General features: G+C 41.6%; 4 protein-coding genes across 9 annotated transcripts in view; 3 read left to right on the top strand and 1 right to left on the bottom strand.

Annotated features, from left to right (window-relative positions):
• mcm4 (minichromosome maintenance complex component 4) overlaps positions 1-6,090 on the top strand; it is a 7,282-nt gene extending 1,192 nt beyond the window's left edge. For both annotated transcript variants that reach the window (XM_082512358.1, XM_082512359.1), the window contains exons 3-17: positions 1-87; positions 172-335; positions 419-520; positions 613-708; positions 880-975; positions 1,475-1,613; positions 1,705-1,925; positions 2,044-2,164; positions 2,430-2,689; positions 2,926-3,291; positions 3,385-3,512; positions 3,605-3,812; positions 3,912-4,140; positions 4,395-4,528; positions 4,811-6,090. The exon at positions 1-87 is cut by the window's left edge and continues 72 nt beyond it. In XM_082512358.1, coding sequence (XP_082368484.1) covers positions 1-87; positions 172-335; positions 419-520; positions 613-708; positions 880-975; positions 1,475-1,613; positions 1,705-1,925; positions 2,044-2,164; positions 2,430-2,689; positions 2,926-3,291; positions 3,385-3,512; positions 3,605-3,812; positions 3,912-4,140; positions 4,395-4,528; positions 4,811-4,906 — 2,447 coding nt within the window. In that variant the 3' untranslated portion in view covers positions 4,907-6,090. The remainder of the gene's footprint in view (positions 88-171; positions 336-418; positions 521-612; positions 709-879; positions 976-1,474; positions 1,614-1,704; positions 1,926-2,043; positions 2,165-2,429; positions 2,690-2,925; positions 3,292-3,384; positions 3,513-3,604; positions 3,813-3,911; positions 4,141-4,394; positions 4,529-4,810) is intronic.
• A 2,773-nt stretch (positions 6,091-8,863) lies between these two features.
• Positions 8,864-14,935, top strand: ube2v2 (ubiquitin-conjugating enzyme E2 variant 2). Its single transcript, XM_082514134.1, has 4 exons — positions 8,864-8,970; positions 13,994-14,142; positions 14,232-14,357; positions 14,546-14,935. Exons 1-4 carry the CDS (start codon positions 8,955-8,957, stop codon positions 14,690-14,692), a joined length of 438 nt encoding a protein of 145 aa, XP_082370260.1. The 5' UTR covers positions 8,864-8,954; the 3' UTR covers positions 14,693-14,935.
• An 82,621-nt stretch (positions 14,936-97,556) lies between these two features.
• On the bottom strand, positions 97,557-99,830 carry snai2 (snail family zinc finger 2). The gene is made up of 3 exons (XM_082512967.1): positions 99,561-99,830; positions 98,801-99,322; positions 97,557-98,509 (listed from the first exon to the last, which is right to left on the bottom strand). Exons 1-3 carry the CDS (start codon positions 99,637-99,639, stop codon positions 98,328-98,330), a joined length of 783 nt encoding a protein of 260 aa, XP_082369093.1. The 5' UTR covers positions 99,640-99,830; the 3' UTR covers positions 97,557-98,327.
• Positions 99,831-103,305: 3,475 nt separating this feature from the next.
• sntg1 (syntrophin, gamma 1) lies at positions 103,306-143,915 on the top strand. 5 transcript variants are annotated; one of them, XM_082512544.1, is made up of 19 exons: positions 103,306-103,914; positions 114,621-114,940; positions 115,592-115,641; positions 118,219-118,353; positions 121,287-121,343; positions 121,531-121,588; positions 121,677-121,720; positions 122,059-122,100; positions 122,446-122,548; positions 123,124-123,206; positions 123,509-123,639; positions 126,188-126,317; positions 132,172-132,210; positions 135,804-135,920; positions 137,554-137,625; positions 138,066-138,218; positions 138,404-138,496; positions 141,834-141,944; positions 142,075-143,915. In XM_082512544.1, exons 3-19 carry the CDS (start codon positions 115,615-115,617, stop codon positions 142,255-142,257), a joined length of 1,578 nt encoding a protein of 525 aa, XP_082368670.1. In that variant the 5' UTR covers positions 103,306-103,914; positions 114,621-114,940; positions 115,592-115,614; the 3' UTR covers positions 142,258-143,915. The 5 variants fall into 5 exon arrangements, with proteins under 5 accessions (XP_082368670.1, XP_082368669.1, XP_082368672.1 ...); XM_082512543.1 differs by having other exon boundaries at positions 122,446-122,572; XM_082512546.1 differs by lacking the exon at positions 118,219-118,353 and having other exon boundaries at positions 122,446-122,572.
• Positions 143,916-144,179: the final 264 nt, after the last annotated feature.

The raw sequence follows: 144,179 nt of genomic DNA, 5'->3' as shown, positions 1-144,179 counted from the left end.
TGCCGATGCCCACCTCCCCAGCCACGGACATTCTCAGTCCTGCAGCACCCCAGGACACGTCTCTGCTCTCCAGCCCCCGACCTTCAGGTATGACATGTTTGAGTTGTTGTGGTCTTGTGGACTCAAGTTTGGATTCTTAAATTGTTTTATAAATCTGCCTCCTTTTAACAGTGCCTCCTAACGAGGTGGACATGAGCTCCCCCTTGATGTACGGGACTCCCAGCTCCAGGATTGAGGGAACCCCACGGAGCGGAGTGCGGGGCACACCAGCCAGGCAGCGTCCTGATCTGGGATCAGTCAGGAAGGCTCCCCAAGTTGATCTTCACTCTGAGCCGGTCAGTAACCTTGTGTTTGTCATGTATTGAGCTCACATGAAGCCTGAACCCTCAGAAGTTAACTATTCGCTATCTTCTCTCAGCCAAGCGCAGATGGCGCCGTGGCCAGCGAGTCGAACGCCGGGCAGAGGCTGGTGATCTGGGGGACTGATGTGAATGTCGGCACCTGCAAGGAAAAGTTTCAGGTATGAAGCCGAGTCAGCTAGATCCCATAATAAATGTCCTGTAGGGAGTCCATGAGTTAACATCGGCATGCTTTGCGTTTCGCTGCTTCCAGAGGTTTCTCCAGAGGTTTGTTGACCCGACCTCCACTGAAGATGAGAACGCTGGTCTGGACCTGAACGAGCCGTTATACATGCAGAAGCTGGAGGAGGTGCAATTTTTATTGTTTGCTGCTCCAAATGTTTTTAAGTCAGACTCGCACTGCACGGTGGTGTTTCTGAATGATGAACAACAGCCAAGAAATGAGACAATACAGGAGGAGGCGGTTGCGCGGGATTGCATTCAAAGACGTAATATCAATGTTTCTCCTCTCGTCCCACAGATCAGCGTCGTCGGCGATCCTGTGATGAACGTGAACTGCCGCCACGTGCAGTCCTTTGATGCAGAACTTTACAGACAGCTCACCTGCTACCCACAGGTAAAGCTCGCTTCATCTGCCATCATTTGTTTATTTTTTTTCATTGCTGTTGTTTTTATTACGTCATTAGGTGTATTCGTGAGTACGGATTAAACAGAGGATGAAACCTTGAGCCCCTGATGAGTGAAATGGCGGCCTTCTGATTTTTATAATGAAGTAATGCCATACGGTGATGTCTTGAATAAATAAAACTAAAATAAGTGGATGCAAATGCAAAGGGAGAAGTGGTGTGTAATGTGACGCAAACAAGGTTATATAGAAAACAAATGGATAGGTGAATGAATCCAAAGACAAATACAGAAGCAAATTTTACTTTTTGTTCTATGAGGGGTTTATTTACATTTTTATTGTTATATCCATCTATAATATTATTAGTCACTTTATCCACAGGACCACTGGCATCTGCACTCTGTTAAAGATTAAATCGTTCCCTGTTTCCGTGGAAGAAATTCTGTGGAATTTGGCTGCGTATTAATGGAGTTAACTATGTCGTTTTCAGGAAGTCATCCCAACTTTTGACATGGCGGTCAACGAGCTTTTCTTCGAGCGTTTCCCCGACTCTTTCCTTGAGTATCAGATCCAAGTACGCCCCTACAACGCCGTGAAAACCAAAAGCATGAGGAGCCTGAACCCAGAAGGTTTGAACTGACGTCACACGTGTTACGGGACCCATGTTGTCTTCTGTTTTTTGTAAACAGTGAGGTGTCAACTTCTGTGTTTCTTCCACAGACATCGATCAGCTGATCACCATCAGCGGCATGGTGATCCGCACCTCGCAGCTCATCCCTGAGATGCAGGAGGCGTTCTTCCAGTGCCAGGTGTGCGCCTACAGCACCCGCGTGGAGGTGGATCGCGGGCGCATCGCCGAGCCGGCTGTGTGTCGCCACTGCAACACCACCCACAGCCTGGCGTTGATTCACAATCGCTCTGTCTTCTCAGACAAACAGATGGTGAGAGTTTGCTCATAGTCAGCGACACCTTATCTCAGAATACACGGATGGTAATCGCCGATGTGTTGCTGCGGAGGTCATGGCGACTGTTTGTTTACCGTTCTTCCTTTCGCAACAGATAAAAATTCAGGAATCTCCCGAAGACATGCCGGCCGGTCAGACGCCTCACACGACTATCGTTTACGCTCACAACGATCTAGTTGACAAAGTGCAGCCAGGAGACAGGGTGAACATCACTGGTGAGATTTCTTTAATATCTTGATAATATTAATTTCATGATGACCTGTATGAAGAGTAAAAGATGGGGCTGAAAATGGAAGCAAGAGCTGAGCTGCAATATTTCTAATGACCAGCAGGGGGCAGCTCCTGGCTGCAGAAAGTCATCAGGTGGATTTAAAGTGTTTGGCATGAAATTAAAGCATTTAAAAAAAAAAAAAATTTGCAAGGTGGTCGTTGAAGGTCACGTTGTGGTCGGATCACTAACAGCCTTTGTCATCTGTGCAGGTATCTACAGAGCCGTCCCAATGCGCGTTAACCCACGCCAGAGCAACGTGAAGTCGGTTTACAAGACTCACATAGATGCCATCCACTTCCGCAAGACAGACGAAAAGCGCCTGCACGGTTTGGACGAAGAGGCCGAGCAGAAGCTCTTCACCGAAGACCGCGTGCAGACCCTGAAGGAGCTCGCAGCCAAGCCGGACGTCTACGAACGCCTCTCCTCTGCCCTTGCACCGAGCATCTACGAACATGAAGACATCAAAAAGGTAAGACCAAAGGCTACTTGTTAAGGTGGAAACACTTGGCTATCACATAGCCAAAAAGGCCCACAACAGCCACGCCCTCTTTCCTGCATATCGGTCACTCTGCTGCAGCTTTTAAAAAAAGAACATTTTAAGCAGAGGTGAAATGCAGAAATGCCCTAATAAAAGTTTTGGTTGAAGATGAATTTAGATTAAAGTTGTGATTCGATTGTGTCTCTTTCTCCGTCTCCTGGTACCAGGGCATCTTGCTCCAGCTGTTTGGGGGCACTCGAAAGGACTTCAGTCAGACCGGCCGCGGGAACTTCCGTGCCGAGGTGAACATCCTGCTTTGCGGAGACCCCGGCACCAGCAAGTCCCAGCTGCTGCAGTACGTCTACAACCTGGTGCCCCGCGGCCAGTACACGTCAGGAAAGGGCTCCAGCGCTGTGGGTCTGACCGCCTATGTGATGAAGGACCCAGAGACCAGGCAGCTGGTGCTGCAGACCGGCGCGCTGGTCCTGAGCGACAACGGCATCTGCTGCATCGACGAGTTCGACAAGATGAGCGACAACACGCGCTCCGTGCTGCACGAGGTCATGGAGCAGCAGACCCTCTCCATTGCAAAGGTATATGTCACCACATTTAATACGTAATCGTTTGGAAGTACGCAAACGGAAGGAGCTTTCGGTCTCACGGCGTTTGTGTTTTCGTGCCCTCAGGCTGGAATCATCTGCCAGCTGAACGCCCGCACCGCCGTGCTGGCTGCTGCCAACCCAGTGGAATCCCAGTGGAACCCCAAAAAGACCACAATCGAGAACATCCAGCTGCCTCACACTCTCCTGTCCAGGTGAACATCACTGCATTGAAACTCCCGATGCACCGATCCACATGTTGCTGTGTTGCAAACTAAACGTAACTTTGTGTTTGTTGCGCCGTCAGATTCGACCTCATTTTCCTGATGCTGGATCCCCAGGATGAGGCTTACGACCGCAGGCTGGCTCACCACCTGGTGTCTCTCTACTACCAGACCGAGGAGCAGATGGAGGAAGAGTTCCTGGACATGGCCGTGCTGAAGGACTACATCGCGTACGCGCGAACGTACATCAACCCAAGACTGAGCGAAGAAGCCAGCCAGGCCCTCATTGAGGTCTGTGGAAACTCTGTGGCTTAATTTAACCCTTTTAGCAAACATTTTAGTCGATTCTTAGAGTTCTATGTAGCTGACCTTGTTTACGTTCATCCGCAGGCCTATGTTGACATGAGAAAGATAGGCAGCGGCCGTGGGATGGTGTCCGCCTACCCCAGACAGCTGGAGTCCCTGATCCGCTTGGCAGAGGCCCACGCCAAGGTACGCTTCTCCGAGAAAGTGGAGACCATTGACGTGGAGGAGGCCAAGCGGCTGCACCGAGAGGCCTTGAAACAGTCGGCCACAGATCCTAGAACAGGATTTGTAGACATCTCTATTCTGACAACAGGTACGGAAGACAGTGAATGTATTTCTAAAGGTGCTGACATGAGAAATTAAAGATGCACTTTATGAGGGTCAGGCTCATTTTACAATGGCCTTGCTTTGAAATACTAGTTCCATTTTCTCCATTGTGAAGGTGCCACCTGGGCTTTTCCGGCCTCTTTATAGGACAACTTTTTAACCCCAGATTAATTATGCAAATAACCTCTAGGTTCAGTCCTGCAGTTGCATTTCAATGCATTGTTCTTTGCTTGATTACAGGCATGAGCGCCACAGCACGCAAGCGCAAGGAGGAGGTAGCCCAGGCCCTGAAGAAGCTGATCCAGGCCAAAGGGAAGACGCCAGCCATGAAATACCAGCAGCTGCTCGATGACCTCAGAGGACAGTCTGAAACTGTGAGTCTTTTAAATCTTTATTTTTATTAAGCCAGCATGAAGTCAAAGGTCAAATATCAGTTTGATTTCAGCTCTTCAGATGGCGATCGCTATGGCTGTAGCATGGCACTCGTTCCTCATTAGACTGAACAAAAGCTAAGCTCTAACATTTCTCCGTATCCTCTGAAATATCACAAAATTCAGCCAGAGTAGCCGTCGACACGTTTGCACTCTCTGAGTATTTGCTGCACTTTTGCATCACTTCCTCTCTAATGGCTTCCTCCTGTCTTGCCCCGTTTGCAGGCGATTACTAAGGAGCTGTTCGACGAGGCGTTGCGAGCTCTGGCTGACGAGGATTACTTGACAGTCACTGGAAAGACTGTTCGTCTCCTTGCTTGAGGCACACCCTGCAATTATGTACAGTCCTTAATTTTAAATCCTATCCCATGTCGACTTCTTTACTCGTGCTGTAAAAAAACGTATTTGTTTAACCGAACCAGCATGTGCTGAATATCTGGGTGTATTAGATGTTTATAGCACCCCAGATTGGTGATTCAGAAGGACCCAATGACTCATTAAACGCTGGTTTCCTGTTGCAGTTTTTATAGGAATGTGTAAAAACTGCATCCAGTGTTGACTTAAAGAGCTCATATTTGAAAGTACTTATTTTCTTTGTTAACTTGTTTTGTGCTGTGATTAAAAAGCTCTTTGGATAACTTGTACATTATAATCGCAGACTTTGTCTTCAAGAAACTGTTAAAGCAAGCTTGAACTTATTTTGTGTTTTTTCTTTTGGATTGAGTAGCTCATGTTGACTATTTGTTTATAGAGAATAAATAAAATGATGTTCACTAAAGGTTTCTTACTTCTGACCTGCATATTTCACCAGTTTCTCTATGTTAAGTTGTTTGCTAGCTGTATCATCTATGCGGAAGAGCCTACTGCTGACTTTACTGGGTAAATCTTGGTAGTAAATGGACTGAGATTTGTTCCAGTTTCCAGTATCCTGGCCAAATATGCTTCTGATGTGCAGGTGAGCCAGTGATTAATGATTGAAACAAGGCAGGGTGGATCCAAGCTTTCGTGTTTACACTGATACTGACCCCATCATCCAAGTCACATGTCAGAAACTGACTTATTACATGTTTTTCCAATTTAATTTCTTTCTTATTGTACCTGATGTGGTCTTCTGCTATAGCCCATGGGTCTGGAGATGCTCTTCTGCATACCTCAGTTGTAAGGAGTGATCATGTAAGTTATTGTTGCCTTCCTATTAGTTCAAAGCTGTCTCCTCTGGTATCAACAAGGTATTTTTACCCAGAGAACTGCATGTTTTCTCTTCTGGACCGTTCTCTGTACACTCTACAGATGGCTGTGTGGGAAAATCCTCGTAACCAGCAGTTTTTGAAACGGTATTAACAACCACACCACATTACAAGTCACTTGAGGCATCTCTTTTCCTTGTTCTGATGATCAGTGTGTGGCCACTCTACACAGTAATGCAGTTTTCCTCCATTATGTAACAAGTGATAAAAGTATACAGAGACTTATTGTGAACCATTAAATAATGACATGTAGACATGCTGATCTCGTCATGTGTCTACTTGTCTATGATGGTCTCCACTACCAAACCCGTTTTATCATTTAACAATGTAGGGCTCGAGCAGAGGAAATGCAAATGTTGAAAGCATTTCACTGGTGCATGAATAATTGAGTATGGTTTAAAACGACTTCAAAAATATACTCTCCAAGCATTTCTGAGTTTCCCAGACATTTCCCAGAAGGTCAAGGTCCAAGGTCAGAATTGAGGTCAAAGGGTCAAAATCATAATTTCATTTTAATTTGACTTTCATACTTTGATTATTCAGGAGAGTCCAATTTAATCAAAACTAGATGGCTAGTTCAGAAAGAGTGGCTATTTTAGGTCATTTTTTCCCCAAAGGTCAAAATGTATGATAGTCATTTCTGCTTTCAATTAAGAACTTTTGGTCTTGGTAGCATTGTGCCATATCATCAAAACTAGAACCAACCAACCATTTTTCATTTATCTTGACCCAAGCTAGAATAAATGTAGTCAGACTCTCTGTCCCAGTGTTCAGTGTACTGTTGCTTTTGTGCTCCCTGGCACTTTGGTGCAGTCCTTCACTCACACTGGCTTAGCTCAATATCTGTGAAGCAATCGGAGCCATGAATTTAAAAAAAGTTAGTTTGACCTACTCAGCAGGGGGGGGGGGGTTTGAAGTGGTAAAACATGAGCGCGAGAGCCTGCTGTCGTATAAAATCATGCTTAAACAGACGTGCCAAGCGGCTCTTTTTTGTGGCTTTATCTCAGATTATGGCGGAGACCCCGGAGTTTGTACACCTGCAGCTGGAGCCAGAATGATGTGTTGCTATAGCAACTACAGCTACATGGCAGCAATCCGAGTCAGCGATGAGAGTGGGTGACTTGACCAGCTACATCCACCATTTTGTCTTATCTGTGACCACACTTCATCTGCTTCCCAAATCTGCTGCACATCCTCTAGCAGTTAATCTCTGGCCTGATTATAAATGTATAAAGTATGTTTTTTGCTATTGTATTTTTATTGTAGTCCAATTTTATCAGGTCTGACATTAGCCAAATAAATGGATAAGATATTGGAGGGAGAAAAACCTTTAATCCAGATCTGTAAGCTTAAATTATCCAATAACCTGACCACTGAAAAGATGCAGTTAAGCCAGATGTGTCTCGAATCTCTCAGATCTCTGCTCTTGATAGCTTAACTGTTTCTTTCCTTCTAACAGTGCAACCTGCATAAATTCTGGACCTGGAATGGACACCTGTATTATCCACAAAAGTGTGTTTAAAGTTTCAAAAATAAAATAAATCTTTTGTTTTGTGAAATATCCGACCCTTCTCATCCTGTTTTAAATGTAACTGAACTCTACAAATCAGCAGACGAGGTTTTGTCTAAGAAGGTCAAAAGCCCGACAATTTGGGAGATGCTCGCTTAATTTTGAACGGTGATGTGTCACGTGTGCAAAATCCTAACCTGCCGAGCTGTCAGCTGAAACCAGGCTGAAATTTACCAGAAAAAGATGATAGTTTCTGTCGGTCATAATGTCCAAAGTATGGGGGTATGATAGAAAACTAATACAGCCTGCACATATTTATATTAAATCTGTTAGTGAAGTTGTTAAGGCTCTAATCCTAATCAAAAAGAAGCTGCACTGACTTAGTCTTAACTTTAATTTCAGCATGGTGACGCAGTGGTTAGCACTGCTGCCTCACAACAAAGGGGTCCTGGGTTTGAATGCATTGGCTGGCTGGGGCCGCTTTGTGTGGAGTTTCCATGATCCCCATCCCTGCATGGCTTCCTCTCACAGTCCAAACACATGGAGTTTGGACTGTGACCAGTTAGGTTAACTCATGACTCTAAATCAAGTCCTGCCACTGCTTTGGTTTGCAAACTCCAGCTGTGCCCCTCTTTTATATGCTGAATGTAAAAACACTTCCACTCGTTAATGCCCCTCAGCCCCAGTTGGCCAAGGATGGTACCAAGCAAGTTAAAGGCCTACTGTAAGAGCACAGAATCTGAACCACACGAAGCAAGTTAACAAATAAATGCAGCCGTCTTCTGACGATACAATCAAATAACTGACAGAACACAAAGGCTCGTCTCACATTTGCCAAAAAAACATGGTGACTATTCCCAAGACCTTTGAGGAAATGTTATGCGGACTGATGAGACAAAAGCTGAACTTCTGGGAAGCTTTTGTTACATTTTCTTTGTTACAAACTAACAAAGAAAATAACATCACACTAACAGTCAAACATGGTGGTGGTAGTGTGATGGTCTGGGGCTACTATGGTACTTCAGAAACAACGCTACTAAAAAAGCCTGGAGGAGACTGTTCAGTCATCTGTTTGTCTCCCGGAGCTCAAGTGTACTTGAATTATGCAGCAGGATGAAGATCTGAATGAAGGTTTTGGAGTGACCAAGTCCAGATTTGGCATGATGTTAAACAGGCTGTTTATACATGAAAAGGTTACAGTATGGCTAAATTAAAACAATTCTGCAAAGAATAGTGGGCCAAAATTCCTCCATAGCAATGTCAAAGACTCATTACCAGTATCTACAAATGCTTGGTTGCAGTTCTTACTGCCAAGGGTGCCACAACCAGTAATCAGGATTAAGTCCAGGCAGGTTTGAGTAACTTTGTAACCTTAATGAATGGAATCATCATTTAAAAACTACTTTTTATTTGCTGTGTTTACCTTTGTCTAACACTGAAATTAGTTTGACGATATGAAACATGAAAGAATGGAACGAGAGTGAGAGTGGACAGGTGCGAACAGCCTGTCAGCAGCGTGCAATGCCGCTCTCCGCCGGTGTGATGCTGCTCGCCCGATTTTTAACCGCCGTGATGTCACACATCTGTGTGCTTCTGGACTCGGCTGAAGAAGATGGCGGCCTCCTCAGGTTTGTGTGTCTTCAAACTAACATATACAGCGACGCAATGTGCAGCACAAGTCGAGGCCTCGATGTTATTTCAGTCACGACACTGAGACTTTTTACTTAGGAGAGAGGTTTATGAAATCGCTTTGATTTGTAATTTACTGCAGTCGATGAAGCAGTGAGCCTCACGGGAGCCATCTATGTCACGGAACTGGTGTGTTGGCTAACCCTAGCTATATAGCGAAGGAGTGACTAGCTGGCCCCGTGAGTTAGCTGAAATAGCTTAAGGTGGTCTTCGCTGTGGCCCATACGGACACCGTGCATGTGAAACAAACGTTAGCTATAAAAATCCAGTATAAATTTTTGATTTGGTTTGTAGGTTTCTGTTAATGTGTTTCGCAAACAACCATAGATGGCATTAGCTAGTGAAGCTAACTTAGCGACTAGAATATTCCAGCACCGCGCGGCACTCACTCCCATTTTGTCCAGCTAGCTTGATCGGAATATTCTTATCGCATATGAATGTCGTAAACGCGTATTTTGTGATTAAATAGCAACAAAAGCACAATAACCGAACAGTTAAACATGCTTTATGAGAAATTTTGTATAGCTTCTCCATGAAGCATCACACACGGCAGTACACATAATGGTATCGGAAATGTTTTAATGTGGGGAGCAGTTCCGCCTCTGCTTTCATTAGCACGCTGCTCGCTATTGTTGTGGCACGCTTAACGCCTTTGTTTAACCCGTTTTCCATTAGGTAAAAAATGTATTGTATTTACACGAGGTGGGTATTTGCAGGTGTAGGGCGGGGAAGATAGTCGAGCACCAGATCGATTAACTACAACCGCTGTAGTGGGCACGCTTTGTTTCAGCAAGTAGTCGGGGCCCGTGCTTGCATTCAGCGCTCCAACAGGAAGCGTGGCTTTTCAAACTTGCAAAATAAACGCCCTGAACGACAAAACAAATGAATAATAGCAAGTCGCAGCAAACGGCTTTTATTTTTGTGCAGATCTTAAGCAACCATAACGGAGACGAAACGGCAAAAGGGAGCGAAGTAGAGAAAGATTTAAGTTGCCCCATTAACGACACACATGTGGGGACGTGGGGAGCTGTTTAGATGTCTTCCAGTCGAGTTCTTAATTTGAATTGCAGCACTACCTTTAACCGTGACTGCAACTGATAATACTTGTCAGACAGGTGAGGGCAACAAAACTAGCATTCAGTTTGGACAGTGATGGATGTGGCGAACACACTCATTACTAAGCCGATCCTTTATTCTGTGGCCTTTGCACCAACCTGACATGATAGACCAACAGTCACCAACTCGGCTCGTGCTGTTGTGGAGACCAGCTGATGAATCAGTCTGCTGATATTAACCAGTCGCATTTGTGTCCGTATCTATGTGTTAATGAATAATCTTTAATTAGCAATACAGACAAAAATGCTGGTAACTGGTTTAGAGCCTCTTCTTTTGCTCCTCTTGACTGTTTTTAGCACAGCTGACATTTCAAGATCGCTCCTGTGCTCTATTACTTAATCTTTCTTTCATTTAAACTTTACCCTGGTGTGTGTATATGTAGATAATATTGACTGATAAATCAGTATTTTACATTTTTAATTGCTGAATTTTTGCAAACAAACAAAGTATGTTTTATGACCAAAACCTTGCACTTAGTGGCTCATCTTCCATTTGAAAAACAGACCATTACCAGAAAACGCAAACAACAAATTTCCCATTGGGAATTTAATTTCTTTCCCAGAGCTAAAACTTTGTAATTAGCTAAGTATTTACAGAAAGGTATAAATAATTTTTGTTTAATAAAACAAATTGCACAAAAAAAGCCATTCACAGTGAATATAAATGTAATGTAAAGTCTTGCTTTTTTCCTCGTCTTACATTAGAATTTCTGAGCATCTTTTGACGATCTTCAACTCCGTTATTAGTCAATTAACTTGTCATTTATTTTCTCAATCAGTTATAATGTTGCTATTACAGACTAGGGATGTTTGATATAACAATATATATCGGATGACGATATAAAAACGTCTATCGTTTCATTTTATGCTATCGTTTGTTTCGTGGTGTCGCAAAATAAACTGTTTACGGCAATATTTTTTCATCGTTTTGATGGTCACTGTAGTGGCTATATTAATTTCTTAAAGTTCTTTCTTTCTCTTATATTTAATATAACCACACTACAGATGGACAAGCGCCTGTTTTTATGCGTTGTCTTTAGCAACAACGACGGTAAAATCCCTGCGTGTGGCTTACTTATTTTCCACATAAACCTTTCACAATAAAGCTCAAGATCCTGTTGAGACTTTTCAAAATAAACTGAATCACGTGAAAGAGTATGCAGAGTATTTATGGATGAGAAGCGAAAAAGAGCCATCAGGTGCTAAAAAATAAACCTTAGACTCAGACGTTAGAACAGGCTTTTCCCCGCAGCACACCGTGTAATAAATACTCACAAAGAAAACGGCGGCCGTTACAACTTATGTCTAAAAATGTATAGTATCATGCATCGGTTAAAACATTCGACTCCAGGTACGCGACGCCCAGCTGGAAACACTTCACGCAAGTCGAGCTGCCTGAGATTCACAGAATTTACAGAAAATGTTAGATTTGTGTGATTTATATTGTTATCGGGATGATAGATGTCTTATATCAGGATATGAGATTTTGGTCATATCGCACAGCCCTATTACAGACAGTCCTGTTGACATCGGTGTCTCTGCAATGACTGAAATCTTTCAACAGTTTCTAGGGAGCAGAGACATTTTAAGAGTCAGCCATTGCAGTCTCAGATGAAGGGCTGATATTTTTTTTTTCTTTAAAACTTATCTCTGAAGTCTGACCATGAGGTGAAATGAAAGATTACATTTCTTCGCCTTCCGCTCCAGGCATGTGGTCTTTTTTTTCTTTTTTTTCTTTTTTGAAGAAAATAACTCCCTTCACTTCCCTTTCTGCTGGTTTGTCTTTAGGATCATACTTATGAATACCAGTAGTTTCACGTATGCGCAGCCACCGCTCCTCTAAGAAGTTCATCATTTACAGTCTGCTGAGTGCCTGTCAGGCTATGTGTTTTATGCCAACTTATCAGCCCCCCTACGAATACCCTCCTCTCCGAGCAGCCAAACATTGGGTTGAAGAGTTTTGAGCGATGTTCTCATCGGCCCAGATATTAAGACGCTGGTCATAAGATGGATTTTACTCTGAATCAGGTGTTAAAAATCAGCAGTATAGGCCCATGTGCTTCAGCTCTCGTGACCATTTCCAAACAGCTGTCAAAGCGCCGATATATTTCAAGCTTCAGTGTTAACGCGGCATCGCATGTCTTCAGCGAGTGACTTCTGATCAAGGTATCAAATTCGAGGCACAGAAGGTGAACGTAACATACTGTGAGCCGCGGTCTGCCGAGCTATTTTTTTGTATCAGCTTGTCCTGTTTTACGCACATTTAACTGCTTCACTCTTGTACATGGATTGCATGTTTTGATCCGAAGTGTGAAGTCAAATTTTCATGAAACACTAGCAACGGAAAAAAGCAGACCGCAGATTATCAGAGTGGTGGCTGCTGAATATTTTCCTGCCGGTCAGCTAATTGTTTCAGCTTCGTGCGCTGTACCAATTAATTTGCCATATATTCAGTCAGGCAATTGATCTTTTGACCTGTAGATTGTCATACAGTGAAAATCGTTTTCAGATCGGCATTTTAAAACTGTTTTGTCAACAAAAGTGATTTGCATCCAAGCAGCAAAAGGCAAATTCAGACTGGTAGGATTTTCAGTAGGTGACAAATGTTACATAACAAAATGCAGCTTTCCCATAAAACCAGGTGATCATTACAGCTCTAAACCAGCTGTTATGGACACATCTGTTTATACTTTATGAATATTTTAGTTTTTTCTTTAGTAACAAATCTCGTGAAAGCTAAACTTATAGAAAACAATGACTTCATTGAGCCTCACTACTGTTTGCTCTCCTGTTAGCGATTTCTAGTCCTAAGATCACTGCCTCCTGAGGATATGTGTGATAAACGATCCAGTTATGCATGCAGCAAGCCTTAATATTAGTCAGATAATGCGTTACTGCAAAAGGCACCAATGCTGTGGAGAGTTTTAGTTTAATGACTCTGAAGTAGTGGATGAGGCCTGGCGACGCTGATTGGCTCTGGACATGTGTCATTTAGAGCAGGCACGCCGCTATCGCTCAGGTTATTGTTCAGGATACCTCGGAACTCTGATGTTCGACTTGGGAATAATGTCACTCCTGAGTTAATGCATTCCTGAAAAAGCGAGGACAAACGGGGACATCCAACTCCAAATTTTGAGTCGCATATCTCAAAATTCTTGCCTTTTTGACTCAAAATCCGAGGACATTTTTTAGGCAATAACCTTAAATTTTGTCTTATGCGCGACTATTTATTTATTTATTTTTTTAAATAGTATCCAGCTGGATGAGTTATAAAAATGTGTCCCTTGACGTCTCACTGTAGTGGTTTTGTAGCTGTTGCTAGGGCTTGTTCTAGGCAGTAGTTGCCTGGGTAACCCTCCACGTTATTTGACACACTGTCATACGTCAGTGAGTAGTATCATTCGTCCTCGCTGGTAGACAGTGTTTATTAAAAAAAAAAAAAAGTTGCTGATGTAACTCGGGAATGTAAATTTCACTTTGCCAGCAGTTATTTTGCCTGTCATTGGCTGACGTTGCTGAATGTCATTGACTTCATGTGGCCTCTGGTTGCCACATAGTTGCTTCTTTTGACGCAACTTTATTGCGTTGGCTGATGTGTTTTTGCTGTTCACAGATGGCACGATGAAGAGCTGAAAGATTCAATGGGGATTTTGTGTTTGTCTAAGTAAAATAGCCCAAGAAAACGAATGCCATCGACCAATAGACAAATTATTTTAAGTCCTGTTATCAGCCGAGAGTTTCATAATCTCTTCAACCCATTAAAGAATGGCTAGTTTTTTGTCTTTTTTGGCCATGCAAACACCTTTAAATCGATCCTCATATTCTCTTCGTTCCTCTGTTATTTTAGGAGTTAAAGTCCCACGCAATTTTCGCTTGTTGGAAGAGCTTGAAGAGGGCCAGAAGGGCGAAGGCGACGGCACAGTCAGCTGGGGCCTGGAGGATGACGAAGACATGACTCTCACACGATGGACAGGCATGATCATCGGACCAGCGAGAGTAAGCACGGGAATCTCGTGAATGAACACACTGCCCGCTATTCATATTAGACACCGTAACCAAAGCCATTCTGTTCTTTTCTTCCTCAGACCAATTACGAGAACAGGATATACAGTCTGAAAGTGGAATGTGGACCTAGATACCCAGAGACAGCGCCGACCGTTAGATTTGTAACAAAAATTAGCATGAATGGGATAAATAATTCCAACGGGACGGTGAGTGTCATCACAGATCTGTCAAGGTTATGTATGGCTTTCGCTATCTTCTCTATCATTTCGGGAGTTGTGAAATTGTTTCGCAGCTTTGTGATGCGAGCCGTGCAATAACTCACTGTCAGCAGTCTTGTCACAATGACTGATTCTGTTTGTTTTTTTTTTTTTGTTTCTCCCCTTTTGTCTCGCAGGTGGATTCACGTAGCATACCAATATTAGCAAAATGGCAGAATTCTTATACCATTAAAATTGTTCTTCAAGAGTTAAGGCGTCTAATGATGTCCAAAGAAAATATGAAGCTTCCACAACCACCAGAAGGACAGACCTACAGCACTTAATCGTAATGGATTGTTTCGACCCTCTGTCTTAAACCTTACTCTCTTAGAAATATTGTGTAAAATCATCATGAGGCTCACTTCGCACATCAACAGTATCGTCTGCAAGAGCAAGATTGGACTTTCTTATTACATAGCTCATTCAAAAAAATGGAAAAAAAGTCCCTGCAGTTAAGCACTGAATAGATAGTAAAAAGACTACAAGACCACACTTATCTGCCTATAATAAAGTTTCTTTGACAATGACTTTTGTGTTTTGACCGGTTCCAGCTTGAGTAGGCTTGAAGAGGGAAGCATGATGCCACATTGAGGCTGTACCAGAGTCCCAGTACTTTTGTTTAAATGGCTTGAAGTAAAAGGCAAGATTGGGGGGAAGGGTATGAAGGCATGTTCTGTAACTAATACCTAGTCAAAGAGAAGCCACATTTTTGAGATGTTAGTAAAATTTAGCAGGTTCTTTGAAATATCATGCAGATCGCTGAATATTGAATACTGTGGCTGTAGTCTAAAAGTAGTGTCACAAGGTAAGAAAGATTTTTTTTTTATAAATATATATAAATATATATATATATCTGTATTTGACACGATACCAATATGTTTCTGTTCTGCGGCTCTTTGACATGTAACAGACGTTGAAGCCTGTTCGGTTCTGAAACCCTTGCATTTAACTTCTAGTGGAAATGGCAGGTGTATGAATTTGTGATTTTTCTCAAATTAAATCACTGTCTGCAAAAAAAGGCTCGTCGTGTATTTGACTCCCACACCTAGTGTTTTTTATTTTTTCCACCAGAGGGCCCTGCCAGACAAATAGGCTTCCTCTAAACAGCCGGATACATACACAGTTCGTGGATTATGCCGTGGGAAAGCCGGTTCAAACCACGCTGCAGTCACTTGTGCCAGTTAGAATAATAAAAAGCTTTTTATCTGTTCTGAGAAGCAGAAGCAAGGTTTCCTCTGTGCAGCTGTGGGATTAGCCGTAAAGTTTAATAAACCAAATGAGCATATCGGAGTGTTTAAAGAAGATGCTGTGATCATCTACGCGCACAGGCCTCTTTATTAGGCTGCTTGTTAATTCAAATATTTAATCAGCAGCTTGGTGCTATTAGAAGGAGATGAGGTCAAGAGGACCTGAAGTTTCAAACAGCATCACAATCGGGAGGAAAAGTAATTTCAGTTTAGATGTGACATGGTGATTGGTAGTTCAGAAACGGCTGAGCTACTGGCAGTTTCCTGCAAAATCATCTGTAGGGTTTACAGAGAATGGTCTGAAGAAGGAAATTTCCAGTGAGCTGCTGTTCTCTGGGTGAAAACGACTTGTTGATGTCAGATGAGAAGGGCCAGGCTGTTTTGAGCTGATGGGAAGGCAGCAATTACTCAGTAGAAACGAGGTATGCAGAAGAGGGTCTTTGAAAGCACAACATGTCAAACCTTGTAGCAGATGGACTCGTGAAGCAGACTCACAGACTCACCAAAACTGGACAGCTGGAAATGCCTGGTCTAATGAGTTTCAACTGCTGCTTCAATAATCAGATGATGGTGTCAGAAACAACATGAAAGCATGGATCCATCCTGCCCTGTAGCAATGACTCAGGCTGATAGTGGTGTAATGGTGTGAGGGATATTATCTTGGTGCACTTTTGGCTCCACAGTACCAACTGTGCATCTTTTAAACGCCACAGCCCACCTCGTTATTGCTGCTGACTGCGCCCATCTGTGTGACCACAGTGTACACATCTTCTGATGGTTGCTTCCAGCAGGACCATGTCAAGCTCAGATTATCTCACTGGTTTCTTGAACATGACGACGAATGACCTTCACCGTCACCAGATCTCAACCCAATAGAGCATCTTTGGGATGTAAATCTGCTGCAACTGTGCAACGTTTCATGCTAATATGAACCAAAATCTCTGAGGAAAGTTTCAGCACCTTGTTGAATCTATGCCACAAAGAATTAAGGCACCTATGAAGGTGAAAGTTGGCCTCACCTGGTACTAACAATGTAGGACTACTGAAGTGGCCAGTGAGTGTATATGTAGCAGATTAAGTTTATCTGTCAAACTGTGCAGTGAGGTGTCTGAATCTTAATATTGAAACTTTAATTACCAGGAAGATTGAATAAGACTGCAGCCTTTATTCCTCTGAGGGTGTTGGGTTGTGAAAGAAGGGTTAACACTGCAGTTTGCATTATTTCTGCTGAATTAAATTCCCACAATCAACAAGAAGCAGGCTGAACGTGTTTTGAAAGGATTAATATTGGCCCATTCACACAAAGTTACATCCCAGTGAAAATGACATTTAATGTCTTCATAACTCTTCCTTTATGTGGAGGTGAGACACTGGGCTGCAACGATGAATGCTGAATTTTAAAAAGTGCAAGGCCACTTTTCTAAATTACCATAGCTCTTTATTAATCAGGCCCCAAGTGAGCGTGTGACCTCTAAAAATGATGAGCAGTGGTCCTAGATCAACCTGTGTGACCTCCAAGCTGTATATCTCCTTCGCTGTGGCCTGTGGGCAGCTTGTCTCGTCTCGGGGCTGAGATGAATGCACACCTGTCTGCCATGTCTGCAGCTTGTTAAATAGCTGGTAAAACCCTGCCTTTTGACTTAAGTCACATGTTAAATAAATACGCTACTTAAAAAACAGGTGAACTGAATGTGAATAGAATTACAAAGGAATCTTTTAATTACATGGCAGGAAATTACACATTTGCATAATTGAGAAAGCGTCATTTATAGAAAAACAAGACATGATTGAGTAACTTGTTTCCTAATTTGTTTGCAAAGAATAAGCTTTTATGTGTGTCTGTGTGTGTCTGTGTGCTTGGCCACACTGTGTCCTCTCAAATCAGAGCTCTGTCCCCTAGAGGGCGCTCCAAACTCACGTATGTCCCTAGCAGTGCCCTGAGAAGGGACTTGTGTTTAGAGGACATGGCTTGTCTGAAAAGGCAGCGATGCTTCCAGGCTCCATTTGTGCATGCTGTCATTACTTTTTAGAAACATGATGTGTTTTACTTTGCTCAGGGAGCTGAAGCCCCGCTGCTGTGCAGAGGCTCCTAGCTGGTGTCCCCATGTGTCTTTATAAAAGTAGCTGAGGTTGTGCACATTTAACTAGCATTTCTACTATAAAGCCAATGGATATCTGAAAGCTGGCAAATGTTCCTGTTTCGACTTAGTGTGCGTGCATGTGGGTGTGAGATGAGTCAGTGTTTGCTGCGGAGGATGACCTCGCTCATCCTCAGTCTGTGCAAGACGGGATTTGACTTTCTGGATGTGACAGTTAGTGTATGGGCCTAGCCTCCATCAGCTATACTCTCCCTGCTTGTTGTTTGTTTGTTTTCCTCCCTCTTGTCCCCTTGGAAGTCATGAATATGAAATCAGAAGTGGCTTGTGTTGCAGCCAGTTCACTCAGCGGCTCAGCCATCCCATATATATAAAAGGCAGAGCCCCAGGTTACACAGGCTTAGTCCTTTATTCACCACATGAATTTTTAGAGTAGACTTCTCTGAACCACTTTTTTCTTTTTTGGGGGGGAATCTCATTTGAATGGAGGTAGGAAATCCTTGCTTGACTATTTAACCTCCAGTCCCAACAGACTAATCTGAATTTTAGACTCAGGCACCTGCACAAAAGCACCATCTGAAGCAGCACTGGAAGCCAACTGAGCTTATTACACTTGTACCAACTGTGCTATTTTAGTTTCTTTTTAAGGTGCCAACCCGGCAAAAATAAAGAGTTATATTGCTCTGGGTTGGAGGGGACTCGAGGCACAAAGCCGGAGAGAGCTGTTCAGTGATCTAAGATGGGAAGGAATGCGGTGAGGAGGACATACGTCTCGTCTGCCGGCAGACTGCTGGAACCAGGCCTCTGCTCCCAGAGCTCTCACCTTTTGCCCCGAGGGGCCAAAAGGGCGCGTCTTGTGTCTGTTGATACTGTAAAAAGCTTTGTCTTCTTTATGTCCACTAAAAAGAGACTGTCCTTCTTCCTGGGAAACCCTACTTGTTCCCCATGCACTTACATTTTGAGTCTTAAAGCGAAGAGCGCCTTTCTAATCTCCATTATTCAGGGTAACCTCATACTCCCAACAGTCCCCTGTAATTAAGTCATAAATATCTATAGTATCTGCAGCTAACAGATACTGGCTTTTTGCACATAGAATAGAATAGAATTCAACTTTATTGTCATTGCACATGTCACAGGTACAGGGCAACGAAATGCACTTTGCATCCATCCAGAAGTGCTTTAGTGATATAGATGTATTACAATATATATTAGCAATAATATAGATATGTAAGTATATTACAGAAATGGGTCTATTATGGTATGTTATAATGTACACGGTATGAAGTATGTTATGAATATGCTATAACTATAAGTATGTACAGGCTATGAACAGGATATAAATATGAAAAAAATGTACCCATGTGTAGAAATTATTCATGTGTTTCACTAATGCAGAATGTCAGATTTCTCTAAAATATTGATATTGGCGTCAGACACATTTTAGATTTTGCACTGAGGTTCTTTGAACATGTGTTGTACCATCCATCCATCGTCTCCCGCTTATCCAAAGTGGGGTCTTGGTGGCAGCAGCCTAAGCAGGGTATTCCAGACATCCTACTTCCCAGCCACACGTTCCAGTTCCTCCCTGGAACATTCCAAGGTGATCCCAGGCCAGACAAGATAGATCATTTGGCCCAGAAAACCTCCTACCCAGATGCCCGACCCACCTTAACTGGCTCCTTTGAACGTGCAGAATATCATAGATCCTGCATGATGAGAACCAGAGGATCACCTGTGAATATGAAGAACAGCACTTTGTAAAATTGTAGAAAACTGCATCCTTGACCCATTTAGCAACATGTTGACTTACTTATTCCAAGCTAACCTGCTTTAGTTAAGTTTTATTGTAATTTGTAGCACCCTGAATCTAGATCCTGTATGTGATTCTGATTTTTCTCTATTTTGGTCGCCACCTGGTGCTGAGGGAATCCTATATAGACTCTATAATTTCCAGTCTCATGTTAGCTTAAGTTATCTGGACAAAAGGGCGGAGTGCTAAGATATCAGCTAATGCTTACTGACTCCACAAACAGTAACAGACTAAGAAAAGACTAAAATCTTACTCACAAAAACTGAAGCACTGATTCCTTGGATGGACTGCACAAAACATAAAGTCCACTGAAAAAAGGCACCAACAGCACAGTTCAGTGAAGCAAATGTGAGGTCACCTCAGCCACCAGTTGCCTGTTCACAGGCACCCCTATCATTTAAAGCTCTTGCTCCTGTATCTAGATGAATGAGCTATAAAAGCTGTACCTCACCTAGAGTTGTTTTGATAGTGTAAACTATCCACAGAGTCCATGCTTTTTATCCTGCGTTCCATTTGAAGTGGGATGGTGGAAATTTTTATCTGGAAAGGGCCCACAAGGCAGCTTTCTCACTCAAGAAGTTGAAGAAGCCACGCCAACCCCAACTTTGCAATCCAAGATGGCACCAGTGAGCATGAGCAGTAAAACTGCAAAACTTGTAATCTGTACTACCACTGTATTGTGTTTGTGACTCAGTAAACAAGTCACACACAGAAAGAGCCAGGCTCTATCTGCAAACGTGCTGCTGCAGCACTTTTAGGTGTAAAAACACTGGCATTGCTTTGTGTTTGTTGTATTGCTGCTGATAGCTGAGTGACTCTGCCTTGCTTGGAGGAGAACAAAGGGCATTTTCCCAACTACTACTGTAGTTTATCTGTGCATTATATAAAAAGAAATAAACTCATTGTAAAAGTAAAATAAAATAGGACGAAGGTTAGAAGACAAAAGAGACGCACTACGACACCACCCTTCTAAATATCAACACAGGCAACAGTAAGAGTTTATTCAGTTCAATTCAATTTTGTTTATATAACACCACATGACAACAATCAGCTCAAGAGACTTTATATTGTAAGGTAAAGACCCTACAATAATAGAAAGCAACGAGACGACCCCCTGTGAGAAAGCGCTTGGCGATAATGGGAAGGAAAAACTCCCTTTTAACTTGAAGAAGCTTTTGGCAGAATCAGGATCAGGCAGGGACGCTGTCTGTAGCGACTGGTTGGGAGTGAGATGAGGGAGACGGGACAAAAGACACACTGTGGAAGAGAGCTTTTAAATTAAAAGAACCAACAAAATTACATTTAGATAAGAGATATGTTGACAAACATATAAAATATGATTTAAAAAGTGTTTCATTGTAAAGATTTTTGGATGTTTCTTAAACAGCGATAATGTAGCTACTGTTAATGATTTAGGTAAACTGTTCCAGAGAGATGGCCCTCTCTATATATGCATGGTGACTAAGGGAAGTGCTTAGAATATCTTCTGTAATACTAATCTCTGTGGAAAGCTTAAAGCAATTCTAGAAAATACCGGGCAGGTGTAAAAATTACAGGTGTATCTATACACAACACACACAATAGACATGAAATAGCGATAAAAGCTACTGGAACAAGGTTAACTGGAGAGATGTGACACCCAGCTGTGACTTCTGTATAGTGGATGTTTAAACATGGCACTTTATAGAGGTTGACTCACTTTTGAAGTCAGCCTCAAGTGGCCACTAGAGGAAATGCAGGTTCTTGCACTTTAAGCTCCTCAGGTTGCTTCTTGGAAATATGACACTGCAAAGCTGCCAGACCTTCCACTGGGATCAGCAGTACTGATCGGGTCCCATATCGACTTTTATCCAAGCTTTTTGCCCTGCTGTGGCTAAAGCAAACACATGTGCCATGAAAACAAAACAGCCAGCTTAATCAGGCTTTTTTCTTCTTCTCTTGCACCTTTTAATCACAAACAGGTGGATAGTCGCAGCAACCCTAAACGAGAAAATTCAACTTCCTTTATCAATTAAGTTATATTTTCTTAATTAATAAGAAAATATAACCGGGTCGTAACAGGCGGGAAGAAGGAGTCCGGTTGTTCACCTCCCCCTGGGCCACAGTTACCTCACCCCATCTAACAAACAGAGGATTTAATGTGGAACAGAGTTTTGCATCCAAACATTAAACAGATTCAAATAATACATTTAAATGGTGGCAAAGAATGGGGTAAAAAACACAGTGACATTGCTCGCATAAGCTAATCAAACACACACAGACAGTATTTGGGGGCTTGGAAACGTGTTTAAGTGTTTAAGTGCTGTACTTACAGTGAGATAAATGAACGCTCCCACTCTTGCTGTGAGAAAGGAGACAGATTGGAACCACATGTCGTGTTGCACTGCTCCCTGGGCTATTGACATGCACTTCACACAGCCGTCCACATTCGGATGCAACGCCGAGAGCTCGAGGTCATTTCTATGCTCGCTGATGTCGAGAGAGACTCGCAGAGTGACAGCCTGCAGTTTATAGGGAAGCTTTGATTTGAATCTGCCGTCAGCGTATGATGTATGGACGTACGCTATCGGGAACATGAATTTAAAAGTCAAGCCGAGCGTGTTGCTTGTAAGTGAACAACCTCATCGCGGGTCAAAGTGACACAGAACAGGGCTTCTTACAAAATGTTGCAAAAAGCAGGAAGGAGGGAGGGGTGGGGGGGGAGAAAATGACCAAATCGTCTGTCTGTGTACTCACTGCATTCCAGGTTATTTATACAGAGTGAAAAAAAGAAAAAAACTGTGTAGACTTCATGTCTCTGCTTGGTGAGAACTATTAAATTACTGGTGGATGTTTTTAATTACTTCACATAAATGTTGGAACACAACACTTCTCCAGTGTTTTGAGGAGGAGGGGGGCGTAATGTCTCACATGTTTAGGGAAGCACTGGTTTGCACTTAATCATGGTGGTCCCTGTGTGATTCTGACGCTGGAAATGTGGCTTTGTGAGAGAAAAGTGAGCATTCCTTCTGCTGGCGCAAGGGAGAGGAAATGGGTAATAAAACCAGGGGGAAAAAAAAAGGCCTCGGCGGCGTGCTGGAGCCAGTGATTCTGGGATCCACTTAATTGCTCTTAAATGAAAAAGATTTTTGGCTTCCCGTTCGCTGTGTTTAAAGAAAAGTCAAATCAAATCCCCACACGTATACCAGCCAGGCAGTGACTTCTCATCCAGCAGTATGAGCGCTAATCCCTCTTTTTTTTTTTTTTATTTCAGCGCTGCCATCGGTAATATTATTATTAATATTGAGAAAGCTGCTGTTCACAGGCAGCAGATGCCAAAAGGAGGCAGTAATTCAGCTCTGATGCTCATTTACGGAGGCCAGAGAAGTCACTGGGGAAAGAAGATATCAATACTAGTTTGCTGAAGGTTTTTATCTTGGCGCCTTTTCAGGCTTCTTCCTGACAGATATAACAACAAATAACTGTCTTTGCTTTAAGTTCGGTGAGGGCCAAGGTTTTGTTCTTTACTATTTAATGGCTTTGGAGAAGGTGAAGTGATTTTACTTAAAGCTGCTGCTAGGAAAGAGCTTTGTTGCAGGAAATAAAAGTGCAGATTGAGCAGCAAGTTGTACTTTAAGTATTAAAAGTCTAAATATTCATTAGGCAGCTGGCTGTAAGTGTTATAAAATTGGGTTATTATTGCCAGGGCATCACTATGCATGCAGTATTCTGTGTTTTAAGCAATCCGGTGCAGTTTATTAAGACATTTCTGGCTCTAAATCATAATGTCTACATACAATTATCCACAAGTGCACTTGTTTTTTACCAGTGAGCATGAGCTTTGTCACCGATTTCCTAATGCTGTGTCATTTTTTTTCTCCCTTACAAGAGCACGACCTCCTGTCGAGTTTAACATTTTATCGTGTTTTTTTTCCATCGCTGGCCATTTCTGTTTCGGAGCGCGATGGCCGCGTGTGAAGTTGCCACTCAGAGAGCCATTAGGGCCTGAAGTGCCACGCTAAGCTGTCATGTCGTGTCAGCTGCTCCTTTTGTACTCATTAATTGTTGAGAGAAGTGTGTCACATCCTGTCAGGCTGACTGCTGGTGTCCCTCTGGTCACCCCTCAATGCCCGGTGCCCGCTGATGCTATTGTGGCAGCGCTGGCCACAGAGGAGAGGAGATGTGGCCCTGCAGGATGTGAGACAATACTGGGAAGGAAGAGGAGGGAATCCCGGAGCTGTGTGCAGAAGCCCGGTCAGCCGGGTGTCTGTGAGAGCACTCCCCTGTGACACCCTCCAACCCCACTTCCCCGGAGGATAGACTTTGTCATCCTCTGCATTTTGCATGGCCAAGGAACGAGACTACAGATTGCTTCTTGTCCAGCTACTTTGCGGTATTATTCATTTTTAATTTAGGTGTTCCCATCACTTGGTTGGCTTCAGAAGCTTTATTTAAATGCCCGTATTTAGCATTTATACGCAACATTGAACCTCTTAACAAGTGGTTTATGACACTAATGTAGACCGAGGACAATGGACATATTGACTCACACTTCCTACACTTGTACAATTCATGGTTTTGTTATTAATAGAGGTAGGCCCATGCTGGCTTCATGATTTGGCCCAAAACTTTAAGTTTAATGTGTTTAAAATGAGATATTTGTAGCATCCAGGTTCATTTATGATAATAATTTTTGAAAAACTCCCTTTCAAGTTTACTTACATCAGCAGAGGGAGCAATGTAGAAATGGTACTTTATATGTTTTTAGACTTAAAACCAGCAGAAACCTCTGGTGCTAAAATACGAAGCCAACATAGAGGTGCAGTTTCTCAAATGACCACTTGAGGCTGACTCCAAAAGTAAGTCCATCCCCATAGACTCCCAGCAGAAATGAAAGCCACTTTTGTTAGCTAATTTCACAATTCCTGACATTTCATAGTTGTGGAATCGGAAAGATTTTATGGGACTCACAGGTTTGCAAAGGTGCATTTGAACAAACCACAATATTTCTGTAACAGTGTCCTTTGGATTAGGATTCAACTTTATTGTCATTACACATGCATGAATACAGGGTGACGAAATACATTTGGAAAGATGAGACCAAACCGGAAATGTTTGACTATAATGCAAAGTACCATGTTTGGAGAAACATTAACACTGCATATCAGCACAAACACCTCAGTGGTGGAGGGGCGATGATTCAGGCACCTTCAGGCATCTCACTGAAATGCTGTGGGGGGACCTTAAGACAGAATAAACAAATGACCAAGGATATCACTGAACTGAAGCAGTGTTGTAAAGAAGAGTGGGCCAAAGTTCCTCCAAAACCACCTGAGCGACTGGCTCTGTAAGCTCTTTAATCATGGCGTTGTAACAAACCTTTTGGGTTATAGCACCACTAGGGGGGGTTGCCCAACTATTGTAGTAGCTGTGGGGGTCTCCTAGTGGGTGTGTGAGTTGTTAGCGGCAGCCATTTCATGCTGCTCATGTTCCATGCTCCAAGAAAGCACCTTACTTACTGTTGTGACAAGCTGGCGCTGGTGGTACCAATCCCCGCGCATGTAGGTTCGGACGAGTACAGCCGAGGAGACCTGGCTTATAAAGTGTAATGTTGCTGACGGCGAATAAAGGTCTGTTATTGGATTTAACCGACTGGTTCCGTGTTATCCGGCTAACCTCCACACCACATGCCCGCTGGACCGGCTAGCCGCTCCTTCCTCGCCAGACTGCTGTTACAAAGTGGCGCCCGAACATTGTTCTCTGGATCTTCATCGTCATCCGGACCGACAGACGGTGGGCTCGGATGTTTTTCCCGTGTTTTTCAACGATCGACACTTCGGCTGAGGTGGCGTGTTTTTTTTTTCCTCTTCGTCTGGCTGTATTGGCCGGGCCGATAGGACCCCGTGAAGGAGCCGACCCCCCGGGATTTCAACGACATTTGCAGGCATGGAAGAGCGCCGACCCATCGCTTGACACGCTCGCCTGCGAGGGGGAGTACTCCGTGAGTAACTGTACGGTCCGTCGGACCGCTAACTCAGTGCTATTGGACCGTTACGACATCGGCGGTGCTGAAGCTAAGGCTAACGCTACAGTGACTTTGACTCAGTGTTCATCCAGAGGGACGTTTTGTTTTGTGTGAAGCATCAGAGTGTGCACGGACGCTCTCTGTCTGATGGATATTAACGCTTAGGTACTCTGTGGGAACGCTCTTTCACTTTGCCATAACTTTTGTGAGAGAGAGAGTGGTTTTGGCCATACTTTTGAAATGGCGTCCCACCCAGACACAGGCAGCGAGGGAGACGGCTGCGACTCAGATGCTGAAGCTCCCAGCCTGACTAAGTACATCATCCCTCGCTCTACCCCTCATGACCTCAATCTTAAGGTGGTAAGCTTGCAAGAAGAGGTGGAGAAACTGCGAGTCTGCTTGCACGATTCGCTGGAGCTACAAAAGAGCCTTCTGAAGCACTTGGATGGTGGCGCGAGAGGGGAACCGGGGGAGCAAACACCTCCTCAGAGAACCCCCAACCCAGTGGCTTTTTCCACGCCATTCACGCAGAAAGGGATTAACACAGAGCCCCCTCCGCTTCTCCAGCGTCAGTCGGCGGAACTCTGCAATACATCGAGGATGATCGCCGCAGCGCTGCACCAGGCCAAGCTGGAGCCCCCAGTGTTCGCTGGTGACGGCGGAGTGTCACCGGAGGAGTGGCTCCAATCAGTGGATAGCTACAGATCGTCGCTGCGCCTAACCGACTCGCAGGTTCTGAGTGAGCTCCCTCACTTCCTCAAGGGAGAGCCCAGTAAATGGTTTAGGGCCCTCAGCTCTCACATTACTACATGGGCACATTTTTACCAACTTTTTGAATCAGTGTTTGTGTCAGCTGATAACCAAGAGCACGTTTGGCGGGGCATCCTCGATCGCGTCCAATCACTAGAGGAGCCCCTCCCAACGTTTGTAGCTCACATGCTCGGTGAGTTTAATAAGCTAAGGTGCCCGCCGCCGGAGCATGAACAGATCGAGCTCATATGTAAACATTCATTGGAGAAATATCGGGTTGCGTTGTACGGTACGCCGGTCCCGTCGGTTATGGACCTACTGCTTCGCGCGCACGAGCTCCACACAGCCTTAGGTCCAGTTGGCCGCTCAACCCCTACTTCATCTCCTAGTGTTGCAAGCGCGAGAGAACCACATTGTTTTAAATGCTCCCGCCCAGGGTTTACCACACGCACGTGCCCAAGTTGCACCTGGGTTGCCCCAAAAGAACGAGGTGCTGCCAGACCCAGGGCAACCTCCCACCGACCTCTTCCAGGACCACCACCGGGCCTGGAACTGGCCGATGCTGAGGGGCTGGATTCACTGCCGGCAGCTCGTGCGGCCAGTCAGCAGTCGGGAAACCCCCGGGGGGGGAGGACATTTTAATGAGGCAGCCCTCCCCCCATTCGCAAAGTATGCCTCGCCCGCATGATGCCCACCAGATTGTGCAAGGCATTGTGGGGCACATGGAAGATGTAGAGTCTGGAGCACACTGGAACACCCCACTGAAAGCCAAAATTAACTTCAACTCAGTGGCAGTGAACGCTACGCTAGATACAGGGGCATCCCTGTCTGCTGTGCGGGCTGAACTCATTTTGGAGAACAACTTGTCTCCCAGCAGGACCCACCAGTGGATGGGTCCACCGGTGAGCCTAGTAGACGGTGCTCGCTGTCTCCCGGAGGGTGTTACATGGCTGCCCATAGGGTTCTTGAACAAAAGGTTTTATCACCGGTTTGCTGTCATCCGCAACTTGTCGTCCCCCTTTGTCTTAGGGATGGACTTTATGAGCAGGGCCTCTTTGACAATCCACATCCCCTCGAGAACCGTAGTTATGGACGACAGTCCATGCCCAGGCGCGGATGAAGAGGAGGGTTGCTCAGTTGATCTGTTGAGCGATGATAATGTCATTATGACGCTTGACATGGTAGAGCCCTCGCTGGAGACCAAAGCTCTGGAGGCAAACCTAACAGATAGTCAGAGAGAACTATTAGTTGTCCTCCTTGAACAATTTAGCTGCATGTTTGATGGTCATTTGGGCCGCACGTCTTTAACTGAACATGTGATCGACACGGGAGATGCGAGGCCTATTAACCTCCCCCCATACCGCACCTCCCCTGCAAAGAAACAACTCATTGAAGAGCAGGTCCAGAAAATGCTGGAAGATGGCATAATTGAACCGTCCATGAGCCCCTGGGCCGCACCTGTCGTGATCGTTAACAGGCTGGGCGCTGACCCACGGTTCTGTGTGTACTTTAGGGGGCTGAACCAGGTGACTCGGAAGGACTCATACCCCTTACCGCGGGTCGATGAGTCTCTCGACTTCCTAGCGAGAGGTCGATTCATTTCAACATTGGACCTGGCGAGGGGTTACTGGCAGGTGCCGGTCTCAGGGGACTCACATCCTAAAACAGCCTTTGTTTCCCATTGTGGGCTGTTTCAGTTTCGCGTGCTCCCTTTCGGCCTCTGCAACGCACCAGCCACCTTTCAGAGGCTGATGCACAACGTCCTCAGCGGCCTTGTTTACAAGACATGTGCTGTATATCTGGACGACATTGTGGTTGTGTCCCCTACCTTCGAACAGCATTTGTTGGACCTGCGGGAGGTCCTTGAGAGACTTAGGTCTGCGGGTCTCTCATTGAAGCTTAAGAAATGCCAGTTCTGCCTGAAGGAGCTCACCTTCCTGGGCTACCGGGTTACCCCGGATGGCATTAAACCGGACGATGACAAAATCAAGGCTGTGATGCAGTTCAGAACTCCGTCCTCAATGAAACAGGTGCGGCAGTTTCTCGGTCTGACGGGATACTACCGCAGATTCGTAAAGGAATATGCTCGCCATGCAGAACCTCTGCACGCCCTGACAAGGAAGGATGTTACCTTTCAGTGGGATGACAGGTGTCAGGAGTCCATGGACTTCCTGAAACAGAGCATTGCGACAGCGCCTGTCCTGTCACTCCCTGACTTTTCCCGGCCTTTCTTCATCCATACGGATGCATGTGACCTTGGCTTGGGGGCGGCCTTAATGCAGAAGGATGCAGAGGGTAGGGAAGTAGCGGTCGCTTACGCAAGTCGAGCTCTTCACAAGGCAGAGAAACCATACTCTACGCCAGAAAAGGAGTGTCTGGCTGTGATTTGGGCTTTAGAACACTTTCGTCCCTATGTGGAAGGGCTTCATGTGACGGTCTTGACTGACCACAACAGCCTTAAGTGGCTGATGTCACGCCCAAACCCTACTGGCCGGTTGGCGCGGTGGTCCCTGCGCTTGCAGGACTTTGACTTTACCATCGTACACAAGGCGGGGGTACACAACAGGGTGCCAGACGCTCTGTCTCGCAACCCACTGCCTGCACCAGAGGGTCCTCCTATTGAAATCTTGCCGGAGCATGCTGTCATGTGGGGCATGGATCTTCGTGCCCAGCCTCCCCTTTTGTTAGAGGACCGAACACAACTAAGGCAGCTGCAGTTAGATGACCCAGGTGCAGGTCCAAGGCTCCGAGACCTGGAGTGTTCCCCCAATCTGGGTTCGGACGCCAGTCCTTCACCGTCCTTGGTGGTCAATGACGGCCTACTCTATTACCGAGGCCCGAAACATAAGCGCAGTCTTCGGCCCCAGGAGGAGCTGAAGCTGTATGCTCCTACGGCTCTCCGGGGTACCCTGTGCGGTTATTATCATGACCACCCTACAGCAGGTCACCTGGGGATTGTTAAGACACTAGCGAGAATGCAGTCTAGGTTTTACTGGCCCAAGATGGCATCGGAAGTTAAACGCTACGTCTTGTCGTGCCCAGTATGTCAACTCACAAAACCCAGTCAAAGAAAGCCAGCGGGCTTCATGGTCCCCATTTCGCCCCAGCGACCCTGGGAATACGCAGGGGTCGATTTTGTCGGACCACTACCTCGCACCGCTTCGGGGAACTCGTACATACTGGTCTTCGTAGACTATTTCTCGAAGTGGATCGAAGTGTGTGCGGTTCGGGATGCGACGGCTCGAGTGGCAGCCAGTAAGTTCATTAACGAGGTATTTGCTAGGCATGGGGCCCCTAGGTACCTTATTTCGGAGAGGGGCTCACCTTTTGTCAGTGAGCTGTTTGATTCTGTTCTCTCCACTCTTGGGTCCACCCACCGCCTCACGACGGCGTATCATCCGCAAACTAATGCGACCGAAAGAGTGAACAGAACTCTCAAAACGGCCATCCGTGCATACGTGGGCGATAAGCACGCGTCGTGGGATAAGTTCATGTCCCAAATCTGTTTCGCGCTGCGCTCAGCCCCCCATGAGAGTACAGGACTCAGCCCTGCTATGATGTTGTATGGTAGGGAGCTGGAGACACCCCTTGACTTGCTTACTAAGCCGTCTGGAGAGAGCGAGGAGTCATCCATGCCCTATCCGGAGACCCTTAAAGCGTCGCTTCAGGAGGCCCACGATCGAGCCAGGGAGACACTGACTCGCAGCCATGCTAGGCAGAAACGCTACTACGACCTGAGACGCCGGCCGATGACCTATGCAGTCGGAGACTTGGTGAAAGTCAAAGCTCATCATCGATCGGACGCTCAATCTTGCTTCACGGCCAAGCTGGCACCCTTGTTTACAGGGCCCCTCCGGGTTACTCAGAAGCTTGGGGAGGTCAACTACAGATTAGCCAAGATTGACACTGGTGAAGACGCAGGAGTCTTCCACGTCGTGAACGTTCAGCCATTTTACTCCTGGGACTCCACATCTCCTTCAGGGCACCGGACTTCGTCCCAGGAGAGCCTGGATGAGACTGAAACGGGGGAACAGCCCTCATTCCCGAGTTCAGGGGATATCGGAGCAGGCGGGCACCCCGCTGAGGGCGCCTCTGAGTCGCCACCGGCCAAGGGGGAACAATATCATTTGAGACCCCGCCGGTGCCCCAGAATCACTGAGGGTTGGACTGCTACCAGGTGGACTAACCGTCATCATACGGACAGACTCAATGTTGACTGAGGGTTGGTTTCATACATGTACATGCTGTAATTGTTCTGTTCATAAGGGGTGATTACTTGTTCTGTTCCACTGAGCCCTGGTAATCGTGGCCCGTGAGAGCCTTTGTTTGGTTTTCTGTTATACTGATTTGAGTGACCGGTTGTGTTGTATGTCTGACTGTTTCCCTTGTCTATGACCATCTCTGGAAGATGGATTGGCAGTAATACTGCATGTTCTATATTGTTTGCTTCAAGCACTAATTTTGTTTATTGACTGTACCAATGCTATAAGGTAAGGGTGTCTAACAATTCCTCCACAACCTGCTTAGTACCTAATGTAACTATGTATAGTGAAGAAGGGTAGCGGGAGGAGGGTCACCTGGGTCCGGCTGAGGACAGCCTGCGAATTGCCGGGGGGGTGATGTAACAAACCTTTTGGGTTATAGCACCACTAGGGGGGGTTGCCCAACTATTGTAGTAGCTGTGGGGGTCTCCTAGTGGGTGTGTGAGTTGTTAGCGGCAGCCATTTCATGCTGCTCATGTTCCATGCTCCAAGAAAGCACCTTACTTACTGTTGTGACAAGCTGGCGCTGGTGGTACCAATCCCCGCGCATGTAGGTTCGGACGAGTACAGCCGAGGAGACCTGGCTTATAAAGTGTAATGTTGCTGACGGCGAATAAAGGTCTGTTATTGGATTTAACCGACTGGTTCCGTGTTATCCGGCTAACCTCCACACCACATGCCCGCTGGACCGGCTAGCCGCTCCTTCCTCGCCAGACTGCTGTTACAGCGTGTACTTAGTTTTTCACAGGCCTGAATAACTTTATTTTTGTCAAAGTGAAAGCTTGCTTTTTCACCTGACTGTATGTGAGGTGAATTTGTGAACAGCTCTGGGAGAAAAGTGCATAATCTGCCTTTACTCTGAGCAGTCAGCTGTTTCTAGAGTAAGTGCATTTTGTTTAAATCCTGTTTTTCACAACTCTAAACCAGGATTCCTTATGATGTAACAGACAATTATGAATGCATCTTGCTAACCAAGCTAGCCACAGCTAGAAATACTTGCTAATACAACACCGTATGCCCATGTAGTAAATATTTGCATAAAATAATCATAAAAATAAATATGTTGGTTGAATGAATGCTGATAGTTGAAGTCAAGACTTTTTTTGTTCCTCTCAATACGGGAAATTCGAATGACATTTGAATCCATACTGAAATGTAGCTTAATTTATGTCAGTGACCCTTTGTGAACATGTTAAAGCAGCAGCGATTACGTGTGAGTTTCTCGTGTTTCCACAACCTGTTTCGTCACATATAACACCGCTTCAGGATACAAGCAGCGACCGTGTTCGTCTGACTGAAAACAGGGCGTTACAGTGGCCGAGCTAAGCTATTACAGATCACTGGGCATGAATCAGCGCTCAAGCAGTGATAGACTACATGGCACGGATGGGGAATTAATGAAGAAGAATCTGGTGTCGTGATGTGGTTGCAAATTGCTCCTGCTGAGTGGCTGAAATGCAGTCGCACAATAAAAAAAAAAATAAATAAAAAAAATGCAAGCCCGACCTTTTAAGGTTCTGCCTCTGGCCACTTGAAAACGTGTCTCTCGACCACAAAAGATGATGCACTGGGTTGCACTACAGACAAGCGGGGGAGCAAAAAAGATGTCCAAATATTTCCATGGCTCCTGTGGCCTTCTGCTTGCATAGTCCTGGCATGAGCTCATCGGTGTGCGGCTAGTTTGTGCTCCCTCAGCACAGTTCTTTCCCAGTCTGTAAGTATCAATGTCAGTGCTAACTAGGCATTGACAAAGTCCTCTGTGCTCCCTTTCCCACTCCCCTCCAGACTGTGGCTCCACTTGGTATTGAGGCTAGAGGTCTTCATAAAGGCAGATTATATCGTTGCGTTACCTAATAGTGAAAAGTGCAGGTCAACTTCTCAGGTTTTACTTAATATCTGGTACACTTTGCTCAATAGTGGCTATTCTCAGCCAGTGTTCTGGAGGACAGCCACATTTATCATCAATCGGAATAAAGCGTGCATGCTTTGTGGTTTGCGATGTCTTTTTAAGTGAGCTTACTGTACAAAATTGTTTTTTCTTTCATTCCTCCCGAGTAGTTATTTTTGCAAGATCTGATCCAAGTGGAAAGAGCAGTCACAAAATGTTTAGAGGACCCTCTTTTGGGGGAATAATCATTCTTCTCGACTGCAGTTCAAATCTCCCAGAGAGCCACTCTCTTGTGGTATTTAACCAATGAATAAATTGACATGAAATGTATTCCTGATAATGCAAACATCGGGAACCGGGGAGCCAGAAATAACTCTTCCAGGCAAGATGTGGAAGAGATTAAGACTGAACCAAAGAAATAAGTGAGTGGAGGCAGGAGGTTGGAAAATGAGATGGAGGAGGAGGTGAGGAGATGGTGTCTGCACGGGTGAACGTACGTATGTGTGCGCAGGGTGAGAGGTGGGTGGGGGGAGACTGAGCCGAGAAGCGAGAACTTAGCCGAGGGGGGTGGGGGGGTGGCCCTGTGAAAAGGAACTCATAAAAGTCACATTTGTTGGTGATGCATGAGGAAGTGAAGCCAGCTTTGGCACATGTGTCTGTGGTGCTAAATTAACTGTTAACACAAATAATCAAAGTGCAGGGCCCATTGAGCACTGGCGCCAGTGAAATGAGGGGGAGAGGCTGGCTCAGTTCTCTCTGAGAAGTCGCAGCAGACTAGTGGCGAGCTAGCAGGTGGAGGTCTACCAGGGGGCTTTCACAGGATGGAAGTGCTTACAAAACAGGCCAGCCGGCTCACTGACAGAGGAAAGCACCGCCGCACTCCCGCTTTCCAGCTATTGTGTGGAAGCGTGCTTCTCTTTTTAGATCTTTCTTTGTGAAGTCTGACATCTCAGAGTACTGGAGGACATGGCACCAGCAATTACCTCCATGACTGACTGATGGTAATTAAATGCCACTGTTGTGACCTTGAGAATTTTATTATTATTTTTATATCGCAACCTTTCTGGGCAGCACACAGGAATACGGTGACTCACTGGTTAGCATTGTTGCCTTACAGTAAGAGTGTCCCAAGCTCCGGTGAGCTGTTGCAAGTTTTCTCCGTACTTGCACAAGTTTCCTCCCACCGCCAAAAACCTGCCAGGATAACCTGATAGCTTTAATAGCTCAGGAGAAAAGAGATTATTTATCTCAATGGTTTTACTCTCAGAGAGAGTATAAAATATTGACGTTGCCACTGTGATGTAACACATTGGTTGACAAAGTCTTTTTTCCAACCCTCGAGCTGAATGTTTTTGCCGTCACGGCCTTGATGTTTTGAAAGCGGACGTGATAAGCAAAAGGTGGATCTAACTGCACACTCGTTGGCTAAACACTTGTCAGTCACAAATTATTACCCAGTCAGCACACCCTCCCTGTATAATCCTGCTTTCGGCCATTAGAATAACCAAAGTTTACAAAATGAACTCAAAACTAGTACCAAAGTCCATGACCTCAGTAAAGATTTACCTGATGAGTTCATGGTGGGGCAGGGCAATATGGCCCAAAATATTTATCACGATATATATTTGAAAATTTGCAAGAATGATATAACTGATGATATAATTGAAGCGAGACAAAATACTTTACAACTCCACAACTTTATTAGTGCAAAAAACCCCACTGAGTGTATTTTCACTTAAACAAGCAGCTGTTTTTATGTGCATTAAAGCTACATAAAAATTTAACAGTGCAAATGCAAATTCCTTGCTGTTTAACCAACAGGCATTTCCAGTGGAAATTGGCCAACATATCCTGAGCATAACTATGTATAATATCCACTTTGGTGAGGGCTTTTTTCTCACCGACTTCCACTGAGGTTTGTCACGTGACATCATGGGCATCTGCCATATTGGACGTGATACAACCTCTGGTTGCTAGGGAAAACCATGTATTCTCCGAGTGGTTGTCAGTGGTTCCTGGAGGTTGCTGGCTGTCAATGGGGGACATTAGTTGCAAAGAAGTTTCTGCACCGCTGCACCAAAAACCTCCTAGTGATTGCTTTGGTTGCTAGCAGATTGCCATTGTTGCATGTAGTTTTTGTTGTTTGTCTATAAGCACTTGCTAACTACTAGCTCAGCAGCAATACAATTTGAAAAAGAGAGACACAAACTAGAATTGGAGAAGGTTCGACTTTAAAGTACAAGTTGTGCTTCAAAGCTGCAGCCATCCTGCTTCAGAAGGTGCAACTTCTTTACTTTGACGGTAAACATTTCCAGTTTGCGTTGCACTTTTCAAAGTTCAAATACTGCTCAGACAAATGTGTCACTTCCATTCAAACTACGACCACAACAACATGCTAACAGCCAAATCAGTCACAAGGAGGTTTTTGCCAACAGGTTGGTTGGGAAATGCATACTTTTCTCCCGTGACAGGTGGTTGTCAGGGGGCCAATGATGAGTCTGTGTGACTGGGGCTAGAAATAATTTTCAAAGCTACCATTCACAACCAGATGGGGAATACAAATGTATCCTTATTGACCGCTGGGTGTCAGGCTCTCTAAGCCTGCGTGACTGCGGCCTTGTTCACTTGATCCTACACCGTCACCGTGATTGTGACACGTCCAAAACGGTGGGCAAGTTAACGTCCGTTGGTTAGTGGTCCTGTGTCTACAAAACCTCAATAAGACCAAGTGCCTTTTGGGAAACCAGAGGAATAGTTGCTCCTGGTGGCCATTAAACAGAATACAGGTTTCAAGGACTTCACTTTTCAGACCTGGAAGATACGTTGGTCTTTTATTCTTTGTATTTTCAATTTTTGTTAAATAAAGGTTAAAAAAAAAAGTCTAAAGGAAGCAAGCTGTGGTAGCACTGTGACGACCACATGGCTACAAAACTGCTCGCACCACTGATGCTGAAATGCTATAATGAGAATCCACAAACTCACTGGCATAAAATACCTCTTATAATTGGTATCTGTGTGATTTCTTTTACATTTTTTTAATGTATGAAGCTCTATGGTGGATATATGTAGCAGGGGGCACAATGACGCTATTACATCATCAGCTTAATTGCTGTTAACACTCCTGTGCACATGCTTCCTTGATAAGCCGCCCAAACTCTATGTTTTAATTAGGAAAAAGCACCCTGAGGTGTTATTCAGTTTTGACGAAAATATTCACATTTGTAGAGTTTTTTTTTAGGTTTTTTTATGTGGAATGATTAAAATAGAAAATATGGTTTACAAACAGAGATGGTTCATGGAGGTAGTGAAGGAGAACACGCAAAGGGTTGGTGTGACAGAGGAGGATGGTAGGGATAGGGTAAGATGAAGCCAGATGATCTGCTGCTGCGACCCCCAAAGGGAGCAGCAGACAGAAGAAGAAGAACAGGAAATGCCAACGAAGGGTCATAACAGTCCAGGGCCCAGATGCATGCAGCTCATTTCATGACTAAAACTGAGGAGTGCATATGCATTCTTTTCTTCACGCTTATCAAGCTGTGCACGCATGCAGTCCTCTTTCATAAATCTCAATCAACCTGAAATTTTTAGGGATACGCACGAGCTTGTTTTCACCTGATGCAGAAACTCCCCTTTTTATCATTTGCATAAGAAACTGCTGATTGCACCTCAAGTTTTCACGCAGGGCAAATGAGGCAACGTCAAAGAAAAAGCTTAATTGCACCGAATGTGGAACCGAAACGCTCACTGAAGAAGAAGCCGAGAAAAGAAAAGTATCTGGTGATCTCAGTTATAGATTAATTAGTAGGAAAACTCCTGGAGAAAAAAAATGCAGTCTAGTAAGTCAAGAATATGAAGATAGCCGGATTACAAACAAGAGACAACATCAGTCCACGCAAGAAAAGCAGACCATTACACATGGTGGCACTTAAATATAGCGCTCCCACTTACCAATAAAAGTATGCAGTGCACACTTACTTACCTTCGATGCAATCTGCAAAAGGGTTAAACCCTAAATCATAAAATGTGTTTTAAATGGTTTTAATGTTTCGGCAAATGACCTCCTGACACGAAAACAAGACTGGAGCCAGCAGCAGTTACGCATCTATGATAACATATTTTTTAAAGTTTTGCTAAATTTCTACTTCTAAAATGTTCTTTTTTTGTCTTTGTATGTAGGTCTCAGTCTTTCACACATATATCAGTGAACACTGTACTCTGTATGGCTGTGTGTCAGCCAAATCTTTAAATGATGAAGACATGAAAAGCAAAGGATTTGAAATGATAATCAACTGGAGAGGTAAAATAGACCGTTAAATGGTTTTCTGCTCTTCATTATATCCGTTTTATGAATTAAGTAACTGTGTTAAAGTGAGCAGATTAAGACAGAGCTCTGTCTCCAAAGTTATGAAGTCACACATGATACCTTTGATGTCTTTATGCAAGATTAAACAAATGAGCAGTGTTTAAATTTATGATTAAAAGGGCAATCTTTGTCTTTACAAGACCACTTGAGCCATAGTTTTCTTCTTGCCAAAAACAGTCAAGTCATGAGGGGAAAATAAATACAACAATTTGGAAAAAGTAATACCCCACAGCTTTGTGACATCAGCACAAAAGAAGCATGGCCCCTGATGCTCTCCACTTCCCATGCAGCCCACAACTGGGCTGTAGACTGAGGTTGCCTGGCGCCACAGTCATCATGTGTGTCAGTCACTTGCAAAACTCACTGTTTTCCTTAGAGGATGAGCTAAGCTCCTCCTTTAGCCCTAACGATTTATTTTAGACTCCAGCGTCCAGAGACCCCCGTTCTTGAAATCCCAGTTTATCTTGGCCATGTTGTTTCAATATGAACCAATCAGCTTAGCCTCCAGTGGAATGTCCCCCGAGACTCGCTTTGGTTTCCCAATAGACCCATTCATTTTGAGGACACAAGTTTAACATCTGGTTTGTATTAGCGCGCCCTACAATAGCTCTCATCTTGGGCTCAGTCACACAGGAGGGACAGGAGGGTAATCAGCCCCTCACAAAGACACAAATGAAGAAACAACTGATTAGCTTTTATGAGTAAAGCTGACAACAAGATAACACAATACAAATAGTTAGCTTCTTGCCAAAGAAGTGTGATACCATTAAAAATAAATATGTAGCTGCAGCAATCAGCTGGCTAACTTAGCCTGGCATGGAAACAGGAGGAAATGGCTCGCCGAGCTCTGTCCAAAGATAACATAATCCATGTATGAGCACCTCTAAAGCTCACCAGTTAACCCACTATATCATGTTTGTTAAATCCATATTAAAAAATCGAGCTGGAAAATGATCAAACAATTGAGATACGAGATGTTAATTACTGAGCTTTAAGCATGCTGATATAAAAATAAGTTTTGATCCTGAGCCAGGCTAGATCTCCACCCTGTTTACTTTCCAGACTTCCTGCTTAGTTAAGCTAACCAGCTGCTAGCTGGACCAACTGCTAGCTGTGGCTTGATTTAAAAATCAAGCCACAAGATGGTGTTAATCTTATACAATGGTGTGATTGTTACGCTTTGGGTTTTATATATATTAATGTGATATCCATTCCATAAATAAGCTTTATGATAGATGGATTGTGTTGCCTTCATCTAGAGTCAGGCCAAGGTGGAATCTCCCTCCAAGGTGGGAAAATGAAGCCAAAAGCCACTGAGGCTTGTACATCTTCATGGCAAAGATTCAACAAGGTCTTGGAAACATTACTCAGAGGTTTTGGTCCATGTTGTCATGATAGTATCGAGTAGTTACTGCAGAATTGTTGGCTGCACATCCCAAAGGTACTCCATTGGACTGAGTTATGCTGACTTTGGATGTCATTTAAGTACATAGAACTCATGGTCATGTTCAAAAAATCAGTTATCATGGTGGAGGCATCCATCAGAAGATGGGTACAGTGTGGTCATAAAGAGGTTGTAGCAGAAATCAAGACTCTACAGACCAGGCAAAGCCTGTTTTTTGAGCCTGTTCTTAGCTGACAGGAGCAGAGATGGGCAGTAACGTGTTACTTGTAACGCGTTACTGTAATCTGATTACTTTTTTCAAGTAACTTGACCAACACTGGACAGGAGTGGCCTTCTGTAGCCCATCTGATTCAAGGTTTCACAAGTGGTGAATTCTCAGATGCTCTTCTACACACTTTGGCTGTAATAAGTGGTTATTTGAGTTACTGTTGCCTTCCTATCAGCTCAAAACAATCCAGCCACTCTCCTCTGACCTCTAGCATAAACAAGGCATTTTCTAGTGTGGGAAAATCAGACCACCAACACTGGCACCAACAACCATGCCAGAGTCACTAAAATCCCCCTCGTTCCCCATTCTGATACTCGGTTTGAAACAGTAGACCGTATTAACCATGTCTACATGCTTAAATGCATTCAACTGCTGCCATGTGATTGACTTAATGACCAGATGAACAGGTGTACCTAAGGAAGTTGCTGATGAGTGCACATATGCACTAATTAGCAGGTAAGTGTGGTTAACCCCGCTTGCAAACAAGGCTAGTAAGGGTTAGTTGTTAACCTAGCACTCTCACATCAAAATACAAACAAACATGGCCCAAAGACCAAACTAGATACAACCTTTAGTTTGATAAAAAATGAGCTCCTAGCTCTTTTCAGATATAAGAGTGCTGTAAGTTTTCCTCTTGAAAACACGTACTCCACCAAACTATTGTAGTACTTTATTCTCATTTATCATGTCTCCATGGTTTGTGCGCATGTAGTTGGATGTCTTGTGCTCAGTTTGGTTGACCTCCAAATGTGTGAAAATTAGGCTTTGTGCCATTGCAGAGTGCTGTGCGTACAAATCTCTGTGATACCAGTCACAGGACGCTTTAATACTCTTGGTAATTAGGCTCCACGTTCCAAGTGTGTCCAGATGTAGCACGGTGGGAGGTTTGTCCTCTGCAAGTACACCCGCTGAACCAGCAGGTGCACGTCTCAGGTAAAAGCTCCTGCTCCCAGCTGCTGATAACAGACCACTTTCCCTTCCTTCTCTTCTCCCCATCGTGAGGATGTCCTTCTCCCTGCCCCCCTCTTCCTCTCCCTTTATCATCTGCACCAGCCTGGAGCGCAGTGCATTGAGGTGGCTGCCAAAATGCGTTCCAAATTAAGAGCAAGCATGGGAAGCAGGCAAGAGTGCTCTAAGTCTCTTATCTGGGATGTTACTGAAATTTCTTTAAAGAAATAATTCATTTGAAGCAACCTTCAATTAGGCAGTGCACGTAGAAGTGTAGCTTTTTTGGCCGTGTTGTCGAAGCACTTTCACTATCTGCCTTATCGTATAAGCATCTCAGAGAGGGGGAAAAAACTATTGTGTTTAAATTAACCTCGTCCTCTCAACAAACTGCTTTTCTATCTGGTGAAGTTCCTGTTTAACTTAATGGAGCCTTTGAACCTATGAAAATGAATTACAAGCTTGGGGGCTTACTGCTTATCTTTTTCACTGTCCATGTTGTCACTTAGTATTTATGAAACAACTCCCCCACCTTGTTTATGTCTGTTGCATAAGTATTTACACTGCTGCTTCTGTCTATTCTCACAATGGAAGCAACTTTTAGCCTTTTAGTTGTAACCAGAAACAGCTGTGATGGAAATTTACAGATAATATCAGAAAACAAAAACCCAAGTTTAAAACCACTCGAAAGAAATTCTCTTTTAGGTGACCGACTAAACAATGAAATCAAAAGAACCACAAGAAAATTCACCTGAATGTGTCACGGGACAGCTCGTCATGACACACTTGCTCCAGTCTACGTGAACGGGGTTAATCTAAATGCACACCACACACAAGTTTCCAGATTCCTGATGTGGTATCATGTTTAATCATCCAGCACCACCACTGAGTGCTGCACACTCACCAGACTGAATGTATCATCGTGTTTTACGAGGTCCAGCAACTATGAGGTACACTATTATTAATTTCTCTCCTGTTGTGTCAAGGGAAAGAGGTGTAAATTCCCCATGATTATAATTACAACAGCATAGGTTTTGTTTGCTAATCATTTGTTTTTTATTCTCTTTGTGTACTTGTATATTTTTGACTTTTCTACATTAGCCTATTCTCTGTAATGGATTATTATTAATTAAATAGTATGAACAGGGGTTATTTGGAGAAGAAGCTTAACATGTGATTAATAAATTATACCAGAAGACAACTGATCCACCCCCTGAAACACAAAATATATAGAACAATGATAACAAACTTAAGTTGGTGGATGGAAATATAGTTGTTAATATGACGAAAAACAATCATAGCCAGGTGCTAAAGTAGGATTTGGCAGGTGAGGGAATCCTAAGATTGGAAATTGGAAAGAAATAAGTTGTATGATAATTTGAAATCTGAGTTCCAGTACATTTTTGTGTATTTAAACAGCTGAACTGAACAAGACAAAAGCAGATGTTAAATCAGCGGCCATAGCTGATTTCAAAAGTCAAAAGTTTAGGTTCATACGTTGAAATTTTGGTTTAATAACTCAAACTTTTGAGTTAGGTACTTGAAATTCATACTACTCAGGTAAGTCAAATTCTTTAGATAATAACTTGAAATTTTGAATTAACCTTTTCTTTTTCAGTGGTGGAAACAAGCTTCCATAGATTTTCAACCCACATAGGGTAAACTACATCTAGTATGAAGGTGAGTGAATCTAATCAGCATCATCACCTCAAATTTGAATTACTGTCCACTATCCTCAATATAACCTTTCACTGACCATGAACACCATAGCCTGCTCTGCACCAGTCTGACATAATGCATTACTATAGACTTCACCTCAGTATTGCAAACTAACCAGTTTATCCTCAACTCAACTGCCTCACGGGGCCTTTGAATAACACAAAATTAGTATGCTTCAGTTTGCTTTAAAAGACATTTCACAACATGGAAAAACTATTTCAGCCACGCATCATGCACATCATGTGATTAAAAAGCTCTAAATTATTTAGGAACTTAAAATTTGCCCTTTATGAAATTTCACTTGTTGAGCAATCCTTACCTTTGAAATAATTCCTCTACTGTCATCTCTTTCTTACAACATCCTACTTAGTGGGGGTCAAGTAAAAGAACAAACAAACAAACAAAATGTAATGGTAACTTTCTGTCAGTACATTATCATTTTTTCCTCTGAAGTTTCTGTAAGTGGTAAATGTCAATATGTGGTTAAAAATTCTTAAAAAATTGTTAAAGAAAATTCTTTCATTTTAAAATAGTAAACTGTAACATATTTTTATGGATTTTATTTTATTACTGTGAGGGGTGAGAAGACAAAAGTATGTATTGTGTGTGTAAGTCTAAGCACTTGATGATTAACGTATTTGACAGAATTAAGTGTTAACCTTCCTATCAGATGTAATTGTTTATTAAACGAGAATAGGCCATTCCGGATTGTTCTGGCCAACTTTAACACCTGATCTTAGCCACAGTAACAACTTAAAGCTAAATGCTAATGTTAGCATGCTAATATACCAATAATAACAATGCTAACGTGGCAGGTGAAGAATTTACCATATTTATTTTCTTTGTTTATTATGTTAACATGCTAACATTTGCTAACTGGCCCTAAACAGGGAAAAGGAGTGTTACAGTTTTTCCCACTGGGGAAGATGGACAAACGCATTAAACCCAATGATGATCAATTCAATATTTATTAAGAACTTTTACACACTTATTTCCTTCAGGAACCCACCGAGATGTTACAGTGGTTACAGTTACAGTTTTTTCAATAGGTTAAATTTTTAGTTTGAAATTTTATTTGATTTTGACTTTTCATTTTCAAATTTAATTTCAGTCAATTTACAGTGAGTTCTCTTGTTTTTTATTATTTGAAACATGTTTCTTTATTTTAGAAGTTTTATTAGTTGTTGTGTTAGGTGAAGTTCAGAGTGGGTATTGCCCCACAAACACTTGTTGTTTTCAACCGCATGCACAAACACTAAAACAGAAGGGATCACATTTTTATTATACTTCACTTAGTTTTGTGAGCACACAAAGAAAAAACACATTTTTCTGACATTTACTTCTGACATCTACTTTTAGTTTTTAGTTTAGCTGTAGTAACTATAATAACCTCAGTTGTTATACAGCAACAACATGATCCACAGAGTGTTGCCACGTTGCTAAAAAACAAACAATATTGTGAAGAAGTATGTATAATTATATATCACAATGCATATTATATGTTTATATGTTTTATATGTTTATATAACACATATAATGCCTGAATGATGTACATCTGGACTTCCTCACTGTCTTGCTCCATATATGAGAGTGAATGTGAGGGTCACTTATTCACAGGCAGTAACTGTGTGTCATACTTCATATTAAATCCTGGCCATGCTCAAGCTGTGGCGTCTCTCTGAAGCCCAAACATTTCGACCTTTGACCTTCAGGGAGGTTTGGTTTACAGCCAATGTTAACAGTGCTGATAGCATGCTGAGAACCTGCCCATTTGATCCCAGAAACAGCCTGCTTGGGACTGTTTTACAACCAGCGTCTTCCACTTGATTATATCAGAAAGTTCATTTATAATCCTATAGATAAGTATGCACATGTTTGGTCTTCTTTCATACAAATCCACACTAATATCCAACCTTTAAACTAAAGTGTGTTTAACCAACAATAAAAACATGTGTCTTTATGTGTCTATATTAAAAAAAAAACCTGACACATAAAGGACACATTTAAAAGTCAAGTTTAATTCAAAAGTCAGGAACAAGTTTGATATGTAAACTAGCAATTTTAGGTCACAGACTCATTGTCCTATATACCAAAAGAGGATTTTATTTCTTTTTAATGCAGGCTGCTCTGTGGGAGGCTTTCTTGGATATCTCAGTGGTAGGTGATCTAGAGGCGACTCATTCTGCATATCAAAATGAGATTTACAATCCTCAAGATTCAGTTTCTTCACACTAGAGGCAAGTGCAGGTCAATTTACTGAAAAAAATGGTTCAAGGAAGAAGAAATAGCTATTAGTGCTAAAGTTTGTTTCTCTTGGGCATATAATAATTGTTATTTATTATACATTCATGTTATATTATTAATAAAAACCTATCTAGCTTCAAAATATGACAATATTTCAAGAATAATTGTTGGTAATTTATTAATAAATGCACATGAGTTTTTATAGGTCATCAGAAAAAAATATTTTTTTATGTTTTTAAAAAATCCAGTCCATAATCGTACATTTGGTAAGGGTCCTTGTTTGAAAAGCAATAAAACCAAACACAAAGGAATGTTGTGCAACCCAGAAATGAGCCAGGAGATGACATTAAGAGCTTGTGAGAGCTATATAAAATTCTTGATTAATCATTAATAAACCCTTTATTACTTGATGCTTATAAAACCTGACACATGGTCACATGACTTCATGATGACAAAAGACTCCTTGATCTGTTTCAAGTCAATAACCTGACCGATGTAATGGTGTAATACTTACTGTTTTATGACAGGTATATAGTGTATAACTGATATAAAAGAGAATTAAAATCAACTGAATACAAGAATAAGCAACATGTTTCATTTACACTTATTTATTGGGTACACCTTTTAGTACCTGGTTGGAAACCCTTTTACCTTATAATAAAGTGTTTGAAACATTCCTTGGAAAATGTTATTAACGTGAAAGCATCACAAAGTTGATGCAAATGGCATGATGGCTGCACATCTATGAGAATCTACTGTACCATCAGATCTCAAAGATGCTCTACTGGACTGTGATCTGTTGAAGTTGGAAAGCCATTTGAGTACTGAGAAACCAGTTTAAGATAATCTGAGTTTTGTGATATGCTGGAGGTAGCCATCATGAGATGGGCACACTGTGGTCATAGGGGTTTGATATGATTTGCAACAATACTCAAGCAGGCGGTGGTGTTTAAACAGTGTTTAGCTCAGTGCAGTCTGAGACGTTTTCACTAGACGACTTCCATTTTTCTGACTATTCTGTGCAAATCCTAGAGATGCTTGTGTGGGAAAATCTCAGCAGACAGGCAGTTTCTGAAACACTCGGACCAACAACCACACCATGTTCAAAGTAATTTAAATCACCTTCCTTCCCCATTCTACATGCCTAAATGCACTGAGTTGTGATTGGCTGATTAGATATTTGTTAATGAGCAGCTGAACCGATGCGCCTGATAACGTGACTGGCGAGTGCATTTATCATTGTGATGTTGCTTTTATGACATAATGCAGTGCAGACATTTTGAATGAAAATAAGTTTTATTTTTCTAAATTCTTTCCACAAACAAAAGCCAAATGTGGTTCTTATGAAAAGCCTCATTTGACAGTAATTGAATTTGGAAACTACTCTAATCACAACGTTTGCTGTTTAGCAGTTGACTGCAGCTGTTTTAAAATGATAAATGTATTAAAAGCTCTAGTTTGCTTTAGGAAATTGGTCAGCGAAATGCAAAGTATATGTGACTTCTACTGAATTGGCGAAATTATGCAAAAGCACCAGCGTGACCTTTTGAGTAAACCAGAGACGCAGTTTATTAAAAATGCAAAAGGTCAGTGAAAGTTACAAGATGTAGGTGTTACATGAACAGTCTCCTGCATGGAGACAACAGGCTTCCTGTGCCATGTGCTGAACATGTTTTAAACATATTGGGTTCATATTTGTGGATTTCTTCTTGTCACGCAGGTAATTACCAAAATATTATCCTGCAGTCTGCTGAGGTCCACTGAATAATTGAAGCTACTGATGCAACAAGTGAATGGAAACAAATAAATAAGAGCCTCATCAGCCACTGAAACAACAGCATATCTGGTCAGGGCCCAGTTCTGGTATTTTCTTACCCCACAGACTTTCAGCTTAATCCCTACACAGTTAACACTCAGTTTCAATTTGCTTTCAGGGCCATCTTCATGCCCTTAATTGAGAAGGAAACAACATTGTGCTGTTGGCTGAAACAAATGGGATGCAGCAATGTTTCAGAGTGAGTCTCGCTTTATAGACCATATGTCTTATTGATGACCCAAACTACCTAAGCCCTCAATTTGATGTTCCAAACTTGAAATTGAGGGCACAGCAGATAGGTGTTATTTTAAAGCACTGCCTCCGAAATGATAGCAATTTTATATTACCAACATATAGGGCAGCTATTTCTAGGTCAAAACACCTTCTGGGTCAGACTGGAAACTGTCTATTTTAAAAAATACATAAATTTGAAGCAATAAATCATTTGAAGTCAAAACACAGAACACAGAAATAAGATCATAGATCTCAAGCTTTTTTCACCTGTTGATATATAGAAAGAAATAACAGCAATTTTAAGACTGTGTAATTTTATATGAGCTAAATCACTTTGAGATTTATCACAGTTACAGATTTACACTGATCAGCCACAAAAATAAAAACACCTACCTGAGACGGCAAAGCAGCTCTCAGCCATCAATTAACTCATGCAAGTGCTTTCAGTGCAGCATTAACAAACATTAAGGAGAATCCTAACAGAGCATCACCTAAAGTTTGAATGTTTTCTTGAACCTATGTGGGAAAATCCATCTTTTTCCACCTATCTAGTTCAGGGTTACAAAGGAGCCAGAACCCATCTCAGCTGCGTAGGGTGAGTCCCTGCACATGTTCTCAAAGCACTACATCTATGCCAGTTTTTAAGAGCATGGTTCCATGATGTAAATTGGGGTTAGCAGCATGCAGACTAGAGCAGACGGGGACCGAACCACCAACCTCCCAACTAGTAGGGGAACTACTCTACCATCTGAGCTACAGCCACCCCTTTAAAAGAGGCTTTCCTACCTACTGATTTCTAGATCATGTTGTGCAAATGCTGGCATACGCTTAAAGGACTGGTAGAGTCCATAGTTTCTGCTCTCACATTAGCTGCTCCACAAAATATCAAATAAAGCCATCAACGATAAGCTGCAGCCGTCTGGTCTCTGGATTGGTTAATGACCAGTCCGTATCTATAGCAGCTCATGTCTGTTACTAAAATACACTTTTTCATGACTTCTTATGCTTTAATGCATGGCATGAAATTGACTAGATAGCTGAACTGATATTTAGCAGCAACATTACCGTACTTAACATCTTTGCTGCTGCCTTTTGGTGGCGCCTACCAAAACAATTTGCATCCCAAATCTCAAGGAACCCATGAAGAGAAAATAATTGTGCCTTTCTGATCAAACAATACTTTCTGTGAATGAACCTAATAAGCTCTAAGTGTCCATTAAGATGGCTCCACATAAACTACCTCTTCCCGGACTCTTTTACTACACATTTATTTCCCAATTAGCAGTAATCCTCTGAATGGCTGGCATAGGATCTTGCTAGCCACTCTGGAATAGGCTACAATTAGACACATTATGTTGTATTAGCATTGTGGAGCCTGAAGTCAGCCACTGTGAGGGCCAGTGTTTTATTTGTCACCTGGGAGCACTGCTCTGAGGCCGGGTCACAGCTCTGCACAGCAGGGACCCTGTAAATCGCCTGTTGTTGCCGCCTAGGCTGACCTGCAACAGGACTGCCATTCAACCGTCTTGTGAGGAATGTCTCCTGCACCAGAGGGGGGGCAGCTGAGCGGAAGTTACATGGTTTAAAGGGAACAGACGGATGAACCGTGTGCGGACAGTGTTTCCTTTGAACAGCCATTCAAAGAGTCCTTTGACAGAGACTTTGTCAGCTGATTACAAGTCCTTTGGCTGTTTTCTCTGATGTGAAGAAACACTTCAGCCTCACAGACACCGCAGTGTTATATTGACATTGTCTGCCTGTTTAGTCCTCCAATCCAGTTAAGGACCAAAACTAATAACTTCTAATAATTTCTCCATTACTACTTCCTTCTGGAGAACTCCTCTACATCACTATATTTTGAGGAATGTTAAGGATGTTGTTGTTTTTCATAACTTTGCCTCTATACTCAACAACAGTAGATTTTAAATCAAAGAGTCCACATGTGATTGTAGGATTTTTTCAGAGGCTCAAAATTAATTAGTCAATTGACTGAAAAGCAGCTTCATGGCCAAACGAGGCCCGTTCTCTTGTTATTTCATGACAAATCAAGTTGAAAATCAAGTGCCGAAGTAACATTTTGTAGTTGTTTATCGAAACTCTCAATATGAGGTTCAAAGAGATGTTGATCCAAGTGAAGGAGACAATCATTAGACTCAAAAGCCAAAATAAACCTTTCAGAGAGATACAAAAAACGCTACAAGTGGCCAAATCAACAATTTTGGGCCAATTTTAAAAAGAATGAATGCACCGGCCAGCTCAGCAACACCAAAAGGCATGAAAGACCAAAAACTGATTGAACAGAGCTTCACGGAACAAATGGATAATGACCCGAAAGCAACCCAAGAGTTTCTCAATGCAAAGAAATTGGATATTTTTCAGTGGTGAAGTCAGTCACCTAATCTCAACCCAACTGAGCATGCTCTTCAGTTATTAAATACCAGACTGAAGGCAGGGAGCAGCTAAAGCAGCAACTAAAAGAAAAAGCCTGGCAGAGTATCTCAAGGGAGGAAACAGCCTAGTTTGCTTACATTATTTTATTTTGTACTTGAAACTTTTCACAAAAACCAAAAACTACCAGGGCGAAAATTATTACGACCCTTGATGCTAATAGACAATTGCGTATTCTTTTTGCTGGGTAACAGGCTGCAGTTGTTTGTTGTAGTTTGCAACAAGTCTCACACATGTCTCCTAACCAATCCCAGCCCATTCTTCTTCTCAAGCTCTTAAGCTCCTCATAGTCCTTTCATAGTCTTGCGGCATGGACCTTGATCTTCAGTTCACCTCACTGGATTTCAGAGAGATTCAAGACGGGGTTTTCTGCAGGCCAGTCCTTCATGTATGTTTTGGATCATTGTCTTGTTGGAAGACAAAGCAATGATCCAGACCCAGTTTTGCTGCTGACTATTTGAGGTTTTCTCTTAAAATCTTCACTTATTCTTCTTTCTTTATGAGTCCTTCCACCTTGATAACATTCCCAATTCCAGATGCCCCGAAGCATCCCCGCAGCATAATACTACCACCACTGTGTTTCACTGGGGATGCTGTTCTTTGGGTTTTTTCTTGGTCTGCAACCTTGCAGTTCATTCCTGTGCTGTCTTCTAGTGATTATGTACTTGAGACTACAATTGGTGACTTGGCTAAGTCATTCATTTTTGTCTTGCCAGTTGTTCTTGGGTCTTTAGATACATCTCTCATTAGTTTTCTTTCCAAAGACTTTGAAATTTTTTTCTTCGTACCTCTGCCAGGCTTGTTCTGTACTGTGTCGCTCTTTTTGAATTTCTTGATGACACTTCTCACTACAGTTCTTGACACTTGGAAACGCTGTGATATATGCTGTATATCCATCTCCTGCTTTGTGAGCAATTATTCTTCAATTATTCTTTTTCTCAAGTCAAAACTGATTTCTGTTGTTTTTGGCACGATCCTTTCTCGAGTGACAGCTCAAACGTTTGCTGAAGTTTTTGTACTGCGTGTAAATTGGAAGACAAGACAAACCTGAAATTATCTAATTGAACTTTTAGGGAATTCAGAGTGGTTTGAATAACGCAAACTGTATTCAGGTCAGTGAAACTTAAAAAAATGAACCCTTTAACACCATATTTGACGTGCACGTGTTTGTGAGTTATTTAAATCCTCTACATCATTTACCCCCAAAAAGCCTAAATAAATTCCATGATACTTTTTTAAACATTAAATTGCAAATAAATAAATAAAAATAAAAAAATGCCGGATGTAGAAAATTTGGTCCAAATTAAAATCCATAAAAGCAAATGAATATTCAATTTCTTTTTTAAATTAATTTGTCAGAAGTTTCTATAAACAATCCATTTTCAAAAATTTTGCTAGTGATTTTTTTTCATGGTTTAGAGTTTATAGGGTTAAAACTTTCCATCCTCAAAGAGTCATGATTGATATATCAATCTACCCCAAATCTTCATAAATGAATGGTTTCGTGACATATACAGGTTCATTTAACCCTGATATGAGGGTACATGCATGCATTGATTTAGACGAGAGGCATATATACAAATGTCTGCGTGAACAACACGTATTCATACAAGACAAACTTTAACCTGCTTCTAGATTCAAGTCAAGTGCTGACTCAGTGCTCCCCCAACAATGTCTCATAGGGTTTGAGTTAACAAATGAATAAAGTTCTCAGAGAAACAACGTCGTCAGAACTTGGTGGAATTATTCTAATGTTTTCACATTAAACAAATCCCCAGTAGGCCAACGAGTCAGAAAGAGGGAAAAATCTGCGGTGATTAAAAGAGGTCAGTCTGGATTTCTGGCTAAAGATGGAAAAATGGCGTTAAACACTCAGACTCGGACTCGCTTCAGCCAAAAGCATCAGGACTTGTGCGTCATCAAATTACCGCGAATGTTGCCAGTCTCAATTGTAGGGTAACATAATGAGTGTGCTTTGCTGTAATAATGAATAATTGCAATTCTAATAGCATGGCATATTTGCCTTCAGCTCTGTGGTGTTGCATCATACCACCCGCTGTTTTCCCCCCCCTTTCATTCCAATGATTTCAGCTTATCAGCAAAGTTTCAGCCTACTGACACAAACATGTTCGGAGACTGCATTCACACGAGACAGCAAGTGTCACGAAACATTACAGCAGTTGTATGAGGCTGTGATTACATTCATCCTTCTGCAGAGCCACTATCATCAGCCCATTCTTCATTATTAAAGCGCAAATGATGGAAGAAACACTTGAGCGAGAATTTCTTAGTCAGTTGATTCGTGCCTCCAGCTACTGTAGCTGTGACTCTGAATAGCCTGTGACTGAAACACAATTAGCTGTAGCAGCAGGGGGCTGATCTTAACAATGCTGTTGTTTTCCTCTTGCCATTGCGGTTTTAGTTTTATGGCCATCCCAGGCACACGTTTTTGCCTCTGTTTTGCATTTACTAGGTAGACGCATTGTGATGTAAGGAGCAAAGAAAGGCGGAGGGTTTAAAAAATATGTATCTCATTTATTATTTAGTATATTTCAGCTGGTGGCGATGTGTGTCACCCTCAGGGGGACAAAATGTTCTTTTTGCAGTTTCCGTCATGGGAAAACTACAATTAACTTGAAGGTATGTTTTCAGTCACAGTCAGGTGTCAGATTCATGAATGCAGCCATAAGCAGCTCCAAGTGGCACGCTGGGGCAAACTTGTGTGGTTGTACCTGCGAGTGTGTGCGTGCTACCCGATAGAAACGCACAAAGGACGAGGGAGGTGGTGGCAGGAGTGCGGCGCGGTGCAGTCAAGGATAGACCTCCAGTGTTTGTGCAGGGAGGGAGGCCAGCCAGCTCGGGTTCTGGGGGGACTGTGGGGCTCGTGGGTTGGCTGACGGGGGTGGGGCAGTGGGGGTTAGTGGTGGTGTTGGTGGCAGGCAGGAGGGTTTTCTAACCTAGAGACTGTAACTCATTGTAGCCTGACTCCACTGGCTTGGGTGGCAAAGTTCGTGAAGTCCTGGACATTCATCAACCTGCCGAGGAGGGCCGACTGACTGGAGCCAGGTCCTGTTTTCTTCCCCCCGTCTTCTCCCTCTCACCGTGTCAATGGGATCCAGTGCAACTGTGCCGAGGCAGCCGCCCTGAGGAGACAGACCCGGGTCAGTGCAAATAATCAGGCCTCTGACGCCTTGCCTCGTTACCGGGCAGGGAGGGGAGGGAACCCAAAGTTGAGTGTGGGGGATCCCAGAGGAAAGCTGGGACAGACTTTGGGCAGTGAGTCTGTCTTTCAAAGAGGAAAAGGTCATGATGTGGGCATTCCTACACAACGATAACAACTGAGCAACAATTAAGATATGCACTCGGTATCCAGCAGCTTTGACGATCCATTACTTTGCAGTCACCCACGTTTGGTCTTGTACATGTAGATGTTAGAACGAGATTAGAAACATGGTTACGTGGTTATTCAATCTAGCTGCTGAAAGGAGATTTCTCTAGTCACCTAAGCCCATAGATCCTATTAAAGAAATCGTTATTATAAATTTATATCATCCATTAATTCAAATCATTAATTCATAATTCATATATCATTTATTCAGAAAGTCTGCCTTTTGGGCACTTCTCTCTCTCTCTCTCTCTCCCTCTCTATCTATCTATCTATCTATCTATCTATCTATCTATCTATCTATCTATCTATCTATCTATCTATCTATCTATCTATCTATCTATCTATCTATCTATCTATCTATCTATCTATCTATCTATCTATCTATCTATCTATCTATCTATCTATCTATCTATCTATCTATCTATCTATCTATCTATCTGCTTGATGAAACAGTAAGTAGAGAAAACGATCCATAAGCTAGAGAAAAAAACTAATTCTACAAGGGGAGCAGCAGCACTGGGATTTTAAGTTTTGCCATAGATATTTAATTAGGTGATCAAAAACAAAATATTTTGTAACATATTTAAGCAATTTCAACAATAACAAGATTGCATTCCTACTAATTGTATATATCTTGCTTATGAGAAATTTGACTGAAGTTCTGCATCAAGAATGATATTAAATATCTTTAAAAATTATTCATTAGATTGCATCTGTTCATATCATTAAAGATGTGGAGCTGACCACTTACTGTCTGGCAAAACTTGGAGCGCACTGATCTTTGTTCTAAATTTCACAGTGAAAAGTTTGGTGTTAAATTTGCCGTCAGCCCAAAATTACACAGCATACAAAAGCCATAACCCAGTCATCTGAGTGTACACAAACACGCTGATTGTTCTAATAAAGCTTTTACTCAGGTAATAGTCCAGACACAATCAGTGGCTTATCCACTTAATTCCTTTCATAGCTGTAGCGTTCTCATGCCTCACACTGCAGCGCGGCTGACCTTCACTAACATCAGTAACATCAGGCGGGAGGAAACCACATCGAACGTGGAGCTAAAACATTAGTCTGGACATGAGGGCTTCACTCTGCAAGTCATCAGCAGCTTTCCGATGACTTGGTCTCAGCGATAATGGCGCTGACTCAGGGCCTGAGCTCAGAGCATGGGAAAATGTAAAGAGAGGAATGTGCGGGGGAAATGCTGTCTACCCTGATGACACTCCAGAGTCTGCTCTGTGTCCTCACTCAAGTCTGACTATGACTCAAGCCTTGTGTATTTACATTAACTCAGTCATATTGTATTGTTTAATAACCTCCATTTTTCTGTATTTATCGCTTGGCTCAGACACTTCCACTCACAAGAACAGCTACAGTGCAGCTCTGTAAAATCCTCCTGCACAATCAGGTTTTATTTGGTTTTGCTTGCTGAACGCTCTTGTTTCCTCGCTTTATGAACTTGTATCATTTTATCTACTTGGAGCTGGAAGATTTGATTGAAAGCGCCCTGAAATACCCCGACTGTGACCTGCTTCCACACTCATGTCTCCTATTTCAGCGGTGGATAAAGTTCTCTGCAAAAGTCATCATTTAGTCTCCCATCGACGTCATCCTCTTCTGCTCATTTAGCGACCCGCGGCTGAGCCAGCTGAGCTCATTATCCCTTTTGGATGAGAATATTCAGACATTTGCTGCATCTTTTGTGCATGTTAACAATCCCCGTCCCTCGCTACTCATCAGTTGCAGTTTGGTCTTCTCACTTCCAAATACCCCCCTTTTCTCCTTTTCCCCTGCAACACCACCACCTCCACCTCCCCCGGGGCCTCGTGGGAGCTCAGCAGTACAAATTTCCGTTTATACCAGTGGCTGGGGCTGACGACACCGCAGCGCTCTACCCCACAGATTGACGAGCCCTCAGATGCCGATTTACTGTACATGGCAGCCACTCTGGAGCCGCCGCACATCTGGAGTGGAGTACGCTTACTGAAAAACAGGGGCCAACCTTGGCCCAAACAAGTGTAGCCGAGCAAAGCCGATGAAAGGCAGCCCCTCCGCACACACAGACACACATCCTCAACCCCCCCCTTCTCTTCAGAGTGCAGATCTCTCAAGCTATTATAAAGACCTTGGAAGGACTGGATTTTGTAAACAAAAACTTGAGAGAAGCATTAAGAGACATGCTGGAGCTAATGATGTGATTGTGGTGGGAATGTCTTCACCGGAGCTGCTGAAGTCTCCACTTTGAAAGTGTGACTGCGTGTGTGTGTGTGTGTGTGTGTGTGTATGAACACAGTGAACCTTCAGCTTTGACAAAGTTTGCAACATGAAGACTTTGAAAAGTGGCAACTATAAAGGGAAAAATACTGAGGGAGAGATTTGAATTATACATAGATTTTACAGTATGTGTGTGTGTGTATAAATATATTTAAATATATATGATTGCAATGTAAAAACATGAATGACTGGAAGCTTTGCAGGTTTGAAATCATTTCACAAACTGACATGGTATCCAGTAACAACATAGGAAAGCAGATGGTTTCCTGGAGGAACCTGATATTTTGTAATCTCGTCTTTTGCAATTCACGGCTGACATTGTTCCTCACAAAAAGGAAAGGTTTCATAAAGCTGAGACAAGGCCAAGTCCGGAAAATGACACTGTAAGAAATAAAAAAACAAAAACCACGTCACACATCGCTCAACACAAAAGAGAAGTCAAATCTGCAACTGGTTTCTTTTTTGAATGTAGTTCAAGAAGTCATTTCTTGTAACAGCGCAAGATTAAAACGGACTAAATCTTCAAATTCAGAGCTAAAAATGTTAAAATCATTCGTTTTTCTTCGTTTTCTTGTGTATAAAATATTCAAATAGGCTGCTGTGGATTTCTCTCAGACCTTCTTTCGGCTGAGGTCGAACCACAAAGGCAGCGTCTCCTGCTCACCGTACTGAAAGCGTGTTACTGTGCGTTTGAGACAGTGTCGGTGCGTCTGCGAGCGTGTCTGCGTTTGTGTGTGTGTGCGCGAGGTAAAAAGTGTCAAGGAATTCATTGTCTGTTCTCCACCTGTTATTATTCTGGTCCCAATCAACCTGCTAGCCAGTCTGGAGCCAGTGGCCATCTGGAAACACTGCTCTGTTTATAAACTTGGCAAGGATCAGCACTCTGGGGCTCTGACCTCCCACACAAATCTGGAAACAATTAGAGCAAGACAGTCTGGCTGATTACTGCGAAAGGGCCCAGCGTGGATCCCACTGACGGCTGTGGGGACGCCAGACCCTTGTTAGAGAAAATGCAAACTCAGTACTACACAAAACGCCACACACACGCGTGCGCTTACACTTTCAGGATTATGTAGCTTTTCATCCGCAGTCTCTTTTTTGTGTGTGTGCATTTATGACTTTTCCCCACCCACGACACACAGAGGGACACACAAAACCACCCACACGCACAAACAAACGCAATTTATTGATCTCTTTGTGTTGTTCATGGAGTGACTTGCACCCCTGTTTTTATTTTAAGGAAGCATGCTGCCACAGCCCCTGTCCGCATGTTGACTCATGCCAATGAAGCTGAAACATATGAAAAAAAAAAAAATCTAAATTTAGAAAATGCCCTTAAAAAAAACAATAAGAGGAAAAGATCAAAAAAATCTTTTGCTCGATAATCTTTGTTTTCTTCTTCGCCAGAAATAACCTTTTAAAAAAAAATCTCTAACTGCTCGAGAAGCCTGGAAGTTCAAAGGAATCTTGATTTTAATTTTAGGAGCTGGGAATGACGTGGAGGTCCCTTCGGATCGTGGCTGAACATGTGTATCACTTGGATCCTCCCAGCTCGCTGTAAGAAGATTGTCCTGACATGTGATATTGCGCCTGGTAATTTGAAAAACAAGCCCTGGAGTTTATGCAAACATTTGATTAAATTCTAATTAAATGGATTCACTTTATTAGCATTGATTTGCAACGAAATTTATGCACCCTAAAACAAACTAAAAGTCTGAAACTAATTTTCCAAAAAGAAGAAGAAGAAAAAAAGTTTTCCTCAGTGTGTTGCAAATTGATGTCTGTGCAGTGAAGCACGATCGGTATCAATAATATACCCCAAACGATTAATTAAAACTGCATATTTTTCCTATTAGAAAGGTCTTATTAATTTGTCATTTTCCATTCAGTCCAACATAAAAGCCCCAAAAACCTGATTATGCAGAGATCTGATTATAGATGTCCTGTTCGCATTCATCACTGGCAAATATCAAAACCATACATCAGGTAATAAAAACTTGCACGAATCACCTTTTTGTCGTAGTGTTTGTCCAGCAGTTTGCAAATTATTCATAAGGTAATACATTCTGTCATTAAAAGAAGTGGAACAAATGAAGAATCATGCATGCTGAGTTCACTCTAAAGTATTGTCCCCTGTCCTGCTTTGGAGAGCCAGTAATTAGTAGGATAATGGATCAAGATGGTAATAATGATGGTGAATAATTGCTCTGCCCATTCCTCTTTCTCTTTCATTTTCACTCTCTTGTTCTCCCTCCTTCTCTCTCTGTCTTTTGGTCTCTCGCATACATTCAGTCTTTTACAAGGATTTATAGTATTCTGTCGCACAGAGCATGTGAATAAAGCAGGAGGGGCTGCTTTTAATAAGCAAAGATTATAGGAAATGGGCCCAAAGCCCAATAGAACATTTCCAGCTGGAAGTTCAGCCTCTGTGCTTAGCAGGAGTGCAGCACAGCTATAGTTTAACAAGGAAGGAGATGGAGATTGAATGCAGATACTACATTACATGGTACTTTCCCATTTCTGTTTCATTACTTGTGTTGTATGCCAAGCTGCTGCTGTGCTTCCAGCGGTGCAGAAGGTACTCAGACGTAGAAATATTTCATTGCAAGTAGCACATTTGTCAATAACAAGTGCTCAAAGCATCAAATGCTAAACTATTGCTGAAAATAACTTTTAATACCGATGGATGAAGCTTGTTTATGCTTTGAAGGGTCAGACCCATTCAAAGCATTAAAAAAATAAACTGTACTTGGTGCTTTTTTAAAAATTTTAAGTCTTTGGTGACTCTGACACTCCTGAGATGTAAGACTACAGTATAGAGCTTTCTTTAGGAAGCTACAAGCAAAAACAAAACACTAATGCTTAGCAATGCAAAAGTGCACAGGATTTACCAAGGAGCACATATGCACCTCATAATTACGAGATCTTGTGTCAAGCGTATTTAAATTCTGGCGTTCACAGTACTTCTAATTTGCTGTGTGAAACGACTAGAGTGTGAGATTTAGCATCTTGTGTATATCCTTGTAAAGGTAAGGATTTGTGCTGTATGCTAGCAGGCAGCTTAGTGGTGCAGTTCCAGTTCCTTCAGTCCTCATTTCAGTGTGTGTGTGACAGACAGAAGCACTGAGTGAATGTGTGAGTCGATGGGTGACTGGAGACTGGTCAGTCTGTTTCAAGGAAGGCAACAGTAAGTCAAATAACCACCGGACACAACAGGTAGAGGTATTCAGAAGAGCATCTTTAAAAGCAAAACATGTCAAATCTTGCAGAAGCCCCCACCAGGTGCCACTTCTGTCAGCTAACAACAGAAAACTCTACAATTCAACCAGGCTTACCAAACAGAAGATTATTATTCTTGATTTCTTTGGTGTAAACAACCTGGAAGCATGGATCCATCCTACCTTGCATCAACAGTTCAGGCTTGGCACACTTTGAGCTCCTTAGTACCGACTAAACATTATTTAAACACAACACCCTACCGGAGTATTGTTGCTGACCATCTGTTTATGAGCAGAGTGAACCTATCTTCAGATGGCTGCTTTCAGCAAGATAACACACCATGTCTGAAAGCTCAACTGATCTCAAACTGGTTTCTTGAACACGACAATGAGCTCACTGTATTCAAATGGCCTCCAGAGTCAGCAGGTCTCCAGGCAATAGAGTATTTTTGGGATGTGGTGCAATTATAAAATCTGGACTAACTGCACCTTGTTGAAGGCGTGGTACTAGAAAAGTATATCTAATGAAGTGCAGTCTAGCCATTTATGTTGTGTTGCAAACATCTTAGACCATGTTGTGTAATGTGTCGTGCTTATTACCAGGTTACCCTCTTTGGAGAGAAAATAAGCAACAACTCCAACACTGGACATCTGACATCTTAAAGGTCAGAGAGAAAAGCTCGAGTTTTCACGAGCAGTTTTTAATAATGTCAAGTGACTTATGAATCACTGTCACTTTAATAATGTGACTAGTATTCATGAGTTAGAAATAGCTCAGTGAATCATTGCAGTGCTGCAGTAATCACTTCCTCAAACCGAACAAACTCTTCAAATCTTTCAATGTCTTTAGACTACAGTACAGTTAGATATCAGCCAACTCGGTCATATGTATCCACTAAAATTAGATGCCTTGCTAGGATATTATAACTTCCCTTATAGTAGGAGTCACATGTATGGCACAGAGCTAATGATATCTTGACCCTTCTCCTGTTTGGAAGCTAGAAATGCTGAACAGAAGAAAAAAAAAAACAAAAACGAAAGAGTGAAAACAGGATCCTGATCGGGCAGCGTCTGGTGCCGTGAGCTGGAGTATTTTTGACGTACCAAAGGAAGAGCGAGGGCAGTGTCTTTCCTGGTTTTCTACAGCTTCCTGTGCAAACGGGAATTTGATTCAGAGCCACTTGCTGCATTCACTCCCAATGCCATTGTTTCACTGGCCATTGATCTTTGGAGATTTGCTCCCATTGACAGTCCAGCCCTCCTCACCAGTGGCGTGAAGTAACAAGTGCAGTTGCTCAACACTGTACTTATGGGCAAAGACATTAATTCATTATTTGGAGGTGTGCAAATATATCTACATGTAAAAGACAAATATATATTTATTGGAAGGATATAGTTACTGAATACTTTTTTTAATGTTTACATCTACTGTTGTTGTCAGGCGTAGTTTACGTAGAGCACTGCTAACAGTAGTTTGACAAAAAGGTGAAAAGAAAAGTGCTACATGAATAAAGGTTTTTATTACCATTATTATTGTTATTATTACTCCTTGTGAGGGTCCCAAACCTGGGTAAATGGGAAGGTTGTGTCAGCAAAGGCAAATGTGTCAAATCAAATAAGGGGGATCTATCTCCTGTGGCGACCCTTTGGTAAATAAGGGAGTGGCTGAAATTGCCACGTCTGCTGACAGCTATTGAGGACTTTGTAAAGATTACCTGCTTGTAAATGGTTTAAAAATCATCGTAGAAAGAGGTGACCTAACTCAAATGTGCTCCTCATGTCTTAAGGCTCCATTAGCTGTTGGTATCATAACAGGCTGAGTTTTATTGTGGGTAATGCAGAAGCCAGATTTTGATTAGGGATTTATATGTCCGCTTCTGCTGAATTGATTTTTATTACATCTTTAAAACTGTCCGGTGTAAGTTTGACAGTGTAGAACAGATAGAACAAAACCAATCACAGGGTAAAAGTAATGTCAGTCAAGAGCAGTTTGCACATGTCTTTGCTTTCCCAAGGAGAGATCTAATCAGTAAGTAAAACCCCATTTATGGATGTACTTAGGATGCACACTTCCTTTCTGCAAATATTCACTCTTCTTTATTTCCACTGAACCCTGAATGAAAGAGAAATTTAATCATGCATTTACTGTTTCACTGCATCTCAGGGCTTACCTTTATCCATGCCTGACTGATGCACAGTGTCAGGAAATGGAGATGAAGTGTGTTTGATCAACACATTCCTACTCCTAAGTCAATAATGTACTGATGCTTGGTCACAACCCCTTCTCGTCCCATTTTAACACTCCAGGTACCCTTTTAGAGTAATTTTACAGCATGCAGGGAACTGCTGCAGAATAACACTTTGCTGAATGGGGGAAAATGCCAACAGAGCCCAGCAGAGCAATTGCTTCTCAGACTGAAGGCTTGCTTGTGGTTCCCAGAGTTTCTAAAGGTAGAATGGGAGGCAGAACCTTCAGCTATCAGGTCCTCTCCTGTGGAACCAGCTCCCAGTTTGGATTCGGGAGACAGACATCCTCTCTATTTTTATGAATAGGCTTAAAATGTTTCTTTTTGTAAAGCTTATAAAGTTGGGTGTTGGATAAGGTCACCCTGAACCATGCTGGAATAGACTTCCCATGGTGCACTGAGCTTGTCTTCTCCACTCCCCTCTTTTGACCCCTGATGCGTTTACTGTACATGCTGCTACTGTGTGTCATTAACGTTTGTTTTCTCTTTCCTCCAAGGGTTTGTTTGTTGTCTTTGTCTCTGTGTGCACTCTCTTTCTCTTCTTTTCCCCATCACCCCATGTCTGGGGGCCCCTCCCTGAGCCTGATTCTGCCAGAGGTCTTTTCTTATTAAACTGGAGTTCTTCCTTTCCACTGTTGCCAAGAGCTTGCTCGTAGGGGATACCCTCATTGATTTGGTTTTCTCTCGAATATTCCACCTTGCTAAATAAAGAGCCTTGAGATGACTGCTGCTGTGATTTGGTGCTATATAAATAAAGCTGAACTGAACTGAATAGAGTGGCTGGTGGGCTGCCGGTGGGATAATCACACCTCACAGTTTCTTCCTAGAAAAAAGGAGTTCAGCTCGCTGCTAGGAATGCTATTTTTACACTTCCTTTTTTTGACTTTTCCTTTTTCTGTTATTGTTCGGTACGTTTTTGGCTTCAGAACTAATAAGAGCTCACACTATGGTTTAAATGTCAGCCTGTGACAGAAACACCCTTAAAGTCCAAGGAACTGCCCGTGTGTTAAAAATTACACTACAGCGATTCCAAATATCCCAACCAGGCATCACTCTGTGGCATGCTGGGAGTGACAGTAGGTCTCATCGCTAATGTATTGCTCATATGTCGGATATTGTTTGTGATCATCGTGAATATTTCTGACTTCTTTTAAATATTTTGTACAATCCCACGCAGTATCAATAATCGATGTACCATTAAAAATATCAGTTTGAAGATATTGCTGATACATCACTTTAAGCATCAGCATTCTATGATAACATTTACATGCTTTACCTAATTATGGGAATACTTTGAATTAGTTTTTAGTTGTAATTGAGCGTTTGCATGCTAAATAATTGCCACTTCCATTTAAGCAAAGATTCTGGATACTTCTTCCACCACTACTTCTAACGAATCCTCCTCCTTTTCATCACTAAAAACCATGCGAATCATCGCTCACGGCACTCAGCAGGCCTTGCTCCCTACCTTTTCAACTATTTTTCAGTGACATGCAATAATGTGTGCCAGGTTTCATGTGAAATGTTATCAGTAAGCTGCCATGCTCATCAGTTTCACACAGAGCGCTAAACACATCACAGCCGCGGTTGTGTGGAGATTGCTGTTAATTAAAAAGCTTGTTTTTTGCCTATAATAAGCAGCCTCTCTAGAATTCAGACAAATTTCCCACATTAATTTCACCTTTTCTCATCAACATGGCACTCTGACCAAACAAATGCTTATGTGTGTATAAACAACACATGCTTATTAGGATGACTGAACACACCTGTCTGTTTGGATCCAGGTGTTCCCTGCAGGTGATGCTGCACTGCAGCTCTGCTCCAGCTGGTGGCAACAGGCCCTCACTTCATCGGGTACAACAAACACTTTACACTCCTACACACTGCAGTTAAAATGGGAGGATTTCTTTTTACTCTACAGCACACGATCCCAACTCAATAAGTCTACCTTTAGCGATTTAAATGTTAAATGTCCCTTTGTGTTTTTTAATAGCCTCAAAGTGTTTCTCATTTAGTTAAAAAATAGAAAAAAGTTACCAAGAGAACAAAAATACTATAATCAGTTAAATTAATTTGTTTAACCTCCATTTGGTGAGCTAAATAGCCTCATTACAGCAATTCTGCTCACATTGGGATAAATTAATGCTAATGCTGACATTGTTTTTCATTAAACTGTTAAACTTACTGCCTTTCCCCCCAACAAAATAGCCGTTTCTAACCAGCAATTTTGAGGACTGAATGCATCACTACTTGACTTGGACTAAATTGACATCTATCTATAAACAATGGCTGAAAAACATCCAGTGAGTTCAAGTTTGAAGCAGGTTCTGGAAATCCTCCACTCTGCTTGCGTCATTCAAATTGGACAAGCTGAAGCAGCTTTGTCTGACAAACAGCAAGCAGGATTTTGACTGTTCAAGCTGGAGGGATTTATTCCATCAATTCTTTCATTAAATAACAGTCGCTCTAACAATAAAAAAGCAAAACGCCACATATAGCATCCTATAAACCTGTTTTCACTATATATAATGTGTGTCTTACACAATGTAAAGTAGGAAGGTGTATTTATATACAATATATATTTCTCTCTTATTATGAATAAATCTTCTCAACCACACATGCACACACACACAGAGCCTCTTCATTAGGTACACCATACTAGTGTCACGTTAAACACCTTCCTGCCATCACAGATTCAACAAAGTGCTGGAAAGATTCGCCAGAAAGTTTGGTCCATATAGACATGATAGCATCACAGAGTTACAGCAGACTCCTCAGTTGCACATCCATGATGTAATTTTCCCATTTCATTGCATCCCAAAGGTTTTCTGTTGGACTGAGATTTGGTGACTGTGGAGGCCATTTGAGTTCACTGAACTACTGTGGTCTTTAAGGGACGGACGTGGTTGGCAGCAAGCAAGAAAGTTTAAATGATGCTCATAAGGGGCCTAAAGTGAGTCATGAAAATATCCCCTACACCATTACATCATGACAGCAGCATGAACTGTTAACACAAGGCAGGATGGATCCATGCTGTCATGTTGTTTACACCAAATTCTGATCCTATCATCCGAATGTCGCAGAAGAAATCAAGACTCATCAGACCAAGCAGCATTTTTATATACTTCTATTGTCTAATTTTGTTGAACTGTAGCCTCAGTTTAATGTTCTCAGCTGACATTAGTGGCATCTGGTGTGGTCTTCTGTGGCTGTAGCTCAACTGATTCAAGGTTCAGTATAGTGTGAGTGTCAATATAGTGTCAATATAGTGTCAATATAGGGCACGCAGAGATGCTTTTCTGCATGCCTTGTGGTTATTTGAGTTGTCTCAACTGCTCTTTACTAGATATTTATTTATTTGTCATGTGATTCATGTGACTGGCTGATTAAATATTTGGGTTAACAAGCAGTTTATCAGTCTAAGGAGTAAATGAAAATGTAAAAGTTTTTTCTAACTGAAAGTATTTAGAGATGACATTCACAGTTTTTTCACAGCAATAAAGGACATTTTCAAAGTGTTTTTCTTTTGGATCAGTAGTAGTCCATCTTTACATGTTATAAGCTGGAGTATTTCTATATTTATCTTTTTTGAAAAGAGACAAAACAGCAAACTGTGCCTGAGTGACATTTATACTGAATATAATATTAATTTAATTTGCTTTTAATACTCACAATTCATACTAAAGATATCAACTCTCCTGAGCCTCTATTAATTATAACTAAATGTATTTATAACTGTCATTTTTCTAGTAATAGAATACTTCTGCACTGAATTTTTGCTCTCTTTCCTGAACGAAAGTATCTCATTGCTTTTTCCACCAGAGATCAGACAAAAGAATGAAAACTAGGTGATAAGAAGCTTCAAAAATTGTCAAGGAAGAGGCCCGAAGATGTGAAAAGCGTTCAAAGGAGCCCCACGGATCAGACACAATCATATGCAACAGAGCGGGTCAGAATTCTGCAGAACGGCAGTGAATTACAATGAGAAAATCAGCGAGGCAGACACACGAACCAGGAGGCCAAATACACTCGTTATCAAGTCAAGTCGAAAGGAATCAGCAGAGCATGCTGGGATGAGCCAATACAGCTGAAGGGAAATAAACTCTGTTGTGTCCAGTGAAATCCTGCAGGTGGAGTGGATCCTCCTTCCTATATGTGGCCTCCAAGCGTGAAGCTTGATCAGCTTCCCGCCATCTAATTGTAAAGCACGCTGATGTGCAATCACCATTCCTCCTCGTTATAGTCTGGCAATATCGAACGCGGCACAATCTAACTAACGTGTCTGTTTGATTAATGTGTCAATTAAAGACAAAGGGGAAAAGGTTAGGGAGTAGATGCCATGAGTGGGTATTATTATTGTGACTGTCTTCTATTTGATTATGTTGGAAGGGAACTCAGAAAGTTCTTCTCATAGCTCAAGCACCCCCCGGGCTGCTGGAATGAAAGAAGAACAAACAGCACATAGAGAGGGAATAAATATTAGAAAATTGGGGGATAAGCAAGAGCTGTGAGATAGTCTTATCTACATTTATGAGCTTAAATGATCAGGCTCTGTTTCTGGGCTCAGTCAGTCATTTTTTTATGGCTATTTTAGGGTTTTTCTGCAGAGAGCCAACTGTTGTGGATGCTGGGAGAATACAGGTGTTTCAGATTTGAGTGACAGGTGGTGATCTATGCAGATGAATGCGACTAGAGTGAGCCACTCCATGAAAACAGGATTTCTTATTACAGCATGCTGGAATACAAACAGAGCCACTTTAAAGCACTTATCAATGAAACTCCACCCATCCAGTTTCTAAGCCACTTGCACACATGTATGAGTTAAAGACATGTTTTAAAAAAGGACAAACTTGCTTTTACACTTTATTTTAGCACGGCGTATTTCACCACTTTCTGAAATGTTTATTTTAGTGAAGAATTCGATGAGCGCGTTGATGTCACATTCATGTCCAGTTTAATAAGAAGCTTCAGGAGGAGGCCAGATCATGTTTGGACAGAAGTAGGTTGGCTGTTTCTCCTTGCTTTCAGTTTCTATTGCTAAACCACGCTAATAGGGTGCTGTGTGTAGCATCATACAGCGCACACATGAAAATCACAAAAATTTTATCTTCCGATTGCTGTATAAAAAGGAAAGTGCCTTTTTTCCTGACACAACTACATTCAGTACAACTTCAAAGCATCAGAAAACATTGAATATCCAGCCCTTTATTTTACACTTCTCCATAAAAGTGGACAACCACAAAACATTCAATCAATCTCAGCCTTGACCTGAAGCTATGATTTCTAAGCTCTACCTCTAAAACTATTTACTAAAACATAGGTGGCTCCGGGCTGCATGTTTTAACTTGCAATATGTGCTTCACAGCTCGCAGCCCAGGAATGCAGGGCTTTTCTACTTGCTTGGGGTGGTGCTGTCGGTCTCAGCGTCAGTCTATCATTATGCCAGGTTTGAAACACACACACACACACACATATGCATGCAGGCACAGGAGCACATAAACACGTGTACGTAATGCGCTGTCCACTTCCTCCAGCACGATTCAGCCTATTTTTGAGCACCAAATTGTTACAACATTATATTCAATGGGATGATGGAAATCAACATTCAAAAAGCTCTGCAAAGTTTTTTGAGCTGATATAAATTATGGATGACTACGGATGCTGTGTCAACATTCATTTATTGTAGTTTCAGATCGCACTATTGAAATGTTATCTGTGCAACACACACACACACACACACACGTACACACACGCACGCATGCTCAAAGATGCATTAGGATGATGATCACACCTGTACTCTGTATCTCAGTAGCACCAATGATCAGTGAGACTAAGAGATGAAAAGGAGGAGAACGGGAGAGGATTCTTGTTGCGGTACAGAAAGTGATTCCAATCAATTTGAAGAGAGAAACGCTGCTCTGCTGAAAATGTAGACTATTACGTCCTTGCCTCAAATGACAGCTGATCCTACTTAGAAGCTCAGAAAAAAGGAAAAATAAATCTGACTTCTCCGTAGCTCATGAGAAGGAGCTAAACCGCAGACCAAAACCGTTTTCCACACATCAAACAAAAACCGTGGACGGTGATGAAATGTTTACACTGTGAGTGTGTAGATCTGATGTGTGCTTCTACATAATTTGTGAGCCTGGGTTTGCAGTGACTTGATCATTTTGACAGACTCTGGATGTTGCTGTAGGCATCAGGTTGACAGGCCAGCAGTGTGTCTCCTTCCCAGGCAGATAATCCACCTTACAGGTCACTGTCCCCGGATATCTCAGGGGGCAGTCTGTGGCATCATGAGGTGAGAGAACTAGCATTTTTCTTACCTTATTCAGTATTGCATTAATAACAGTTTCAACAGCTTATAAAATAAATCTGTTCTATTATATTGTGGGGCAATCGTGGCTCAAGAGTTGGCAGTTCGTCTTCTAGTCAGAAGGTTGCCGGTTCGAGCCCTGGCTCCGACAGTCTCGGTCGTTGTGTCCTTGGGCAAGGCACTTCACCCGTTGCCTACTGGTGGTGGTCAGAGGGCCCAGTGGCACCAGTGTCGGACAGCCTCACCTCTGTCAGTGCCCCCCATGGCAGCTGTGGCCACAATGTAGCTTGCCATCACAAATGGGTGGATGACTGAATGTAGTGTAAAGCCCTTTGGGGTCCATAGGGACTAAGTAAAGTGCTATACAAATACAGGCCATTTATATTAATCATAATTACGTGTGAATAACCTCATTGCCGAAAAATAACCAAACAGAGTTTCAAATGGTCTTTTTAAAATAAAGCTCATAATGCTAACTGTTATATTAATTATGCCCCAGCCCTTGCGTGACTGGGATGTTTGCAGTCATTTTCACATTGATGGCCTGCAACCTACCACTCGTGGAATATACATATTTACCCTGTGTGAATGTTGGTTGCCAAATGGTCGTCAACTGATCTAGGCTAGTGCTTAACAAGTTTGTATACAGAGCTACAATGCTAACAAAACAGCTTTGTACAAACAGTAAGGTATGACTATTAGTAGTATATTTAACTTAGTGGAGTAGATCAGCTAGGTTTGTGCATAGATTTATGTTAACTTGGTATTTCAATCACTATACTGAGACAGAGACGGTTAAAAAAATGGTAGTGATGCTCCTTCCTCGTTTTGGAATCTTCATTTAAGCTTCAGCATTAGTGTCTTGCCCACCATGTTGTGTTTTTTTGAGACAGAAGCCCCCAAAATCAACATGGTATTAGGATGAAAAGGTGGAATGCTAATTAACCAGCTAATGCTAGTTTGGTTGGCAATCTGTCTCAAACTCTATGCAACGCAAATACAGACATATCAGCTCTTTATGCTGTGTCCCATTTGAAGTGGAAAGTTGGAAATCAGGAATTCTCAGACAGAAAGCCGCTCTCAAGTTTAATCTCCAACCCAGAAAGTTGGAGCTCCACCAACTCTGATTCGCCAACTGGGATGGCAGCAGCGAACATGAGTAAAACTGCTTAACCATGGTTTGATATTTCTGACTATGTCATAGTAAGTAAATAAGTCATAAACAGAGCACTGACCTGGCTAAGCTAAGCACCAAATAATGGTTATTAACATTGGCTCTGCCTTGCTCCACCAAAACTGAAGCACATGCGTCTACTTCACAGGAAGGCACCAGATATATCAGCAGACAATGAAGAGGTCCAGTATATTGACTCAAAGTTGGGGATAAGGACTAGCAGACACCAATCAAAAGATTCTGCCCATGCAGGTTAACTCTCCACAGAGGTAAAAATTATATTTTGCAACAGGCTAAAAGTGGGGTGTGGGTTATATAGCTTCAAAAATACAGAATGAACAATGTTTTATTGATGCTTGCAGGAAGCATTATTTACAGGTGTACCAGCAGCACAGTTGTAGTGACGCAGTGTCATTTAAATGTAAGCACCAAAGTAGCCTATCTAGCTAGTGTTTCCCCTGGAACACTTTAGTTTAAGTAAAGTAACGTAACCGTGTGCCAGGAGATGCACAATGCTGTTGCATAACAAGACAGAAAAATAGTTTCTACTTGGGATGTTATAACTTGGGTTTGGATTTTTAACCAGCTGCTTAAAGTCTTGTTTTTCCACTGTGGAACAACATCAGTAATTTCCATCCACTGTTTGTTCTTCCTGTCATATGGAGTGCAGCTAGGGAGTGCTCCAGCAAGGCTTGGTAGAGTCATTTGTTGACATTTGGGTCACACATCACCAGTTGCTAATATCTCCTCCATCGTAGCCTTCGACAGGAAGAGTTTTCTTGTAGCAAAGTACTGTCGTATCTTATTGGAGGTTGTGGAAGTTGCACCTTTTAAGGTGCTAAATTGTCATCTTAGGCTGATGTGCTGCTTTCACTCCCTGAGTTGCCCAGACTTGTTTCATTTTTTTCTTGTACTAGGGAACATAAACACATGATGTTATTACAGCAATGATAATGATACTTAAAAATGTATACAGGTATTATTGTGGATATGATGTTACACAGCTGTAGCCTTAAGCACGCTTTTTTAAATGCAGTAACTTCAGGCATTTTAACATCGGATTGTATTGAGACAAATTTTCTTTTTTGGAGCCAGCCTCAAGTGGCCACCAGAGGAACTGCACTTTTTGCTGCTGCTTTAGCTTAATTTGCTCCTTGAGAGTTACACTGCAGACATTTTTCTGTACTTGCTGCTATTGTGCTTGGCAGACACGTTTGTGTTTGATAAAATCTAAACAAACATTACACAGAAATACATGGCGAAATATATACTGAATGAAATGCCATGTCTCTACCAGAACAACAATAATACATTTTTACTCAGCCTTGTGTGCAGAACTTATATTTTAAAACTGATTTCTAGCTTAACCATTGTATCACATCCTGTAACGTAAGCTAGGAAGTCAGTGAAGGCTATTGTTAGATGTGGTGTGTCATGTCTGTCCCGTTTGTAGCAACTGAAAATAAAATAAATATATAATTATAATAAAGGTCAATCAAATGGACCAATATGGCAAGGCCATGATGATCCACTTGGTAAAATAAATCCGCTTGGCATCTTTCTTGGCCTTAAGACAACAATTCTGATGGCTAAAGATCCAAACGGGACACAAAAAATAAAATAAAATAAATAAATAAATAAATAAATATGTTTTTGCAGTGTGCAACACAGCAGATCAACATTTCTGACAGCAGCACAGCAGCAGACTGAGAGGAAGAGTATTGACTCACTGAATTTCTTCGAATTCATTAAGCTTGTTTTTTTCTTTTTAATTTTGATCCAGCTCGCTGTAGTTTGATTGAATTATCTGGTTAGAAAATGATTCATACAGCAGATTAGCCATTCAACCCTGTGTGGTGTTCTCAGTCTTTATTAAAAGAAAAATTAATAAATTTACTTGTAAAAAAAACCACCAATATATTTACTGAGAACACTGAAAGAAACTGATTGTATATTCCCTACACAGTCAGGTTCACTGGACCTGAGAGTAAAATGCAATAATAAGAAATAAGTGTGGAAATGATTGTACATGAAAACAATAAAATGTGGCAAAAATAAAATAGTCCTCCCAGCTCCTCTGTGCACCACGTACACACAGATGCTCATGGCAGTTCATGTATACATGAACACCAACCTTTGTGTACTGATATTGTTTCTAGTACCTTTTAATGAATTCCCGCTCACACCACAGTCTGCAGGCTTTTATTTATTAACAGTTTCTCTTGGATTACATTTCATTTGTTGCTTACTTTTGTTTCCACGTGCTGTTTGGTTGAGTTTAGGGGCAACAATCGGTGAGATTTAGGCATCAAACCTGCTTGGTTAATTACAGGCCTTCAGCTATTTGGTAATAGTTGTGATCAAACTGCAGGAATCTTTAAAAAACTTAAAGCTGCCTTTTCTTGGTTGCCAGTGTGACGCGTCCCCCTCAGGGAAGTTTCAAAAACATACATCGTGCAGGCAGAAAACATTCTTCCAATTGCAGTGCATTAGTTTGAAAGTGATGCTGACTGTAATGAAAAAAACATTTCAGGCTGACACTCGACATAACATTGCACTGAGAACCTGCCTGCTATTCCTGCACACCTTACACTCTGTAGTGTGTTAAACTACACACACACACACACACACACACACACACACACACACACACACACACACACACACACACACACACACACACACACACAGTAAAGGTTGTAACATCGTACATATCAAGCACAGAAAACCAGTCGGCTGTTGCATTTTCCTGCACACCTTCCCCTTTATAGTGTCTGTGTGTGACTTGTATAAAATGGATTGCAGGATGGGTTTTTTGTGTGTGCATGTAGTCAAAACATCTGAATCATCATTTCCTCACACTGTGCTGTCAAATTATGACGATAACAAATAAAGAGCTTCGAGTGCATGTATCTTATCCCAATCATCTGTTTGATAAAAAAAAAATTCTGGCCAGAGGACCTTAGAAAGTATTTTACAGGAGAGAAAAGCCTTGGAAGATGAAGATGAATAGAAAGTATGGAGTGCATGAATCTTTCAGGTCTGTGGGGTTCAAAGCAAGAAGCAGGCATGGGGCTAAAAACTCAAAATAAACATATAAATCTAAATCTTTATAACAGCTGAACAACTCTTTTATTTATAAATATTTTCTAGTGGAGATTAATGTTAAATATTACCCAGGATTCATAGTGTTTGTAGCCAAGATAAAGTCAGCACTAATTTCATATTTGTTCTACATTTTATAAAAGTTTGTTTTATTGTTTTGGATTTTTTGTAATTTTGGGGTAGGTAACAAAAACACAAAACACAGGAGTTATTTCAAAATTGTGTGGCATAGCAACTATTACATCAGATACTTATACCGGGACTATGTCTGAGTACAGTATAAATAATACATAATGTGCAGTTCAACATATAGACCACCACCTGGTTAGTCCACCACTACAGTATGTGCAAGTGCTTTAACTTATTTAAAATATTTTTAATGCTAAAACAGAATTATTGTTGTTATTAATGTTATCCAGTTTTACAAAAAAGCTGAAAAAAGCAGATTATTATTTTTTCATTCTGTAAGATGCTAAACATATTTACTTGCTTTGCTGAAGAGTGTTTGCATGTTATAGCTGATTAATTTCGGACTCTCTTTGAAGTCCAGTGTGCCTCAAATTTAAACAAGTTTTTGACAGATTGCGAAAATATTTGTGTTTTCTTGTTTTTACGACAGGTGGTGGAATCAGTGTGTTCAGCCCTGTATGTTTCTGCATATTTATCAGTCTATCCCACAGTCTATTTAAAGTTTTCACATTATTTAAAAAATATGAAATATCAAGGAAATATCACCCACCAACTTAATTAGTCCTTCATCGACTCTTTTTTTAGATGCTCTTAGCTAACATGTGTTGGGCCTATTTATTGCTTAGTATGTACATACACTCAACAAAAATATAAACGCAACACCTTTGTTACTGCTCCCATTCCCCATGGGATGGACGTAGAGACCTAGAATTCATTCCAGATACACAATATAACCATCCCTCCCAAACAGTGGTCACAAATCAGTCCAAATGTGTGGTAGTGGGCACATCTGCTATATTGAGATAATCCATCCCACCTCACAGGTGTGCCACATCAGGATGCTGATCTGACATCATGAGTAGTGCACAGGTGTACCTCAGACTGCCCACAACAAAAGGCCACCCTGGAATGTGCAGTTTTGTCTCACAGCAAAATGCCACAGATGCCACAAGCAATGAGGGAGCGTGCAATTGGCGTGCTGACAGCAGGAATGTCAACCAGATCTGTCGCCCGTGCATTGAATGTTCATTTCTCAACCATAAGCCGTCTCCACAGGCGTTTCAGAGAATATGGCAGCACATCCAACCGGCCTCACCACCGCAAACCTCGTGTAACCACACCAGCCCAGGACCTCCACATCCAGCAGGTTCACCTCCAAGATCGTCTGAGACCAGCCACCCAGACAGCTGCTGGAACAATTGGTTTGCACAACCAAACAATTTCTGCACAAACTGTCAGAAACCGTCTCAGGGAAGCTCAACTGCATGCCCGTCGTCCTCATCGGTCTCTTGACCTGACTCCAGCTCGTCGCCGTAACAGACTTGTGTGGGCAAATGCTCACATTCGATGGCGTCTGGCACGTTGGAGAGGTGTGCGCTTCACGGATGAATCATGGTTCACATTGTTCAGGGCAGATGGCAGCTGAGAATGTCCCAGTTCTTGCATGGCCAGCATACTCACCGGACATGTCACCCATTGAGCATGTTCGGGATGTGCTTGACCGGCGTATACGACAGCGTGTACCAGTTCCCACGAATATCCAACAACCTCGCACAGCCATTGAAGTGGAGTGGACCAACATTCCACAGGCCACAATTGACAATCTGATAGACTCCATGCGACGATGTGTTGCACTGCATGAGGCAAATGGTGGTCACACCAGATACTGACCGGTTCTGGGTCCCCAGACCCCCAATAGCGCAAAAAACTGCACATTCCAGGGTGGCCTTTTGTTGTGGGCAGTCTGAGGTACACCTGTGCACTACTCATGATGTCAGATCAGCATCCTGATGTGGCACACCTGTGAGGTGGGATGGATTATCTCAATATAGCAGATGTGCCCACTACCACACATTTGGACTGATTTGTGACCACTGTTTGGGAGGGATGGTTATATTGTGTATCTGGAATGAATTTTAGGTCTCTACGTCCATCCCATGGGGAATGGGAGCAAAAACAAAAGTGTTGCGTTTATATTTTTGTTGAGTGTATATGTAATATGTGGAATATTTCCCCCCCCCCCCTTTTTTTTTATAAAAGCCAATTCCTAATTTAATTTTAAATGCATTTGTTAATATAATACATTCAAACTGCATGAACCATAACCTTAAAAACGAACAAGCACAGTATCAATTAACACTGTGACTAATATGACTTTAAAACTGGTTTTAATTTGATTAAAATTATATTTTTCACAGTTACAGGAACAAACTGACTTAAAAGCAGAACAACTGAGATCAATGCAAGCTTTAAATGTTTTCATGTCAACAGGATTTAAAAGCAAGGGCATTGGTAAGTTAATCTCAGGTAAGTGGTCTTTCTGAGCGTGCACCAACTCAGGGGAAGGGGGCAGAAGGAAGTGCCAGAGAGGAGTTGGCAGGTTGGTGTTGAAGCTGCCACAACCAGTGAAAGGAGGGAGAGACAAGGGGAAGCAAAAGGAGCAGGCCTGCCGGGACCATGCCAATAGTACTATTCTGCTTTTAGGTGCCCTTGTAGGGAAAATGTAAAAAATTGCCTGAATGAACAGACTGTGTGCCACTTTCAGCTGCTCCCTTATTTACAAGAGGTCACCACAGAAGGTAGCTCCACAAATTTGTTTCTTTTAGATGCCCTTCATAATGCAAGCCCCAAGGACTTTGTGCCTCCTCCTAGTCTCAGACTGTGCAAATCACTATGGAGAAGCATGCCATCACCCTAAGCCTAAGATTTTTCCATCTTATACTCTGCGTAATTCACAATGTGGGCATATTTAGAATTGCACTTTTTCTTTATATCACCTTGTGTGTTTTATTAGTTAAGTGGTTTTTTTTTTCATCTTCATGCTTCGCTTTTTGTAAATTCATTATCCTGCAAGTTTCTTATTTTGAATAAATAAAGGCTTTTATTTTGTAAGGAAAGCAGCAGAGTGGTTTGCGAGTGCTGAACTCTTAACCTCTGCCTTTGGGCTCTCATAGAGGAACTTCCTGTTGTTTTCTTAGTTACACGCACTGAAAACACAGAACGGTTTGGAAAATCCTCCTTTTACTTGCAGCCCTGGGCTATGTTTATAAAATAAAAGATAGCTGCAGGCAGCGTATAGATCCTTTAAAGATGGCCACCTAAATGTATTCTCTTTAAAACGAAAGATTAAGTGGGCATCATTTGTTGAAGTTAATGACTGTTTGCACTTCCATAATGCATGAGTATACACGGCTGCCTTAAAAATTAGTAACTTTAATAGCGCGTGTATTCCTGTCTGAGGAAATACAGTCAGTGTGGGAGATTTATACTTTGGCAAATTCCTCTTTGGCAGCTCATTTTCAGTTTAAACTTCCTCTATTTGTGCAGGTATATTTCCCAGAAGCGAGAGCTTCCGAGTCCACCAAGCAAATGCGTCTCGGGAGATTGAGTGACATCCTCTGCTTTTAAGAGGATTTTATTTTGTGAAGGCAGGGAGATGGACCATGGCGCTAATCTATTCTGACACTGCCATGCTGGTGGATCTGCTATTCATTCAGGCAAAGCAAACAGGGGAGGGAAAGGCGGATCCTTTTGCTTACTTTGCTCTCATTGTTAAAACCCTCCACTCCTTCAGGTGTCCACAGTAATTGCCCCCAAACTTTGTGCTTTTAGATGGATATCATCGCATTTGCCCCATTAGTTCTAGGGACTAAGACAATTTTTAAATACCAGCATATTGTGTTAAGTCCAGACTGAACTTCCCTGCTGATAAAATGCTCAAGGCTGTGGGGCTTAAAGAGGGCTTAAAGAGGTAAATTTAAATTCCTGTGACTCTGTGTTGGTGGGCATTGATGTGATCTTTGATTCTCTAAACCAGCATGAGGGCTAAAAATCTTTCACATCATCTCTCTGGGGGGATTTCGCTCTCCTTTTTTCAACACAGGCTGAAACAGGCTCTGAATCTTAAATATCAGAGCTCAGATTCAACTGCAAACATCCTGATATGGAATTTTGATAAGTTATAGCTAAACACCATCACATCAAGGAAACCCTCCCCCCCACTCTCTCTCTCTCTGCAGTATGTCAGAAACAAGTTTGCAAGCAGCATCTTTGATGAGAAACGATTGCGTCGGGCTTTTCATTGCCACTCCTACAACAAGAAAATGTTTTGAGCAAGTGCTGCACATGGTGAGTCACGTCTTCTTCAGAAGCTTCTTCTTTGCATTTTTTTAACACACTGAACCTTTTCATTCCTGTTTTTTCCCTCACTCAGACTCCTCTGTGACGATGATTACTGTTGCGCCGCGATGACAGGAATCCCACCTGACATGGCTAGGCTTGCAAGCGTCCATTTGTTGGCGATCCGCTGCAGTGTATGACGGCAGCTACAGGTGCCTCTCTGTGGCTTGAATACAGGGGAGGCTGAGTTTTAATCATCCTCGCACACAGAGCCAGAAGGACGAATAACCGCGAGGGCCCCGATGAACAGGAAGGATGGGTTTTTATTAAGAAACATTTCTGACTGGGACTTCAGTGGAAAATGTGAATCCTCTCCTGGAAAGCTTCAGAAGTGCCCTGGTTATTATGTATCCCTCTAAACCCAAGCTTTAGGATTAGTCCACTCCCATAAAAGCTAACATTTCGAATTTTAAATATAACTGCTGAGCACTTCGTGGATGATATATGCCTTTATTTAAATCTGCCTTTAGTGCTTTTTTTGGGTGGTACATAAAAGAGACAATCCCTGAGATTGTAATTGCTGTTATGATGTATTATCTTCCACATTAGCTTCCATGACAAGCGTCGCAACAATCCTATAATTTTACGTTCAAGCCCTGGGATTTTCCAGTTCCTCCGTCGCATCTTTAGAAGTGCAAGTCATAGTGTGCGGATCTGGTTAGTTTTTTCTAGCAGGGTGGTGACTGAGTCCTCTAACTTGTCCCGACAACTCAGCAGGTTGGGTACTTCTCAATAGAAACACCTCAGCAGCGTCACGTCTGCTACCTGCACCTGCCACAGGCAAGTGCTTCTGCCTTACAAAGGCATAACTTAATGCCGAAGCAGGTCCCAGCCTGCATCCGCCCCCCTCTGCATCCTCTTACTCAGTCCTGTCTTGTTGTTCTCACCGCCTCATTGTCAGACCACAAGGAAGGCAGAAAAAAGTGGCTACTTGACCCTCTTCAGTCGCTGTCTTTGCCGTGACTTTCACATGCGAGCTTATTTTTTGCTTGTTTCCTGCATTAGGAAGCCAGGTTTTAAAATCCTCCTTTCAGTTGATGTTATAGCTCCCCGACAGCTCAAAACAAGTATTAGTATATACACTTTATTTCTTCCAGGCCCTCTGTGCGCGCTGATCAGTGAAGTATAGCTATGTTTTCATTAAGGGCTCTTTCGGTATCTTTCCACTGCTGTTTCTGGACTGAAATGTCAGATTTCCACAGCTCAGACCACTGTAAAATGAAAGCACTTGGGCAACACTGAATCAGTGAAACAAAAGTCAAAACACGATCCCACTGCGCTCATGATAACTCCCTCATGCATGCCCAAACATATATTATTTTGAATTCCTTCTCCTTTATCTCTGTCTTCCCCCACATCTGCTGCCAATTACATCATCAGAATGCTTCAGTTCCTGTTTCCTCCCTCCTCCTGAATGGCTGATCGCCCCTCAGCGACGGCTGAACAGACCCATGAAGTCCTAAATTTAGAAGGTGCACGTACCAGTGGGGATGAACAGACGTTATTAATGTTGGGGGGGAGGACACAGCGTAGGATCGTTATTTGGTTTCGGAGGGGTGGAATAAAATTAATAATAATCAGAAACTATTTTAGGTGCAGGAGTAGAGGAGTGGTACCACAGGAACACCTTACCGTTATATAAAAGATAATAGGGGTGTATAATATGCTCATGTTTTTGTTGATGCTTTGTTAGAGAATTAAGTTCACAGATTTCATTAATAAATCTTTTTTAGCTTATTACAAACCTATCACCTTTAATATGCAACACCCTACAGATATGAATATTATAACTCGATCTATTAATTTTAAAGCAGACAGCAAATGTTGGACATTTTTACTTGATAAATAAGGTAATGAAATCACGATGAAAATTGCTGGTGCTTTTCCTACTTATTGACGTCACAAGTAATTGTTTTAACACAACTTTGGAAGAATACAAAAACAACAAACCACAAGAAGATTAAACAGAGCTTCCACTGCAGACAGATATATGATATAAAGGCCACACTAAGTATGGAAAAATAAAAAAATAATTACAAAACCTCTGAAATATTCTAGTGTAAATATCGAAACCTACTTTTTTGTTCTCTCACAAACCTGTAAAAGAAGATGGGCTCGTTATTAGTTTTTCTTATGATGTTTTTAATGATATAATTATACGATGTATAATTTACGGTTGTTTTCTGTCAACAGGGAGGCCTGAATAATTAGCAGCCATGGCAACGTGGCTGGTATTGTTTCCAGCTTGTGAATATATATGTGTGTGTGTGTGTGTCATGATGATGTTTTGTAGTGGGAACAACCACAAAAGGTGGTTTTTAGTACCTTGGCAGGTGTTTGTCTACGACAGATTTTAAACAACACAGCGTCAAAGATGTGCAGGACACAGACACAAAACAGGTCGTTAGCTGAGCTGCAGATGAACGCTGAGTGTGAATACATGTGTGGTTTGACTCACGACTGCTGATGTCATGAAGTACTGGTGATTACTGAGCGGTCACGGTTTAGAACATCAGAACAAGGGGACTGGCGTGCTGTTAAAGGGCCATCCTGAGTTGATTTCTGGTATTTTATTGGTTTTCTTTTTTGTAGATGTGGTTGACACAAATTCTTGTTCCCACTTATATTATCTGAATAAGTCTCGTAAGCCGAGGTGGCTGCTTTTGTGCATGAAAATTACAGCTATTTTATTAATTTGACTAAAAAAATATAGAACAGCGAGCTCAAGCTAACTCCCGCTTGGATTTTACCGTGTTATAAGGTGTTCCTATTATTTTGCCCCTATAGTCTGCTGCACTCAAATTCTTGACTGAACAATGTCATAATGCTCGACCCAGTTGCAGAATGAATGTGCACATTGAAAATTTCCCTCTCGCAGCGGATGTTTTCTGAACTCAGTCAATTATTGTATTTTTTATTACTATTTTTTTTTACTCCAGACTCTACTTTGAGTGATGGATGGGCATGTGGGTCAATAAGATGACCACATAAAAAATGGCTGCTCTTTTCTTACTGTGCTTCATAGAAAAAAAGTAATTTGTCACTGGTTTTTCCCTGTCTTGGCTTCAAATTACTCTCACTCCTCCGCGACGCCAAACACCTCTGGGAGAGCTGAGAAAAAGAGGACAGCTACACCTGCGGCTGCTGAACAAGTGTATCACTGTCTGGGTGCTCTGTCCTGGCTTGTCAGGCCTCCTCACCTGGAATGTGCCGATGAGACAATCAGGTGCAACAGGCGCGTGGCGGCTTGCTGCAGGGAGAGATAACCTGCTCTAAGACGCTGAGCAAAGAGTGGCAAGGACTTTCCGCCACCACCACCTTCGCTTCCGCCGCCACCCCCCCAAAGTCGACAACTCTCTAACGCCCCGAGACACGCCAGTGCGGAAAGAGAGCCATGCGACACATCGAAGAGCACGGTGGCTGATTTCTAAACAGCTCTTCTCCAGGAGTAACGTCTGCAGATTCATCATCGTGTAGGCTTGTTTGACTATCCCAGCATGACTCACTCAAAGGGTGGAGTGCTGTGAGATTTTGCTTAGCCTGAGGGGGAGAAAATTTCATTTCTATCAAGAAAAGGTCATGAGCAATGTCCTAGCTTCACAGGAAATGCATCAACACACATAATTGGATAACCTATCAGCTTTGAGGGCACTGTGATTGAAATGACACTATTTGCCAGCGATATTTGGTCAGCTGGATTGGAAGTGAATGACAAATGCTGAATGCCTGCACAGCACCAACTGTTGCTGTAACATTAATATTTATTTTAGCGTGCGGTTGCCAAATATCTGGTGTTTAAATATACTGTCACAAGAGTTGCCGAGCCAGTATTAGATTATATTTGTGCATACAATCTAATTATCTAATAAACTCTACTGCTATGCTGTTATTTCCTTTGGCTGGCTCACGCTAAGATCGCTAAGATAAGTGATACAAATAACCACATGACCCCCAAACCGTATCAGTTATAAGTTTCCCCTCAAGTCACACTCCCCCCGCAGTTAAACAACTTGAGTCTTGTGCGGTTATGCGCTCTTTTTTAACACATGCAATCACAGCCCTTCAACACTTGTAAAGATGGATTAATGGTTTGATAACAACAGGTCTTATATGCATTATCTTGAGGTATTCCTTTAAAAAAAGAAAGAAAAAGCTGCATGAATTTTCCCCTTCTGAAGGGAATACTATTGACCACTGAAACCCAAGCAAGACATTTTGGGGAGAAAACGGCCCCTCTCAAGTGCTCATTTTTCCAGAGTGTGTGTGTTTTTGTTGTCTAGGTTTTCCTTGGTGGCAGTGAACAAAGCGTTCTACTGTGGAGTAGTTTTAGCAATCGCAGACACAGTGTCTGTACAGGGAGTTCCTGTCCCTGGCCCAAACCCACAGACCAACAGCAAAGAAGGACAAGGTCAGCCATTGCCTCGGCTTTCTCTTGGCATCAAGGCAGAGGAGCTTTACCTCACGCTCAAGCTGTATTCCTCCGGGCTTCTTGTTAGCGGGTTTATTTTGCAGCGGGAGATCGAAAATCTAACCAGCCTTAAAAACATGTTGCAAAAAACACTTTATGAAATACATATTTTCCAACTCTTATTAGAGACTTTTTTTTTATTGGCAAAACATAACAATACACTGGCAGCAGGTTCAAAGATCACAAGGAGTACAACATATGAAATCACTGTAGTCTTTAATCACTGTAGATCAGCCACAACATTAAAACCACCTGCCTGGTACTGTGTATGCTCTGACCTGACAGGGACCACTGGAGCCTTCCTGTAGTGTTTGACTTTGGGCCACATGTGGCTCTGGCTGTTTCAGAAAGCATCCATGGGACACTTGATCGGATTGGGATCCGGGGAGTTTGGAGACTAAGCAAACACCTCGGGCGCTCTGTCGTGTTCCTCGAGTCGTTTCTGATCAGTTTTTGCGATGTGGATGGGGACACTGTCCTGCTGCGGTACAGAGCCTCTGTCGGGTGAGTGCCTTTGCCACTGGGAGGGGTGGGGTGGGGTTGGGGGGGGGGGGGGGGTGCTTGGTCTACAATAATGTTCAGGTGGATGTTATGTGTCAAGTAACATCCACAGAAATGACAAGACCCAAGATTTCCTAGCAGAACATTGTAATGACATGGTCAAGGTTATTCACTTAGATGAGAAGACCAATAGCTCTCTTATATCTGTATTTTCTGTGTAGCTAGAGCCTGCAGCAGGTGAGTTAGCTGAAGCGGAACATGTTGTCTTCACATTTTAGTTTTGTATATGGATCAAATAAATCCATGAAATACATGCAGCATGTTCATTAGGAGGCTTTAGAGGTGCTGGAAGGCAGATTAGTTATCATAGTCTGCGCTAATCGAAAACTAAGCTGCGTACGTGAGTGGCATCAATCCTTTTGTGAGGGAAACTGGAAAATAGCAACTGTTTGATATTCTTATTTGATAAATTTAGTTCAAAGAATTGATTATCAAAATTGCTAGCAATGAACAGACTTCAAAAGGCGCAGCATATGATCGGCCACCTCTTCCAGCACAGAAAGGATTTACTTGTGATTATTATAATAGATGTAATGATGTTTATCCCTAAAATGTTCTTTCACTTTAGAGAAAAGCAGTCAGCGAAGCACGTCGAACCGAAACAAGCCTTAAAGCTCAGGCTGTACGTACGCAGAGCCTCCCTCTGCAGCATCTTTATCTTCTGCTGCTCCTTTACAGCCAAACTCAATTGCATTCCTCAGCTGATCATAACCAGAAGATCTAGCTGAGGGGTCTGGGGAAAACAACAAAATGCAAAGATTGTATTAGTGAGAGATCCCTCGCGGTAAATTTAGTGACTCACTGATCTGTTTTTTTGAAGTGTTTTACAGTCCTCAATAGTTTAACTCTCTGCTCGGCTGACCAAAGATTACAAGACAATTATCAGAGGCTGGAATTCCAGACTGTGCTGCACATGATAAGAGAAACTCGGCAGTTGTGGGAGATAAAAGCAGGGACACTCACCAATGAAAACACCACAAGTCTTATCAGATTGCGATACACTTTGTAGATCCTCCCTAATCTGTGTGTGTACTCACTTTGAAAGTAAAAAAAAAGAGAAAAGCTTTCACTGTCACATTAAATCACCTGCCATGTGCGATTCGTCACCTGTGTGCACGCACGTCGTTAAAATGAAAGCTTTTATTCGGTAAAGAGATTTTCATTTATGTTTTTCTTCAAATTAGCCATGTGCTGCAGCGCTGTTCAGAGCAGAAGGACGATTAGTCTTTCAGATGTGAGAACAATCTATTAAATCGGGATAACAATCAAAATTTATTGTAGCAAGATAAAAAAGAAAGAGATTGACAAGATAAATATCCTAACTGTGCTCAGATTTTTCTTTTCTTTTTTATACGTGCACCAGCAAAATAAAGTGAAATCTTCAGCCAGCACAAAGAGGACAGGATTTCATAACATGTCACCCTGTAATATGCTCAAATGATGCACGAGGTTAGAAGAATCTACCTCACAGGATATTACAGATGATGCAAGACTTATTTTCTGTGGTATTACTGTGATGGAGCGCTTACACATCTTCTCTGACAACTGCATTAGGACTGCAGGGGGATATCTGGCCTTTTGCAATGCACCAAGCTCCAGCAGCACTTTAGTTCCAGATTACAGAGTCCGTGCGCCTGGGTCTGCGAGTCCGCCCTTCTGCGAGGCTTCAGCAGCATTATGTGGAATCTGACCTTTGACTTCATGCTAACAGTGACATCATCAGCATGTTTGGAGTCGGGGAAACAAGATTGTACAGCACAATCGATGATAAAAACCTGTATCGTAGCGCATGCTGTGACATTTAAACCTGACTACTCTAATATACATATTCACTTCTTCTTTTTTCTCCTTTTTTTTTGCCCCCCAACAGCTCTGAAGGCTTCTGCAGTTAATTGGTATTCTGAGAGCTACCAAGATCATGTCTTGGCTACTAAACAGGCTGAAGGGAGGAAAACCTCATTATCATATAACACTCACTAGAGAGCCTGAGCAGTGTGTGCCCAGTGTATTTGGAATAACGCTGATAGATCTGGCTTGTCTTTTTGAGTCCTTTATTAGAAATAGAGCTGCTGAAATGCAAAAATAATCTCACAGGACGCTTGTGATGCAGCTGAAGCTCCAAGTGAAGAATAGTAACGGGTGTATTTTTTGCAACAATCCTATTAATTGAGCAAAACCAGCAAGTTTTGCCTGCGTAATTAGAAGCCCTTATACTGCCACGTATTTCTCCTAAATTACTGTCAGAAAAACTCTAAAACCTGCTCTTTCATTATGTTAAACGTGTTTAGATTTGCTTTTTTTTGTTTGGTAGAGCACAGTCGTAGTTATCAGTCCAAAATCTGACACGGCTGTTAAGTTGGGTTGAGATTTGACCATTTTTCACACTCATCAGACCGCTCAGTGACCCTTTGTGCTCCGTGGATGTTAGACGAGACCCCGCCTATCAGGATAGAAATGTGTTTCATCATAACACGATGGCTGTTTGCAATGATCCTCCACTCTCAAAGGGAAATAAGTGCACGCAAACCAGGACAAACCCTAGATGGTGACCTCATTGTAGAGGTCAAAGATGCAGGATTTTTATTTAATGTGTCACTTGTCTATTTTTATGACTCTCTTTTAAAGCTTCTGTGTTTTCTAGACCTGGAGCTGAAAGATCAGCAAGTATTAGACACATGTAAAATATATTCAGCATATATGTGACTCAGCACACAAAAAGACACAGACGGAGACTCCCAGCTGCGCACATGAACAACTAAGCAGTGATGCAATCAAGAACAACTGGACTTTCCGATATTTCAGTGTTTGTTAGAAAAATGTAGTTTATTTAAAAGTTTCGGATGCATAAACTGCACATAAACAGCGCGCAGCGTACACAAAACCTGTCTGTTTCCCATCAGTTTTGTATTTTGCATGACAAACTTACTCTTGGTATGAAGTCAAGTAAGAAGCTTAATAAGATTTCAAAATGTAAGAGTCCAACAGTGAAATAGAATGAGTTAAAAGTGCTTTACCAAACATCAGTATGCCAAAACAACCACTTTAACACTGTGCCCCTTTAAATTATGCAACAAAAATGGCACTTTCCAGTTTACTGCTTTGATGTGACACCCTACAGAGTCAAAAAAAAATCACAGCAGGCCTGCACTCGATGATAACAATACAATTATAGGACAATATTGGCCATGGTCGTCTTTTTTAACAAATCGTCCACCCCCCTCTGGAAGCTTTCTTGTCTAAACCACATCCTAGTGAGTAAGAGCAGCTCCAGACGCTGATGTACACTGAGCCCTGCCTACTTCTCCACACCTACCACACCGTGTCATCACGGTCAGGGCAACTCGCTGAGCTGTAATTACCTCGGGCTGACACACACAACAAGGGAGATGGCTTCAAGTAAACACAGTCCAGATTTTGTCCCAGCTCACTTCAAAGCTGGAGTACGCTGATAACAAACTAAACCCTGGAGAGCCCTGCTCTTCCCTCCTGTGGTGAGGGTGGCCAGGGCTTGCAGAGGGCTGATAGTGGTGAAGATGTGAGAGAGAGAGAGAAGAAGTGTGAAGTGGCTTTTTGACAGCGCAGCACCTGCTGCGTCTTCACTACTAGGCAGCTTCTCGCCATTTGTCTCGACTGACCAGTTACCTCAGACTGAGGGATTAGAGCCTGGGGGTGTGGGTCAACCAGGAGGCATGTTGATGGGAAAGGGTGGTGTTGAGAGAGATTGGGGGGGATGTTTTTGTGATTGGACACACCTTCTGTCATCCCGGTGGAACATTCCAGCTGTCTGTGGCAACCAGCGCTGCTGTTGTTCAACGATGACGTTTCTGCCCCTGCAGGCCCTCGATCCATATCCATTCCTGTGCTCAGCGGCATGTCTCATGTCGACGCTATCATCAGTGATCTCCAGCCATTGGTTGATTTAGTGTTACTTCAATCACACCGGCCTAAATTTGTTTTAATCTGAACGTCATTAGCCCTATCTCCTAATGCAATCCAAATGCTCGTTGCCTTTAAAGGCACGCCTTATCCCACATCACTCCGCGTCTTCTCTGTCTCTTATCAGCTGTGGTTTTCTTTGCGGCTCATGACACAGCTGGATCTGGTCTCTTGTGATCAGTCCACTGGAATGAGAGCATTGGTGCAGACCAGACAATCTCCGAAAATACTCAAAGGCTGCGGTGAGAGCAGAGGAATGCACCAAAGACAGAAGATATTTATGGCAGGGAAGGCTGTGACTACTAGCTTGGAAAGACAAACAATCTGTTTCTCGGAGGGGGATTGTAATATTGATGCAGTGTTTATAAGACTCATAATTGCAAAACATCGCTCCATACAAATATTCAGCTGCTTGCTGGGTTGTGTTTGAAATCTTAGACTGCTGAAATATTTCCGATCCCTCTTGAAAAAAGAGGAAAATAACAAAAGCAAGTTTTGTTCAGCATAAATAAAAACCAGCAGTCCCTGAGGAGTTTACACTTCACCGTGGGCAGTTTTATTGGATGCGGCTGTAAACATTGTTATGTCTATTCTGTTCCAGTGATCACAGAGAGATCTGTGTTAAAAAGAAAAAAAAACACATACTGAAGTTATCTTTTTGTGATTATGTAACCAACAGTTTTGTTAAACGTGGCAGAGAAGTACAAGCGCTCAGTCCATAAATCTTTAAAAAATAAAATATGATCTGTACAGCGCTGTGAAAAAGCATTTGCCTCCTCCCTGATTTCCTATTTATTTTAATTACATTTTTCACACATTTGTCACACTTGTTTCAGATCATCAAACCAATTTCACTAGTAGACAAATACAAACCGAGTAAATAAAAAATGCCATTGTTAAGGGAAAAAAGCTGCCCCTTTTAAATCATGAATTAACTGTGATTAACCACGCTTCTTGGAAAGCTGAGTTCACTTTCACCAACCACATCCAGGTCTGATTATTACCAGACCTGTGGAATCAAGAAATCACTTAAACAGAACCTGTCTGACAAAGTGAAGCAAGTTAAAAGATCTCAACATATCGAGCCACGAGCTAAAGAAACTAAAAACATGGGTTGTGCCGCACCACAGCGATCTACCTCTGAATGGCTCAAAAGAACAAAATGAAGGTTTTAGATTGGCCTCGTCAAAGTCCGCTCAAGCTTGAAAACCCTTCAATGTGGATAATTAAAACAATTCTGCAAAAGATTGCCAGTTATTACTGCCAAGGTTGGCACAACCAGTTTTTAATTTTACTTTTTCCACACAGGGCCAGCTATGTTTGGATACTTATTGCATTTTGTGTTTACTCAGGCTATCTTTGTCTAATATCAAAATTTGTTTGATGATCACAAACGTGTTATTGGGACAAAAAACAAAGAAATCAGAAAGGGGCAAATTCTGCTCCACGCAGCCGTGTACATAAAAACACACCAAAAGGAAGTAAAAAGGAAGACTGAAAACAACGAGGCTCTTTTCTGTAAGCGATAACAAGGTTCAGACTATTAAAGGCCTCATCGACTCATTAACGCTCTAATAACAGACATCAAACACCAAATTAATTTCCTGGCTGGGAACTGAAAGTGTTACAGTGCGTTTGAGGCGTTGGCTTGTGTAAATGTGAAGCTAGGCATGAGGAAAGGTCAAGGGGTCGCTGCAATTAGTGGGTTGCAAAGTAAATCTGAGGAATAACAAGGTGATAGAAAAAGAGGAAAAACACAGACACAGAACAAAGTTGCTTACAGTTTTACACTCACCTGTGCTTTCCTGGCTGATTTTACCTGTTGGCTTCCTTTTAACTCCAACCAAAAAGGTTGCAAAGCGCTACTGGCCCATTTAAATGTCTAGATTAGTTATATCTGTTTTGATTACATTGTTGTAGTTTAAAGCGTAACACCTATACATAATCGAAGGCAACCGTCCAAACTGACACACCGCTAAGTCAACGCACAGCAGCTTTGTTAGTAACAGCTTAATGGAAAGTATTTACTTCAAGGCTGCTGTGTGAAGTTGTATAACATCCTCGAGGTAGTTTTTTTTTTAATGTACTACAACAGTTGTGATTATGTGGAACTAAAGATACAGATCATCTACACACTTTTTTCCCCCTTAATCCACTGAGATCTCCAAGCAAAGGAGTCGCACTCATCCCTAGAGAAGCTTCTCTGGAGGTTCGTGTCTTGTTGAGGCTTGTCAGCCGAGTACAATACCCGGAGTCTGAATAATGTGGCCGGGAGCTAGTTTATTCAAGCACCTTTTGTTCACACTCCATACTCACCTTTTCCCTCCACAGATGATCAGATAACGAGTAAAAGGAGAGTGGAAAAAAAATCCAAACCATCTCCAGAGAAGCCTTAGCTGCCACTGGCTCTTTGCAGAATGTGTCATAGTGGATATTATAGTATGATTTCATACTGCATCGTGCTTTAGGGCTAAAAGATCCAGCTAAGAAATCCAAAAGAACACTTTCAAGGCCTAAATATCATGTGGATTTTTTCTTAATACCTCTCAGGGGCCCAATGTCATGCCAAACTACAGAGAGGGCCTTTCTCAAGACCCCAAGAAGATTCAGTTTCACTATTTACTTCTAAGTTAAGAGAGGTCATGCGGTAATGTGTGTGTCCCTGAACAGCTGCTCTTTGATGTTGCTACCGAGGACTCAATGGGCATAGGTATATTCCAGTCACAAGCTCACAGTATTTGGACCAATATGATCTTTTCTTTGTCTTTAAGGAATAGTTTGATGTTTTTGTAAATGCATTTATTTATCATGTTGTCAAAAGTCTGATGACAAGATCAACTCAGGTATTTCTTAAATTTGAAGTTACAGTTTGTTTAGGTTAGCAAAAAGACAGAAAAGAGAGGCAAACGTCTAAAAAGTTCACATGTCAGGACATTAACTGTATATGGAAGATGGACGTAGAGTAAAGGGTAAGACTGCATTATTTTTAATGGCCAGCAGGGGGAAGTTTAATGTCTCAGTTGCTACTTTTGAGATTTATTTAAAACTAAATTATATTTTGTAAAGTCCAACCATTTATAGTTAAAAATAAAGAGTAAAAGTGAAAAGTTTAACTTTACTTTTTACTTTTTAGTTGAAAGTTAAATAAATAAGAGGATAGTCACTTCTTTAGCTGGGCATGCTTACGGCATGGTATGAGCCCTGTTGCTTATCCTGGTGACTCAAAACCAAATAAATAAAAATAATGAATTAATCAATTTAAAAAATAAGACGACAATGATTATAAAACAAGAATACAATAATACAAACATTTTATGTTATTTTATATTTGTATTGCACCTTTCCAAAATGAGAAGGCTAAACGCAAATATGAAGTAGAAGCTGCTTTACAAAGCAAATATGAAATAGTTCAGAATAATCACTAAGGATTTTGTTTTAAACTGTTTTAAACGGTCAAGGTAGCTACATACATCTTTTATATGACAGTTTGATGCTAACCTCAACTCACTTAATTAGACCGCTTCAGCCTTGTTGTGGTGTTGATGCCATCTTTATTACTACAAAGTAACATGGCATTATGTTTAACTATACTTACAGCCTGTCCACATAGTGTGTGCTCCAGTTTTGGTGGGTGAAATAATAATTTTGCTTTGTTTTGCACCCATGCAATGCTGCTCTGGCATTGCTATATTAGACATTGCTATACAGTCGAGGTTAGTGATGACAACAGCCTGCGATTAGCTGATATCCACAAATACTTGAGACTCTCTCTAAAAACGGATATAGCTGCCTATTTTAATAGTTCAAACACTAAATATACCTTAAACTGTCATCCTATTGGAAGCAATTAGTGAATATTTTAGATATGCTATATATACCGAACCGTGAATAGGCGGGGTCGACTGTTTACTCGTATGAATAATAATAAAAATGAATAGATAAATACAGAAAAGATAAACACTAATAACACGAGCCTATTAAGAGTTTAGAGAGCTTGTCTTGACAAAGCGAATACTTCTGGCACAACAGCATTTAGATCATGATTCTGATTACAAAAACTGCAGACACGACAGGTTTGAAAGTCAAAACACAAGCTTTCTAGGATTAGCTGAAAACTTCACTCATTCCACCCTCTCCAGATGTGGTCCACTCTGTTGTTAAAAAACACAAACAAACATAGAAGTGACCAAAATCCTAAGACTGCTGAAGCTTCACAGACCAGTGGGTGACATCATGGTAACAATGTCTATCTTCCAATGGGATCGGTGGCTTTCTGGAGTCTTGTTCTTGCTATGAATTTGCCAGATGACCACTGCAGGCTACAACAGAGAACATCACTGCACCCAGCCAAGAGGGAGTCTTGAACATGGGCCTTTGGTGCACTTTACAGGTGCTGCTAAGTGGATTTTGTCACACAGTCTGGCTAGCTGTTTGCAATTGTTTCCAGGCTTTATAGTAAGCAAATGAGCCACTGCTTGTTTCATATTTGCACAAAATTGGAATTCTGTTTCTCGCTTACTCTTATAAAAAAGTGTCACCAAAATATCACCTCACGTCTCCTTCATTGCATTTCCTGTGCTCAATAATAACAGTAAGTGTCATGAAACTTCCCTGATCACCTCTGTGGTGCTGAGTACATCTCTGTTGTGTTTTGCTGGTGTGTGGAGGCCGTGCATCCCTTTGGTGTCGCGTGCGCAACCACTTAGACACGGCTGGTGGCTAGACAGCTTCTCCCAGCCCTGATTCATCATAATTAGGTCACTGGCTCTGTCTGTTGGCCTCTCAGGGATCATCTCGCGTTCATACCCTCACATACACCGCTGTGCCCCGTCTACAGCGCTCAGAAATAATCAGTGATAAAAATAAGACACAATGAATGCGCAGTAATCTTCCTCTTACCTGCAACCCTCTATTTAGTGCCACTGTTGTCTTATGACGCCATCTCGTCCTCCGCGTTTCAGTCTTCTCCGGTGTGATTATTATGGATTTGGAGATTGGAATCAATGTAGGATAATAGCTTTTACTATGTGTCTCCTCATCAGTGGATTTTATGAGAAGCGCCCTGTGAGATTTTCTATCTATCTATTCACAGATAGATTGAAAAATAAACGCACTGGCATGCAACATGTGGCCCACAACAGCGAGGACAGTAATTTCAATAAGTGACTCGGGACACAGCTGTACAATTAGAGAGGACATCCTGTTTCCATTTGTCTTCTAAAGTCCGTCTGTTTCTATTCTCTCATTTTTCCTCCTTATCTGGATGCGAATGAATGCAGCCCCAGTTGCTATTGGACACAAACAGCTGGTAAATATGCAACTGGCTCGGACCTTCCCACCGTTAATTTGTTGCTCAGAGCAGAGTTGATTGTAAAATTGTATAATCACGTCTGAAAGTGGAGAGCCAAGATTTGGTTCTTCTAGCTGGATTGAGTTAAGATCCCAAAGGGCAAACACCCACATGTGCTTTCACAATAAACATTTATCAGCTTATTTACAGCTGAAGCTTTTTTCTTTCTTTCATAAAACCCACGCTATTGTTCTCCTGATTTGTCATTTAACCGTTGAACTACCTTCGTTATTACCTGTCTCCTACCTTTTAGTGTTTAAGCTTTTTTGAGTTTGGTGGAAGACAAAACAGCCAGCGCTTGAAATTTATTGTGATAACCAATTACTGTGAACCTACCATTCTGTGTGAACAGACTGTATGTGAAGCTCCAGTGGGATCACTTTACTTGTAGCTTCCGATCGCTGTCAAAACATCCTCTGGAAGAGGCATGCCAAGTTTTGCTTTGGCTTAGTAAATGAAGAAAATATTAATATTTCATGTTTTTGAGAATTCTGTTGCTGAAAATAACGATCAAAACCTTCTTTGAGATGCGAATGCGAAACAAAACACCTCCACATGATCTATTTATAGTGTTGAAATGAAACAAGTGGCATACAGATAGTGACAATATATATAGACTGGGAAAATCTTAGTTAAAAAATGGTAAACAGAGAGAATTAACCAGACTTTTTAAAAAATACACCTTGCAAAGAAAACTTCTGGTGTATCCCTTTTTCCCGATGGCTCAATCACGTGAACTCTTTTATAGTTACGCAGCTTTTTAAAAAGACATTTAATCAGCACTGTTTTGTTTCTGCAGATGAGAGGAACTTTTCAATTTATTTTAAATCTAAATTCAGCTCCATTCACAGGAGAAGTGATAATCAAAAAGGTCCCGAACAGCTACATGAAACTTGTGGTGAGATCTTTTTGTCAACGTTTGTTTCAAAGGTCAGCAATAAATATCCCGGTCTCAGCCGAACAAGAAAAGATAAATGAAATGCTATGCAATACAATTAAACTGATGATGCAGCTTGTGATTGTTTTCTTCCTCAAACCTTCAGTCTGTTTTATGCCCTGATTATGCTGCAGTTACACTGGAGAAAACAGTGGTTGGAGACCACAGCATGACCAAATATATTGCGAGCATGCGCAATAAACTTATGTTCTGTTGCCTTTGAATGGTTGTTTGAAAGCTTATTTAGAGTCCAACCAGAACCTCATAAATTTGAAACATAAATTTAGTTATGTAAGTGTTGCAGGCTGGCGATTTAACTGCAAATCAGCAACCTTGGTTTTACATAGAATATAACAGGAATACAAGCAGTTGGCAACCAGTTAAGTCAGATCCCCTACTGCAAAGAGACACGTGATGCTCATCGCAACAGACTGGCTGAGACTGATTGAAATGTGTTTGTAATCTCTCTGTGTTTATGAATCTGTCTGCGATTGGTTGGATATGCATTGCCCCCCGATGGGTGACCTGTGCCGAAGTTGGTCACTGCAACTTATTTTCAGTCATTCGCCTAATACGAAAAGCTTCAGTTTGGACAATCACCAACTTTTCCTAGTTGCAAATGGCTTGTCATCCTATTTTTATTCTAATGTGACTAAGCCATTACGCCCCAGCCATACAGGCCTATAGACTGATCAGCAACCCACTGAAAACCAGTGGTTGCTGGAGGTTGCTGGCACTCACAAGTTGAAACCAGTTGCAAAGAGGTATACAGTGCTGGACAAAAAACTTCCTTGTGATTGCTTTGGTCACTAGCAGATTCCTACAGTTGCTCTGAGTGGTAACCACCTATGAAAAATATGATGCAAATCAAAGATGGAAAACTTGTTGCAATGTGTCGGCTGTAGCAGTGAGACACAACTTTTTCTGAATGATTTTTCAAGTTTTACTACCACTAACCCAGTAGTTAGCAACTTGCAGTCAAGTTGGTGTCTCTTATGTAAACTGTGAGCAACCACAGCAATCACAAGGAATATTTTTGTGCAGTGTCTTCTTTGTGGATGATTTCACCTCAGCAACCGCTCGCCAACCAGTCAGCGAATACAGATTTTCTGTCATGACCAGTGAGTGCTGGATGGTTGCCGACCAGTCTTACGGCTTCTGTGAATGAGGTCTAATATTTGTTTTACAATGACTCTGGCCACATATATGGTTCTGTGATATTTTTTAGCATACTAGCATGCTTAAAATCTCCTTAAATACAGATGGATGGCATGTCAGTTAAAAACTGCTTTAATGAGTTTAATGAAACTTTAATAAGTTAGCTTACAGATTTTTTTCATTTGGCATCAATCACAAACTATTGGGGCTAATCCAAAAGGCATGAGCTGTGCAGGTTTTTGCTTATAAGTGACGTGTAAGTAGTATTGGACAAATTACAAGAGCAGGTCTTTTGGCCTTCAGGACACCATCTTTATACACTTTTAAAACTGAAATCAAGTTTTTATTATTCACTCTGATGGGAGCACCAATCTCTGAAGCAAATTCCATTGAATCCATCCAAAGGCTATCAAGTCATTTCACTCTTAATCTCACATGAACTTCATGGTAGCGCTAGAGGAAAAATTTAATGGATCAACAAAGTAAGCAAAATTCGGCTTCTGCTGACCTCGAAGCTCAGAGGGTGCTAAAACATCTGCACAGATCTGCTGCCAGATGCAGTTATGGGACTTAAATGTCACCAATATTTGGATTAGGAGGCTTTAAAAGAACATGTGGAAAACAAAATCAAACATTGTGTTTGCAAATTGAATAAAGCATGAATGAAAGGAGGGCTGGCCCGAGCACAGGCCCCGAGGAACTCCAAATATCATGTTCACTGAAGAGAAAGACGAGTTCCCATATGTAATATAAAAGTTTCTGTTATATAGGGAGATGAATCAGTCAAGCACAGGACAGGTGATACCACCCAGTGCTTACGGCATTCAAATTTAAATTGGATGATCAACGGTGTCAAAGGCAGCTCTGAGTACTAAAAGGATTAAAAATGAGCAATTTGCTGCATCCGCTTTTCAAAAAATGTCATCATCATTATTCAAATTAAAAGCAGGCTCACCCCACTTAGTGTGACAGCAGATTTACGTCAAACCACCAGTCTCCTGCACCACATTGTGAAACTGACAACCATTCAAGGAGGATCTGTGGGTTTATAATTTTCTCCATCTGACGGACATCCAGTATTACTTCGTCCTAAAACTCAGTAGAGGAGACTCCTAGATGGTCTCTATTCCTGTAGGATGGAAAGGAAGTGGACTGAGCTGCATGAAGAACAGGTTGTCGTGGAGAATTTCGCACAACTGTATTGAAAACTTGCCGAATTTAAAAGGTATAGGGCTGTAATTTAGCCACCAAAACACTACAAGCTTTTAAGCTCTTTGTAGGTTTAACAAGTCGAGTCGGTGCAGCGACAGATGACAGAAAAGTAGTTTCTCAGAGTGACTTCACAATGGAGTGATGCCATACAAAATACTGCAGCAGAGCATTATTTTCAAGCTAACAAGTGTGCAAACTCAATCAGTTGTTATTAACACACTGTAATGTAGTTTTGCAGAGATAAAGAGGCATTTGTGATCATGGGTTTATTTATCAATTACATTAGCAGCCTCTGAAACATCCTTAACTGTTAACCCAGCAGTTTCATTTGTTACACTGTTAAAATAGAATAATCTTGAATGATATTCATCTACACTCATAAACAAACCTACTCAGTGTCTTAAACTAAAAAGCTACACCCAGTTCTGAAACAGCCAAACACAGGGCAGCAACTCAGTGTATTTAGACATGTAGACATGGTCAAGATGACCTGCTGAAAGTGGCATGGTTGTTGGTGACAGGCAGGGTGGTATGAATACTTGAGTTTTGGTCAATTCAATTGAATTTTATTTATATAGCACTTGAAGGCACTTTATTTTGTAAGGTAAAGACCCTACAATAATACAGAGAAAACCCCATCAGCGGTAAGGAAAAGCTCCCTTTTAATAGGAAGAAACCTCCAGGAGAACCAGGCTCAGTTCTCTGGGGGAGGTCAAAGGTCAGAGAAGAACCACCAGTCTGCTTGGAGCTGATAGTCAGGCAACAGTAACTCAAATAACCACTTTTTATAACCAAGGTATGCAGAAGAGCATCTCTGAACAGACAGCACATTAAACTTTAAAGCAAAAGGCCATACTGGGTGTCACTCCTGTCGGATAAGAGCAGGAAACTGAGGCTATAATTCAGATGGATTCAACAAACTGAATAGAATATTTGATGTATAAAATAATGGATCAATTTTAGCTCATTTATTTCATTTAGCTTTATATGAATGGTTCAGAATGCTGATGCTGTAATGGTATGGGGGATATATTTCTTAGCACACTTTTAGTCTCTGAGCTCAGGCCAAGGATCATTTAAACACCACAGCCTACCTGAGTATCACTGCTGACCATGTCCATCCCATTATGACCACAGTGTAGCTTCTGCAGGATAACGCACCAGATCACAAAGCACAAATCATCTCAAACTGGTTTCTTGAACATTATGGTGAGTTCACTGCAGTCAAATGGCCTCCACAATCATATCAATCCAATGCATTACCTTTGAGATGTACTGGAAGGAGAGCTTCATATCACAGACATGCAGCCAACAAATCTGCAGCAATGTCTGATGATGCCATGTCAGTATGGAACAAAGTCTATGAGGGATGTTTGTTTCCAACCTAGTGTACTCGACTTGTAACTAGTGAAGTGGCCGGTCAGGGTAGTTTCCCAGAGCTGAGGTATGATCGTGCGATGCAGTTGTTCAGCTTGTGAGCTTGAAAAACCCCCATGGCATTAAAAGAACAGAGCTACTCAGATAGCTAATGCTTAATTCTAAACCATATTCTATTGATGAATAAAAAATATAATTTTTAATGATTTTTGTTTGGTTCTCCACTAGCATCAAGACAGTCAACAACATGATCAAAGCCACAGCTAAATTCAGCACAATGTAGCTTTATAACTACCCTCGGTTTTTGACTCTAGTAAAAATTATGCACTTTGCTGTGAATCTCTACAGTGAATCTAATTTTGAAATGTATTAAACTGTATCTTGTTCATCCAGAAGCCACGAGAATCAGAACAAAAACAGCCTTGCTGGTATTCAGGGGTCAAGCAAACAGGTGGTCAGAGGCTAGTCATGCTCCACCACAGGTGACCAATAGTAAAGCCCATTAGGGGAGGAGCTCGGAGGGTGTGCACCAACTTAAAACTGAAGTTTTATGCAATAACTGCTATTTTTATAGCAGAACCTTTTACAGAGCCATTTACCTGTCCCAATTTTCCCCGTGCCACCCCAGTGTAAGTAATGGCTTCAACCTGTCCACTCCAATAAAACTGTCTGGCTCCATCACTGCTGGAATTACATTCCTCAGAAAGTATAGGCCTGTAAGTGTATAAAGTGTATTAATACCAGTCTAAAATGCTAACTGTCAGGCTTTATACTATGATAATTTTACAACTAGTAATCTTAACTTGCTCTAGCACACTTGAATTCTTTACACCGTGATTTTAATGGTTGTTCTAACATGCATGCTGATTTATAACAGAATTATAAACCCATCTGTTTAAAATTAACTCGAAAAATAATTCTATGCTGCAGTTAAAGTGCAAACATCACATGCAGAAATACTTCGTCAGTAACGGTCTTAAGTGACACGATAAGCTGGTGGTAAGACATCTTCTTGAGTCATGGGTGAAGCTGGTTTTCTTTTCCAACAACAAGGCTGCAGTCTATTGTGATTTATTTACCCTCCAGATGTGTTTACTTAAAAATACTTAGAGAATAGATTAATCTGTGAAGCAGGGACCGAAACAGTGAGCTCCCCTACTTTGTGGATCGTCTCTAATGGATCAAAGAATAAACTCTTATCTCTGCCTTACAATGCGTCTGTGTTTTTAAATCATTTATTGCTGGTTTGTTTACCGCTTAAATGCTGCAAGAAACTGAGAATCTGAGAGTTTAACATGTGAGTTGCGAAAACTGTTAGAGAGTGAAAAAAAGGGCACCTTGAAGCCTTTCAGATCATTTTGTGGTCACAAAGGGCCGTGTTGTTTACAGTGATGTTCTTTTACAGCTGTGGTCATGGGGTTTAGTGCTAAACATTAAGGAGGAAACACAATCAAGTAAATATGATCACAGGATTCTCTGACAGCTGACCTCTGCTCGAGAAGAAGGCAACAAAAAGAGGCCACAGAGCTATTGATTAAGACAACAGAGCGCCGTTTGTCTCTGCTGGACTCTACACTTCACTGCTCGTAATGACGTACCGAAGAAAAAAAATCATTTATGACCTACATGGAGGGTCAGCTGCCATCCCTCGGAGCAAGACTCAAGCCTGGCGCACATCAAACAGGCAGTCTGATCCTTATTCCATCAAACTATAATCCAATTTCTTCAGTCTTTAAACAACTGTTTGAATTAATTATTTTACTTTAACGAGATAAAGACATAAAACTGAAAGAAAGCGAAAAAGAAATTCAAAAGAATTCATCTTCCCTGCTGATTAAATCACGCTGGCTTGATCCACATGAATCTAATTTATCAACAAACACAAAGGACAATATACAATTAGAGGAAAACGGTATTATCTGGAGAATGCGCTAAAAGAAAGCAGAATCATTCTAAATAGCTACCCAGTCACTTGAGGAGGCAACGGAAATAAAAGAGAATAGTCTTTAACAAGACGCGGGAGCTCAATAAGCAGGCAAACCTTCCTTGAGGCAGTCGGAGCGAAGGGGAATACACAATCATCTCCTTTCTGATGTGCTGGGGTTAGAGAGGAGGGCTGGGGATCACTTTCCGGCCAACGCAGTTGGAGCTCAGAGGACACACTCAACTGTATTTGTTCCACTTGATTGTCATAAAGGAATCACACTCCCCGATTCACCATAAAGTCAGCAGACTTTTTTGGGGGGGGGAGTCATGCCCCGCTTTGCATTCAGCACAACTGTTCTCTGAGGCTTCTTTAATATGTCGCTGTGGGTGCGTAAATCCACAGAGTGAGGACATTTATTTTATGTGTGATTTAATGCCTGCGATGAAATAAACAGCCTTATGAATGCAGGCTTTAAAGGTGGTCAATGATGAAAACGACGGGAAGTGATAATTAAATAACATCTGAAGAAAAGGAGTGGCAAAATCTTATTTTAGGATTAGCTGATGAATCCATTACTACAGATGTTTTGATATCCAGTTAATCATTTTAGTCATTTCTCAAGGAAAAAAGATTTTCTGGTGACAGCTTCTCAAATATGTGGATTTTATGCTTTTCTTTGTCCTTTATCAAAGTAATTAAATACGTTTTGATTTGAGGCTTTGGTCCATGAAAGCAAACCATTTGAATACATCACCTTGGGCTAAAGGAAAATTATTTAGTTTTAGGTTTTTTGAAAAAAAAAAATCCATTAATAAAAGACGCAACAGATTAATTAATAAAACATGATGCAATTGCCAGTTGCAGCCTTGATTTGTACTAAATGGGGCTAATAGGTTGCTTTAAATGTGCTAAATTGCCTAATTAAATTCTTCATTTTATTCGATTTTTTGGGGAAACAAATGAAAGCAGTACACGGCCAAACTGAGTGAAAGCTAAAGAAGAACAGACCGGGAAGAAATGACTATTCTAGTTTATCCTTCAAAACATTACATTTTTTTCATTTCCCTTTGAATCTACCCGCAAAAACACCCACAGGGTATCTACCTGCATTTATCCTCAGTAGATTTGCAGCTTAAAACAGACTAGCGCGCCTAGTAACGGTCTCCACACCTAACAAATACTTGATATCACATCCTTTAGCACATCTTCTAATAGCCATATGCTTTGGAACAAATGAGTTCCTGCTCGTTCTCCTCCCCATCTCCACCCACTACTATCACAGCAGCTGAATCAAATATTCGTGTTGGAGGGGAAAGCGCTTAACACGTTGTTGTTATCTGAGAAATCAGTCATGCAGTTAATTGTTGTTGTAAAAGGAAAATCTTGCAAGATTATGAAGCTAATAGTCATTATGCAAGCATCGTTTTTTTTCCCCCTCCCCTCTCCTAGCTGACACCAGAATGATAAAGTGTTGCCTATGGAAAGAAGATATTAGGTTCTCCAAAGAAAAGCGAGGACAGGCGGTGTTTGTGATAGTTTAGAGTGCCCTCTTGATGGCACTTTCCTTTTATGAGGCAAATGATCTGAATAACAGGGCCCGCCGCTTGTAACGTTTGCACATTAGGTCATGGCTGTGGTTTCTACAGTATCAGCAGACCTGTGGTGACTGCAGTTTAATGTCCTTCTAGCTGCACCTGCTTTTCAGCGAGGTTGAAGAGCCCTGGAGCCACCTGGCCCAGTCCAAAGAGCTGCAGCGAGCACCTGGAATAGCTTGACGATGACTCAGAGCGAGGAGAATCTACCTACAGGGGAGTTCAGCCACTCGCAGCTAGAAAAACAAGTGTCTGTTTGTCAGATCACATCTTTCTGGTCCGCAAGTTTGGGGCATTAGGGCAAATGGGAGCACACTCTGGGGTTTGTTAGAAAGAGTTCAGCTTTGACTGTATCCCTGAAGGCATTGCACTTTCTTTTTTCGGGCTCTAATCTCTATCTGCTTCAAGACGGCATATGGTAAAAGACAACAAAACGTAGCCCGGGGAAGTCTATTTAATCCTTTATGGCAAGCATCCCAGAATTCAAGGAGGTCGTCAAAGCAGATGCAAATTTGATCTTTCTGCAAAAACATATTAGAACCTGGAGATCGGTATGCCCTGGCACCCTGCAGTGATTGTTGTGATTGAGCAGGAACATAAAAGAAAGACAACTTTGCTTTGGTTTATCTACTTTGATGGCACGGGTTTCAAAAGCGAGGACGGCTTTCTATAAGAACAACTCCCCTCACAGTTACAGCTTACACAAACTCGGGCAAAGAGGGTGTCGCGGGCCCTCGGAGGGTATAACAAGTGAGTGCAGATCAATATAGCCAGTATGTGTTAAATTTCAAGATTGTTTGATGCCTGGACAGGTTCACAGGGAACAGGTTCAGGCCTGATTCAGAGCTGAGTCACCTCTCTCCTCATTTTTTCCCTTTTTGTACATCTTCATAGCACGGGATGGCGCAAGCCGGATTATATATCATTTACTTTTGTGGACGTTATTCCATTTGAAGCGTGCGACGATCAGTCTAAGGAGCTGCTCGTAAATCAAAGAAGGCTTGACAGAGGAAAAAGCAACTCATGCACGATGCCAAAGGAATTATACAAAATGTCATGAAACTTTATTTTCAAAAGTGTCATGATAATATGAAAATATCAAAAATCATTTAGCATCACAGTTTTCACTGTTAATATACAATCATCTCAGTCACACTTACATTCAATATATAAAAATAGAAAAAGGAACCTGTCGCTGGAAAATGCATATTATTGCTGAGTAAATCTGAGGCACTTCTATTGCTTTCTGAGTGCTGGCGAACTGTTTCTAAAGACTGTGCAAAAGTTATAATAAATTCACCCTAAGTCTAAGTTTGCACTTGTTCCCTATCTAGCAATGGCTTCCATATTCCTCTGGTTATACTGCCATTCATTCCAAATGCACCTTTTGGTATTGCTTGTATTAAAAAAAAACAATAATAAACTGCTTAACAGCCATTGAGAGAGACATTGGTACAAACACTGTAGATAACATTGTGAAGGCATATAAAACTTCTAGACATGCAGAAAAGTGCATGAATAGCACAGGTAGGTGAGTACATGGTTTGACAAAGCTCGACACTGATTGCAATCACAGAAACACTGCTTGAAACGAGAGGCTTGCGAGCACTGAGCTATTTCGCACTCTGAAATGAAATCGGCCGGTAGTAGAAGAAAAAAAAAAAGTCTGTAAATTTGTGAACAAACCCACTTTGGTGTGATTCCCTGACAGTTCTCCTGGGTTTGGGCAAAAAAAACAATAAAGAAGAAAGAGAGGAGGGTGTTTTTTCTCTTTCGTTTGTTTTTTTGGTGGTGGTGGAAAAGGTATCCCAGTTCAGTGTGCTACACAACAACCAGATTCCTCATGTTTGTGCAGAAGAGACATCCTGGAGAAGGTTTTGGAGCAGTTCTTGCATTGGTATTTTTTCACATCCGAATGGGTCTGTAGGTGAGCCCTGAGATTGGACCTGTCCGCAAACGCCCTGTTGCAGTGAGGGCAGGAGAAGGGCTTCTCTCCTGTTGGAGTAGAAATGAGGGAAGAAGTTTGTCAGTGATTGCACACACAGAGACATTGTGGACTATATATTTTTGTAATGGTTGCAACACAGTTTAGAAGGCAAGCACTGCTGATGACTCAAAAGGAGAAAAAGAAAATAAAAAAGAATATCAGTCTGAGAGTTCAGTCTCACTACAACACAGTGGGGAGCTGTTAGAACCACTACATCATATATCAGCATGTTGATCCTGATGAATCTAAAGCTGCTTCTTCACACAGCAGGCCCCACTCTTATCACCAAGTCAACTCACCAGTGTGCGTCCTGATGTGTCCCTGGAGCAGCCACGGTCTGGAGAAAGCTTTCCCGCATATTTTGCAAACACAAGGCAAGGTGTGAGTCCTGATGTGCATTTTGAGAGCCCCCAGGCTAACGTACTCCTTCTCGCAGTATTTACAGCTAAAGGATTTCCTCGTTTGGGCGTCGCAGTGCAGCTGCTTGTGCTTGAGCAGTCCAGAGTACGTGGAGTAGGATTTACTACACAAACTGCACTGGAATTTCTCTGCCTCAACTCCGTGAGGGTCTGTTAGCTTGGGCAGCATCTGCTCGTCTTCATCGCTCCTCGGGCTCTCGGAGCCGCTGTGGTCTTTAGAGGAGGTGTCGGAGAGCGATGAGGGGTATCCAGAGATGGGAGAGAGGTCACTGGGGAGCGGAGATAGCGGCAAGTTGCTGGTAGTCCACACTGTGATGGGGCTGTACGCCGCCGGGCTCAGGATCTCTGGCTGGGGGATGACTGACAGGGGAAGAGCCTTGTAGATGTGCGGTGTGATGAACACTGGAAAAAAAAAAGTCAGCAAGGGTTATGAGACTGTCATGACTTCAGTGAAAAGCACAGATTTCAAAGCAGGTAGTCCAGTGAGTTTGAAACGAAACTAACTTCTGCAAAGTTAAAAAAAAAACAAAAAAAACATGAAACGCGTCTGCCTGTGGGAAACACAACTTTTTAAACTTTTTAGAAAGTGAACACTGCTGCTTTATTTCTAAAAACAAAAAAACATCAAACGAAACTTTACCTGCTGGGCTTTCCAACTCACTATAATTTGGCTTCTTTGCGGAGTTTATGTGTTTCTTGACCAGAAAGGAGCGTGGCATCTTGGAAAACAAGAAGTCAACTTTTGGCAAACTTTTTTTTTTTAGTTCTTAGTAAAAAGGAGATGAGTGTCAGTTTGCTGCGCGAAGACGGAAATCCTTATTGCTTAAGTCCAGTGGAGTGTCATCCTGCGTCGCTGCGCACTTGGAAACAGTGTAGCTGTAAAGAGCTGTAAATACTGCCTATCAGGTGCATGGGAGGAGCCACCGACTGCTATTTACATAAACTGGAAGCTCAAACCAATTACATTTCGTGTGTACCGCTGAACTGCAAAATGCGCGTGTAGCCTATGGTAGTGCTTGCACACCCCTAAGGGGCTGGGCTAGTGCCATTTATTCCAGTAAGACAGGTGCTTTGTGCATAGATGTGCAAAAACTTGGTTGTGATTCAAGCGTGCAAGTGGGTTAGTTAAGTGCAGTGAGATGAGGAAAAGGAGCAGAGTATTTTTTTTTTAAAATATCGAAGTAACGAAAGAAAAGGAATTAGGACTTCAGGGTGACATAGATTAGCTACTTAAAATGCCATCGCTAATGCAATCACTGCACGGAGTGTGCACAGTGTCACTGATGATTGTTGTGTTATAAACCTCTGGGGACTTGATTATCCTTTATGGGTGGCATGCTTGAATTGGGGGAAGCTCCCACCAACACCAGCATGCATAATAATGTTGATGATGATAATAAATGGCTTGAAGGGAAAGGGGAGGTTTATAGTGCACACACATATTTATATATACATGTTTATTAACCAGGCAAGTGACTCCAGGAGAGTGCAAACCATCGAATGGCAAAACTGCATGCTGCCATCCACATTCTCATTCACTGGCTAAGGCAAAGAGTGGTCCCTTTCTAATGCAGTTTTCTGCGGGGAAAGCCACACATTTCCTTGCCAATAATGCAATAAGGCATTCATCCTTTAAATGTAAATTTAAGTGTAGTTCCCTCTCAAGGTCAGCATCAAACCATAATCAAATTTATCCCTGCTGCTGCTGAACTGGAGAGGGAGAGGCAAACTTAGCAGTGTACGCCCCCTTGTGTTGGAGTCAGTTCTAAGAGACAGGGTGTGAGTCTTACATCTAAACTAACAGGGCAGGAAAAAAAAGAAAGCCACAAAGGCAAAGGCTTAGCTATGGTGATATTGAAAAGCAGCTCCTGGAGCACTTTGATTGGCTGGGTCAGCAGATATGAAAAGCTCCTTATGTCTGGGGCAAGCCTTAAGTTAATTGTGAACTGCTTATCTTATCTAGAAAACATAATTGCAGATCATGAATAGTTTCCCTTTGTGCCTGCTTGGATTATAAAGGGAAGGGAAGGTTATCTGTGCATAATAACTCCCGGCTACTGTCACACATTCAGCACTCTGTAGGCACGTAGGATGGGTGAGAAATGGTGGTGTTTGGTGGTGATCCAGCAGAAAACATTGTGCACTGTAGAAGGTAATGCTTTGAAATCAATATTACCCAGCAAGCAAGTGAAGCACTGCGTGCATGCTTAGGTGAAAAATGTCTCCTTGCAGTTTTCATGCTTCAGTTATGTTCTCTGCATTCAGAGCATGAGGATGCTGTTCTACTGACAGTAATGAAGGAGGGTGGGCAGAAGCTCGGGGCTCAACTGAAATCATATCGCTAATTCTGAAAAGCAGAGGCTGTACTTCATGAGCTCTAAAATTAATTAACGGAGAGGAAGCCTTGAATCCTTGGCCCTACATTATGTCAAATCAGGACAGTGTAACGCCAGCAAAATAAATAAATAATTAAATGTGCTCGGTTAAAATGTGAACAGGACCGTGTGGTCAAGCACAGGTGTTTTCTGCCACACAGTCATGTTTTTCATTGCAGTTGAGTGCGATCCATCAGGACAGTGCAGGTTCAAACTGTTTTCCCAGTGTCACGTTTTCATATCACAACCAAAGAATTTTCCCCAGCAAATAGGAAACGATCAATGACTCTCATCACATTTGAATTCAAATTCAATTTCCAACCAATGCACGAATATGTTATCACCATTTTCCTAATGAGCCTTTCCCACTTTGGACCAATGAGGAGAGCACAGACGAGAACACGTACGCACGCACAGAAACCTCTCATGTGAAATAACTGCAGCTGTCCTCGTTTTGGCACATAACTGTCTGTTCGTGCAGACCCTCATCGCTCATAGTAAGAAGCTGATTAAGAAAATGGGTATAGATCCATTGCTCCACCTTTGTTGTTGTTGTTGTTGTTTTTTTACAGTCCAGTTTTTGATGGTGTACCTAAAATGCAGATTAATCTGACACAGCGGCCAATTTTTCTTGATTTTAAAGTCTTTAGGGAGTGGCATACATTGAAATAACTTGTATGGCCTGCCTGCTAAAGCAGTAAAGCTGAGTCAGCTGCCATAATAGTTATGACAGAATTACTGCAAGTGATGGTGGAAAGTCTGAATTTTTAATGACATAGCCAAAGAAACTGTAAGTCAAATAGATTAAAGTTGTAATGAGGTCAAAATATCTCCAAGGCTTCTGTTGGGACCTACCTGAGGAATATATAACAACATTAGTAAAGGTGTGAATTAGCTTTGGTGATAATGGATCACAGTTGAGCTTTTGAGGAGGACAGCCTTACTGCTGAAGACACCTATAGAGGCTGCTGTTGTATAGTGAAGTGTGAAGTCAGTGAGCACTTCCATTTATTATCTCCCAATCACACGTCTCCCCTTGGCATAGAGAATCAAGAGAGCAGCTGCAGGTTGCTGCAGCAGTACTGTGCCGTCCAGTGCAGCAGGTTTTGACCCTTAATTAACAAGCCTTAATTAACAGGCTGGAAATCCGGTATATGTGGACTTCAGACTGGAATGTGGTACAAGTGCTGCACAGTTTATGAGTAAGTGCTGCCCGAGAAGGCAGCTTGAAACGTCAGAGGAGTCAACTTGCTTCATGTGGGGAAACAGCGGGATCTTTCAGCTGGCATGATGACAGCATGGAAAATAAGGAGCACCTGGTCAGCCTGCGCAGCTGCTCACGAGAGGGCCTGAGGGAGAGAATCCAAATACTACCAAGTGACTGAATGCATATACAGTGTGTGTGTATGTGCATGTGCTCACTGACAGCAAAAACTGAGTCAGTGTCTGACTGTGCAAGACTGAGAAAATCCACCCATGCCTTTTTTCCCTTTTATAAACCATTCAGCTCAGAGCATTGTAACTCACGTGCGCCAATCATTTTTAAGAATGGTCTACACATGTAAGCAGACATGAAATTATGTTTTTCTTTTGGTCATCTGCACCAGGGCATAGCTTGGTAGAAAAATCTATCAGAAACCTGACCCTTTAATCTAAGCCTAACCTTATCCTGACCACAGCTTCAATCTAAAAAAATCAGTGATTCATGTCAAAGGGGCTTGCAAATCTTAGCCAGATCCCCACAATGTGACAGTTTGGACAGATTTATGTCTGCACAACATGTGCAATACTAATAAACACACACTTTTGGATTGTAGTTTCCAAATAATGAACCAAATACTAACCCCCCCCCCCCCCCCCCCCCCCCCCCTATTTTAAAAGTGAGCAACGGCCACGTTGTCCTCACATTTCACAAATGTCCTCACATCCCAAGGTCTAAAATTCAAACCGGTCCTAACAAAGATAGACGTACGAGCTCACAAGCACACGCAAGCACAGAGGACCGCAGTGCACGCAAATGTGATTGGTAGAAATAATTTAAAAAATGCTTTGTGATATATTAGTGTGTGTAATGTGGGACAGAGCGACGGGCGTCCCTGAAAACAGCAAAGAAAAAAGTAGAATCATGTAATATTTATGGATCCGGAGTTGTGCGGGTGCCTTGGGTAAACGAAGGCGATTGACGCGCGAGTTGAACCAGCCGCATGTGATCTCCAGCCTCAGTCATTTTGGCAGCGCGATGCGAGAGAGACAGAGAGAGAGGGAGAGAGAGAGACAGACGCGGAGCTATGAAAGCGGACCTTCTGCCAGAGATGTCGACGGAGAGGAATCCCTGAAACCACCGCTGCCCAGGGAATATGGACAAATCTGGTTCGGCGTGCGAGTGCGGGCTGTTTTCTGTCGGTTTTTGCATATTGCTACAGTGTAGTGGACCAGGATGCCGTGTGGGCGATGCTGCCACAAGGGATACGTTGTGATTTCGCAGAGATGTTTTAGCAACCGATGCATAAATTAAAATAAGAAGAAGAAGAAGGAGAAAAAAACAATCACATGATTGATTGATTGATTGGAGTCCAAAGGAATCTAATAGGACATCACCACCTGTTACTAGAAAACCAGGTAAGCCTCACATACCTTTTTGTCGCTTTTACATTCACAGCCCATGACGAGCATTGGTACTTAATTATAATGTCCAGCATCTCTGAAATGAAGCATTAACCCACGCGCAATGCACTTTTTCTTGGTGGAGATGTTATTTGCGTTAATGGTGCGCTGAGATGTATCTGTCAGTCACCTATGGTGTAATGGATAATAAACCGTGGCATCCACCAATAGTTACGTTTGTGTGATGCAGTTAGCGGAACTTGCGATGGGCCTCGTGATAAATCAGTTTCCTTAATAGATGACATGCATGCGATATATGGGCTTGTAGAAACCTTTAACATTGGCTCGGTGCAGGTACACAGGCAGCACCCGCAGTTCCTCCAGCCAGTGCAGTGGCAGCAGACCTCCATAGTGCTATTCAGCTGCGTTAAAGTAGTCTCTTTGCCCTGGATGCCAGTAATCGACAACATTCCCACTTTTCTTTTTAAAAAAAGGCCATTTTTACAGCTCAAACGTCACTCAACTATTCACAAATCCATCATCATCCCTGTATCCTCTTTCTCGAGCCTTCCCAGCTTCTGCTTCTTACAGAAAGCATCAAGGCAAACGTCCATCTGTGGTAAACCTGAGGAGTATTTCAGCCTGCTGCTGCTGCTGCTGCTGATGATGAGGATGATGCTGCTGGCCCTGTGTGCTTTATTAGCTTCGCAGAAAACTCTTGAATCCCTGAGTGTTTCACAAAATTTACGATGCCTCTCTCGCTATAAGCTGGTGTGGCAGGGTGCTTACAAGGAAGGCTTGCTTTTAATCCATTATGGGCTGACAGACAGTCAGTGCAGTGTGCATCTATGGAGCTCACTGAGATGTAGAAATCAGGCTTCACCTCAGTGCTTTCAGGCTTGTAGCCTCAGTGTGTCCAGCTCGCTGCTCGTACAGGCATATTGAGCTGAGCTGCTCCATTCCCTGGTCATAGGTCAGGTGCAATCTGTTTGATATACTGTGGGTCTCACTTCTTACGGAGGGGACACACACATTGACATGTCATTGATGATTTTATGTCCTAGCACATGCCTCCCTCCCATCCCGTTTGTGCTGATGTTCTAAATCAAAAAGGTGTTGGGTCAAGGCGGCAGAGGTACACTGTCAGGAAATCGGGCCTGAGTGAAACGCTGTCGCTCATGTCTGGTCCATATGTCAGGCGCGAGATAGCCAGGGACAAGTTGTTTGAATCCTCCACGCTGCTGTGTTGCTCTCCGGATCTGCTGATAACTGGAGACTAGACACTGAGTAGTACCCAACAAAATCATGATCTAAAACCTTCACACATATACACACACTGTTGATTGATTTGGAAACAATGTCTGCACTGCACAACCAAGTGTTCCTCCACACACTAATCAATAATCTGCTGTTCCTCCTGCAGCTGTATCCCACTGGGTCATTTAAAAATTGGGACTAGTTAAACGTCTTGAAATACACAAGTGGGAGAAGCCGTTCTAAGGCATCACTAGAAGCAGGGAATGTACACATTGCCATTAATTATACATGTTAACACATTCGAAGTGCTGTTATACTCCCCCAGCATTAGCCAGCAGCTTGATATGTAATAAGAGTTACTCTGCATATTCAAGGGTTCCACTTTCTGTACTCTAAGCGAGGCAGAAGTTCATTTCTTTAAAATGCCACATGGCTTTATTCAGTGACCTATTTTGATCATAAAAATGAGTGCCGGGCTGAAAACGTAGCACAAATTTCTTGACAACGGTGGCAGAGGAAACTCAGATAGTGGCAGCCAGGGTAAGGAAAATAGAAGGTGAAAATGAAAACATTTAAAGGAAGTGTTTTAGTCCTTCTGACATTTTACCTCCAGCAGTTGTTCTATCTGAAAGGCATTTGAAAGGCCGGACATCTTCATTACAATCTAGCCCCAGAGCCCAAAAAGCAGAGAGGAAAAATGTATCACACCTGATGTGTCTGTGGGGCTTTTACAGCAACTGTTTGTCCAGCCATCCATACGAACTGCTCCAGATGTTGAATCCATAGAGGAGGAGCCATATGCTTTTATTTGCAGCGTGATGTATGAGCAGCGCAAATAAAAAGAGAACTGTATATATTTCTCTCCAAGGGAGCGTGCGGGGAAAATATATTAGTGGGCTGTGCCACAAAGTCACTGTCATGCAACAGGAAAACTATTAGTCTGGCTTAGCGGAGACTGATGGCTAATGAAGCAAATGCGCACCAAACTCTTCATGGCGGGGAAGACAGAAGACACAACTCTCATTTATATGCACCTCATATACCAGCCCATCTGATTTAGAGCTTTGAGACTGCAATGTAGACTTAACTCACTGAAAGCTACACCTAGATGATGACTGCTTTGAGAAAACCAATAAGAACTTATAATACCAATAATGATAAAATGAGACAAGCATGCTGGAAGTAACAAAACCCAGTGTAGAGAACCTTTATACCGGCACGAGTGGATTTCTGTTGAGGGTGAGCAGTGTTTCCTTTGTGCTTTACAACCTGTAAGGAGCCCAGGCTGGACAATTTTAGGTCACATTTGATTAATGTGGAGAATCTGCTTGTTCATTAAGCACTGCTGCCCTGACAGCACGCCAGAGTCGCAAATCAGCCTCAGTGGAAGCAGATCCTGTGCACTGTAAACTGCGGTGTTGTGTTTCCTTGTGAATGATTTGCAGTTCATTCAACATGTGAATAGTAAAATAGGGCAAACATAGTAAAACAGCCCTCAGCTGCACAGTTTTTACTTACAGTTGTGGAACAATTTTATGGGCCCAACTTAAACAACTGTGGATCGGTGCGCACCACAAGTTTATGTCTGGGTGAAGCAGCTAGTCAGCCAAAGTTATTTTATTTAAGCCATGAAACACCGTGGCGTCCACTCATGCAGGAATAACTTCAAGAGCTTCAGCAGCTGTAAATGATAAAATATAGATACATTTATTACTGGAATACGTGATATCAAAGGGGAAAATTAGGGACTTTCATCCGGTTCTCGAGTACATCCTTCCACAAAGAGCAGAAAAGGAAGAACATATAGGTTCTCTAAAATTAGATAATAAGCAGCCTGGAAGCCTGGCTGGTCTTTGGTACCTACTGATTAAAGATGCCTCAGCAGAGACCTCAAGGTTAGATCATTGCACTCCTGCAAAGGCTCCACCAAGCATGAGCCTTATAGATCTCTCCAGAGTAGTGAGACATCACCAAAAAAAATCAAGCTTTAATACTGCTACAGCTTCTCGATTGTGAGGATTTACTGTTTTCTTCTTGTGTTTTAAATCATGTTGACTTTAATGCATTTTTGAAGATATTACTCTGATGAGCATTTTAAACTATTTCCCCATATTATATAGAATTAAATGTTTGTGGATAATGCAAAGGGATTTTTTAAGAGCAGTTTTCTGGTAAATATGTTGCAGATCAAATGACCACAGAGGAATCATTCATATCTCTGTGGCTTTTTCCTGTATTAATTCATATAAAAATCTTCCAAACAGAAGATTTACCCATGCACAACATACATATACGCTCATCAATCCCCCTACCCGATCCCAGGATAGTAATTTTCACATCACACATTATGAGTTTATAAATAATTTGTCCAAGCGTTTGAGAGATGGCTCTATACTTTTCTACTTTATATTTAGTAAGTGAACAGCTGCGTCCCTCGACTGTGTAGCATCATTTCAGCGTAGCCCAGCCTTCAGCAATATGCTGAGCTTTTTAATCCTTTCATGTACTCAACACACAGCATGGTGCCATTTCCAGGCCCCAAAGTCCTCCCCTGTGAGGCACTCCAGGCTTCATTGGTTAAAATCTAAAAATGATGACATGCACATTGTATATATATTTAGGATCTGTTCATAATTAGGAGAGTGAATTCTATTATTCAGTGTGGTATAAAAGCTGTGGCATTCATTTGATGAACCCAATTAAGACCCTCGTGTACGATATCATGCTTGAATTGCCCAGCCTGTTTATCCTTAGGCATTGCATCATAATGTCATGTGTAATATATATTAAAAAAATGCAATTCAATTAAAGAACCTGTCAGCAGCAAACATGCTGCGGGATCGGTTTAGTTTAGAGTTTGTTATCCATCGTGTGCCTGTTTCTGCCCCCAGATATCCAGCGATGTAATAGGGAACCAGTTTGTGAGATGATTCTCACTGATTTAAGTTGGCACCTACCTGATATCTGGTGGCTCCCTGCTGCCAAAAAACATAAATCATAGTCAGGAAGGTCATGAGCTCAGTCTATAAATGTGTCTATCACTAATTTACTCCTCTGCCTATCATTCACGAGCATCTGGCATGAAGAGTGCCGCTGGCTGTAACTGGAGATCTCAGGTATCGACTTACGAGGTAATAAAATACGTTTTTTTTTTTTTGACAAATACGCTAAAAGAACTGAAAACGTGGGGAGATGCTCTTTACATCTCGCCCCAATGATCGATCTCCAACGTAATCAGAGAAAAAAGAAAGAAGTGTAGCACCTCCAGCGTTACACTAAAACAGGCCCTGTTGAATACAAGATGTACTCTGTAAATACGCAACTGTTCAAACAGCTGCCTCTTGACATGAGCCTGTTCACTGCTGGAGTAAGGCTGAGGGGTGAGCTTATTAGCGTCAGCAGCAGACAAGCCAGCACACAACAGTTTTAGCACAATTCTTCGTGTCAAAACCAAATAATCAGTCAGCAGAGAATTATTCTGGCTTCAGAGTTGTGTCCATTTGTTGTTACTGCTTCGAGCTGCCTGCTGTTATTATGAAAGTAACAGCTGATTCACAGATGATCACAATTCGTAGATTTTACCTTCTTAAATGTAATTGTTGCTGCATTTTTGGTCTTCTTTGGTAGAAAATGGAATTTATTTGGGTGATGGATCATCGATCCCAGAAACTTCAGTGCTTTTTGTATTTTAATTTTTGTATTTTATAAGAAAATTATAGCTATAAAGTCAAGTGTAGTAAGGTGAAGGTTTTCTTTATGTGCTCTTCGGTTTTTTATGAAGCATATAGTTCATACACCAGAAGACAAAGTCAAAGCCGATCACTGTGCTGGCTCTTAAAACTTTAATTCGTACCTACCTAGAGGAAACAGACCCAACCAAACCAAATATAAAGATGATTGTCTTTTTGTTTGTGTTGAGTTGATCGAGCCTGGCTGATATCAGCAGACCGATACTGTGCACTGATCTACTGGTATCGGCATTTATAACGGATATAACAAGAAGAGACAAGAGAAATACCTACTTGGCTCACTTTGATTTTGATTGTTTTCCGTTACAGTTAAGTACCACCAAATGTGCATGGGGTTGTTATAGCCAGGGGTGCACATAAGTGGTGCACAGGTGCGCATTCGCTGTCAAAATAAAAGACGCGCACCAGATAAGAAGTTGCAACGTGCGTTTGCGTACATATAAAAGGCGCTGTTTTTGTCCGCTAGAGTTTTCACGGCATATTCTGCATCACATCTCTGTGCGTCCATCATTTGTTTGAAGCCAGCTCACCTCCTGGAATCACTTTTCTGAGAATACGTGCTTCTTTTGCGGTTCGGACTCCCTCTGACATTTCTTTGGAGGTTGAGGAACACCAAAGTAATTGCAGGAGCTTGCTTCTTCGACATCTTTAAGAGTTCTAAAAAAATGTCTGTACTCCTCCAGAAAATCGTATGTACGCAAACGCGCGTTGCAACTGCTTATCTGGTGCGCGTCTTTTATTTTGACAGCGAATGCGCACCTGCGGACCACGTATGTGCACCCCTGGTTATAGCAGTGTGAGCAAAAGTCCCGTTATGTCATTGTATGCGACTCAAACACAACACAACAATGGAGGACGAGGAGGTGATGGTATACCTGTGTATGGCGTTTGTCAGATTTGGTTACCCGTGATTTGTGTGCAGGCATTTGCTTTATTGCCGGGTTTGGCGGTTTTAAGGAGTCGCTCTCATGATCCATCGAGTGATGTTATTGACTGGCCGATCGGTGGAACGAACCGAGCCGAGCAGAGAAGGTTCTAGTGGAAAAGGACTATATCTTATCACTGTTAATGTTGCATAGTTTGCCCACCAAATGGCAATCTGTAACTTCCCTTTTGGCCACACGTGTTTGGAGTGCCACAATTACAACAACCAGCTGATCCGAGCAGTTGTAAGCGTAAAGGAGTCATTAAATAACCACACGTAACAAATGCTAGAAAAAACTGTTTAGCTTTCAAGAATCTGAAATAAATATAAATCTGGCAGTATATCAGAATATTGGTGCTTTCCAGATTAAGTCAGTTTTTACCTCTCTGGTGCCCCCTTAACCTCGGATTTCCTTCTCAGAAAGCCAGAGCTGCTCCACTAACCCTGAGCCAACAATTCAAGACAGCAGCAGTGAATGTAAACATGAATAAAACTATAAAACTTGTAGTGTCGTGTTTTTGTCACTTGCTAAATATTCAACGCACAGAGCACTGACAAGACGGTTTCCATGACTGTGCTGCAGCGACGTTCTTAAATCCAAATATTATTTTGTAATGCTGGTGGTAATGAATGACTCTACCTTGCTAAAAAACAAGACAAGTCATGTTTCTTGCTTGCTTGTCTGTAATGATAAACAGTTATGATCACAGATCAGAAATAACTGTTGGAGGATGATGATATGATGATGTAAATTTCTTTACAAAGCAGCTAAATATAATTCATACTTTGCCCACGTTGACTCTACAGCTTTAAAAGTTATAGGCTGGATTCAGAAGGTAAACATATCAGGCATTAGATGAAGCTGCCAGCTCATAACAGAAGTGTCATTGTTTTCTCACGTGAACTGGCAGATCTTGTGAAATCTCATCAGTGCAATGCCGTTGCTGTTGAGTGGAACTGCTTCTGAGACGCCATAATATTTGAGTAACATAATACCTCCTATCATCGCTCTCCAAATTAAAAAAGCTGCACTCTCAGGCACCATATGTTCCAGGTTGCAGAACAAATGAACATACAGTAAGTGAAACCCATCTCAATTTTCGAGAGGGAAAGCTACGTGTGGCGGAGCACTCTGCAGACAGCTGCTCCACCTACGCACAAACGGCCATTTATCATCCTGTATGGGCCACAGCTGTCCTCAGGTCTACGAGATGGAGATGTCATGTTACAATCTCCACACCATCTAGCTAATCTCACGCTGCTCTCTTGCTGTGTTTTCAGCCATTGTGTCAGACACAAGAGCGTTATTTGAAAAACATTGCTTGGCAAATTGGTAGGACTGAAAATATCTGATGGCGTGGTTGTAAAAGGAGTTCTGCTGACTCGACTTAAAAGGCACAAAAGGTTTGGCCTATTTCATCTTTGGAGAAGCACTGGCATCTGACAGGATATACAGGAGGGCACCTGTGAAGACAAAGTGCTCATATCAGAGCTGCAGACACATTTTTCAGCTGACCATGTGAAGGCATTCATTTTTAAAGCAGGCCTGCAAATGATGTCAGGATTTTTCTTACATCCGTTACACACAGCCGGCCTGACTCTGACAGTTTGGAGAGCAAGTGGAGGCAAAAGCCTTAAAAAGTTCAACCTTTAAAGTTAGCAACAGCGCTTAGCACAATCAGTATATCAGTGAAACTAACACACTTTCACAAATTTAGAAAAAAAACATGTCATAGGTAAAAAAAAACAACATTTATTCTTCTGTAATAATAATCAGAAATAAACAGGACAGTTCATGTCATAGATGCTAAAATCTAATTTACTACAACCTTTACTACTGCTTTCCATATCTCCCACTCATCCTTTCAGTTTACTGCATCAGGAAATTTCTAATATTGGGAGTCACAAGATCCAGGTTTTGCATATTTAAGCTGGTTTTATCTTAATAAACATTCATTCAATCTTACCAATAATCAATTTATTTTTGGAAAACATAGAGAAAAGCACAAAAATCATTAAATGATGGAATTAAAAAAATCGAATCAAAGTTGGTAAAGATAAATCCTTCTTATTAACTAGTAGTGGTACTATAATGCAATACAGTTCACGCTACACTGTAAAGAACAGTTTCAGACTACAGTCAGATGCCAGTTTATTAAGAACATATTGTTAAAGCAAATGTAGTGCAGTATATTCTCATGCAACACAGTCTCACTGCAGTTTGTGAAACAGCCTGAACGTGTGATTCATGTTACTGGACGGGAATCTTACCTCCTTATTTTTGTTAACCTGAGCATGAGTTTGCATCAGATCAGTGCTTTATTCATTCATTCATGTCCATGAACTTGAATTGAAGATTTCCCACCTTTAAAAGAGGAAAAGTCCTCTTTGGAAGTGGCTTAAATCATTTCACAGCTCACGGGAACCAGCTAGGACTACAAGGATTTTTGTTTTGTTTTGTTTTTTGTTTTTAAAAATTTCCAAATAAAACATTTGCAAAAGAAAAATAGTACTTAATTATAATTTCAAATAAACAACGAAAGGTCCAAAAATGATTGCCACTTTTTCAAATCTCCACTTTCTCGGTTGCCAGGGTAACTATGAAGACCACACAACATACATGTTTCAGGCTGGAAACATGCTTCCCGTTGAAAGACTCAAAGCTTTGCTGACTGTGTTATAAACACAGGCTAATTTGGGCCCATGTACACAAACAAGAGGTGAATAAAAATCCACCTCATTTATAGTTAGTTAGTGAAGGATTATTTATGCAGGACATCCCACTGAGATGAAGACCTCTTTTGCACACAAAACCTCTATAGTAATATAATCCGCTACACACACACACACACACACACACACACACACACACACACACACACACACACACACACACACACACACACACACACACACAATGTATGAGAAATATGGGCCAGTAAAGTTTTACAGCTACCCAGAGAAATGAACGTCTTCACAGCTTCAAGCTGTGTTGCAGCTCATTCCAGCATTAAGGTGCTTAATGCTGGAAATCAGTCGTCACCAGTTCAGACTTTGTGTGAGGACTTTTCCTCTCTCCTGGGAGAGGTTAAATCAACACCTTTTTGAATCACATTCAACAGAAAACAAATACTGAAACTGTCACTGTGGGCTTTATTACACTGTGTTAGCTGGTATTTAATCTATTTTAGGTGTATTGATTGTTCTGTGTTGGAAACACTTTCTAAGGGAAGACCAAGCGAGGAGATATCGGTGAGTCATTAGCTAATAATTAGATCATAATGATCCGCTACTTATTTTAATTATCAGCTACTGTTTTCACGCCGCCTCAGATAATAAAGCATCTTGCTCAGTAGATACTCAGTAAATGATTGTTTCTTCAGGATTACTTTGCCTTTACCTGTTTGTGTGTCCACTCATGTAACAGAAAAACATTCTCACATCATCACAATGAAAGGTGAAAGAAAACTGTGTAGCTAAGCTATAGTAAAAAAGAATCAACACTAAACAGACATTATTCATTTTAAAGAGTTCAACATTCAAGTTTCCAAAATGCAACACAGCATGAGAAAGAAAGTTTAAAAGAAACTGACTAAAAGATCGACGCTGCACCCGTAGGAGCTGCTCATCCATTGAAACCCATCCCACGAAGCTCCCAGCGCACAGTTTTTGTTCTGCTGTTAATGTCAGAGGAGGTTTTTGGGACCCAAAACCAGCGACCCTGCTCTGTGACATTACGTGGTCTGCTGAGGTGCTTATCTAAACTCTTCCACTTGGCAATAAAACCTCTTAAAGTTGATAGCTGACCATCTAGGAGAGAAGAAGATTTCTCAGACTCATTTGTTGCACTGGTGGCGTCCTACACTACCACACTCGATTATGTTAAGCCTTTTAATATGATCCGTTCTTTCCCAGACTCAAGTAAGAGGTGAGGCCCAATACTTCTGTCCAACAGCTTGAATCAGCAGCTGGAGATCTGTTGAGACTGATCATTTTTTAAAAGAATAATGATATCACACAGCTATATTGAGTTCTTGCGCTGATTCTGACATAATATTAGTATTTGAGAGTTTTCTGAAAATTTCTTCTGTTTCGATTCAGCCCATATTCCTTAAAGGTGCTCGCGCTCTTGTTCCCTTCTCTGTTCTCCAGTGATTAACAAACATTTGCAAGTTTCACTAAGTCTACTTTTACAGTATAATCAGAAGTCAGTGATTTATGCATGAAATGTGGCCTCAAATGCATATACTGTGAGTTCTTTTAATCGCGCGGAACAATGATCAAAGTAGCAACGCTGCAACTCAACAAAAGGGTGGCAACGAGCCAAAAATACATACTAACGAGGAGGGTTTCTCAAGGATGAGCAATTGGAAGTTAATAAACGTGTTGAGATAGTCATGTGTGCTTAGCATACGAAAAACACAAGAAAGGCGAAGAATATGAGTTAATTGCATTTCGGCATTTGCGTTCATGAATCGACAGTGGGGTGTTTGAGTGCATCCTTCATCTTAGACTGAGAAACGAGATTCACAGTTGTGAGTTTGTGTTTGCATCTCTGCTTTTTTTTGTTTGTTTGTTTTAACCAGGTGGTTATTTAAAAAAAAAAAGCTGTGAATTTGCTTCTGATTCAACATCCCACATAAACGCAGCATTTGCAGTGAAAACACACTTGTCTGTATTAAGATTACATCTTTTGAGTCGTAGCCAAAAGCATGTAATCAACAGTCAGCCTTGTTTCAGAGCATTACTTGAAGACTTGCATTTTCTTTTCTTTTCTTTGTTTGTTTCAGCTCTCGAGTGGTTCTAGGATCGGGATGATACCATAGCCACATCCTCCTCCTGTTACTGCAGCACGACCACCGATAAGGGACCTCGAGGAGAGAAACCTCACTTCACGATAGCCTCTTTTTGCTCTCCAGCACCGGCTCCTCTGGGAATAATCCTGCAGCACTTACAGAGTAGCAGGAGAGGTGACAGCATTGCTCCCCCACCACCCAAGTCTGACAGCCATGATCCGGGAAGGCCCTCTGCTACGACTCAGATCGGGGATCAACTCACTGCTCGATGGCTAGGGCTGAACGTACAAAGAGCTGGGGGCCTTTCTGCTGAGGTAAGTCTCCGACTCCCTCTGCAGCACAGGTTCTATAATTCAAGTATGAGCCATTTTTGCTCTGCGCTCGTTTTGTTGAGTCAAGTGGCAGTCATGTCTGATTATAACTGAGTGGAACCGGTTTATGTAAATGCGGCTTTCTCACAACATTACTCAAAGACTACTTGCGTCTGTATGGAAGCAGTCAGATAATTTAAAAATGCGTGCATGTTATTTTGGGCAGAGCGCACTTTTACTTTCTAAACACATAATCTGTAGTAGTTTTGTAGTAGCACTTTCCACAGTCTTCTGCTTCCACCAGTAACACGGTTCATTTCTGGGAGCACTGGATTCGATATTGAAACATTTATTAGGATACCTGGGCTCTCACCTTTGTAATCAATTATTCATTAACCCTTAATGGTCTCCGGTTGTCTCCTGACATTGCTCAGTGAGGATTTTCTTTCGTTCTTGTCGCTTAGAAGAGGCACGTTTCGATGAAAAAAACATTTCTCTCCTTTGTCTGTGTTTTGTATGAGACTATAATGAGAATAGGCATCCCGCTAACAATGCTGGTTTAAATCAGCTCTGTGGTTTTGCTGCAGCAGGCCAGTCGTGTCTTTAAGCATTTGTCTCCTCCGACTAACTCAGTCTTGTTTTTCTCTATTGCAGTATCCCTCACTGCATAGTAGCACATGGATTTCAAGACTTCAAATGAAGAGGTTGGTAGAATTCAATCAATGTAACAATTGAGCAAGATTATAGAAAGCGGCGAGGCATTTTCAGGCACTTGGAAACAGTGTTAAAGCATGCAAGGTATCTGAGGGCCTGTGGCTACAACAGCAGCGGGGCACATACAGTGCAGTTTGTGCATGTGCAGTCTCACTGGGCCCCCTTTATCCCCCTTTAATCTGTCAACTGCAAACTCCCCCCACAAAAAAAACCAAGTAAAGCTACACAACAAAACACACCACTTAATGTCTTTTAGCTTTCACTTTATGAGCTCATCTTATCTGACATCCTGAGCAACAAGGGAAGGTGGTGATGATGGATCTGCAGCTGATTTACTCTCTGATAGCGTTTCTCAAGCAGAGACCATAGCCGCTTCATTTATCACCCAGCTATCATAAATTAGCGAGGCTAGCCATGTAACATGCCGGCACAAAGGCACACCGAAACCCTCTGTGCTTTTCATCATGCTAACTTCTGCTTACTTGCATCCTCTCTCCTTCCCTGACCTGGAAAATGCACGGCGAGTGGAGGCTTCTGGATGAGTAAGAGTGAGGAAACACAGGTGTACCCTGTGCTGAAGTCTTTTATATGCTGGAATGATGTATACATGCTGCAAGTTTTTTCTTGCAGCGCCTATGACAGAACAAAGTTGCAGTTGTGATGCAACACAGTACACACTCATGGGAGGGTGATCAATCTTGACAGTTCAGAATATACAGGCTGATTACTTGCTAAATGTGTTGGCGTCACAGAGTCGCAGCTTTTTTCACTCGCTTAATGGATGAATGAGGAAATGTAAAATATACAGATCATCAAAGCCACAGCTTTTTATTTATCTATTTTTTGAATTTGCAATCTGACGCTGCTGTATGGTGCATCATTGTGCAGATGGTGCTGCAAGTAAATAAATAGCTCAGAAATCATAACAAAAAAACCAACCCAGCAACACTGACTTAGAAGATTAAAATGAATGTTCAATGATAACTAAATCATTAACAGTGATTCTGTTGTTACAGAGCAGCCATGTTGATCAAAGTGTGCATCGAAACGAATAAAGACCTCTTTTTTATGTTAGAGAAGAGGCTCTTTGGGCACTCGTACCAGCTGGGGTTGACAGTTTTGCAGCACATCACAAGTAACTGATGCTGCTAAAGACTGACCCGAGGAACCGAGGATTTCTCTTTGGGCAGCTTCCTCACATCTCTGCCTTGCATCGCATCTCACAGCTGGGAGATGCTGAGATGTGAGGCACGCGATGTTGACAAGCTGGTTGTCCGTTTTTGCTCCTCGACCGTCTTTTTTTTCAAAATGCAACAAAGTTTACTGCAGGTCCTCTTGATAGGAAACATCAGAAAAATTTATTTTCCTTTAAAAAAAAAAAAAATCTCGTTTGGCGTTCGCTGTAATGGTCCTTGATTAAAAGAAGATTCCCTCATAGTTTGCCACATGCACGCCAGCAGACTACAGCTGATAATGGTGGGGTGTTTCGGAGGTTGGTGTGAATTATAGTGAATTATAAAATAGGATAAAGGATGAGGTTCATTATGTGCAATACAAGCACTGCAGCGGGTCAAATAATGCTCAGTCACCTGAGATGCTGTCTGACCCGGCTAATATACAAACACTACTACCCTCATTTCGCTTGGCTAATGACTTTCACACAGACACGCATTACCTCAAATAACGTGAATTAATGGCTCCCTCATTTCATTTCTCACGCTGCAGCTGCAGGCGAGGGCTTGGCTCTTCACGTTCCTCATTTAGGGTGAAAGATAATATGCTCCGCAAACTGACTTTGATTCAAGTTCGACCCGCAATTTTGAGAGATACTCTCGCTGTCTCTCTGTCTGAGAATAGCAGTCATGCAACCAGCCTGTCTTGTGAACCGATGAGTGGCGTATCCTGGGCGACAAGGATGCTGACACTGGTGGCTTTCTTCTATTAGCAGTCTTGTCAGGTGAAGGTGCTCCTTTCATGTAGACCTTTTTAAGTCAAGGACAGGACAGGCATCACAATTAGCTGGGGATGAGGAAGGATACGCAGAATGCAAATGCATGCAGATTAGCGTGTTTTAAACGGTTCACTGGAAACACACACGCCGCTCTCACACTCGCTCGTGGAAAGCAGGGAGATTCAAATGCAGAGGTCGATTTGATTTGAGCCACTGAATTTCACAGCTTCTTAATTTGTCACCATTTGATATAATAATACAATGTGATGATATAATTTGGGTTTCTGTGTCTCAGCGTGGAACAGAGGGTACAAAAGTGTTATTTGGATTCGCAGAATGCGGCTTATAAGCCATATATCAATTGTTTTCTTGTATATTTTGTTATCCAAATTGGTTGTTTATTACTCAGAGCTGCTATTGTGGTTATTTGGTCCGACATTAGCCTTAACAAGAAGAGTAATTTAAAAAAAAGAAGAAAATAATAGACACCAAAACCCTGTTTCCTAATTTCCATGTTCATTCTGCAGCGAGTATTCTCAATGACATTTCATTTCATGGCCAGTTAATTTAGTCATGGAGGGATGATGAATGATTTTATCTCTCTGACTGTTCACAGACAAAGACTGGGATTTATTTGATGCAAGAAGGTAATGAGGAGCCGTTTAATATTCGACTACACTTGGCCAAAGATATTCTGACCATTCAAGAGCAAGATGTCATCTGTGTGTCAGGAGAGCCTTTCTATTCGAGCGTAAGTAACCCAGTCATAATTACAGACGCTGAAATCAGTAACGTATACAGCAGCGCGGGGTAATGAAGGTTACAACACAAAAGTGCTGAGAACACAGCTCAGTGTCTGTGTTAATGGAAAGCCTACATGAGTGAATCTATTCCTCATAAATCAAGTGTAGTCATTAAATAATAATTCACCTACTGAGTTTAACATTTAGCTCTCGCTTGTCATCACCCCTGACAACTTTTCCTTCACATTAATTATTGCGCGGGTTTCTTGTGCGAAAAAAAAATATTCAGCTGAGACCCGAGACCGTGACCTTTCCCAAAATGGAATTATTCATTCAATAACATTTTCCTGGATAAAAATCCTCAAATGACAAATGGTGGTTTGTGTCCTGTGAAACATCATTAATAATCAGCGAAAAGGGCAAAGGCACCGGTATGCAAATACAACTGCAACGTATCAGTCCAAGTGCTGGTGACCAAGTTCAGTTGAATATTTGGATTGAATTTTACATTTCATTTAAGAAATTGCTGAATACGCTGCATGCATGCACCTTGAGCAACAGAGTGTTCATATTCGATGCCATACAAACCTGACTGTCATTGAAAAATGTATCAGAGCCCACCCGAGACAACTTTTAACTTCAAAAGTTGTTGCAAAACATAAAATACACTCACTGGTGACGTTAGTACCGTAATTGTCGGGCTATAAGCCGCTACTTTTTGCACAAGCTTTGAACCCTGCGGCTTTTAGTCAGGTGCGGCTTTTCTATGGATTGTCCATGATTTTTGTCATATCGTAAGACGATTTGTTTTGTTTGTTCCGCTGTTGTACGGCACTACGTTGCCTGGCGGAAGGATCGGGGTTCAAGAGTGGTATGTTAGTCACATGTCCGTCCGCCAGGCAACATAGTGCCGTACGAAGTAGCGCGAAAAACAAACTTCAAAGTAGCGCTACGCATTCAGCGGGAGTCGTGGATGACGAGCGGCGATAAACTTGCGAAAAGCAAGTTATGCCCAACTCCACCGGTGGATTCTGACAGCGTGGAAAAGTGCGAAAACATCCACGATCACCAACGGATTTTGAAGGGCTGGACTGCTGCATGATGGAGAGGAGGACACCGCCACGGCCCTTCTGAGGGTGTTCGACTCTGATACTGACAACGAGGATTTCTTTGGTTTTGAAAGTGACAACGAAGGAGAGAAGCGGAGAGTGGATGACGAAGCCATCCTGAGCCTGTTCGTTTCCGACATTGGAGGAGAGGACTTTGGTGGTTTTAGAGCGCAGGAAGAAGAGAAAGATGGTGAATGACTGACTTTTCTTCTTGTTAAAGCCGTGTCACTGCACCTGAGCCTAAAAGGTAGTCCGAATCTATTTTCTGGTGTGCTGTAGGTTACTGTTATGTACTACATGTGCAAATATGTACCCATAACTTGTTTTTCAAAATATTAATAAAAGGGGTGTGTCTCCAAACAGCCATCTCTTTCCTGACAATTCCCTTTGTGCATATTCTCTTACATATGATGAGTCAACATTGAAACACCTGCGGCTTTTAGTCAGGTGCGGCTAATGTATGTACAAAACAGGATTTTCCCCTGATTTTAGCTTGTGCGGCTAATATTCAGGTGCGCTTTGTAGTCCGGGAAATACGGTAGGTACACCTTCACCTACACTTCTTTAAATTCTCATGGCATCGATTGAATAAGGTGCTGGAAACATTGCCTCAGAGATCATCTTTTGGACCATGTTGACACGACAGCGTCACACAGTTGCGGCGGGTTTGTTGGCTGCACATCCACGATGTGACTCTCCTGTTCAGCACAACCCAGAGGTGCTCTACTGAGACTGTGGGGGCCATTTGACTGCAGTGAACTTATTGTCTGTCAGTCTGACTTGAGCTTTGTGACATGCTGCGTTATCCTGCTGGAAGCAGCCACTAGAAGATGGGTACACTGTGGTCATAAAGGGATGGATGTGGTCTTCTGTGTGGCAGTGTTCAGGTAGACGGTGGTGTTTAAAAACACAGAAAATATCCCCCACACTATTACACCACCACTAGCAGTCTGAAATGTTTACACAGGTCAGGATGGATCCACGCTTTCATGATGTTTCTGCCAGATTCTGTCCCTGCCATCTGAATGTTGCAGCAGAAATTGAGACTCATTAGACCAGGCAACGTTTTCCAATCTCCTGCCCGCTAAGAACATGAACTGTATCCTCGGTTTCCTGCTTGTAGCTGACAGGAATATCACCTGGTGTTGTCTTATGCTGCTGTAGTCTACGTCTTTCAATGTTCTTGATTGTAACTAGCTGATATTTGCCTTTCCATCTGCTGGAAGCAGTCTGTCCATTCTCCTCAGACCTGGCATTTTCACCCAGCACTCACTGGATATTTTTACTTTTTTCTGACCATTCTGTAAACCCTAGAGATGGCTGTGTTTGAAAATCCCAGTAGATCAGCAGTTTCTGAAACATGTTTCTGAGCACAAACAACCACACTACATCAAGACTACTTCAAAATCACCTTTTCCCCTGCATTCTGATGCTCATTTTGCACTTCAGCAGCTCGTCTTGACTATTTCTGCATCCTTAAAGACACTGAGTTGCTGCCATGTGATTGGCTGATTAGATATTTGCATTAACGAAGAGTTGAACCGGTGTACCTACTAAAGTGGCCAGTAAGGCACTGTAAAAGAAAATCCATAAACTACACCTGAGAAAAGAAAACACACCCAATGCAACAAAAAGTACCAAAAGAAGGCAAATATTTGTAAAATGCTCAAACTTATGCTGAAATCAATAAACCACCTTCCTGTTTTGTATTAAAAAATGTTGTAATCATTAAAACAGTTAAAGAAAAGCTTCAGGAGTTAGATCGTTTTAATTCCACATTTCCACAGCTTGAAATCATGTCCTGCAGTCTAAACTCGTCTTTCTAACTGCAGGAGAGGACTGTAACGATCAGGAGACAGACGATTGGAGGGTTCGGTCTGAGCATCAAGGTAATTTAGATCCCAGCAGATTAGGGCCGCTCCTCCCAAGCTCCTAGAATTAAGTCTGAACAAGTGGCATTGATTATTTCCTTGTCAATGTGCAACAACTGTGTCAGCCAAGGATGTTGATCTCAAGAGTCTTGTTCTCCATTTGTGATACCTTCGTAATCCAATTCTTTTTGATTTCTCTCTGTAGGGTGGAGCAGAGCACAAAATCCCTGTTGTGATATCAAAAATATCAAAGGAGCAGAAAGGTATAACGTCAGGGTTTTTTCTCCCCACTTCCCGTCATTTTCCCCCTCCTCTTGTTTGTTTGCGTTAAAGCGACTGTTCTCTTTCCAGCTGAACTGTCTGGGCTGCTTTTCATCGGAGACGGCATCCTTCAGGTAACACGCCGCATTAATGCGCGTTTACACATCTCATCCCACACCGCGAGCTAACACGTTTCCTCGTTCTTTAATAATTCATGCGCCACATGTCCATAAAACTGTGTGGCGTAATTATGCGTCCCTATAGGCTAATAAAGGTCTTTAATTTGTTGCATCTCTTTCAGCCAAAATAAATAAATAAATCGATTAAAGAAAATCTCCCACATGGCAACAGTTTTTGCCGCAGATGTCATAACAATTATTATGCTGGCCCCATTAATCATTTTGAAGATAAAGCTACAGTGATATGATGCCAGCAGTATCATTTAGGCTAACCGTGTTATTGTTGTTTCCAGATAAATGGAATAAATGTCAGGAGCTATCGCCACGAGGAAGTGGTAAGCTGTCAGCTCATATCTCATAGTTTCTCACCGCTGCAACAACTCTTTCAACAGCTTATCTTGTCTCACTTCATGATTTGTATCTTTCTGACATGTAAAGCCATTTTTTTCTCTTTCATTCCTGCCTAAATTCATCTGTAAGCAATATGTGTGAGTAAGGAGCATAAAAGTTGCACTCTGTAAATCCCTTATCTTGGATTTCCATTCTTAGCGAGGCTTTGGCACACCATGTTTCATCACAGCAAGCATTCAGCGAGAAAAACCTCACAGTTTACAGCTTCTGTAAAGAAGACCAAAAAAAAAAAAATATTCCCAAGGTTTGTTTGTTTTTCTGCTTTCCAGGTCCAGGTTTTAAGAAATGCTGGTGAAGAAGTGACTCTCACGGTCTCTTTCTTAAAGAAGACTCCAGCCTTTTTGAAACTGCCCCTTTGTGAGGACTGTACATGTGAGAACCCTCTCATTCACCCCGGTATTAGGTCTAAGTACATAATCACTATTACCGCTGTGGAAAATAATTGGCCAAGAGTATTTATAGCTGGTGGGGGTTTTTTTTCCTGTCTAGAATTGGTCGCCCTGGAAACAATAAATTTGAGTCGACTTGAGAGAAATAAAGAAAAATACGCCCAGCTCCTGCTCCATTTATTTTGGACTTCCTGTCTTGTTAAGCACTGAGTAAAGATGCTGCTTTGAGGAGTAAACCCATCTCAAGCTTCAGAAAAGATGCTAAAGACTAAACTGCAGTAATTAACAAAATCTCAGGATTGATTGCTCTCGTATGTCAGAGCTTTATTGTGAGACATGAAAGCATTTCATGAAATCCTTTCATTTGCGTATATAGGGCAGGTTGACTGGCCATCCAGCCAGTCAACGGAATACAAATTGGCAGAGAGCTGGAGCCGACTTGAGCAGCAGAACAAAGTAACACGCTTTAGATGATGGCTGTGATTCATTGCTGCTAGAAACCTTGAAATAGACGGGGGTGTAGCTGTGGGTTTATTGTTGTTTTCCTGTATGCTGCAGGCATCCCCAGTGACCAGAGTAGTGGGACCTCCTCTCCTCTGTGTGATAGTGGCCTGCACTTGAACTACCATCCTAACAACACGGTACTTTTTCATTAGCCTTTCTTTTGATTGGCTGATTTAGTAGCTGTCCTTTTGTAACTACGCAGCAGCAGATGCCAGAAAGTTGTTTCCATGCAACTGTCACTGCTTGCTGATAGCTAGGATGTTCTATCTTTATCTTTTGAGGACGGCAAATCACTTTTAATCTGCAGCTTGTGCTGTCTGTGCATCCGCAACAACCGTATAGTTGCAGCAGGACTCGGGCTCTTTGACATGGGAACAGCTTCAAATGCTGGAGGTGGGAAGGGGCTATCTCTTCTAACTTCGGTTTCACACTTCTGCAGGACACCCTGTCCTGCTCGTCCTGGCCCACGTCCCCAGGGCTTCGCTGGGAGAAGAGATGGGTGGACCTGCGCCTTATTCCTCTGCTACACTCACGCTTGTCACAGTATATCCCCGGCTCTGACGTTTCCAGGTGAGCTCTGGGACTTCGTGCTGAAGTGTCAGTTTCTTTCTTCTTAAGATGTTAGTGCAGAGATCTCTTACATTTTAAATGCTTGGGGATTTTCAAATAGAGCACACTGCAATGCTCCATCTATAAATAGACTGTGTAGAGTGTACCATTAAACACACGATCAGTATTTGGCTGGGTTAACACTTTAACTTATGCCTCACTGGTGTCTTGTGATTTGGTTGGGTTAGTGAGTAAAGCCAGATTTATGTTCCTCTGCTCGTGTCAGTTTGGGCAACTCTTTGGATACGCAGAGAAAAGGATTATAGTAACTGAACCAAAAAGCCAATAGTTCGTTGCCTGGCGCCTGTCTGGAACAGAAAAGGGACATGATAGTGAAGTTTACCACAAAGCAAAAGAAACGATTTTATATACACAGTAGTACATACACTGTATTTGTAGTTCCAGTTCACAACAGCTGTCCGATGGTGCTTTACAGTGTAAAGTAAAACCCTGCAGTATTAGCATGAACTCCCACAATCATACAGTCCCTGTAGGAAACACCCGGTGCCACCTGTGACTCAGGAGGTAGAACAGATCATCTACCAGTCGGAAGGTTGGTGGATCAATTCCCTGGCTGCTGTTAAATACACCTTAAAGTACTCTTGTGGAAGATACTGAACCCCAGATTGTGTGCACCCAAAGCTTGTATTAAGTGCTCAGTTAGAGCAGAAAAGCTCTCTATATATAACTTCAATAAGGAAGATCTGTAATCACTGAGCAGCCTGCTTTTTAAAAATTTTTTTTTTTTTTTTGCCTGTCCCATTTGGTTCTTTAGCCGTCAGAATTGTTGTCTGAAGACCAACAAGGATACCCAATGGATTTACTTTGCCAAATGGATCATCACGGCATTGCCGTATTGGTCCATTTGATCAACCTTTGTTGTTATTGTTTATTTTATTTTATTTTCAGTTGTTACAGACGGGACAGACATGACTGAGGGATAGGAAAGGGAGAAAGAAAGAGGAAGGAAAAGAAAAACAGAAGGGAAGAGGGACAGTGAGAAAGGGCACTTAAAAAGAGAAAGAAGAAAAGAAGATCTCCTGGATCACCTGTTGAGAGAAAAAGAAGAGAAAACAAGCAAAAAAAAAAAAACCAGAGCAACATACTAAACACAACACCATCACGTTAATCTAGCTGTAAACAGCAGTAAATACTAAATATTGAATGTTGTTGTGTAGCAAGCAGGACCGACAGCGCATAATGTGCTTAGAAATAGCAGCCAATAAAGGTGTAGTTTATGTCTATGAACAGTGAACACCCGTGTGCACACCTGTGTGGATCAGTGCGCTTGTATTCAAAAGGTTTCCCTGTGTAATGGTCTGCTAGAGGATGTAGAGAGCCATAACCCTGTCCCCCAGGGCATGAAGCAGGCATGGAGGAGATCCAGCCTCCAGACATCCAGAGGCCCCAGAGTGAGAGAGCCCAAGTCGGACCACCGGAGGGACATTCGTTCCACCCTTCTGAGAAGAGCTGAGGAGAGCCCCAGATGAGGGGTCACCCAGTAGCCACGAAGCAGAAGCCAGAGGGGGCTGCAGTGGCGTGCCCGCCGGCTCTGCCGGCAGCCAGCTGTGCCAGAGTGAACCGAGCCGCTTTCCTAGGCTGCCAGTCTGTTCATTACATCACTGCCACTTTCACACACTATCAAACTCAATGCCAACATCACCTTCTTGGAGCCAATCAGCCTCTACTCTATATGGTTTAAGTCTGTTTTCTCTGTCATTCTTCCTTTCAGGCTCTCATTTGTGCAACCAACCTCCTCCCCATCTCCACCTCACCTGAGTCACTCAGACCTAATTTAGGAATAAATTCTTTACAAATCCTACCATGTGAATTCATGGATTTTTTTTTTTCACATTCTGTCTCTCACAGTTGAAGTGTACCTCTGGTGCAAATTACTGACCTCTGTCATCATTTTAGGTGGGGGAACTTGCACAATCGGTGGCTGACTAAATACTTTTTTGCCCCACTGTATGTAACTGTTCTGGTTTTATCTCAATAACTGCATATTGCTGAATATGTTTTTGCATTTATTTTTCATATTGCAGGCACAGCTTTTGGATTATATTAAAAAAAGAAGTGAACATTTAATATTTTGAGGTTTTTCATCACCTGACCAGCCTGTTCCAAAAGTAGTGCAGTATTCAAAAAAATTAAAAGAGAGAAAGAAATATAAATTCCCCCAAATCTGTTTTCATATTATGCATGTGGATCGCCTAAACAAGCAAAGTAACTAATTAGTGAGCTTGCACTTAGCTTACGTTGCTAAATTAATTAATCTTGGAAAATTGGACGCTCAGTTTTTCAAGTTATTAAACAGCAGCATTTTTCACCACAGTCAGTTTTGCTTAGTTTGTTATCACAGGAATCCCAGAGGAAGAGTTTCCAATGCTGGGATGCAATGAACTGTCTCTAATCCCCTTTTAAAATAAAAACAGAAACTAAATATGAATGTGTAAAATATTTGAAATCCTCCCCTGATCTTTGGCTTGTGTTTCTTTTACTCTTTCAGGAAAAATGCTTTCCAGGTCATAGCAGTGGATGGTGTTTGTAGTGGAGTTATACAGTTTCCCACAGCAGAAGAATGCTTGGACTGGCTTCAGGCAATTGCAAGCAACATTTCCAGCCTCACCAAGCACAATGTGAGTAAGAAGCAATAACAGTTGTTAGCTCTCGTGGTCCCACATGTAAACCAGCAGGAAATTGGTTTGGGTGTTCATGCAACACGCTTGCAGTTTGTGGATTATCTAACAGTTCCTTTCTGAATGTCACAACATTAAGGGCCGTAGACACGTACTAGTGGGCCTTCTCACTACGAATAAAGTAAAATTTTATTCCTGAGTGCTCGAAGTCACAATAACAGCAGCCTCGCTGTACTACACTTATTCCTTCCAGCTGCCAGTATGCACTCATATTATCTATAATTCATCCAAAAATATTGCATTAAAATGAAACCACAAGGCAGAAAGAAACAAAGAAATGACTGCGTTGTATTCTTTCTCTTATTGTGAATACAATTTTCCAAGCTCTACTTCAGCTTTGTGGAAAACCTGTTTATGTGTTTTCAGATGAGTGGTCATGCTCGGCAGGGGTCTGAAATACCAATACTGCTTAACAAGCTCCATTGCTGCACATCATTGCTCATATATGAAAAATTGATACATTTAACATTTTGTATTTTGGTTTATTTTCATTCATTTCCATGTAGAAACTTCTGGTATTTTTTTGGGAATTACTAGATAGATAAAAACACGGGACCGACTGAGCAGCAGTAAAAATCAGGGATTTGTAATTATCGTGTGTGTGTGTGTGTGTGTGTGTGTGTGAGAGAGAGAGAGAGTGTCTTGGGGGGATAATGGAGCCCTGATTAATTAGAGTGGACGAAGTGAGGGACATACTAAACATAACACTGATGACTCACTGCCAGCAGTTTTAACAGTTGAGAATGTATTCCTGTTCTGGCCTGAGTACTTAGTGAAGGATGTGAGTGAGCTGGTAACATACAGTAGATGGATTTGCTGAAATAAAATGTGTCTTATTGCATGACATTTTAAAAAAATGTTTATTTTGACTTCACTCATCAGAAAGTGATCTTACGGTTCATTTTGCAGCTTGTCACTTGTCTTTTGGTCACATGCTGATGTGACTGAGTAATTCACATCAGCATGTGAATTGCATGTGAATGCAGAGAATGTCCAGATGCAGTGTAATATTCCATGTGAGATGGGGGGTTTTTTTCTGCACTGATTTGTTCATGAAGCATCACCGACTTCAGCGGTACTGCTGGTGGTGGCCTTGTGTCCTTGAGCGAGATACTAAGCCCCAGATTGCCCTGGATATTTCCGCCGGTGTGTGAGCTGCTGTGATAGCTTAAGTGCTTGGAAAAAAGCACTGTATGATGTGTGGATGGCTAAATGTGGCTCGCAGTGTAAAAATGCTTTAAGTGGTCAGCAAGACTAGAAAGTGTTACACAAATACACATCCATTCACCACTCACCATGGTCACAAACTGCATTGTTGTTGTTTACACTGCATCATTTACAACCTTTCACTGTTGTAGGAGTGAGCAGATTGAGGAAAATGCAGTGAAATATTGCACACAAATAAATTAAAACTCCACATTTAAAACTATGCGATCATCAATGTGATTACAGTTCATGATGAGAGGATGATGACTAAAAGGCTGAGAGTGCAAGCTGTCCAGTTGTTAACACAAATGTCAGAAGATGAAGATGGGCTTTGAAAAAATGTCAGAGGTTCCCTGTCTTAAAATTGCACTCTGTTTTCTTGGGATTTACAAATCTGTTATACTAACTGAAAGATATAGCCTCGAGGTCTGAACGGTAAAGCTAGTGGAAGCTGCATTCTTTCTAATGGCCAGCAGGAGGCGACTCATCTGATTACAAAAAGGAGAAGGTTGCAGTAGGGCTACAAGAAAAGTAGCCCACTACTCACTGAACCCAAGAACACTTTCTTCTAGTCCCCTATTCAGAAGGAGTCACTGCAGTGGGTAGCTCTGCATATTTTCAATTGAATTCAGTACAATTTTAATTATTATGGCTTCAAATTTATAACAACAGTTGTCTCAAGATGCTTTATGTTGTAAGGTTAAGACCCTCCAACAATAAACAGCCCCCTTTGAGTAAGCAGTGTGATGGTGAAAGGACTATTTGATGCCCTTCCTGACGCAACCCCAAAGGAATTTGTGTCTCCTCACAGCATCAAACCATGGTTGGCACATGTGTAAACCACTATGCTGTTGAATTACTACATTGAAAATATATTTAAAAATGATCCAAATCAAAAAAATTGTCTTACGGGAGAAATCAAGGCTCCTCCTGCTAGTGCTTTGAAACTGTTGAACATAAAGCTTTAGGTGACATCATGGCGACTCCTTCCATGCATGTTTGGGAATCACAAATCTGTCCAAAATCTAAATCCAGATGCAGATGTTGAGATATTTTAGTCTGGAGCAAATCACCAGACCAACATGTCTGCACAGTGTAGCTAACCACACATACTGTAAGTATTAGAGAGTATTACATAACTATTTAATTTGCGTTTTCCAGCTACATTGTGAGTCCAGATACACTTTAACCAGTCAGGGTCTGGCATATTTTAGAATTTGCATAATAATTGTATTTATATTACATGCTAATGTGCTTTGTGGTTTCATCCTGTTGTTATTCCACCACTATAAAACTGATTACGCTCCAGAGACAAATAAAGGATTTATTGATTGCTTGATTGTGCTGCACATCAGCCACAAATTGTCCTACAAAGATTTTAAAAACACCATAAAACCGCCAAACTTATTTGTGGCTTTGCATCGTGAGCTCAAAGTAAATGTTAATAGAGTGACTTAAGAACCAGAGAAAATCATGGAAACGAGACAGAGATATATTAAAATTAAGGCTCTAATGGGGGCCGGGGGTCATCCTTCGCTCGCTTACATTTCAGCTGATCTGTTTGTACTCAAACACTGAAGCATTCGTCACGAAAAAAGTGCCTCCAGTTCTCTGGGCGATGATGGAGGAGAAAATCCACTCAGCACTGCACAAATCCCCATAAAGACTCCGTGATGTTCAGGTCTGGTGACTGGAGAGGCCATCCCAGTGTTCATGAAACCACTCTTTAATTTATTTAGCAGCGCACTTTAAGGCATCATTTGAAGGAGTGTGGAAACATTAGGAAGGGAAGTTTTTTTTACTCCATTGCTTCTAACAACTCCCACTAGTCAGCTGCACAGCGAAGCAACAGATATCGTAGGCTGAACTCGTCCTGCCGCCTCCCTTCCAAATGTAATTGTGAATCAAATCAGAAGTAAGAATGAGCTTGAATCGTGACTCATTCGTCATGACTCATTTCTTTCTTGTTTACTGCTCCCCACACCAGGTTATGTCTTTGTGCCTTGACCTTGTGGTTTCTTTAGCACAGCTGTGCTTCAGGTTTTCCAGCTCGTTCCAGTATTTTCTGCCGAGACTTGGGCTCAGAGGTGCTGATTCGATTCCGAGGCAATTTTCAAAGCTGTAGCTCAGTGGCATTGAGCAGCTCCACTGTTAAGTGTCTGTCCACCTCTGTCAGCGAGCTGTTCACCTTTCATTATGCAGTTGTTTGGTTTACAGTGTGCTGTCATGAATTTTGAGGCCAATTTTCTTAAATTGGAAGGCAATTTAGTTGTTTTTATAACAGCCGAAGACTGAATTGCTCTGTTATTTAGTTTCTAGAAACAACCGAATAAAGCACAAGCTCCCAGTGGTGGGAAGCACCGAAGTATATTTATACAAGTACTGTGTTTAAATATAAAGTTATTTATATTTTCTCTGATGATTTTCATTTGAACTAAACAATATTTATTCATTTAAAGGTTTTAACTGCAGCTGTTAACTTTAAGATTTCAAATAAGTAAATTAGAAGATATCAACAAGGAAGAAAAAAAGGTGTTTTTTTCACTTCTGCTGAACAGTGATGCTTATTATATAGATTTATTAAAAACCCCTGATATTTATCATATACTGGCATATATCACCTGTTGGAGAGTCTGGTACCCAGTGGATACTATTCTTCTTCTACTATGAAGTGCAATCCTGTGTAATGTGTAATCCAGTAAATTCATCATAACTTTTATTTTTACACTTACTGGCTAAATTTGTGCAGTTATACTATATAACTATATGAATATAGGGTGTTTTTGCTACTGGGCTCGTTAGCCTTTGGTGCAGTTCATTTGTGCAGCACTTGCACTCATTTGTGGACCAAGCAACCACCAAAAGACCCTTTGGAGGAGGGTTGTCTTTGTGCGGTTACAAACAAACTCCAAAGTGGTTTATTTCAGGTGAGAATGTGATCAAAGCCTGATCCAACCCAACTACCAGGTGTACGCTATCCTGTTGCCAGGTATTCTTTCCAGATATGGAAAAGTATCATAGCTGTGTAAAATGAACCAAGGGCTCATTTGATATCTGCTAGTCCAGAACACAGCACCTTCTTCCTGTACTTACTTTTGCTGCTCCCGCCTGAGACAGATCTGCCCAATAACAGGACTTGAGCGTTCTCATGTGGTGTGTAGTGACACATTTTGATTCACTTTTGAGAGTTTTCTCTGTGTGAAAAGAAACCAACCCACAAGAAAAACCTGCAACTTTACAAACTGATCAGCTGATTTAAATTGCAGGTGTGAAAATGCCCTCAAAGAAAGGGTCCAAGTACTCCTTTCACCACTGCCAGCTCCTGTTGTGACGTAGGGTGTTTTTAGCCTCTTTAAACATTGCTTTGTTTTCCCCCTTGGTGTGGTTCATTTGTACAGATGTGGGCACAGTAATCATACTCAGGTAAAGACCAGAAAAACTGTACTGAGTCCGTTTGAAGGTGTTCTCAGTTCTCAGAGTGCAAACTCCAGAGCAGTTTGTTTGTTTTGCCTCGGGTGCCTGAAAAATCACACAGATAAATAAAAACTCATTAGGAGTAAATTATCCATGTTTTCCACTAATCCAGAATATGGTTCCTTCTTCCTGTGTTTACTTTTATGGCTCCTGCCTCAGACACATCCGGACTGTAAGCAGACTGGTTATTCGTGACGCATGTTGGTTCACTTGGAGCTCACTTGGAGTTTTCTTTGTGCAAAAAGAAACCAAACAATGAGGAAAATCTGCAAGTTCACAAGCTCATCAACTCATTGGAAGCAGAATGAACAAACTATAGGTGTGAAAACGCCACCTCCAGGGCGCCCACAAACTTCAGTCAAACTTCTCCTGTTTGTATTTTTAGATACGGTGAAATGTGCACAAGCTCCTGCAAAACTTGAAAAACCGGACCCTTCAGAATTTCCTAATTTGTGTTAGAACAGGATAGACCTGCCATCTGAACAAACCCACCGTCACCGCTCACATATATTCTAACCCGGCTCACATCCTGACAGTTCATCTTCTGGAAAAAAAAACCAAAAATCTTGTTTTCTCTCTGGACCCAAACTTCAGCTACATCTCACAGTAAGCTGCTGCGACATTTTCCTCCTTCTATAGGAGGACGGCATGAGGACCGGACAGCTTAATTTGGTGTTCAGCTCCTAAGGAAGAGTTATTTTGATAGTAAAGTGTGGATTAGGTGCAAGCGATACCTGTGATCTGAGGAGAATGTTTTAATTTAAAGGCTGACTGCTCACTCTGTAGTCCCCCCGCTTTTATTACCACAGAGAGAATGGATTTTAAAAAAAGGATTTCTTTTAGGAACAGCCTCGGGTCCTTGTGGAAATGACTCTATCTCATTTTGAAATTTGCATGCTTTGACTAAATGAAGTATCTCAAACCGTTTTCCTTCAGTGCCGTGGTTAGTATGTTAGCACGGAAACTGTAATTCATGTTTATTTATTCTTGGAAGCTTTGTCACTGATTGGCGGGCCTCGTGGGCTCCTGCAAATATGTCGACCTTGTCAGCTGTGTCTGATTGTTAGCAGGAGATATTTTAATGAGTTACTGACATTCTCACAAAATTTCACAGGTGAAGAAGATTAACCGGAATTTTCCAGTTAACCAGCAGGTAAGATGTTTTTCCTCCTGCAGCGGTTGCGTCTTAAGATCTTCATTTTGCGTTGTCGGGCATTCATTTCATCCTTATCCTGACAATCAGAAGTGAATATAACCAGTCAAGAAAAATAAATAAATTAAAAAGAAGCCATCTATTGCAGCACAAGAGGAGCGTTTGCATCATTTTTGTCCATCCACTGAGACATGATCAGAAAACTGTTTAAGCGCTTTCAGCCAGTTAACTCGCAGAGCGTCATCTTTCATTTAAAAAAACCACAGCGAGGCTCTTCTTTGTTACTTTTTCAATCTGGTTTTCTGACCCACAAAGAGACATGAATCCACTTGACAATTCATTCAAGAAATGAAACAGCGTGAGACGTGCCTGTCCCAAATCTTTCACTTGCTTGCAAATTCTTTAAAAAAACCCAAATAAACAAACAAAAACCTGCAAAAAGAAAAGCAAACAAATAATTTTCTCTTGGCACAGTCAACCTGTGGCTTCCTGAAGAGTGATGCTATGATATCTTTAATATCTGAACTGATGTCTTGCAGCACTGCCGATTGAGGCTTTGCTTTCTTTTTCTTCATTTCCCCGTCTGTCTAGCTGCTTGTCCTTGCTGCGAGTGCTAAATTACAAAGCGTTTGCTGGGGTACGCAAAAGAATGAAGTACACACATCAGCCACAACATTAAAACAGACAAAGTAACATCACATGAATGTCAGGCACCAAACTTTCCGAGCAGAACGCTGCACCGTAGCAGGTGGTAGGTGGTTTTAATCTCGTGGCTGATGGCCGTGTGTCATCATGAATCAGTGTCAGTTTTCTCTGTAACTTTCCTCACCCATACACATCACATGTAATTGTTTTGGTCAGACTACAATATAAAGGACTGAAAAGGTGTACTTGTGTAATTGGACACATAAACAGATCCGTAAAGTGTGAGAAATGAAACTTTCGGGTTAATTTTTTGACTCACATTAATAAACTTTAAACTAATTCATCAGAGAAGAAAAAATGCACTAATACAATCAAATACTAGTCACTATAGCTTTACAGGTGATATGAAGCTATGGTCAAATATATATTTCAGCTCAGTTCAATTCAATAGTTTATTGTCCTACAAGGCAAATTAGGTTAACAACAGGGGCCACAACAACTAACACCTGCAGTAGGTCACTACAAAAGCTCAATGATGGCCCCTTATTAAATATAACCCCTAAAAAAAGTCTTGTGTCTGCTTAAAGCAATGGGACAAAATGCTATAAACTATTTATTAAATGCTGTTTTTAAAAGCTTAATAGGTAACTAAACCTGTCATACTGCAGTATTAAACACCTATAGGCATTGTAAACCTTTGTGGGCAAATCTAATAAACTGTTGCTTTCTTGTGTTTTTATGTTTACTTTGTGACCTTAATTTATCAGGTTTTTCAATCTGTTGGAAAAAAAGAAAGACTACTGATTTCCAATCCTAAAAGAAAAGTTTGTAATTTTAGTAAATTCACTTATTCGCTGTCCTTTCTGAGACTCTGATTTCACTCTCTGTGCTAAACGTGAAGCTACCACCCTCAGCATTGAGACAGGAAATTGGGAAAAGGATAGTCTTTCCAAAAATAACAAAATCCTACAACATCCCTAAAGCTTAATGATTAATACCTTGTAGCTTATGTGTTTAATCTTTCCAAAAAAAACCACAGTGTAAAACAACAAGCCAGCGTCAGCACCAGGCAGAGTGTGGACCCAATTGCAGGATTTAGAAGCAGAACTAAACTCAAAACAGCTTTACTGCTGGAAAACTCACAGGAAAACTAAAATGCAAAAACTAAGATAGCTGGAGTCAAAAATGCAGGAGACTCAGAATCTAAGAGAAAACAGGTAAAAGGGAACATGCAGCTCAAGAGGACGACGTGACAAAGAACTGAGGACTTAAATACACACATGAGGGAAGAAGGCAGAGTGGAGAGACCTGATAAATCATCTCTTAAAACCAAAACAAATCATGAACTCAGAAAGAGCTCAGGGTCCAAAATGCAGGGACCCTGAAAACCAGTCACCAGTTTGTTCACTGATCTTGGCCAATTTGGAAATTCTGAACTGGGTTATTTATAATAATTGATAATTTGGTACTTTATCTTTGGATTTTTATTAGAATAATAACATGTTCTATTTGCTTTTAAGAAATTATAGAGTTAGCTTTGTGAGACGTTGGCAACTCTAGGTTCAGGGTGTACTCCTTCAATGAGTCCTGCACGTGTTTGTATAAACGACTCAATAATAATCAATAATGCTCAAAAATAAAATATATAGCATAAAACATATAATAGCTTTAAAATAGTAAAAGGGGGGTTAGGTGGGGTTAGCCAGTTTTAATCGCATTTTGATTAAAACCCAGCGACAGATGCACTAAGCCGGCAAATAAATTTATGTTAGCAAAACAAATTAATTTAAAGGCAGGGGCTGTTTCAGTTAGCAGGGGGACCCACAGGAAATCCGAGTATTTAAACTGAGTCAGTGTAGAAACAGCCCCCCCCTCGTCATCTCTGTGACATATTAAAAATGTATTATTATGTGAAAAGTGGCACTGCACAAGGGTTTAAATATAATTTTGTGTTGGGAAATTGTTTTGTAAAGTGAAAAAACTGTATTTAGATAATAATAATAATAAGAAAAGCTACAATCCTACTTACGTAGCTTAATAGTGCACAGGTCACATATTCAAAATATATTTAAAGTAGCTAAAGTAAATGTTTTCATTAGGTGGAATGACCGCTTTCTGGGCCATATACGTAATATTTACTGAATATTGAATTACTGACATGTAAATCTTCATATTGCTGCTGTTGATGACTGATTTTAATCACTTATATTGTTGTTGATCTGTTATGATACATTTTAACAACGAAACAACAAGTAATTAAAGCTTTCAAAATAAAAGCAGAATAACGTGGAAATAAAACCTCGTTGAAGTACTCGTTAAAGAGCTAATATGCTCCATTCTAATGGTGTTGGAGATCACAAGATTAACAGTACTCTGATCTAGTGCTTTGGTGGGAAGGATACACCAAGTAATCCAGGGGGGCTGGTGCCACCCCATGGTGGGGTTCTGGACACACCCTTGAATATAGACATACTTTTTTAAGTTTTTTAAAAGTTTTTTTTATAGTTTTTTTTTTTTACTTTGATGAGAAATACAATTTTAAACAATTAACTCTGCTATTTTCCCTTTCATCTAATTTTTTGTGAAAGCCACAGGAAACCAAAGGCAGATGGGAAAAAGAGCTGTATGTAGCCATGGAGCCACACGTTTGAGACATCTGAACTCGATGGAAAATAGATTTTAATTTAAATCTTTTGTTATTAAAGGATCATAAAACCCATAAAGTTTATTCAACTTTAATATTAGATCAGTATTTCTCTTAAAGACTACAGTGCACTGCTTTTATGACTACCGTACAAGCCATTTGTACTCGGTCAAATATAGCAGCACCGAATAACCACTAAACTAAACTGACTAAAGTCTGTTTTTAGAGCTTTTCAACAACTATTCATTAGATTTTACAGAGTGGCATAAAATAACATGCCTTTGTTGTCTTTACCCTCTGATAGATTATCTACATGGGCTGGGTTGACGAGAAGGAGCAGGACTCCGTTCAGGACCGAATGTATTCACCAAAGTTCCTCGCTTTGAGGGGTTCCTCCCTCTTCAAGTTTTCAGCACCTCCTGTAAGTTTTCCTGCCAGCGTCTGCATTTGAATGGATGTCATTCAGCTCCATCGGGAGATTTTCATTTGATGCTAATGTATTGTTTAGGGAGAAAATGCTTAGGCAAAAAGGAAGCAGCTCACTCATAATCATTTGTGCTGCATTGATCTTTCACTTGATTGATGGCGATCATTAAATCTGTTTACATTCTGCCAGCCACTTAGGTGATTATGACAAGAGGGATAAGCTGTCGATGGTCCGGGAGATGAGAAAAGATTGATAGATAACTGAAATTGCCTTCTCAATGTGAATGTGCTGATATAAATGGAAAATGCTAATGTGAATAGATGGTGGGATGTAGGAGCCTGCCTATTCAGCAGTGACGACCAGATTCTTTATTGTTGAAGTTACCTGTGACAAATATTTCCATTCACGTGGCAAGGAGACAGCTGAGTCCGACAACCATTCATCAATAACTGTGGACACAAATGGCTATTGTACAGTCATGTTTTAGAAATCTGTGGATGGGCACGGCAAGCCTTGAGGGCTTTGGATTTCAAACATTTCTATGAAACTATAAAGAGTATAGGTTGGTGGCTTCTTTTCTGTAGACTTTTCAAAACCAAAAATGTAAACGTTAAAGTGTAAAAGATTAATAAATGAGTTTATATCTGTTGTGTTATTACTTACAGTGTAACCTCGGATTTGTTCTAAATTACATAACATTAACCAACTGTTTTATATCAGTGGGTAAAAGATTACAGTAAAAACAATTCTTGCTCAGTACAACAGACTATATAAACTTTTTAGAGCCAGCATGATATTACCTATTAGTATCACTGTAGGAATCTATAGAATAGGTAGGAGCCAGGTGCTGCTAAACAATGAACTGATCATCAGCAATTCCAGTCTTCCCAGGAGTGGATGCCCCTGCAAATTTACTACATGATAAGACCATGCAATGCTCAGAGAAACTGCAAAAAATGTTCATGATAATACAAATAGAAAAAGACTCAGTAAGTATGAAAGGAGAGAGCCTCTGTTCTCTAAAAGAACATGGCAGCTTTAGGTTTGCAAAGTTGCATTTGAACAAACTCCAAGACTTCTGGGACAATGTCCAAAGTGGAGACGTTACCCACAATGTGCAACATCACAGCATATCAGCACAAACACCTCATACTGACTGTCAAGCACGGTGGTGGAGGGGTGATGATTTGGGTACCCTGCAGTCACTGAGTCATCGTGAATGTCAGTCTGACTCTGGAAGCTAAAGTTTGTCCTGTTACACTGGATCATGTAACAGGACAGGGATCCCAATCACATCAGCAAATCTAATACAGGATGGCTGAAAAATGGCCAAGTCGATATCCATGTGTCTTTCTGTTGTAAACTTTCTATGGGGATTGGCCCCTCTTTTGGAGATAGCCTCAAGTGGTCATTAGAGGAACTGCAGTTTTTGGAGTTTATAGTAAATATAGCGGCTCTTTATTTGATTTTATATTTCAAGAATGAAACACAAACTTATCTTTATGTTGTCCTGACATTGTTTTGTTTTTTTTTTGTTGCAAATAATTGCAATATTATTTAAAAGTATTTCTACCAAAACAAATACATTCCTCAAATAAAATTTGAAAATTGGATGTGACATTTTCAGGTGACAACATGGGACTGGACGAGAGCAGAGAAAAGCTTTACTGTGTACGAGATAATGTGCAAGATTTTAAAGGTATGTCGGTCCTTCTTTTAATCTGCTTCCCTGAACATTTACAGAAGCATCTCTCAGATCGGATACACTGAGAATACTAAGTAGCAAACTGAATCTGAGGAATGCCCTTATATAACTCACTTATTAATTTGCATGTGTTCTTTTCCAGTCCCACAGAGACACTCAAGGTTCACATTTCATTGTTCATTCTCTCCAGGTTCGAGGTCACTTTGAATTTCATAGTGGGAATTTATCTTGAGTTCATTATCTAGAAACTCATTATGGCAAACCTAATTCATATAGATTCACATATTCAATCAGATATACAGTAGGCTGACCTTAGACTGCCTGTACAATTTAAGTTATGTAAAGCTATGCAAAGACCCATAAGAGGAAAACATTGTCTGCTAAAATGCTTTAGTAATTCGCTTCAGGAGACTGCCTTGCTGTACTTATTTTAGGACAGTGACCTTCTGGACAAGAGGAAGCACTGCTTCAGTGTTCAGACAGAGAGCGGGGAGGACATGTTCTTCAGCGTGGAGCTGGAGTGTGAGCTGCTGATCTGGGAGAAAGCTTTCCAGATGGCCACTTTCCTGGAGGTGGAGAGGATACAGGTCTGCGCCTGAACGGCAGGAAATGTACCGGGAATTGTGACAGTTTAAATCTTGCATGCGGTTCCTTCTCAGTTGTTTTAGTGCAGAGATTGATAACGCCCACATGACTTTTAGCAGAAGAGCAAAGATGCTCTTGTGTCCTTATGTAACTCCTGTGGTTGACATCTTCTTTTCTTGTTATGCAGTGTAAAACGTACGCCTGTATTATGGAAAGCCACCTTATGGGACTCACTATTGACTTCGGCATGGGCTTTGTGTGCTTTGATGCTGCGTCAAAGGTGAGTGAAGGACAGTGTTTTGTCATCAATACAAAAATGGGACACTTACAATAGGAGATTCATTATTTTACCCAGTTTGATGAACCTAATCACGGCACCCCAGCTTCCCCTTTTCCTTTTTATGGTGCTGCTAACTTATTCTGCACTGTGTGCATTTTGAGTTTGAGCACATTCGTTTTGACAGCTGGTTCCCCCAAGCTCAAACGTCTCACTCCTGCCTGCAGTTCATTTTGGCCTTTCACCAGGTCTTAGAGCAGACTACTCAACTGGTGCACATTATGTGGATGAGCAGGACACAAGCACTGACATATTGTTCTGTAAGATTTTGGCCCTAATTCCTGCAATATGAAGCTCCAGTGTCCCCCAGGGATGATAAAAAATGTTGCCAGAATATTGTTTACAGGCAGAAATGCACAAATTACAATCCAAATGTAAACTGCAAGTGCAGACAAATACATGGAGCAGAATTACTCCATGATTGAAAGCTGGAAAAGGCAGGATTTAAAAACCGGGTTAATGTGAATTTCAGTGAGGAAGAAAAAAGGCAGGAATATAACTGAGGTGTTTATTCATCAGAATTTGCCTTTCCATAAAAAATCTTAATGAAACATACAATTAAAAGGTGAAAGCTATCAGTATGATATCAGTACAGTAGATAAGATAAGATATGGAGACAATATGGCAAACACAGGAACATGTATAATGTAAATGTGGCTAGAACTTGTGTGTAAGACAGTCTCTTTTCAGCCTACAGTGCACTATTACACTCATGCAACACAAATATTCACATCCTCCACTTTTGCAGGCTGAGTGAAAAAAACACATGAGAAAAAAACATCATTTTTTTCTTGATGGTTGGTTTTTTTTTGGAGATTTTAAATCAAAGGGCCACTCGTGTATCATAAAAAATAAGTACACCCTGGAAGAAACAGTTGTAACAGTGATTTAAATAGGAAACAAAGAAATCATGGCTCCCGCTGACACTCTTTCTCTTGTTAAACTGATGACTGATGCAGTCACTCTGGTGCTTATTTTTGGAGAAAAAAAACTGAGGCACTTATAGTGCTGTTTAACCTATACAAAACAATAGAAAATAATCAGAGCAAATACCAAGCACTAGGTCACTATGTTAGATAACTTTGGTTACTGGAGACAAAGTATGCAATCAATGAGAAACGTTGAAAACATCACATCTTTAAAATCTTCTTGCTGTTTATTTTGTTCTGTTTCTCCGGCCACTTAATTAGATTCAGCTGTTTGGTAGCTAAAATATCTAATCAGCTCATAACAGGATCTGCAGAAGTTCAAACTGAGTATCAGAATAGGAAAGGAAGGTGATTTCAGTGACTTTGAGCATTGGCTGCTCTGAGTATTTCAAAAACCTGGATTTTCCCACAGAACTGTCTCTAGAGATTATAGTACAAGGTCCAAAAAAGAGGAAAATATCCAGTGAGCGGCAGTTCTTTGGGGTAAAGAGCATCAAAGGATGCAGCAGATGCAGCAGGAACAGTAGCTCAAATAACTACGCGTTACAACCAGCGTGCAGAAGAGCACGCCAGGTGTCACTCCTGTCAGCTAAGAACATGAAACTGAGGCTACAGTTCACACTGGCTCACCAAAACTGGACAAGAGAAGGCTGGAAACACGTTGCCTGGTTTGAAGAGTCTCGACTTCTGCTCTGACATTCAGATGGTAATGCCAGAATTTGACGTAAACAATATGAACGCATTGATCCATGCTTCCTTGTATCAGTCGTTCAGGCTGGTGGTAGTGGTGTTGATGGTCTGGGGGGTATTTTCTCAGCACATTTTGGATTCCTTAATATCAACTGATCATTTACTCACCAAACCCTTCCTGGGTAATGTTGCTAAACCTGTCAATCCCTTTATATCTACAGTCTATTCGTCTTCTGATCGATTCAGCAGGATAACACACCATGAGCTCAAACAAGCTCAAACTGGTTTCTTGAACATGACAGTGAGTTCTCTGTACTCAAATGGCCACAACACAGTCACTAGATCGCAATCCAATAGAGCACATTTGGATGGCGGTGGAACGGCAGATTCACATCATGGATGCGCAGCCGACAACTCTGCCGAACTGTGTGATGATGTCATGTGAATACAGACCAAATCTCTGAGGAATTAGTGCAATACTGAAAGGAACTAGGAGGGTATACACTCGCCTAATAAAGTGGGCGGTGAGTTATTTTGCAGTTAATTAGATCATTTGTCCCTGAAATGAACAGCAAGACTGAAATGATAGGTTTTCATATAGTCTGTATATGACCTACTCATCGCAAGCAGCTTTTCCTTATCTAGCATTACAGTTGCCCTGTGAATGAAAAATAATATCTGATTTCAATAAACTGAATATTTAAAACAAATAAGCAATATAAATGATTGTTACAAACATTCTCATTATACAGGTCATTAAGCACTCGTACTGCTATATTTTGGATTGTAATACTGACACAGTAATGTGCAAGCCTTGGTTCAATGCTTCATGCAGTCAAAATGGAGATGCTTTGATTTAGTTCAGGATTTGTGGTAATTTAATCATATCAGAGTATCAATATTTACTTCTTTCTTTTCATCTGTAAATGAACTGCAAATTAATGTGTTGATTTTGTGGTACAAAATAGAGGAAAAGTAAAAGCAGGAATAAAAATGAGCATTGCACTGGTCGGGTGTGGCTTTAGGAGGAAGCTGATTTTGTTCTTTATCTTTCATGCAAGAAAGATACAGAATATGAAATGCAGTGATTGACATGAAGGAGATGGTGATATCGGCACCTCTGACAAGGTTAGCGGGAGCCAGATTGAATTTTAAAGGCAAAGCAGAGGAGAGGTGACACTTCTGTGGCTGCACACCGAAAATGCTTCGTGAATATCTGCTTTAAGTTAAATGAAAAATGTTCATCTGTATTGCAGGGCTAAAAGATTTAATCAGACTGATGTTGCAGTTTTAATTAGGCTGGTGGGAGTTGTTTCAACAGTATAGGAATGTGCAAATAACTTGGCTAGCTGTCTACAAGAGGAGCCATGAAACTGAGTCAATGCACAGCTTTTGTTTATTCGGTTCGGCATTAATTGAATCACCGAAGCTCTGCTATGCAGGTGAAATTACTGTGGCTGGTTAAATTTCCCCAGTGGTAAAAATAACACTCCAGTTTCTGGTTGATCTGCTGACGTGCCCCATTTCTCACCGGATCCGCGTGGATTTTAACGTGACTTATTCATGAAAAAAGTGACACCAGAAATGATTCACAAATCTGAGCGCGGAAAATAAAGACATATTGTTTTTGCTTTAGTTATGTTGTTGCGTTTGCGTTTCAGGCAGTGCTGTGGAGATACAAGTTCTCCCAACTAAAAGGGTCGTCTGACGACGGGAAAAGCAAGATCAAGTTTTTATTCCAAAATCAAGACTCCAAATCTATCGAAGCAAAGGTAATTAAATTTGACGGATGTTTAATGTTGCATGCCAGAAAATAAGTCAACAAGATTTTCAAAGCAGCACGGCTCTATAAAAATTAATCGCTCGTGTGTGATTTGAGGATTGATTTTCTGTCTCTCTCAGGAGCTGGAGTTCTCAAACCTCTTCGCAGTGCTTCACTGTATTCACGCTTTTTTCGCTGCCAAAGTCGCTTGCCTGGACCCGATGTTTGTGGAGAGCCAAGGCACCGCGACCACCACTGGGATCGCTTCTCTTTCCAGTCTCTCCTGTAATTCACAGACACCTAAGCTGAAATACGCCACTTGACAGGTGCTGCTTTCACTGACCCCTTTTAAAAAAGGACGCTGCACTTAATCATGAATGTGGCCTGTGTCGATGGTGGACAGGAGACCTGGAACACGTACAAACTCGGACATTATGGGGGGCAGCTGTGCGCACTGCTGGAATAAAAGACCTCTTTGTGAGAGATTACTTGACGTGTCTGCAGATTTCTCAGATTTCTGGAACAACTGTGGGCTGAAACTTCACAGAAAGACTCAATGGACACATAAGGTGTGACTCAAAAGGGTTTTTTTTAAATGTGATTTTGTCTCAGACATCCTTATAATCAATTACAAAAGAAAATGCAGTTCTTTTCCCAAGCCAGTCTGCTTTTCTATGTAATTTTATTGACCACTTGCAGTTTAAGCAACATAGATTCTAGCCTTTTCCCCACTTCAGATGGTACATCACTGGAATTTCTGCAAGGTAAAGTGTGGACACTGGATATGATGGTATGGTGTGTAATTTGTGATACTTGATACCTTACGTTTTCTTTTTTTGGTGTGTTTTTGAGGTGGAAACTTTTATCCATAATTCAATTTGCTGAAAGAAAAACCATTTTTCAGATTAGAGTCTAACTAAAAGCTAAATGGCAACATCAGTCTGGTCTTATAACACAAAATCAGTTTAATTTTGACAAAATGTAATTACACAGATGTTCGCTGGCAGCGTTGCTGGATGAAATGGATTTCTTTATATTAATTTCCTCTTTTCTTTATATACCTGTGTGAGGTAAGAATATGTCTATGTCTTGGATTACTGACTATGAAGGCACTTTGATGATCAGCTTCACCATCAGCTCAGCCATAAAGGGACGAAAACACTCGAAACATGATTAGAAACACCTTCCACGATGTTTATAGCACTTTTGATTTTTTACCCCCAAACCTGATTATGTAAATAAACACTGACATTCAAATGAACTCAAAGAATTATGAATTATGGTGATTACTTGAGGGATTACTTGTAGGGATTAAGGCATTTGTTAATTTGATGTGCACCCTAGACAACTAGGTAGATAGCTCATAACCTTGTGCTCTCTTCATCATTTACTCTATGGACCAATTTAGAGGAATAAAATCAGCTATGGTGTATTTTTGAAAATATTTTACCTTTGTTTTTTTGACCTGTAAATAAAACAAAGAGGAACTTTACATTCACAAATCAGAAAAAAGTAGGAGGAAAATAGAAATATGTAGCACCGTTGCCTCCAGATGTTCCAGACACCCCTTTAAACTCTGCACAAACTGTTTGTAATGCTGCAGAGCGACAGCTAAACTATCATAGTCAAAAAGAGTTCAGGTCAATTAGCGCAATTAGTGATGCTCTTACCTTCCATTTACAAAGAGGAATCCAAACACAAGGGGCCCGTTGGTAAGTAAACTCTAGAGGATTGCGAATTAAACGGGGTCAGTGCTTTGTACTGTGCGGCCTTGTTAAGCTGATACGAGTGTTTGATGGGAACTAATGGTGGTGCAGTCTATGCAAAGAAAGTCTGAGCTTTTGTGCTTTAAAATTATCCTGGTCGCATATACCCTTATAACACGAGATCTACAGAGTGAGGTTGATTTTATTTTTTGCAGATGTTTTATTAACAAATATCCTGTGTAATAAATGAATAAATGAGACCTTTTATATCATGGCTCACTTGTGGTCGGCTTTACTTTTTTACAGTTTCTGGCTACGCCGCTGATTTTACGAAGAGAACTCACTTTACTTTTCTTGAGAAGTCCTCAAAGTTGTATTTCAAAATTCTAGTACATATCCGCAGCATACAGCAATTTTGTCAACTCTCCTTTTTTTTGTCAGCAATAGAGATGTCATTATACTCATCTTTGCTGAGGTTCATAAAAAACTTTTAACACTGAATAAAAGATGCCATTGAGTACTCAAAGTCAAGATTTCTC

Source organism: Aulonocara stuartgranti, assembly GCF_965226115.1.
Source record: "Aulonocara stuartgranti genome assembly, chromosome: 18".
Taxonomy (NCBI): Eukaryota; Metazoa; Chordata; class Actinopteri; order Cichliformes; family Cichlidae; genus Aulonocara; species Aulonocara stuartgranti.
The sequence above is the reverse complement of the archived record's forward strand: the minus strand, read 5'-3'. Positions and strand labels throughout refer to the sequence as shown.

Bases quoted from the DNA above. Each gene is read 5' to 3' on its own strand.
- ube2v2 (XM_082514134.1), top strand. The intron at 14,143-14,231 runs GTAAGCACGGGA...TTTCTTCCTCAG, and splicing joins TGATCATCGGACCAGCGAGA to ACCAATTACGAGAACAGGAT. The intron at 14,358-14,545 runs GTGAGTGTCATC...TTTGTCTCGCAG, and splicing joins TAAATAATTCCAACGGGACG to GTGGATTCACGTAGCATACC.
- sntg1 (XM_082512543.1), top strand. From the start codon at position 115,615: ATGGATTTCAAGACTTCAAATGAAGAG. The intron at 123,640-126,187 runs GTGAGCTCTGGG...TTACTCTTTCAG, and splicing joins CCCGGCTCTGACGTTTCCAG to GAAAAATGCTTTCCAGGTCA. The intron at 135,921-137,553 runs GTAAGTTTTCCT...TGACATTTTCAG, and splicing joins TCAAGTTTTCAGCACCTCCT to GTGACAACATGGGACTGGAC.
- snai2 (XM_082512967.1), bottom strand. From the start codon at position 99,639: ATGCCACGCTCCTTTCTGGTCAAGAAACACATAAACTCCGCAAAGAAG. The intron at 99,323-99,560 runs GTAAAGTTTCGT...TTTTTTTTCCAG, and splicing joins TGAGTTGGAAAGCCCAGCAG to TGTTCATCACACCGCACATC. The intron at 98,510-98,800 runs GTGAGTTGACTT...CTACTCCAACAG, and splicing joins ACACATCAGGACGCACACTG to GAGAGAAGCCCTTCTCCTGC.